Source organism: Phocoena phocoena, chromosome X (genome assembly GCF_963924675.1).
Source record: "Phocoena phocoena chromosome X, mPhoPho1.1, whole genome shotgun sequence".
Taxonomy (NCBI): Eukaryota; Metazoa; Chordata; class Mammalia; order Artiodactyla; family Phocoenidae; genus Phocoena; species Phocoena phocoena.
In genome coordinates this window covers 109325901-109463784 of record NC_089240.1, presented here as the reverse complement: position 1 = coordinate 109463784, position 137884 = coordinate 109325901, and the positions used below count along the sequence as shown (strand labels likewise).

General features: G+C 46.0%; 3 protein-coding genes and 1 pseudogene across 5 annotated transcripts; 1 reads left to right on the top strand and 3 right to left on the bottom strand.

Moving 5' to 3' along the window:
- Positions 1-8259: 8259 nt before the first annotated feature.
- LOC136143042 (coiled-coil domain-containing protein 169 pseudogene) lies at positions 8260-8905 on the bottom strand (annotated as a pseudogene).
- Positions 8906-42653: 33748 nt separating this feature from the next.
- ZDHHC9 (zinc finger DHHC-type palmitoyltransferase 9) lies at positions 42654-73251 on the top strand. 3 transcript variants are annotated; one of them, XM_065900089.1, is made up of 11 exons: positions 42654-42840; positions 43182-43249; positions 44441-44742; positions 55418-55578; positions 60387-60545; positions 65374-65511; positions 66461-66509; positions 67268-67370; positions 68816-68919; positions 69324-69420; positions 71699-71899. In XM_065900089.1, exons 3-11 carry the CDS (start codon positions 44576-44578, stop codon positions 71813-71815), a joined length of 1095 nt encoding a protein of 364 aa, XP_065756161.1. In that variant the 5' UTR covers positions 42654-42840; positions 43182-43249; positions 44441-44575; the 3' UTR covers positions 71816-71899. The 3 variants fall into 3 exon arrangements, with proteins under 3 accessions (XP_065756161.1, XP_065756162.1, XP_065756163.1); XM_065900090.1 differs by lacking the exon at positions 43182-43249; XM_065900091.1 differs by lacking the exon at positions 42654-42840 and having other exon boundaries at positions 43109-43249; positions 71699-73251.
- Positions 73252-82984: 9733 nt separating this feature from the next.
- SASH3 (SAM and SH3 domain containing 3) lies at positions 82985-95280 on the bottom strand. Its single transcript, XM_065901165.1, has 8 exons — positions 95224-95280; positions 87752-87847; positions 87233-87379; positions 85697-85838; positions 84324-84472; positions 83993-84202; positions 83707-83857; positions 82985-83175 (listed from the first exon to the last, which is right to left on the bottom strand). The coding sequence occupies exons 1-8, from the start codon at positions 95278-95280 to the stop codon at positions 82985-82987; spliced, it is 1143 nt and encodes a 380-aa protein (XP_065757237.1).
- Positions 95281-104282: 9002 nt separating this feature from the next.
- Positions 104283-129427, bottom strand: XPNPEP2 (X-prolyl aminopeptidase 2). The gene is made up of 21 exons (XM_065900651.1): positions 129198-129427; positions 126861-126931; positions 125589-125699; positions 124586-124649; positions 123477-123581; positions 123147-123233; positions 121976-122122; positions 118577-118678; positions 117821-117902; positions 117342-117537; positions 116512-116601; positions 115262-115371; positions 114496-114573; positions 113318-113389; positions 111278-111338; positions 109944-110013; positions 109345-109449; positions 108867-108926; positions 108279-108355; positions 105389-105478; positions 104283-105090 (listed from the first exon to the last, which is right to left on the bottom strand). Exons 1-21 carry the CDS (start codon positions 129244-129246, stop codon positions 104896-104898), a joined length of 2022 nt encoding a protein of 673 aa, XP_065756723.1. The 5' UTR covers positions 129247-129427; the 3' UTR covers positions 104283-104895.
- Positions 129428-137884: the final 8457 nt, after the last annotated feature.

Genomic DNA, 137884 nt, shown 5'->3' with positions numbered 1-137884 from the left:
GTCACAATATAAGGCCTTGCCAAGGGTTCATTACTCATTATAAACACTATTAATAGTAACCAAGGCACACACTTCATTACTCAAAATACACAATGCTGGGCTCTTGGAAAAAACACTCAATAGAACTTTCATGTCACTAATAGGTCTCAAATAGCCCTTTTAACTAAGAGACACAATGGTCTCCTTAAACAATTCCTTTTCAAGTTCCAGTCTAAACAAATCCCTAAATGACTCTCTATCTTGCCCCAGGTGTTAACCTATCTTTATACATTTTCGATCTTGTCCCATTCCATAAGGGCTGGAGGCCAGATCGATGGTGCATATTCTCCTGGGACCTCTTAACCGTAGATTGTCCCATAGGCCAGGCAGCTGCTCATCTGATACAGGACCCATTTGAAACTGAACTTCCACCAAAAACCTGTCAAGTACAACTGCACACTCTTCTGGTGACCATGGTCTTACTACCACTGGTCTGGATGCTTTCATTGTTTACAATCCGGAGGCCCAACACTTCAAGTAAGCCACTGTTTCAACCAAACATGGCAAATGCTAAGACCCACATCAACTCGAGTGGGTATCCCCTTAGGAATGATACTCCTAGTCCCACATCCTAGATTACATCATCTTGACCCAGAAGCTTACCGCTGGAGATGGCATCGCCTCTGATGACATCACCCCAGCCCAAGACCTCACCGTTGGAGATGACTTCATTCCCCGTGCTGGAGACAACTTTCTCCCAGACGCTAAGACCTTTCATAGTCTCATAATAAAAGGTTTCTATGCTGTTTGGATTAACTTAAGCCCTACTACTGAAGGTCTTTATTATCACCACCCCAAAGTTTCCTAATATGATGTCAAAAAATCAAAGGAGTAATTGTATTAATCATGCTTTCAATTTGTTTTTGTATATTATGATGCTTCAACTTTCAAAAAAAAATCTTCCTGGCTGGGGAGAGACTACCCCTCCCAGAGCTAACCAATTCTTAGAGTAGCAAAGGACTCAGCCTTTGATGTGCAAAGTAACCAATCCAGAGCCATACCTCCTCCATCTGGCCAGTGTACCCCAAGAGGCAATATTCCTATGCCTTAGTCATCCCTGGGCCACATACCAGGCAACTAAAGACCACCCTTAAGATATTTGAATGTTAAACCAACTGGGCATTCCTGGGAAAAATCCCATTTAGTCATGGTGTAAAATAGTCCTTATATGTTGCTAGATTTGGTTTGATTAATTTTAAAAGGACTTTTCATCTCTATTCACGAGGGATATTGATGTGTAGTTTTCTTTTCTGATGATGTCTTTGTCTGGCTTTGGTGTCACATAATATTGGCCTTGTAGAGAGAGTTGGGAAGTGTTCTTTCCTTCTTTACTTTCTGGAACATTGTTATCATTTATTCTTTAAATGTTTGATAGAATTCACTAGTGAACTCATCTGGGTCTGGTTTTTTTTGTGTGTGGAAAGAATTTAAATTATGAATTGAATTCCTTTACCTGTTATAATCTTTCAGATTTTCTATTTCTTCTAGAGTCAGTTTTGGTCAATTATGTCTTTCCAGAAATTTGTCCATTTCATCTAAGTTATCTAATTTGCTGGTATAAAGTAGTTAATAACATTCTCTTATAAACAGTTTAATTACTGTAGAATCAGTTGTGTTGTTCCCTTTTTCATTCTTCTTTTTGGTAAATTAATTAATTAATTTATTTATTTATTTATTTATTTTTGGCTGTGTTGGGTCTTCGTTGCTGCACACGGGCTTTCTCTAGTTGCGGCGAGTGGGGGCTACTCTTCATTGCGGTGCGTGGGCTTCTCACTGCGGTGGCTTCTCTTGTTGCGGAGCACGGGCTCTAGGCGTGCGGGCTCAGTAGTTGTGGCCCACGGGCTCTAGAGTGCAGACTCAGTAGCTGTGGCGCACGGGCTTAGTTGCTCCGTGGCATGTGGGAATCTTCCTGGGCCAGGGATGGAACCCATGTCCCCTGCATTGGCAGGCGGATTCTTAACCACTGCACCACCGGGGAAGCCTCCCTTTTCCACTCTTGATTTTAGTAATTTAAGTCTTTTTTTCGTTGTCAGTCTAGCTAAAGGTTTGTCAATTTTGTTGATCTTTTCAAAGAACTAACTTTTGTTTTCATTAATTTTTCTCTATTGTTTTTCTGTTTTCTATTTTATTAACTTCTGCTGTAATTTTATTATTTCTATCTTATGCTTGCCTTGTGTTTAGTTTGCTCTACTTTCTCTAGATTCTTAAGGTGAAAAATTAGATTATTTATTTGTGATCTTTCTTCTCTTCTCACATAGTCATTACAAGCTATAATTTTTTCCTTTAAGCACTGCTTTAGCTGAATCCTATACATTTTAACATGTTGTGTTTTAGTTTTCATCCAGTTCAAATTTCTTTCCAACTCCCCTTGTGATTTCTTTTACCTATAGGTTATTAGAAATAGATTGTTTAATTTGCAAATATTTCTGGATTTTCTAAATTTCTTCCTGTTGCTGATTTCTAATTCAATACCATTGTGGTCAGATATATACATTGTATAATTTCTATCTTTTAAAATTTACTGTGGCTTGTTTTATGACCTAGCATAAACCATAACCATGAACAATATAGAATGTTCCATGTGCACTTGAAAAGACTGTGTATTCTGCTGTTGTTGGATGGAATGTCCTATAGAAATAATTTAGGTCAAATTGTATGATAGTGTTGTCCAGGTCTTCTTTATCCTTGCTGATTTTCTTCTCTAGTTGTTCGATTAATTGTTGAGAGTAAGATATTGGAGACTATTTTCCCTTCACTTCTGTCAGTTTTTGTATCACATTTTTGGGGCCCCTTTGTTAGGTGTGTTTTTACAGTTGTTATGTCTTCCTGATGAATTGAACCTTTATCACTATAAAATGTCTTTTTTTTCCCTCTAATAACACTTTTTTTGTGTTAAAGTGTGTTTTAGCTGATATTAGTTGTGGTAGGCAGAATTCTAAAGATGGCTCCACAAGATTCCTGTTTCCTTCTTATTCAATCAAATACTACGTGATTAATTTTCCAGATATAAAGTCCCAAGACAGTTAACCTTACTATACAAAGATTATCTGGTAGGCCTGACCCAATCAGGTGAGCCCTTTAAATACAGAGAGTTTTCATCAGCTGATGCTAGAAGAGGTGATCAGAAATTCAAAGCACAAGAAGGATTTGATGCTCTATTGTTTGCTTGAAGGTAGTTGGGACCATGTATCAAGGAAATGGGGACCTCAGTTTCACAGCTACAAGGAATAGCTGTTGAATTGCTGCCAACAACCCAAACTTGGAAGTAGATTCTTTGAATGTGGAAGCAGATGCTTTTTTTGTTGGAAGCAGACTTTTTCCTAGAGCTTCCATATAAGAGGCCAGCCTGTCCACACCTTGATTTTGGCTTCTAGAGACAAAGCAGAGAACATGCCTTGTCTTATGACCTACTGAACTGTGGGCTAATAAATTGGTATTGTTTTTTGTCTGTTTTTTTTGTTAAAGAAAAATAACAAATAATCTACATTTTTATTAGATAGTATAAATTTCCTTAATAACAAGTACATAAAATAATCCACAACGGGTTACATATTCCCAGATGTTAACATCTCTCTGTATACTTCATGTGTTTAATGAAAGGTTGTAAAATTTGAGGAAGACAAAAATAAAAGTTTTTAAAACTCAAGATACATAATAAATAAATTGAAACAACTAGAGATGACTAAAAACAAAATGTATTATATTGATCCACCCACAACATAACCTGATCTCAGGGACTTTAAGATATTTATACAGTAAACTTCAAAAGTATTTGCATTTAATTTTTTTAATGTAATTTTACTTATTTATTTATTTTTTCCTTTTTTTAACATCTTTATTGGAGTATAATTGCTTTACAATGGTGTGTTAGTTTCTGCTTTATAACAAAGTGAATCAGCTATACATATACATATATCCCCATATCTCTTCCCTCTTGCATGGTATTGTTTTAAGGTGCTAAATTTGTGGTCATTTGTTACAAAGAAGTAGAAAACTAATGCATTGGTACAGCCACTCCAGCTCTCTTATGGTTGCTGATTGCATAGTATATCATTTTTTATCCTTTCAACTTATTTGCGTTGTAAATCTAAAGTGTGTCTCTTCTAGACAGCATGCAGTTGGATCCTGTTCTTTAATCTAGTCTGATAATGTATTTTTATTGTAGTGCTTATTTCATTTACATTTAATATAATTATTGATTATGTTATAAATATAATTATTTATAACTGCCATTTTCCTATTTTCTATATGTCTCATGTATTTTTTTCCCTCTATTTCTCCTTTACTGTCTTCTTTTTCATTAGATATTTTCTAGTGTGCCAGTTTAGTTCCCATTATTTACTCTATTTGTTGAATTATTCTTTTAGTCATTGCTCTGAGGATTAAAATATATATCTTAACTTAAAACAATATACTTCACATTAATGCTAATTTATTTATGGTAGTGTATTGAAACTTTGCTCTCATATTGCTCCCTTTCCTCCTCCCTCCTTTGTGCTATTATTATCATATATACTACATCTTATATATTCTAAACTTAACAATATTTTAATAATATTGTTTTATGCAGATGTCCTTTAAATCAGTTGTGAGAAGGATAGAAAAATATATTTATATTGTATTTTATGTTTTCCTATGTAATTAACATTATTGGTGCTCCCTTCCTTCCTTCCTCCCTCCCTCCCTCCCTCCATACCTACCTACTTTTTCTTTTTTTTTCTTTCTTTCTTTCTTTCTCTCTCTCTCTCTCTCTCTTCCTTCCTTCCTTCCTTCCTTTCTTTCTTTTCACCAGATCTTAGTTGTGGCTCGCAGGCTCCTTAGTTAAGGCTTGCCAGCTCCTTAGTTGTGGCTTGTGCGTTCCTTAGTTGCAGCTCGCCAGCTCCTTAGTTGCAGCACACAGACTCCTTAGTTGTGGCATGTGAACTCTTAGTTGTGACATATATGTGGGATCTAGTTCCCTGACCAGGGTTCAAACCCAGGCCCCCTGCATTGGGAGCACGGTGTCTTATCCACTGCACCACCAGGGAAGTCCCACTGGTGCTCTATTTCTTTGTGTGGATCCGAGTTACAATTTCTCTTCAGCCTGATGAACTTCCTTTTTAAAATTTCGTATAAAGCAGGTCTGATAGCAATTTGTTTTCTTAGGCTATTTTTTCTGAGACTGTCTTTGTTTGTGGGGCTTTCATTTTTTAAGGGTTATTTTTCTATATATAGAATTATTATTTATTTTTTTAGAATTAGTTTTTTAATAACAGAATTAGAGATATAAATCATATAACATGATTAACCCATTTAAAGTATATAGTTCAATGGTTTTTAGTAGTAAATACACAGAGTTGTGCAATCATCACCACAATCAATTTTAGAGATTTTCATCATCCAAATAAAAGCCCTGTACCCTTTGCAGTCACTCCCCATCCTCTACCTTTTTCCATCATCCCTAGGCCTCTACTAATCTCCTTTGTGTCTGTATAGATTTGCCTCTTCTGGACATTTTATGTAAATGGAATTATGCAACGTGTGGTATTTTGTGACTGGCTTCTTTCACTTAGGGCATTACTGTCAAGGTTTGTCCATGTCATAGCATATACCAGTGCTTCATTTCCTTTTGTTGCTGAATAATATTCCATTGTTTGACTATACTACATTTTGTTTATCCATTCATTAGTTGGTAGACATTTGGTTGTTTCCACTTTTTGGCTATTATGCTGCTATAAACATTTGTGGACAAGTTTTTATGTGGTCATAGGTTTTCTCTTGGCTACATATATAGTAGTGGAATTTCTGGGTCATATGATGTTTCTCTGTCAGTTTTGAAGAACTGACAGACTGTTTTCCAAAAAGGCTGTACCATTTTCCATCCCCACCAGCAATGTATGAGGGCTCCCATTTCTCTACATCCTCACCAACACTCGCTATTATCTGTCTTTTTGATTATAGCAGCATTTGTTTTATAAACGGTATTTCTTGATATTTTGTAATACATTTAGACATTTTAAAATTTGAAATATGTTAAATATTGTTTACTGCTGTTTTGCTTTATGAATTCTCAACTTAAATACTAATGTTAATACATATTTCAGTATTAAACAAAAAAAGGACCCCAAATCTTCATTTTTTCCTCTGATTATTATTATTTATTTATATTTTTGGCTGTGCTGGGTCTTCATTGCTGTGCGCGGGCTTTTCTCTAGTTGTGGTGGGCAGGGGTTACTTTTTGTTGTGGTGTGTGGGCTTCTCATTGCAGTGGCTTCTCTTGTTGTGGAGCACAGGTTCTAGGCGTGCAAGCTTCAGTAGTTGTGGCTCGTGGGCTCTAGATCGCAAGCTCAGCAGTTGTGGCGCACGGGCTTAGTTGCTCTGTGGCATGTGGGATCTTCCTGGACCAGGGACTGAACCGGTGTCCCTTGCATTGGCAGGAGGATTCTTAACCATGTGCCACCAGGGAAGTCCCTCACTGCATTACATTTTAAAGTCATATAAAAGAATTATTTGGCTATATGAAATTTATGCATTCTTCCTTAAAGAAAGGAACGTCTATAGAGATACAGAAGTGCATTTGGTATTCATTACTGGTGATTCTGAATAAAAAGAATTTAGGTTTTGGGATATAAGGTGAGAACAACATTAGCTAGAAACTATACTAACCAATGGATGGTTTCTGGAAATTTAAAGGCTAACAGTTTCACTTATTAAGTTGGGGAAATAAATTATATGTATATTGTAGACCAGTGTGACAGTTGCAAAAACAGTCTAAACATGAATAAGAGAAATTGATACATTTTCTAAATGCCTTAAAAGAACCTTTCTCCTACCCTCATTCAATGTCCATTTCTAGACTTGACTTGAGTATTGTGAACACTTACAAAGTTTGCTCCAAAAAACTAGGCCATCACTGTGAATGAATAAACATCACAAAATGACTTAAATCACCATGTACTAAGTGGCAGGTCCTTGTAGTAGTTGAATAAGTATTGGTTTTCTAGAATGGTAAGAGGCCTGAGAAGTTGCATAGTTTGCCTCATTTATCTTACAGGTGTGGAAAATAAAGATGAGGTGAAGAGACTTTCCTAAGTTCTCATAAATTTACAGCAGAGAGGGACTATAACCAAGCTGATTCCTGATTGGAGGCTATTTCTGCAATACCATGATGCTTTAAGTCAAAGTTTAAAATGCATTTGATTTGCCCCTTTGTTTAAACCTTTAAAAAAATGAGCATGATATAGCCTAAAATAGCAAGCAGTTTTGATGAACTCACATTTTTAGCTATCAGCCAACTAGAAACCAAATATAATAGCAATGTTAATATCAGAGTAGATAATGGATATATTATTAAAAGCAAGTGTAATGATGACAGCCTTCCTGTTTCCTAGGCTATTTTAAGAATCATAAGTTCTCTAAGTGCCCATCATCGGATGAATGGATAAAGAAGATGTGGCACATATATACAATGGAATATTACTCAGCCATAAAAAGAAACAAAATTGAGCTATTTGTAATGAAGTGGATGGACCTAGAGTCTGTCATACAGAGTGAAGTAAGTCAGAAAGAGAAAGACAAATACCATATGCTGACACATATATATGGAATTTAAGTGAAAAAAAATGTCATGAAGAACCTAGGGGTAAGACAGGAATAAAGACATAGACCTACTAGAGAACGGACTTGAGGATATGGGGGGGGGAGGGTAAGCTGTGACAAAGCGAGAGAGAGGCATGGACATATATACACTACCAAACGTAAGGTAGATAGCTAGTGGGAAGCAGCCGCATAGCACAGGGAGATCAGCTCGGTGCTTTGTGACCTCCTGGAGGGATGGGATATGGAGGGTGGGAGGGAGGGAGACGCAAGAGGGAAGAGATATGGGAACATATGTATATGTATAACTGATTCACTTTGTTATAAAGCAGAAACTAACACACCATTGTAAAGCAATTATACCCCAATAAAGATGTTAAAAAAAAAAGAATCATTAAGTTCTGCTAGTACATATTTTAGGGTCACTAAAATTACTTTCTAAAATAATTTTTGAAACTAGACTAAATTACTAAGAAAATTACTTTCAGGTGACAAAGGAACACACTTCTGGAAGAGGAGCTAAAGAGGTTTAATAGCTCTTTCTTATCTATCTCATCACCTGAAAAATGTGTCGAGCAGTAACTTCACAATTTGAATATTACAAATGAAAAAGGGAAAGAAATAGAAATCCACCCAGTTCTGGAATTATGGATTGAGTTTTGGAAGATGATTTGATCCTGTAATCTTTTTTGCTGGTTCTCTCTTGGCATTTACCATTTTCTGATTAGCTGGATTATATCTTTCTGTTTTCACTGGATTCTCTTTCATTCTATGCAGTTGATTCATTGGTTGTCTTTTAGAAACTTGGTGTGAGCCAGAGACCTGAGACATTTTAGCTAGGTATATACGACGTTCATCATTGATCTTGTGGTAAGCCTTTGATTCTCGTTCCGGTCTAAGTACATAGTCTTTCACTTGATTTTCAAGGCTCCTGTTTTCTTTTGCGAGCTGTTTAAGTAATGTACTTAAGGATTCCACTGGCATCCGCTCATAGACACGAATAGAAGATAGTCTATGTGAAGGATTTCCACGGAATTTTTTCCATTTTCTCTCTGAGACTAACAACTTGCTTTTCTAGTTGATCATTCTGTTCAAGTTGTGTCTCATAACAGGTTTTCCACTCACTGCCTTTGTTGTCAGTACTGAGTTTGGCTTCCAGTTCCACTACCTTTTGTCTTATTTCAAGTATTGAGATTTGTACTAAGTCTTTCATATGGATTTCTTCCAATAACTCCAGTTTAAGGAGGTCAGTGCTCATGCCTTAGAAGGTGTCACTTCTTTTATCCCCCATAGTGTCAGGTCAGAGATCTCCCACATCCTTCCCCTCAGCATAGCTTAGAGCAGAAACCTAAAGGGACATCCAGAAGCTGGGGATGAGAAAGTGTTGTCATGAGCTGTTGGTATGGTGAACTGACTCTTAGAATTCTTGGTTGAGCTTCTTTCCCCCAGCACTTTGAATATGTCATAATACTGACTTCTTGTCTCCACTGTTTCTGATGAGAAGTCAGATGTTAATTTTATTGTGGTTCCTTTGTATATGTCACATAATTTTCTTCTCACTATTTTCAAGTTTCTCTCTTTGGCTTTGGCTTTCAACAGTTTGACTGTGATCTCTCTAGCTGTGAATATCTTTGAGTTTGTGCTATTTAGAATTCATTGAGCTTCTTGGATGTGTAGATTAATCTTTTTTTAAATGAAATTTGAGAAGTTTTTACCCACTATTTCTTCAAATACTTTTTATGTCCCTTTTTTCTCCACTTCTCTTCTGGAACTCCCATTATGCATACGTGGTGTGTTTGATGGTGTCTCACTTGTCTGTGAGGTTCTTCAGTTTTCTTCGTTCTTTTTACGTTCTGTTCCTTAGACTAGATAATCTCTATTGATCTACCTTTTTTTAATTTTAATTTTTAATTGAAGTATAGTTGATTTACAATGTTTCAGATGATCTACTTTCTATTATCAACTCAAATCTGCTGTTGAGCCCCTTGAGTGAATTGTTCATTTCAGTTGTTGTACCTTTTAATTCCAGAATTTTCATTCATTTCTTTTTTATAATTTGTATGTCTTTATTTATATTCTCTATGTGAAGAGTCATTGTCATCATATATTCCTTTAATTCTTCAAACGTGGCTTCTTTTAGTTCTTTGAACATATTTATAATAGCTTATTTGAAGTCTTTATGTATTAAATCTATCACCTAGACCCTCCCAGAGACAATTTATATAAGCTGATTTTTTTTTCTGTGTATGGGCTGCGCCTTGTTTCTTAATTTTAATTTTTTATTTTTGTTTAGTGATGTGCTTGGACTAATTATGTAGTGTCTATTTCCCCTGTAGAGTGTGAGAACTGGAATCTCTGCTCAGTTGTTTTTTTAAAATTCTTTTTAAAAAACTTTTTATTTTATATTGGAGTATAGCTGATTAACGATGTTGTGATAGTTTTAGGAACACAGCAAAGGGACTCAGCCATACATATACATGTATCCATTCTCTCCCAAACTCCCCTCCCATCCAGGCTGCCACATAACATTGAGCAGAGTTCCCTGTAGGAAAAGGAACAGTAGGTCCTTGTTGGTTATCCATTTTATTTTTTTTTGACAAAATAATACATTTATTACCTATGATCGGCAGATATATTGCTCATTTATTCTCTCCATGTTTAAAAAGAATTTCAAAATAACAAAATAATTATATATACCATACAATTCAGGGTAAGGTTGGGCTCAGGGGACCACTTCATTGTTCACAGGGTGGACAGAAACCTCTGTCTCCAAACATTTTTTGAGCTAGTTTAACTTTCAGCTCTGAGTCTGGTCCCAGTCTTGAAATCACAGAAGGTTAAGGCCTGGAATTTTCTCAGCCATAGGGATGAGGTTCTAGTTCAGACAGGAGGAAAGGGCTTCCTGGAAGGGACCAATAAAGCCTCTGAGGCAGAAACATGAGGAGGCAAGAGCAGAGGGCACTGGGGCTGAACCAGAGGGGCCTGGCATGGGGGGAGGGGGAGGAGCCCACTCCTGATCCAGCATTTCCTTGTGCTCACCCCTGCGTCTCCACTCAGTAGAACAGGGGCTGCCTTAGAGCACCAGCAACTGGTAAATCTGATGGAGGAACTTTCTCCTTGTAGCTTCCAGAACCTGAAGACAGGACCCAGTAGGAACTTTGACTGGATTCATGAGATCCCAGGATGCCAGGGAGTTACATACCCTTGATTATTGAGATGGCCCTGCCAATGCGCCCAGTTCCTGGAAGGCATGGTCAGGTAGTTTTGAGAAATATTGTATGATATCCCTTATATGCGGAATCTAAAAAGAAATGATACACATGAACTTATTTGCAAAACAGAAACAGACTCACAGACTTAGAGAATGAACTTCCTCTTTCTCTGACTTATTTCACTCAGTATGACAATCTCTAGGTCCATCCATGTTGCTGCAAATGGCATTTTTTCATTCTTTTTTATGTCTGAGTAATATTCCATTGTATATAGGTACCACATCTTCTTTATCCATTCCTCTGTCAATGGACATTTAGGTTACTTCCATGTCTTGGCTATTGTAAACAGTGCTGCAATGAACATTGGGGTGCATGTATCTTTTCAAATTATGTTTTTCTCCAGATATATGCCCAGGAGTGGGATTGCAGGGTCATATAGTAGCTCTATCTTTAGTTTTTTAAGGAACCTCCATACTGTTCTCCATAGTTACCGTACCAATTTACATTCCCACCAACAGTGTAGAAGGGTTCCCTTCTCTCCACACCCTCTCCAGCATTTATCATTTGTGGATTTTTTGATTATGGCCATTCTGACCGGTGTGAGGTGATACCTCATTGTAGTTTTGATTTGCATTTCTCTAATAATTAGCACTGTTGAACGTCTTTTCATGTGCCTCTTGGCCATCTGTATGTCTTCTTTGGAGAAATGTCTATTTAGGTCTTCTTCCCATTCTTTGATTGGGTTGTTTGTTTTGATGATATTAAGCCTCATGAGCTGTTTGTAAGTTTTGGAGACTAACCCCTTGTCAGTCACATCATTTGCAAATTATTTTCTCCCAATTTGTGGGTTGTCTTTTTGTTTTATTTATGGTTTCCTTTGCTGTGCAAAAGCTTTTGAGTTTAATTAGGTCCCATTTGTTTAATTTTGTTTTTATTTTCATTATTCTGGGAGACGGATCAAAAAAGATATTGCTGTGATTTATGTCAGAGAGTGTTCTGCCTATGTTTTCCTCTAGGAGTTTTATAGTGTCGGGTCTCACATTTAGGTCTTTAATCCATTTTGATCTTATTTTTGTGCATGGTGTTAAAGAATGATCTTGCCCTTATTTTTTCTTTCTTTTATCCCTCATTCTCATTTTTAAGCCTAGCTACCTAGAATTAACCCTTGGGTCATCATAGTTTAGTGGTCAGCCAGTTATTGGTCCAAGATTTTGATTAAACACTTTAGCCAGTAAGGCTTTCCATCCTTTTTCCTAGGGAATCTATTTATGTGTTGGTACACTCATTCTAAGTTCAGGCAGTTAAAAAATCTCTGATTTTCACTTTCTGCTTATACACAGCCTCAAAGTCAGCCATGAGTGAATAGATAACTGGGGCCATCTCTGGTCTCCCCTGAGCATGTGTGCAGCCCTGTGTGTGTATTGATACATAACCTTCCAGATCCCCTGGAATAAATGAGGGCTTATCAAAGCACCTTATGGTTGGTCTCATTTTCCAGATCTCCTTTTAAAATTTCGGACTGGTCTGTTGCTTGCTCTAACCAGTATCATAGCCTTAGGCAGCTGTGACACTGACCTTCCCTGATTATTTTCCCCTAAGATCATCATTGGGCATGAGGCTTTTCTGTAGAGCTTCAGATTGGGTCAGCCCTTTCAGCTACCATGAGACTGCCAGTTCTCTGGTCCTCAAGGTCACTGCACCTTGGAAGTAGGGACATGGGAGCAGCCCCAAGTCAAGATACTACAGGTCCTGCTGTTCTTGCTGCCGTTCAGCAGCTTTTCTTGTACAAACACTTTTCAATGTGTTGTATGCTTTTCGTTAATTTCCAGGGTTCTGAAATGGTTGATTTTGACAATTTGTCCAGTTTTATCATTATTTTGGGGTGAGAGGATTTGGAAAGGTCCTCACTGGGCCATTCTGGAAGTCCCACGATGTCTAGTCATTTTTTAAAACAACTTTTGGAGGTGTAATTCATAAGCCATACATTCCACTCATTTAAACTGTACAATTCAATATTTTTAGTATATTCATAAGATTTTTCAATCATCACCACAATCTAATTTTAGAACACACCTAGTAATTTTTGATTGGATACCAAACATTGTGCATTTTACCTCGTTGAGTGCTATATATTTTTGTATTCTTATAAATATTCTTAAAATTATGTTTTGGGATACAGTTAAATTACTTGGACACAGGTTGATCCTTTTGGGTCTTGCATTTAGGATTTGTTATGTGGGACCAGAGTAGTGCTTAGTCTAGTGCTAATTATTCCCCACTATGAGGCAAGACCCTTCTGTGTACTCTACCCAATGATCCATGAATCTCGAGCTCTTCAATCTAGCTGGTGAGAACAGGCAACTTTCCTGGTCTTGTTAGAGTGCCAGCCACTGTTACCTCTAATCCTTTTGGATGGTTCTTTCCCCAGCCTTAGGTAGTTTCCTCATACACATGTGCTGGTCCATCTGGTCAGTACTCAGATGGATCCTTGAGGAGGACCCTCTGAAGATTTCTGAAATTCTTTTTCTATGCAGTTTTCTTCTCTCTGGTCCTCTATTCTGACAACTTTAGCCACCATATTGTCTCTAGACTCTCAGCTCCATCTCAACTTTGGGAGTCTGCTGCCATCAACCTGGCTGCCTCCTTCATGTGCCACAACCTAGAATCTCTCTCCAGGCAGTAAGATGGACAAATTGTAAGGCTACCCTCATTTGTTCCCCACCTATCAGAGATCATTGTACTTTGTTATCTGATGTCCAGTGTCTTGACAACCATTTCATATATATTGTCTAGTTTCTTTGGTTGTTTCAGATGGGAGGGTAAATCCGGTATCTGTTAATCTTTCCTGTCTAGAAGCAGAAACAATCATTTGGGGGATTTTCTAGGTATCTTATTACTGATTTCTAATTTAATTACTTTGTTGTTAGAGAATATACACTCTGTAAGATTTTAAGTCTTTTAAATTTATTGACAAATTTTATGGCCCAGCATATAGTCTATCTTGGTTAATGTTCCATGTGTTCTAGAGAAGAGTATGCATTCTGCAGGTGCTGGGTATAGCATTCTAGAAATATAAATCAGTTAGGTCAAATTAGTTGATAATGTTCAAATCTTCCATAGCTTTACTGATTTTTTGTATACTTGTATCAGTACCCATGGAGGGATATTAAAATCTTCGCCTGTGATTATGGATTTGTCTATCTTCATAATTCTGTCAATTTTTGCTCATGTATTTTAAAGCTCTGTTATTAACTTCATTCATATTTTGGATTGTTATGTCTTCTTGTTGAATTGACTCTTTTGTCATTATGAAATGACACTCATTATTTCTGATCTCTGGTAATACTCCTTGTCTTGAAGTGCATTGTGCCTTGCCTTATATTAATGGAGGTGTACCATCTTTGTTTTTTTGTTTTTAATAAATTTATTTATTTATTTACTTTTGGCTGCGTTGGGTCTTCGTTGCTGCATTCCGTCTTTCTCTAGTTGTGGTGAGTGAGGGCTACTCTTCGTTGCGGTGCACAAGCTTATTGCAGTGGCTTCTCTTGTTGCAGAGCATGGGCTTTAGGCACATGGGCTTCAGTAGTTGTGGCGTGTGGGCTCAGTAGCTGTGGCACGCGGGCTCTAGAGCTCAGGCTCAGTAGATGTGGCACACGGGCTTAGTTGCCCCACGGCATGTGGGATCTTCCCGGACCAGGACTCGAACCTGTGTCCCCTGCATTGGCAGGCGGATTCTTAACCACTGCACCACCAGGGAAGTTCCCCATCTTTGTTATACATAGTGTTTGCATGGGGTATTTTTTTCCATCATTTTACTTTCAACCTGTCTTCCTTTCTATTTAAAGTATATTTCTTGTAAGCGTCATATAATTGGGTCATACTTTTTTCAGATACAGTCTGACAATCTTTGCCTTTTAATTGGTATTTATAGTTAATATAATTATTGATATAGTTGACTTTTAGACTAGCATCCTGTTCTTTGTTTTCTATTTATCCCCTCTGTTTTTATTTCTTTTTTCCTCCTTTCTTATCTTCTTTTGGATTGATTAATATATTTTAGTATTCCATTATACTTGGCTTTAGCTATAGCTAGTAATATAATATAATATATATAATATAAATATTTGGCTCTAGCTATAACTCTTTGTATAACTTTTTTAGTGGTTCCTGTAGGGATTATAATAGGTATCCTTAATTTATCACAGATTACCTGAATTAAACTTGTACAATTGCACATATTATATAACAATGTTACAACTACATAAGTCTATTTTCACTTCTTCTTGTCCTTTGTGTTACTGTTGTCATATATCTGACTTCTTCCTGTATTATAAACCTCACAATTCATGGTTTTTTTTTGCTTTAAACAATTAGTTGGCTTTTAAAGAATTAAGGAAAGAAAAATAGATTTTTAAAATATTTACTTTACATATTTTCATTTTCAGTAGTCTTTCTTTCTGAATATCTAAATTTCTATCTGGTATTATTTCTTTTCCACTTGAAGAACTCGCTTTAGCATTTCTCACAGTATGGGTCTGTTTCTGATGAATTCTCTCACCTATCTTTAATCTGAAAATGTCTTTAACCTTTCTTTTCCTTCTATTGGACATATCTTGCACCTCTCTTCATATATGTCTGCCCACTTTTTTATTCCAGTTGTTGCTGAGGCATCCAGCTCTGTACAGGTGTAAAATGACAGTTCACCTCATCTGGAGTACTTATTTTTTGCTTTTGGTTCTGGGGTTACTCTGGGGCCACATTTTGGGATGCTTGCTAGAATTCACTTAGCTGTTATGATGCATATGTAATTTGGAAGTGGAAGGGTATTAACTCCCCATAGGACAACTCTCTCCCTTGAAGGTGAGTCTGTGGGTAAATTCTTCCCTCTTCTGTTCCTTCCATGGACAATTCTGTTATGTTCCACATGTTTCCTCACAGGTTCCCTGGTGAGATCGAACCCCACTTGGCCATGGTGGTGATCAGATTGGTAACCTCATACCCTTGGGTTAGCTTTCCCTTCTTCCCTTTTCCATCCATCCAAGTCCCCCACTCCTATTCCTTGATATCACTTTCCAAAATAAACTATCTGCATTCGAAGTCTTAAGTGAGGTTCTTTCGTGGGGAACTGTGGCTAAAACACTGCTTTTCTAGTATTTGCCTTTCATGTTTTAAATTTCCTCACTCTTTGAAGAGGATCCCATAAATTTTTGTATGACTTACCTTTTCATTATTGTTTATTTCTCCTTTGATCCCTGAGTTATTTGGAAATGTATTATATAATCTTCAAATAAAGATTTTCCTATATTTTTGTTATTGATTCCTAGCTTAATTCTACTGTGGTCAGACAAAATACTCTGTATGATTTCAGTCCTTTGAAATTAAAAAAAATATTTATTTTCTCTATTATTATTATTTTTTGGCTGCATCGGGTCTTAGTTGTGGCACGTGGGGTCTTCATCGAGGCGTGTGGGATCTTCTGTTGTGGTGCAGGCTCTTCATTGTGGCACGCAGGCTCTTCGTTTTGGCGCACAGGCTTCTCTCTAGTTGTGGCGTGCGGGTTTTCTCTCTTTAGTTGTGGTGCGCAGGCTCCAGAGCGCGTGGGCTCTGTAGTTTGCTGCATGCACGCTCTCTCGTTGAGGCGCTCAAGCTTAGTTGCCCCATGGCATGTGGGATCTTAGTTCCCTGACCAGGGATTGAACCCACGTCCCCTAAATTGGAAGGCGAATTCTTTACCACTAGACCACCAGGGAAGTCCCTGAAATTTGTTAAGACTTGCTTTATGGCCCATAGTATGGTCAATTTTGATGAATGTTTCATTTACACTTGAATAGAATACGTATTCTTTAGTTGTTGGGTATAGTGTTTTGTATTTGTCAGGTCAAGTTGGTTGATCATGTTCAACTCTTCTATATGCTTAATGGTTTTTTATCTGCATTTTCTGCCAATTACTGGGGGAGATATGTGTGAATCTCCCAATTTGATTGTGAATTTAAAAAATTTCTTCTCTTAGTTCTGTCACTTTTTATATATTTTCTGACTGTGTTATTAGGTATATACAAGTTTAAGATTGTTATCATTTCCTGTTGAATCAAATCTTTTGTCATTATGAAAAGACCCTCTGTATTTCTATAATGCCAGTTCCTTTAAAGTCTATTCTGTCTGATAGTCATATAGTTATCCTGATTTACTGCTTGCATGATATGTTGTTTTGCTATTTGTTTATTTTTGACCATTTTGTATCCTGACATTTAAAATGTGTTTCCTGGGACTTCCCTGGTGGTCCAGTGTTAGACTCTATGCTTCCAGGGAGATCAGCTCGGTGCTTTGTGACCACCTAGAGGAGTGGGATAGGGAGGGTGGGAGGGAGACGCAAGAGGGAGGGGATATGGGGATATATGTATACGTATTGCTGATTCACTTTGTTATAAAGCAGAAACTAACACACCATTGTAAAGCAATTATACTCCAGTAAAGATGTTAAAAAAAAAACAACCTGATGCAGCCAAATAAATAAATATTAAAAAAAAAAAGGAAAAAGACTCCGTGCTTCCACTGCAGGGGACATGGATTCGATCCCTTTTAGAGGAACTAATATCCTGCATGCCACATGGCCAAAAATACATATATAACTAAAAAATAAAAAGTGTAAACTGTGAACATCCAAACATTAAAAAATGTGTTTCTTGCAAATAAAATAAAAATAAAATAAAAGGTGTTTCTTGCAAGCAGCATGTGGTTGATTTTTTCATATAATTGGACCGTATCTTTAATTGGAATATTAATCCAATTACTATATTTAATGTAATTTTTGACACATTTAAGTTTATGTTTGCCATCCTTCTGTTTGTTTTCTATCTGTCATATCTGTTGTTTCCTTTTTTCCCTTTCTTGTCTACTTTTGGATTTATGAAGTTTGTTTTAAATAAACTTTTAATTTTGGAATAACTTTAGATTTACAGAAAAGTGGCAAAGATAATACAGAAAGTTCCCATATACTCCTCACTCAGTTTCAGAGTCCCCTAATGTTATCATTTGTTGCAATAAAAAAATATATATTATTAACTAAACTTCAGATTTTGTTTGAATTTCACTAGTTTTTCTTTTGATGTTCTTCAGGATCCTGCTTCAGGATCCAATCATCACTACCACATTGCATCTAGTTGTCATGTCTTCTTTTTTTTTTTTTTTGCTGTACGCGGGCCTCTCACTGTTGTGGCCTCTCCCGTTGTGGAGCACAGGCTCTGCGGCCATGGCTCACGGGCCCAGCCACTCCGCGGCATGTGGGATCTTCCCGGACCAGGGCACGAACCCGTGTCCCCTGCATCGGCAGGCGGACTCTCAACCACTGCGCCACTAGGGAAGCCCATGTCAGGTCTTCTTATTCTCCTCTGATTTGTGACAGTTTCTCAGTCTTTGTGTTTCATGACCTTAACATTTTTGAGCAGAATTTGTCAGGTATTTAGTAGAATATCCTTCAATTTGGGTTTCTTTGATGTTTTCCTCATGATTAGCTTGGGATATTGGGTTTGAGAAAGAATACCACAGAGATAAAGTGCCTTTCTCATCACATCATATCAAAGGGTACATGCTATCAACATGACTTATCACTGGTCATATTAACCTTGACCAAGGTGGTGCCTTCCAGGTTACTCCACAGTAAAGACACTATTTTTTTCCCTTTCCCGTACTCTATTATTTGGAAGTGAGTCACTAAGTATGATGTGTTTTTTATTATTCTATTTTCCGTCTTTTAGTTTACTAGTAACACATCCTTTTTCTAACCATTAAATATTTTTCTTCCAATTTTATTGAGATATAATTGACATATAGCACTGTATAAGTTTAAGGTGTACAGCATAATGGTTTGACTTACATGCATCATGAAAAGATTATCACAATAAATTTAGTGAACATCAATCATCTCATATAGATACAAAATTAAAGAAATAGAAAAAAACCACTTTTTTGTGTGTATGATGAGAACTCTTAGGATTTACTGTCTTAACAACTTTCCTATGTAACATACAACAGTGCTAATTATATTTACCACATTCTACATCACATCCCTAGTACTTATTTATCTTATAACTGCAAGCTTGTACCTTTTGACTGCCTTCATCCAATTCCTTCTCCCCCCCACCCCTCAACTCTGGTAACAACAAATCTGATCTCTTTTTCTATGAGTTTATGTTTGTTTGTTTTTGAAACATAATTGACCTACGACACTATGTTAGTTCCTGTTATACAACATAGTGATTCGCTATTTCTGTGCATTTCAAAATGATCACCAAGATAACTCCAGTTTTGATATGTCACCAAAGATATTACATAGTTATTGACTGTGTTCCCCACACTGTACATTTCATAACCATGACTCATTTATTTTGCAGCTGGAAGATTGTACCTCTTAATTTCCATCACCTATTTCTTTTCTCCTCCCACCCCTCTCCCCTCTGGCAAGTACCTGTTCTCTGTATCTATAACTCTGTTTCTCTTTTGTTATGTTGTTCATGTATTTTGTCTTTTAGATTTAACATATAAGTGAAATCATACAATATTTGTCTGTCTTTCTCTGTCTGACTTATTTCACTTAGCGTAATACCCTTTAGGCCCATCCATATTGTCATAAATGGCAAGATTTCATTCTTTTCTACGGCTGAGTAATATTACATTGTGGGTATATATATACCACATCTTCTTTATCCATTCATCTATTGATGAACAATTAGCTTGCTTCCATATCTTGGCTATTTTAAATAATCCGCAATGAACATAGGGGTGCATATATCTTTTCTAACTGTTTTTGTTTTCATGTGACAAATACCCAGAAGTGGAATTGCTAGGTTGTATGGTAGTTCTGTTTTTAATTTTTTGAGGAATCTCCAAACTGTCTTCTACAGTGGCTTAACCAATTTACATTCCCATCAACAGTACAGGAGGGTTCTCTTTTCTCCATGGCCTTGCCAACTTTTGTTATTTGTTGTCTTTGTGATAAAAGCCATTCTGAAAGGTATGAGGTGATAACTCATTGTGGCTTCATTTGCATTTCCCTGATGATTAGTGGTGTTGAGCATCTTTTCATATGTCTGCTGGCCATGTGTATGTCTTCTTTGGAAAAATGTCTATTCAGATCCTCTGCCCATTTTTTAATCAGGTTTCTTTTTTTTTTTTTGATGTTGAGATGTATGAGATTTTGTATATTTTGGATATTAACCCCTTTTTGGATATATTGTCTGAAAATATTTTCTCCCATTCAGTAGGTAGCCTTTTCTTCTTGTTGATAGTTTCCTTCACTACGCAAAAGCTTTTTAGTTTGATGTAGTTCCATTTGTTTATTTTTGCTTTTCTTCCCTTGCCTGATGAGACATATGCAAAAAAATATTGCTAAGACTGATGTCAAAGAGCTTACTGCCTGTTTATTCCTGCAAGTTTTATGGTTTCAGGTCTTACATTTAAGTCTTTAATCCATTTTGAATTTATTTTTTTGTATGATGTGAGAAAGTAGTCCAGTTTGATTCCTTAGCATGTAGTTGCCCAGTTTTCCCAACCAGCTACTGAAGAGGCTGTTTTTTCCCCATTGTATATTTTTTTTTTTTTTTTTTTTTTTTGTGGTACGCAAGCCTCTCACTGTTGTAGCCTCTCCCGTTGCAGAGCACAGGCTCCAGACGCGCAGGCTCAGCAGGTCCAGCTGCTCCGCGGCATGTGGGATCCTCCCGGAACGGGGCACGAACCCGTGTCCCCTGCATCGGCAGGCAGACTCTCAACCACTGCGCCACCAGGGGAGCCCCCCCTATTGTATATTCTTGTCTCCTATGTTGTAGATTAGTTGCCCATATAAGTGTGGGTTCTTTTCTGGGTGCTCTATTCTGTTCCATTGATCTATGTGTCTGTTTTTGTGCCAGCACCACACTGTTGGTTTTTTTTTTCCCTACATGTAGGCCTTTTATTTCTTCTTTTAAAAATTTAATTTAATTTATTTTTTTATACAGCAGGTTCTTATTAGTCATCCATTTTATACACATCAGTGTATACATGTCAATCCCAATCTTCCAATTCATCACACACACCCCACCCACCGCTTTCCCCACTTGGTGTCCATACGTTTTTTCTCTACTTCTGTATCTCTATTTCTGCCCTGCAAACCGGTTCATCTGTACCGTTTTCTAGGTTCCACATATATGCATTAATATACGATATTTGTTTTTCTCTTATTGACTTACTTGACTCTGTATGACAGTCTCTAGATGCATCCACGTCTCTACAAATGACCCAATTTCATTCCTTTTTTATGGCTGAGTAATATTCCATTGTATATATGTACCACATCTTCTTTATCCATTCCTCTGTCGATGGACACTTAGGTTGCTTCCATGTCCTGGCTATTGTAAATAGAGCTGCAATAAACATTGGGGTGCATGTGTCTTTTTGAATTATGGTTTTCTCTGGGTATATGCCCAGGAGTGGGATTGCTGGGTCATATGGTAATTCTATTTTTAGTTTTTTAAGGAACCTCCATACTGTTCTCCATAATGGCTGTATCAATTTACATTCCCACCAACAGTGCAAGAGGGTACCCTTTTCTCCACACTCTTTCTAGCATTTGTTGCTGGTAGATTTTCTGATGATGCCCATTCAAACTGGTGTGAGGTGATACCCCATTGTAGTCTTGATTTGCATTTCTCTAATAATTAGTGATGTTGAGCAGATTTTCATGTGCTTCTTGGTCATCTGTATTTCTTTGGAGAAATGTCTATTTAGGTCTTCAGCCCATTTTTGGATTGGGTTGTTTGTTTTTTTAATATTGAGCTGCATGAGCTGTTTATATATTTTGAAGATTAATCCTTTGTCCGATGCTTCATTTGCAAATATTTCTCCCATTCTGAGGGTTGTCTTTTCGTCTTGTTTATGGTTTCCTTTTCTGTGCAAAAGCTTTTAAGTTTCATTAGGTCCCATTTGTTTATTTTTGTTTTTATTTCCATTACTCTAGGAGGTGGATCAAAAAATATCTTGCTGTGATTCATGTCAAAGAGTGTTCTTCCTATGTTTTCCTCTAAGAGTTTTATAGTGCCTGGTCTTACATTTAGGTTTTTAATCCATTTTGAGTTTATTTTTGTGTATGGGGTTAGGGAGTGTTCTAATTTCATTCTTTTACATATAGCTGTCCAGTTTTCCCAGCACCACTTATAGAAGAGACAGTCTTTTCTCCATTGTATATCTTTGCCTCTTTTGTCATATATTAGTTGACCGTAGGTGCATGGGTTTATCTCTGGGCTTTCTATCCTGTTCCATTGATCTATATTTCTGTTTTTGTGCCAGTACCATATTGTCTTGATTACTGTAGCTTTGTAGTATAGTCTGAAGTCAGGGAGTCTGATTCCTCCAGCTCCGTTTCTTTCCCTCAAGACTGCTTTGGCTATTCAGGGTCTTTTGTGTCTCCATACAAATTTTAAGATTTTTTGTTCTAGTTCTGTAAAAAATGCCATTGGTAATTTGATAGGGATTGCATTGAATCTGTAGATTGCTTTGGGTAGTATAGTCATTTTCACAGTATTGATTCTTCCAATCCAAGAACATGGTATATCTCTCCATCTGTTTGTATCATTTTTAATTTCTTTCATCAGTGTCTTATAGTTTTCTCCATACAGCTCTTTTGTCTCCCTAGGTAGGTTTATTCCTGGGTATTTTATTCTTTTTGTTGCAGTGGTAAATGGGAGTGTTTCCTTAATTTCTCTTTCAGATTTTTCATCATTAGTGTATAGGAATGCAAGAGATTTCTGTGTATTAATTTTGTATCCTGCAACTTTACCAAATTCGTTGATTAGCTCTAGTAGTTTTCTGGCGGCATCTTTAGGATTCTCTATGTATAGTATCATGTCATCTGCAAACAGTGACAGTTTTACTTCTTTTCCAATTTGTATTCCTTTTATTTCTCTTTCTTCTCTGATTCCCACAGCTAGGACTTCCAAAACTATGTTGAATAATAGTGGTGAGAGTGGACATCTTTGTCTTGTTCCTGATCTTAGAGGAAATGCTTTCAGTTTTTCACCATTGAGAATAATGTTTGCTGTGGGTTTGTCATAAAAGGCTTTTATTGTGTTGAAGTAGTTTCCCTCTATGCCCTCTATATGACTATTGAGATGATCATATGTTTTTATCCTTCAGTTGTTAATATGGTGTATCATATTGATTGATTTGTGTATATTGAAGAATCCTTGCATCTCTGGGATAAATCCCACTTGCTCATGGTATATGATCCTTTTAGTGTGTTGTTGGATTCTGTTTGCTAGTATTTTGTTGAGGAGTTTTGCATCTATATTCATCAGTGATATTGGTCTGTAATTTTCTTTTTTTGTAGGATCTTTGTCTGGTTTTGGTATCACGGTGATGGTGGCCTCATAGAATGAGTTTGGGAGTGTTCCTTCCTCTGCAATTTTTTGTAGGAGTTTGAGAAGGATGGGTGTTAGCTCTTCTCTAAATGCTTGATAGAATTCACCTGTGAAGCCATCTGGTCCTGGACTTTTGTTTGTTGGAAGATTTTTTTTTTTTTTTGCGGTACGCGGGCCTCTCACTGTTGTGGCCTCTCCCGTTGCGGAGCACAGGCTCTGGACGCACAGGCTCAGCGGCCATGGCTCATGGGCCCAGACGCTCCGCGGCATGTGGGATCTTCTCGGACCGGGGCACGAACCTGCGTCCCCTGCATCGGCAGGCGGACTCTAAACCACTGCGCCACCAGGGTAGCCCCTGTTGGAAGATTTTTAATCACAGTTTCAATTTCGTTGCTTGTGATTGGCCTGTTCATATTTTCTATTTCTTCCTGGATCAGTCTTGGAAGGTGATACCTTTCTAAGAATTTGTCCGTTTCTTCCAGGTTGTCCATTTTATTGGCATAGAGTTGCTTGTAATAGTCTCTTAGGATGCTTTGTATTTCTGCGGTGTCTGTTGTAACTTCTCCTTTTTCATTTCTAATTTTATTGATTTGAGTCCTCTCCCTCTTTTTCTTGATGAGTCTGGCTAATGGTTTATCAATTTTGTTTATCTTCTCAAAGAACCAGCTTTTAGTTTTATTGATCTTTGCTATTGTTTTCTTTGTTTCTATTTCATTTATTTCTGCTCTGATCTTGATGATTTCTTTCCTTCTGCTAACTTTGTTCTTCTTTCTCTAGTTCCTTTAGGTGTAACGTTAGATTGCTTATTTGAGATTTTTCTTGTTTCTTGATGTAGGCTTGTATAGCTATAAACTTCCTTCTTAGAACTGCTTTTGCTGCATCCCATAGGTTTTGGATCATCGTGTTTTCATTGTCATTTGTCTCTAGGTATTTTTTTATTTCCTCTGTGATTTCTTCAATGATCTCTTGGTTATTTAGTAACGTGTTGTTAGCCTCCATGTGTTTGTGTTTTTTACGTTTTTTCCCCCTGAAATTGATTTCAAGTCTCATAGCATTGTCATCAGAAAAGATGTTTGATATTATTTCAGTTTCCTTAATTTACTGAGGCTTGATTTGTGACCCAAGATATGATCTGTCCTGGAGAATGTTCCGTGCACACTTGAGAAGAAAGTATAATCTGCTGTTTTTGGATGGAATGTCCTATAAATATCAATTAAATCTCTCTGGTCTATTGTGTCATTTAAAGCTTGTGTTTCCTTATTAATTTTCTATTCGGATGATCTGTCCATTGGTGTAAGTGAGGTATTAAAGTCCCCCGCTATTATTGTGTTACTGTCGATTTCCTCTTTTAGAGCTGTTAGCAGTTGTCTTATGTATTGAGGTGCTCCTATCTTGGGTGTATATATATTTATAATTGTTATATCTTCTTCTTGGATTGATCCCTTGATCATTATGTAGTGTTCTCCCTTGTCTCTTGTAACATTTTTTATTTTAAAGTCTATTTTATCTGATATGAGTATTGCTACTCCAGCTTTCTTTTGATTTCCATTTGCATGGGATATCTTTTTCCATCCCCTCACTTGCAGTCTGTATGTGTCCTTAGGTCTGAAGTGGGTCTCTTGTAGACAGCATATATATGGGTCTTGTTTTTGTATCCATCCAGAAAGCCTGTGTCTTTTGGTTGGAGCATTTCATCCATTCATGTTTAAGATAATTATCGATATGTATGTTCCTATTACCATTTTCTTAATTGTTTTGGGTTTGTTTTTGTAGGTCCCTTTCTTCTCTTGTGTTTCCCACATAGAGAAGTTCCTTTAGCATTTGTTGTAGAGCTGGTTTGGTGGTGCTGAATTCTCTTAGCTTTTGCTTGTCTGTAAAGCTTTTGATTTCTCCATTGAATTTGAATGAGATCCTTCTGCATTCTTGACTAAAACCTACCTGCAATTAGTACTTGTATTACTGCTTAATGTAAGGACCTTTCAACACTTTAACTCACTTTATTCCCTTTTGAGTTGTTGTCATGTGCTGTTAACGTCATGAATTTTAATTCATCGTGGTTTTTTTAACCCACAAGACATTTTTTTAAAAAAAACTTTGAAACAATCTCAAACCTACAGAAAATTTTAAGTACACTACAAAAAAGGTTTTTCCCTGAACCTTTTATGTGTAAGTCACTGACATGGTGCTCTATCACTTCAAAATATTTCCATGTGGGGCTTCCCTGGTGGCGCAGTGGTTGAGAGTCCGGCTGCCGATGCAGGGGGCACGGGCTCGTGCCCCGGTCCGGGAAGATCCCACATGCTGCGGAGCGGCTGGGCCCGTGAGCCATGGCCGCAGAGCCTGTGCGTCCGGAGCCTGTGCTCCACAACGGGAGAGGCCACAACAGTGAGAGGCCCGCATACAGCAAAAAAAAAAAAAAAAAAAAATTCCATGTGTATTTCCTAGAAAGCAAAGACCATTCTCTTACAAAACTAAATATAACCATCAAATAAGAAAATTAACACTGATACATCACTATTATCCAGTACTCAAATCCCATTCAAATTTTGCCAATTTTGCCAATAATATCCTTTATAGCCAAAGAATCCAATTCAGAACCAAGCATTGCATTTGGTTGGCATGTCTATTTAGTGTTCTTCAGTCTGCAACGGTTCCTCTCTCTTTCCTTGACTTCCATGACCTTGACAGTTGAGGATTATTATTTTGTAAATGTCCCAGTTATTTCATAAAATGTCCCACAACTTGTGTTTATCTCATGTTTCCTCATGATCATATTCAGTTTATAATTTTTTGGCAGGAATATCACTGAAGTGATGCTTTGATCTTTTATTACATCAAGGTGGTATCTTCCAGGCTATATACATATATATCTCCCCAGTTCCTAATCAAACTACTTATTCATTCATTCATTCATATCAGTATGGACTCATGACTTCTTACTTTATTCAATGGGTTTTAATCTAATACTATCATTATTTACTGTGATTTTCAGATTAGCCAGTGGGAGCCCTTTTAGGCTGCCTCCTGTGTCCTTTTGACATTTCCCCATCATTCTCTGAGCACTTCTTTACTTTTAGGGACAAAAATAAGTTTCACGCTGCTCATTCTTTCTGTGCCCCAGTTATAGAATTAGCTTTTTCTCCAAGAAGCCTGGTTCCTTTTTAACAGAGAATGGTATTTAGAAACCAAGATCTAGGAGCTAGGCCTTTTCATTCTTGTTAGGGTTGTTATGGACTGAATGTGTCCCTACAAAATTCATATGTTAAAGCCCTAATCCCCAATGTGATAGTATTTGGAGATGAGGCCTTTGAGAGATAATTAGGTTTAGATGAGGTCATGAGGATGGGGCCCCCATGGTGAGGTCGGTCCCCTTACAAGAAGAGGAAGATACCAGAGCTCTCTCCACCATGTGAGGATACAGTGAGAAGGTAGGAACTAGGAAGAGGTCTGCAAACCAGGAAGAGGCCCATCACTAGAACCCAACCCTGCTGGCCCCCTGATCTCAGATTCACAGCCTTCAGACCTATAAGAAATAAATTTCTGTTGCTTAAGCCACTCAGTCTATGGCATTTTGTTATAGCAGTCTGACTAAGATAAGGGTGTTGTTGCTCCCAGGCCCTCTCAGTGGATTAATAGTGAGAAATATGGTACCTATTTTCTTATTATAATCCTCCTATATGTAATCAATCTTCTGCAGCTATAATTCTCCATATGTCATTTAATTTCATGAGTATATTAATTATAATTATTTTCAAGCCTGTGTCTGAGAACTCTAATATCTGGATCTTCTGTGGGTCTGTATCTATTGCATATTTTCTCTTGATTTTTCAGTCTCTTGATTTTTTAACATGCTTCATTATTAGTGATTAAATGTTGGACACAACATAAAAAGTTGAAGAGATAATTTGAGGTGATGGATGGCTGATGCTATCTTACTCCAGAGGGGATTTATTTAGTTTTATTAAAAAAATTTTGTTGTTGGTGAGACTCTATTTTTTAAGGGAACTTTTAGGTTCATAGCGATATTGAGGGGAACATACAGAGATTTCCCATATACTCCTGCTCCCACACATGTACTGCCTCCTGCATTATTAACCTCTCACACCAGAGTGGTCCATTTGTCACAGTTGATGAACCTACATTGACACATCATAATCACTGTTAGTCCATAGTTTACCCTGGGCTTCACTCTTGATGTTGTACACAGGGGATTTATTTTTTCACTCTGGCAAGCACTCAAGGTAGGGATAGATCATCTTAATCTGATCAGAGATTAAGACTGGGCTTCAGTCTTTATGAGTGCTGATCTGTTTCCCATTCCCTTTTACCCTAGGTAATGGCTGTTTGGTGGATTCAGCTGAAATTCTGTGGTGTTTATCAGGGCTCCTCCTCCTTCATGGGCACTCAACTCCATTTTACCACTTTTAGCTCCATGAGACTTCTGAAATCTCTGCTCAGCTTCTCAGACTCCCAGCCACTATTTTCTGCACTGTTTTCTCCTCGGGTTCTTAGCTTCTCAATTCACAGCTTTCAGACTGGCAAATGCCTTAAAAGCAAAAATGCAGCCAGATGTCTGACTCATTTCTCTCTCTCTCTTTCTAGATTCTCTAGAATCTTGGCCTCTCAAGTCCTTGATGCCTTGAGGACCCTTCAATGTGACCAAAATATGTCTTTTCATGTGTTGATCAGCGATTATAGTTGTTCTCAGTGGGATGGTTAGTCTGAAACAAGTTAGTCCACCACTGACAGAAGCAGAAATTGCTTTAGACTCACGAAAGATAACTCTGGCTATTGTGTGGAGAGTTAAGAGGGGGCAAGAATGGAAATAAGGATACCAGGTAGGAGGCTTGATAAGATGATGGCTTGGACAAGTGTGAAAATAGAGGCGTATGGAAATGGACATAGGTTGAGAGATAGGGGCGAGAAGTAGGGGGAAATATAGGAGACTTATCTCTTCATCTTACAAAGAGGGGGGAAATACCTCTGGTTGGGTTGAACAGGAAACATAAGTTTAAGCATACTATTTAAAGTAAAAAAGATAACCATTAGAGGAAATAATACTAATGTGAAAATTATATTGGAAGGGATGGATGGGAGGTGCGAGTGCTCGAAGTGAGCTTAATCCTCGTCTCTCATCACATTATTTAATAGGTAATGTCAAAGAAGAAAGAGGAGAGGACAAATTTGAAGAATTTTTAGGAGGTAAAATTTTCAGGGCTTGGTGATTGATTTAATTTAGTGAGTAAGGGAGAGGGGGAAGGCAAAGGTAATTTACAGATTTCTAGCTTGAGTGGTTGGATGCATGTGGCATTACAATGGAGATAAAGAAAATAGAGGAGTATCTAGTTCAAGAGAGAAAATGATAAACTCAGTTTTAGTCGTATGTGGTGCATTGCAGTTGAGAATGTATAGTAGGTAAACATACACACGTGGGCAAAAGTTCTTACCACAATAAAATTTAAAAAGATAAATTAACAATAAAACCATAGCAAAAAAAATATCTGGCCACTTAGAAATTTTAAATGACTGTCTAAAAACTCTTGGGTTAAAGTGAAAAAGAAACAAATTACAAATTGTTTATAAATACATGATAAAGCAAAAAAAGAGAAGAACCCATGCTACTGTTATTATAGATAAATATCTTTGCTTTGTAGACCTCTGCTGTAGACTGAATGTTCGTGTCTGCCAAAAATGCATATGTTGAAACCGAACCCCCAAGGTGATGATATTAGGAGATGGGACCTTTGGGAGGTGCTTAGGTCATCAGGGTGGAGCCCTCATGAATAAGATTAATGCCCTAGGGAATTCCCTGGCGGTCCAGTGGTTAGGACTTGGTGCTTTCGCTGTCATGGCCTGGGTTCCATCCCTGTTTGACTGCTGGTCAGGGAGCTAAGATCCCGCAAGCTGCACGGTGAGACCAAAAAAACCACAAAAGTATTAGTGCCCTTATGAAAGACACCCCAGAAAGCTCCCTTGCCCCTTCCACCATGTGAGAACACAGTGAAAAGACGTCAGCTGTCTAGGAAGCAGTTTCTCACCAGACACCGGATATGCTGCCTCCCTATCTTGGACTTCCCAGCCTCCAGAACTGTGAGAAATAAGTGTTTGTTGTTTATAAGCCCCTCAGTTTATGGTATTTTGTTATAGCAATACCAATGGACCAACAAGACCTCACTGTTAACTACAGTCAGAATTCTGTACACAGAGTGGGCAGATGAGATGAGCCTCATCCCTTCTGTGATGCTAAGTGAGGCTCATGTTTGCCTGGCAGTGCCATACATTTCATCTTGTCTTGCATTCATTTATAACCCTCAGCAGCAACTCCTCTCCTGATGATAACCTTGATGTAAATTGGCTTCATACTCTAATAGAGCTTGGGAATGTTGATATGCTCAAACTATGGTATCCCAATGTTTCCATAGTAACTAATGCACACCCAGGGGGAAAAGATGGAAAATAAATGAGAATAGCGTTTTAACAAAATAAGTGAGGGGCGAAGAGGCTTTAGACATGTGATTACTTCTTATTTAGGAATATGAAGATATTCATCTCCTTAATAATGGGGTTATAAAAGTTGTTACAATGAAACATGTCAGTAGCCATTTATATTCCATTTTTCCTATAATCATCACCATTGAAAACATTTAAATGTTTTTTTTTGCCCAATAATACTGTAGAAACTGAGTTAAAGGACATAGTTGCTGTTCTCCTGTGAGCCTGCAATCAGGATGGGACAGGTTAGGCCAATGTTCATAGTCCAGCCTGCCAGACAGAGCTTTGCCCCAGTGAATATTGGGAGGAGTAAGGAATCAAAGCAGCTTATTCAATCCTGTGGAATTTGTTTGCTTCGATGCAAGACTTTGCTAGCAACTCAACACTCTCCTGGTTAAAGACTGCCAGTGTAGGTTGCTGCTGCTCCTCCTTTCTTATTCCACCAGCTGATTTTTCCCATTCCTCCCTAACATCCTTATTCTTCCTTCCCCAAATGCATTCTATGCACCATCTCTACCAACTTCAAAACAATTTTTTCACTTTGCCTCTTGGCTGGTTCTAATGTTCTCTATGTTTGTATATATGTAGGTAGCTACATACTCCCTATATATATCTCTGATAAACTGATAATTTACTAAAATATAAAACAATCTGTTTTAGTGTTAAACCAGTTGTTAAGGACTGAATTGTGTCCCTCCCCCTCAATTCACATATTGAAGCCTTAACCCCCAACGTGACTGTATTTGGAGATAGAGCTTATAAGGAGGCAATAAAGGTTAAGTGAGGTCATAAGGGTGGGGCCCTAATCTAATAAGACTGGTGTCCTTATAAGAAAAGGAAGAAAGACCAGATCTCTCTCCCTCACCCCCACCTCCATTTCTTTCTCTTTCTGCATGCCAGAGAGGAAAAGGCCACGTAAGGACACAGCAAGAAGACAGCCGTCTGCAAGTCAGGAAGAGAGCTCTCACCAGGAACCTAATCAAGCTGGTACCTTGATCTGGGACTTCTAGCCTCTAGAATTGTGAGAAAATAAATTTCTGTGTTTAAACGACCCAGTCTATGTATTTTGTTATGGCAGAGCGAGCAGACGAACATATCAGAGTTACACGCACAACCAATTAAGCTGTTATCAGATAGGAGCAGACTTTGTAAGAGGGAAGAGATACCTTTTTTATTTTAGAATAACAGAGATCAAATTTCTACAGAGAAATATAATAACTAATGGGATATTATTCAACCCGGAACAGAAACACAGAGAGTAGAAGGGCAAAGGTATACTGAATAGCTCCAGGTAGTTAGATAGCCTGGTTTAGCTGATTCAGCTTAGCCAGCTTCCTTCCGCATTTAGAAGAGAAGTTAAGAAGCACGTTCTTTTTTTTTAACATATTCATATCACCTTTTGAAAATTAGTCTTCAGCTTACCTTCTATGCAAATGAATTCAGAGATTAGAAGCAAGATGTGATGAGAGGTGCCAGTAGGGTGAGGTTCCTTAATGGGAATTAAAGTCAATTTTGTGGAGTTTCCAGGGAAAGATACATCAGACTAGTGACCGTTTACCTTGGATGGCCAGAGATCTGGTAGACATTCTCAAGTTCATATAAAAAAGGAGTGTATCTTCATAAGAGAGGCTCAGTTTGGACAAGGGACATTTCTATTTTGTTTTGTTTGTTTTTAACTTGTGACATTCGGTTTTACAGTCACTGGGTAACGTGGAAATTTTCAGGAAATGAAGGTCTCAATAAAGCATTCTCTCATGCCAAGGGATTTGGTCTCTATCATCATTACATCCAAATTAAAACAAGGCAGAGACTATTTATTCCTGGATAGAATGGTCTTCTTTTGTCACCTATAACACAGAGTGCTAAAAGCTCCTGGTCAATCAATTATATATCATATTAAAATGTAATTAAAATTTTGTCACTGCGTTTTCTCAGACCTTAAATGTCCTTAAAATTAGTGCTTTAGTGAAGTAGATGGACATTATAGTTTACTATAGACAATTTTCTTCTGTCTATTTCAGCACAATTCAAAGAAAATCACATCAACAAGGAACGTATCTTCACAAACATTAATTTCTTTTTAGTTTTTTCTCGGTGTGGGATTCAGTCTAACAGATTGTCTGAATATATATTTAATACTTTAGTTCTGAATATAAGAAATGGGATAATTTTGTATCCATTTGTAGCTGGGTAGAGGTTTGGCTTGAGATCCAAATACTGTAGTTTTGTACGGTACATTGATATAGAAATTAATTAAAATTTCTGTATAGCTAATATATGCACATGGAGCAAAATTCCAAAGCTATAAAAGAGTGTACACTGAAAATTAGCTTTCTCTCCCACCCTTATATCCAAGTTCTCCAGTTTCCACCTCTGAAGGCAAGCACTATTACCAGTCTCTTGTGTTTCCTTCTACAGATCTTCCACAGTGCGTTGATGGTGGAACCAGATCTTTCCCTTCCCTTGCTGGCACTCAGTACCTGGCAGCATGAAAATGCTGTTCTTTGAGGTGAAAACTAATGCTATAAGCAGTAGCAAGGAACAGTGACTGCCCTTGCTCGTTGTCACATCCCTCCTTGGAAACCATATACCCAAAGCAGATCACAAGACATTTGTCTAAACCACTTCTAAATGGACGTAACACTAACGCAGATTCATTTATCAGGACTACACAGCAACAGAAACACCTAACAGATCCATACATTAAATATTTACTTAGTTGTGTATGTGAAAAAGTAGATTCTTTTTCTAGTTGTTGAGCAGGAAGGTGTTCTGTTTTTACGCAGTATGGACTCAGTGAGCAATTGTTCACTCTTTTCCAAGGAGTTGGAGAAGGTTTCATCAGAAAGGTGTTGTATAAATAACAGAAGGGAGAAACCTTGGCCTCGAAGGTGTGGAAGAGGCATTCCAGCATGTGTTGTGGTCTGGGGGAAATCTTCAATTTGGAGTTTGGGATAAAAGAAAGAAGGGAGTGTTGAATGTTGATTTGTGAAGAGCCGAGGGTATGAATTGGACTGGCAGGAAGAGGCAGTGCAGTGAAAGTGAAGTAATATGGGATGAATGGCCATTTGCGTTTGTGTGTAGTGAAGTTTTGTATAAGGATCTATGGACAGAGGTCAGTCAGCCCCTCTATGCCTTCCATGTTCCTAGTACTTCCATCAGTCCAGAATTTTTCTCTAACAGAGGCATCAAAGAATGGATTGTAGGATAGTATGGTACTTCTCCTCCATGATGTTCTTCTCAGAGGTTAATTCTATTTACTCAACAGCCATAACTTTCCTTAGTAACTTGTTATGGAGCTATCATCCACACATTTATGTAAAACAGTTTCTCAGTCTGACCACTCTTGACATTCTGGGTCGAATAATTCTTTTGTGAGGCACTGTCTTGTGCATTGTAAGATATTTAGCAACGTCCCAGGCCTCGGCCCACTTGATGTCAGTAGCACTCCACCCCCAGTTGTGACAACCAAAAAACGTCCAGACGTTGCCAAGGTCCTCTGGTGCAAAATCGTCCCCAGGTGAACTTATGTAGTTTTTTGTTGTTGTTCTGTAAAAACCCCTTTTAAAAATGAACACTTATAAATGTTTATCAAAGTGATACATTCATGTGGTTAGAAATGAAGTAGTGCCAAAGGGCTTCCTTACAATAAAAAGCAACTATCTCCTGCCCCACTCCTCCCCACCTGTGGTCCCATTCCCTGAGGGTTACCACTTTTAACGATTTCTGGTTTGGGTTTTTCTAATGTTCCTGTAGTATCCATCAACCTGTTTATCCATTCACTCAAACCACATATTTATTGAGCACTGTGTTAGTTTGCTAGGGCTGGCATAACAAAATACCACAGGTTGGGAGGCTTAAACAGCAGAAATTTATTCTCTTACTGTTGTGGAGCCTGGAGGTCCAGGATCAAGGTTCCAGAAAGCTTGGTTTCCTCTGAGGGCCATTTGGGAAGGATCCGTTCCAGGCCTCTCTCCTTGGCTTAAAAATGGCCACCCTCTTGCTGCGTCTTCACGTGATTGTTCCTCTGTGCATGTGCACCCCTGGTGTCTCTTCCTCTTCTTATAAGGATACCAGTCATCCTGGATTATGACCCCTTCCCAACGGCCTCATTTTAATTTAATCACGTCTTTAAAGACCTTATTTCCAAATACCGTTACATTCTGAAGTACTGGAGGTTGAGACTTCAACATGTAAATTTTGGGAGCATGCAATTCAGCCCATAACAAGCACCTACTGTGTGCTAGTCACTGTTCTCAGCACTGGGGATAGAGCAGTGAACAAAACACAAAAATCCGTGCTCTTATTGAGTTTACATTCCAGTGGGGGAGAGCAACAATAAGCAAGATAAATAATTAAAATATATAGTATGTTAAAAGACAGTAAGTGCTATGGAGAAAAAGCAGAAAAAGGAGATAGGGAGTTCTTGGGGGTGGGGGCCTGCAATTTCAAATAGTGTAGCCAGGGAAAATCTCTCTGAGAAGGGGAGATTCTGAGTAAGGACCTGAAGGAGGTGATAGAGCAATCCATGCAAATATCTGGGGGAAAGAGCATTCTAGGCAGACAGAACAGCTGGTGCAAAATGGTCCTGTGATAGAACATGTCCAGTTTGCTCAAGGAACAGCAAGGAGGCCACTGGGGCTGACGCAGAGTGAGCAAGGGGGAGTAGCAGGAGATGCAGGGCTTGGGAGATGCTGAGGCAGATGACTGGCTGAGGTCTAGTAAGCCATTGTAATGACTTTGGCTTTTGTTCTGAATGAGATGGTGAATTAGAGACACCTTGTTTTTCCTTCCTGTGTTTCTCCTTTACTCTCACACAACTGCCATACTCACAGCACTTCTGACGCCAGTTGTGTATGTGGGTTTCCCTAAAACAGGCAATACTCGGTGCCACCAGCTGGGAGTCCTACACTTTAACTCAATTCTGACACTTTCTACCTGGAGAGAGCATCAGATTGAACAGGTTAAGGGCTCAGTCCCACAAGACTACTGCCTCCCCCCCAGCTTCAGATGCCAATGGTGAGTTCAGGTTGTCACCTCTACTTCCGACTGATGGGCTGTAAATCTGAGGTTCCTATGACCCCCTCGTCGGGTTCAATTAATTTGCTGGAGCAGCTCACAGAACTGAGGGAAACACTTACTTATGTTTACCAGTTTATTATAAAAGGATATGATAAAGGATACAGATGAACAGCCAGGTGAAGAGATACATAGGACGAGGTCTGGGAGGGTCCTGAGCACAGGAGCTTCTGCCCCCTTGGAGCTGGGGTGCATCACCCTCCCAGTATATGGATGTGTTCACCAACCTGGAAGCTCTGAACCCAGACTCTTGGGAGCTTTATGGAGGCCTCATCACGTAGGCATGATGGATTATTAACTCCATTTCCAGCCCTTCTCCTTTCTCAGGAGAATGGGGGGTGGGACCGAAAGCTCCAAGCTACTAATCATGGCTCTGTCTTTCTGGTGACCAGCCTTCATCCAGGAGCCAGCCAGGAGCCCACCCAGCACTGCCTCATTAGAACAAAAGACACTCCTATCACCCAGGAAATGACAAGGGTTTTAGGAGCTCTTTGCCAGGAACTGGGGGGCAGAAACCAATAAAAATTTTTTCTATAATTTCACAGATGGGAAGCCATTGGGTGGCAAGGTCTGAGTTAACTTTTAAAAGAATCTCTCTAGTTGCTGTGTTAATAATAGATCAAAAGGGGGCAAGCGTGGAAGCAGAGAGACCAGTAAGGGGAGTGTTGTAATAATCCATTTTCTCTAAATGATACGTCCTTCCTTGGTTGACCAGGTCTAGACATCGTCCATCTAGTGACTTCCTGCTCTAATAAATGGAGATTTAGCTCACTTACACTGCAGCAACCACTTCTCTCTTCCTCCTAATACATCACTGCTTTTAGTTCCTCTATTTAATTCCCTTCCCAACAGACAACCATTTTAATGTGTATCCTTTTGTTTGCATGTCTTTTTTGGTTATCTTCGTGCCTTTATATAAGACACATAAATCTCTATTTCTTGTTCCATCATCTATAGATCGAATCTCTTGAGTCTATACTTTCTAAAATTAGAATATTAGTGCCTCTACACATCCTTCCACCTCCCCTAACTTCATCTACCTTTCAATTTCTGTACCCTATGCTCCTTCATTGTTTGTTGACATTTACTTTATACTTTGTAATCATAATTAAGTTTCCGGTGATTGTCTCTAGGTTGGATTCCAAAGGTTAAAAACCAAAAAAGATAGTGTTTGTCTTATTACAGTTGTAGAGTTTTCAGTGTATAGCCAAGAAATGGGCCTTGATTACATTTTCATGTTACAACTTCCATCAATTATTCTATATCACTCCATGTTCTAGTTGTCTTCATTATTGGAAAGTGGCATTTTTGAACAGTTTTGTATTTTCCTTGAATTTTTTTTTTTTTTTTTTTTTTTATGCGTTACGCGGGCCTCTCACTGTTGTGGCCTCTCCCGTTGCGGAGGACAGGCTCCGGACGCGCAGGCTCAGCGGCCATGGCTCACGGGCCCAGCCGCTCCGCGGCACGTGGGATCTTCCCAGACCGGGGCACGAACCCGTGTCCCCTGCATCGGCAGGCGGACTCTCAACCACTGCGCCACCAGGGAAGCCCTTCCTTGAATTTTTTTTTAGCCTAGAACAAAACTTTATTTAAAATTTGACTTGCTATGTAGGTCCTTCCTTAACAATTATGATTCGTGATAAGTAGAATTTAATGAGTAAAATTATGTTTTTTAACATGTCAGACTTCATATTTTTCAAATGCTGAATAGAACTTCCCAAATAAATAGGAGCTGTTTGTTTTCAGTCCCATCGAAAACTACCTTAATGATGAATTGTGTATGAATGTCTTTTTTGAGCTAAAAATGGAAAATAAAGTACCTCCAAATCATTAGGTAAAACTATAGAAGAAAAATGTTGTTGATTTGGGGTAGGAAAGGCCTTCTTAAATAAAAATTGCAAATATAAAGTAAGAAATTGCAAATATAAAAAAAAACTTTAGCAAACTTGACTAAAATAAAATTTAAAACTTTTACACAAGGGGCTTCCCTGGTGGCGCAGTGGTTGAGGGTCCGCCTGCCGATGCAGGGGATGCGGGTTCGTGCCCCGGTCCGGGAAGATCCCACGTGCCACGGAGCGGCTGGGCCCGTGAGCCATGGCCGCTGAGCCTGCGCGTCCGGAGCCTGTGTTCCGCAACGGGAGAGGCCACAACAGTGGAGAGGCCCACATAATGCAAAAAAAAACCAAAAACCAAAAACCAAAACAAAACTTTTACACAAGATATCTTAAAGATAAGTGATAAAATAGGAGAAAAAAATGCAATATGTGTCAAAGAACTGATTCAAAATTTACAGCAAACTCCAATAAATCAGCAAAAATGACACCAAAAGGTAAAAAAAATTTAAAATGAGAAACAGATATATATAAGAAATTTTTAAAACAGGAAATAAAAATGGACGAAAGACACATGAAAAGATGCTCTACCTCACCAATACCTGGAGCAATTAAAACGAGATACAATTTCTTAACCATCAGACTAACAAACAGCAAGTGTAGCTGCAGGGAGGAAATGCCTCTTGTGTCCGTTGCTGGCAGGTGAATATGCAGCGGGCTTTGTATTTTCCTGGAGTTTTTGATTGCCTTTTTTTTTTTTTGCTGTGGGTTGATTAAACATATGCTGTCTTTATCATATCTCTGCTATTTCCCAGCTTTCTCATTTTGTCTAGTGCTCAGAATAAATTCTATTTGTCTAGAAGCCCACTTCCTGTGTTAATTCTATCCAATTCTTCACATTTTCACATTTGATCCAGGGACTTCTTGTACAGATTTTGTTTTTCTTGACGTTTCTTCATTGCCTCTTTTTGGATTATTTCTTGCATTCTGTGTCTTTATTGTATCCTCAGTTTTCCTAGCTCTTAAGCATACCATCTCTTTTGCCAACTTCCCTTTTTCCTGGATGACTCTTTTTATGTTCTGTATGGTGTTTTTCTGGGCTGGTTGGTTCCAGAATCAGCCTTAGTTTTTGTGTGTTCAGTCAATACCGTTTCCTCCAATTTCTGTCTTCCAGACATTTGTGAAGTATACTGTCATCTAATGCCCCTCTTCTCTTCTTTGTTATGAGCTTATGCCTTTTTAATCCCTTTACTATAATTCTAATGGTGTCTTAGGAGAGAGTGGATATAAATGCATGTGGTCATTCTGCCATATTGAAAGAGAGGTATACAGCCTTATAATAATTTTTTAAATCTTTCTAAGTCCTAAAATTAACAATACTCCTTGCAACTAATTCAGACATGAAAGAAGTGTATAAAATAAAACTTAAAAGTTTGTTCATCACTCTCACTCCTCAGAGGTAACCACTGTTCAGTAAATATCTTTCCAGACTTTTAAAATAAAATATACATACATAAACTCATACACTTACACAAAATGGTTTTTTAAATTTTATAAAGTTTGGATTTTATAAAAGTTTAGATACTTGGTTTTTAAACTTAGTATATATTGGGCATACTTACATGTCAGCAGATAGATACTTAATTTTTTAATGTAAAATCTTTATTGAAATATATACACATACATACAGGAAGGTGATAGTCTACTCTTTCCTGTGTATACAGTTAAAGAACTTTTTGTTTGCTAACTTTTGCAATGACAAACAATGTTATAGTGAACATCTTTGTACATATATCTTTGAACATATGTGCTAGTGTTTCTCAATAGAAGTACAATTGTTGGGTCAATGGTTATATAATGTAAAAATATTAAGAGATACTACTGAACAGCCTTACTGAAAGATTTTTCCAATTTCCTCTTCTATCAACAGTATTTGAGAGGGTACACCCTTCTGAGGCAAGCTCTCCTTAAAAGGTTGGAGACTCTGCTGTGCGTGGTTGAGAATTGGACTCAATTGCCCTGTTTCATGTTTATCTTTAATGACTTCACATGAGCTGGTCTTTTTTTGCTTAGAATATTTGAAGTTCCTTAGAGCCTGGGATCATGTCATTTACTTCTTTGGTATTTCCCATAGTGCCTAGTACAGGCTGGGCAAACTTTGGGTGCTTGACACATACTTAACTGACCGATAAACCAGTTTACAGTTTTGGGCTACACAATCCCTTGAGGTCAGCTCCTGGAATGAGAAGGCTGGGAAGAGTGGGAGGCTAGGGCTGTGCTGGGTCAGTAGCAGATGCTCTCACTTAGACATCAAGTTTAGACCATAATCTAGGAGCCTAAGCTGTAAGCACCTAGCACAATCCCTGGCTCAGAGGAGGTCCTTAATAAATGGTCTCTATTGATGTTATTATGACTCCTGTTTAGTGAGAGGGTAGTCTTAGGACTAGTGTTGAGGGGTCTGACACAGCATCTAAAATCATTCCTGGTGGAGTCAGAAATCCACAATCTAGAGATGAAATAAAATTCAGAACCAGTGAGAGCAGACAGGCATCAGAGGCAGAAGCAGAGGCTGGGTTTGAGCAATTTAGTTGCATTGTGATAGCACCTTCCCTGTCACCCCAGGCAGTTTTTATTGGACTTTTTGTATGTTTGGCTTTCACACGGTGGCGTCTTTAAGGTGCTTCTCAGTCTCTGACAGGAGCCAACAATCCCAGCACAGTGATGTGAACACAGAAGTTGTATAATGAAAGAGATGCCGTTGATCTCTCACCTGTTGAAACAAATAATGTGGAGGCCATATTGAGGATTCACTTGAGGTGATGGTGCTACGTAACAGCCATTCTACTAGACCAAGATTACAGCCCAAGCTTTTCCCAAGCAGCAGTAGGGTTCCCCGGGGATTGAGAAACTAAGTGGCCAGTCAGATAAGGATTAATTTCAGTGACGGATTTAGAGGGTCTGTAAACATGCGGCACATGGATGACAAGCGTTCGACAGAGTGAAGAATGGGTCTCCTTCTTCTTACCTTTCTCCCCCAAGTCAGCAGTGCAGGTCAAGGAGGGAGGTGGGAAACGGCAGTTACCACAGACGTCATTAGAACATACGACATTGATTGTGTTTCTCCTATATGCCAGACATTTAGCACACACACATTACCTCCAATCCCCTTTATCACTCTATGAAGTGGGCATTAGCTGTATTTTACAGATGAGGAGATTGGCTCAGAAAGGAGAAATTACTTGCTGTAGTTTACATAAGCTACTAAGTAGCAGAGCCAGGATTTGAACCTGGGTCCTTCTGGCTGTAAAGCTTTGGAGCTTTCTACTATGCACACCATCCTGTCTCTTCTGCGTCAGTGATAGCAGCCCAGGCCTCAGGGAAACAGCTGTTGCTTAAGAACACTAGTTGGTCATGTGTGGACAGGGTGTCCGTTGTTCTCTCCTTTGTTCATCAATTCATTCTACAAATATATGTTTATTTATAGCCAGAAAGTAAGGAGAGGAGAGTAGGCCAGGTAGGTGAGGTGGGAAGGGACACTTGTGTGGGTAGGAGAGCAACGGGGCATGGAAGGGTTGAGGCTAAAGTAAACAGAGAGAAAAAAAGGGTAAACAAGAGTTGACCACAGGATGCGGACTAAGTTTTGGGGTCTGTTCTTGGATATAGTACTGAAGGGGTCTCTGGGTGTTTACAGAAGAGATGTCTGAAGCAACACTAACAGGCAAGCTGCAACCCAGTGGCAGCACTCAGGATCTGAGGTTGTTCAGACAACACTTTACACCTACATACCATGAACACACACTCACACAGGAACCATCAATATGGAGACAGGTGCTTTTAAACAAGCACACCAGAATATATGTGACCACACAGTGGAAGCCTGGACCTTTATTCCATGCTGTTTCGAGTGCTCACCATGTGACTGTAACTCCCCTTCAAAGAGGCCAAAACCGATTTGGACGCATGAAGTCTAGAGATTTGTGGAAGAGCAAACAGAAAAAAGAAAGAGAAAAGAAAAGAAAAAAACGATCTTAGTTTATAGTCACAGTGTAGTTGGGTGTGGGTATTAAGACTTTGGGGATTATATAAAATGATGTAATGACATAGAAGGAATCGGTATGGAATGTTTGTCCATATACATTTTCCTTATTTTTCTTTTAAAGGTGAGCACAAATAATAATAGATTGTAATAAAGCAAGCCTGACCTACACAGCCACTTAATCCCAGAGGGAATGTGACCCAGAGGAGGGAGGGGCAGAGCTCAGGAATGTGTTGCCGTGACACATTGATTCCAGGACGCCCCGGGCTTCATCTGCACCTGAGATATGGACAAAGTATGTTTGGATGCTGTGGAGGTTTCTTTTTGTCCGCTCCCCAGTTAGAAGGATGGCAGCTGGGGTGACTGTGCCACTCCCAAGGGCATCTGGCGTACACAGGCTTGGGAATCCAGGGGCCTGATGGGGCTGAGGGACGTTCCTCTCCCTTCCATACCAAGTGTGTGCAATACCAGCAGCCTCCAGGATTTAAAGGGGAGAACTGGAGGCAATGATACTGATCATAAGGTTCATAAAGACTAAACTGATGATTATAATCAGCATGAGTGCTGGGGAACAATAGAACCTTTATAAAGACATACTTTCCCCTACAAATTAATTATAACACATCTCTCTCATAAGAGAATTACCTAGTGATTTTTTAATCCTTTAAAATTTTTGATTGAAGGGTGCCATGAAAGTGTCAAATGTAACTATCATTAGGTAGCATTTTGCTTCATATCATGTAGGACCCAAATCCTGTAAAAGGAGAAATAGTTCTTGACCATGCACGTGGTCCTTCAACTAACACAAAAAACTGCTTTGGGAAGAGCGTTGGCAGTCTCTTTTGTATTCATTGCAAATACCTTCACCCTAGAGAAACTTTATTCAAGCTCAGGAAAAGAGCTGACAATCTGGGCACTCTCCCTAACCGTGTGACCGGTAAGGAAAGGCCACCTTTAGCCCTCTCTCTTATTTCCCTTTATATTTGGAAGCCAAGCACCATCCTAGTGGAAACAGACCTAGTGTCTTTTAAAGTCTGCTGTATAATATTGATACCCTGGTCCTCAACTGTTTTCCCCACTCCAATCTTACTCTAAAGGATGCCACTCGCTCAGATCAGTAGCAGTGGCTCATCATGGTAATAACTGCCCTGCTGAGGAAGGCGACAGAAGGAAAGAATCAGTGTGGTTGGTGGGTGGAGATTCTGCCTTGGATTCCCGCTCCCCGCTCTCCCCGCCCCGCCCCCCGCCTCATTTTCACAAGCTCTTCAAATCTAATACGAATTTACAAGCATTTTGGGGCAATCTTTACTTCATTATCTACCTGAAAGAATTTACGTCCTGTAAGTAGAGTTTCTCTAAACTCATCACTGTCAATTTTTTTGTTTACGATACTGCAAAATTATTCTATTCTTGGGGACAGTTATTCCTTTCAAGTTCCTTTTTACGTTTGTTTGTTTTGTTCTGAAAGCCTTAGAGCTGCAGGCCAGGGTGACTGGGACAGAGGTGGGGTCCCTATCTAGTGAATAGGACTTGGGAGGCAAAGGACTTGTTTTTACGCCGGTAAAGAGTAAAATCCCGAGTCGCAGTTGATTTCATGCAAACAGGGCTGGAGAGGCCCAGGGAGGACCTAGTTTGGGGTGAGCATCGGGATCTGTGAGCCAGTGTTGCTTCAGCGTCTCACAGTACGTGTGGGGGGAGGCAGGTCCCCTGTCCCTCCTGGTACCATTGGCACTACCCTTCACCCCAGTCTCTTTGGAACTATATTAATAGAAGGCGACACTTCACATTGGCGCTCAGACCCCAAAGGGAGTCTGGCAATGGCTTGGCAGGTGGGCAAGAAGCCGGGAGATGGGTGGGAGAGTGGGGCGGAGGCATCGTCGAGCGGCGTTTGGCTCAGCCAATGGTAGTTCGGGGCAGGGGTGGCAGAGGCGGAGGCACCGAGGTGGATCAGCCAATGGAGGGCGAGCAACTACTGGAACGACCTGGTGACGTGAGGAGCGTTCCATTCGCCCAGTGGTGGGCGGCTGCCACAGCTGGTTTAGGGCCCCGACCATTGGGGCCCCTTGTCAGGAGGAGGCAGCCTCCGGGCTGGGGAGAAGCCGCTGCCACCTCGGGCGGCCGACGCGGTCCCCTGGGACAGTGCACTTCCTGGCCTCGGTTCCCGGCCGAGTTCTGTCTCCGGGGTTCAGGTAACAAGGGGTGGGGGTGGGGGTCTCCGGGGTTCGGCCGCGTGGTCTACCGCTCCCGCGGCTGCTCCGGGACGCGCGGACCCTGGCTCTCCCCTTCTCGGCTAGGCAGCTGCCGAGCCCCTGGCCGGGGGTGACTACACGTGGCGGGGCGTGTGTGAGTGTGTACGAGCGTGCGGAGGTGGCGCACGTCCCAACCTGCCCGGGGCGGTGGTCGGCGGCGTGGCCGAGGCAGGGCGGGCCTCCCGAGGCCGCGCCCGCTGCCCGCCTGGGACTCCGGCCTCAGCCCCGTGCCGTTGGGCCGGTCGCTGGTTCTTGACGGATTTTGATCTTTGTTCTCCCAGGCCCGGCTCCCCTTCCTGGTCTCTCTTCTCTCGCTGGGCCGGTTTATCAGGAGAAGATTGTTTTCCAGGTTAGTTTTACACAAAGGAAGTGTTCTCTGTACCTCTGGTGCCCCCTCCCCTTTCCCAAGCCTTCCACCTTCTCCTTTCCCTGCTCAGTTCCTCGTCTCTCTTGGGACCCTTACCCTCTCCAGCCCAGGAATGATTTCGAGTTGGTTGTTTCTCATCAGTCAGTTGGGCTGCAGGCTTCCGCCTCGTTCTTGCCAGCGCGGGGCATGTGGTATCAGTAAATAGAGGCCACAGCACCCGACCTGAGAGGAGGAGAAGGGTGGCAGTGGCAGAGAAAGGCTGGGCCTGGGGATTCAGGATGCTAAGTGGAGATGGTACTTCTGAAATGTCCCAGAAAGCACCTTTATGACTTTTCTTGACTGCTGCCGTCCCCCCTCCCGCCCCTCCTCCCCCCAGCCATATCAGAACCTCTCCTGCTTAAGTCAGCCTTTCACCTACAGGTCTGTGATGTGGTTTCATTAAGATTCCCACCAATGTTAGACTAGACCAGCAAGGTTGGTTCATTTCCCGGACTCAGGAAGTTAGGAGGGTTTGATTAGGGGAAATCTGTTTTGAGTAAATACAACCTGGGTTTGTGTACACAGTGTCCACAACCTCCTAGCTCTGCCAGAGGATGACTTGTTCCCTGGTGTGATTCACATTTGAGTGGCTAATTGAAGAAAGAAGGCGAAGAACTGGAGGAGGGGTGGGAATGGCTCCTTAAGGACAGAAACTCTACTATTATTTTTAGAGTCCTCTTTGTGATGATTATAGAAAAATATGGTATAGTGGAAAGTTCCCTGGACTGAAAGTCAGCAGACCTGTTTTCTTGGCTTAGCTTCATGGCTTTGTGACCCTGGAGAAGTTATCTCCCCTCTTCGGTCTTCACTTTACTCATTTCCAAAACAAAGTAATTGGGCCTGTCAACTACAAAATCCCTTCTAGTTCCAAGGTTCTATGATAATCACATCATCAGTATTATATTGGAAGTAAAGGGGTATATTTAAGAAGATATGCTAGCCCCCTTCTCTTTTTGAGAACCTTTAACCTTTTCTTCTTTTAGGGGACAAAAACAGATTGGAAATAAACTCTCCCATTTCTTCACCCCCATCCCTTCAAGCAGTGCTCATCTTTCTGCCTCTGGGAAAGGAAGATTGAACTGCATTTTCTTGTTCCTGTCTCATTTTTGTGTGTGTGTGTGTGCTTTTTCTTAGGGCTAGAAATTGGACTTCTGATGATGTTTGACCCAGCGGCAGCAATAGCAGGCAACGTGATTTCAAAGCTGGGCTCAGCTTTTGTTTCTTCCCTCTTGTAATCACAAAACCCATTTTGGACCAGGAATTCCAATCATGTCTGTGATGGTGGTGAGAAAGAAGGTGACACGGAAATGGGAGAAACTCCCAGGCAGGAACACCTTCTGTTGTGATGGCCGCGTGATGATGGCCCGGCAAAAGGGCATCTTCTATTTGACCCTCTTCCTCATCCTGGGGACGTGTACACTCTTCTTCGCCTTCGAGTGAGTTTCCATTGAGTACAGTTGCCTGATTATGGTTACCTTGGGTCCAGGGGAAGAACCTTCTTTTTGGGGAGTTTGTGGCTAGTCCTTGGATGGCTGTCATTGTCCTCTTGGGGAGTGTCTATAGATCATGCCAACTGAATTCATTGCTTTGAGCTTATAGCAGAGTATGTGCCTCCTAAAAACACCAAGACCCTTGATACCAATTTTATAGCACTGATTTGGGGCCACCCCTGGAACACTTGGGAAATAAAAGAGTTTGTCTTTATTGCTCACCTCCCCTTTTCAGTGGTCTCCTTAGGTGCTTAGTGACAGACTGCCTCTTCCCTACCCCTCCTGAGCCTAGGGGCACTCCCCGTGGTCATAACTCCACCCCATAATACTTATTCTGTAATTCTGGGTCCTATTTCCTTAGGGCTCAGCTCTCAGTTAGCTGTTAAATTGAAAAGCCAACTGAATTGGGAACCTGCAGATTGGTTCCAGCCTCAGCTGTGCCACAATCTAACTGTGTGTGTGGCACATATGTGCTTATTAAATGTGAGTTGCTCTTTCTTTCACTCAAAATTGCTCAACATAAACAACTCTCTATTCTGTGTGTGCCTGATACCAGCCTTGGAGTTATTTTTTCTGTGATGTAATAGCTAGTACTAGAGCCACTGTTTGAAGTCCGTGTAGGTCACTGTTCAAGGGAAGTGGCCAGTTGGATTCTAGGGTACTGTGGCATGACTCCTGGGAATGCTGAGAATGCTGTACACTCTAGGGCTGGGAGTAATGCTGATCGGTTTGGGATTACAGTATTATGAGGAAGGCCTTGAGGAGCCAAGAGGTGTGTTTGTGGACTGTGAACCACACCTAATAGGAGCCTGCTACAGTTCCTGTGCCCCGGTGACCTGGAAATGGAGCTCGCATGAGGGGGTGTGGCCATGGGCATGAGGGGGTGTGGCCATGGGACGGAGGACGGAGCTTCTTGGCCAGACTTCGTGGGTAATTAAAATGAACTCTGGTCTCTTGGGGCTCATTTTTGTCTTTCTTCTATAAGGGCTTCAGGCTTACCCAGTGCATCAAGAGTGATTTTTTTTCGGGCTGCTTTACCGGACTTTTTTTTTTTTTTTTTTTTTTTTGCGGTACGCGGGCCTCTCACTGTTGTGGCCTCTCCTGTTGCGGAGCACAGGCTCCGGACGCGCAGGCTTAGCGGCCATGGCTCACGGGCCCAGCTGCTCCGCGGCATGTGGGATCTTCCCGGACCGGGGCACGAACCCGTGTCCCCTGCATCGGCAGGCGGACTCTCAACCACTGCGTCACCAGGGAAGCCCTTTACCGGACTTTTTGATGGTTGCAGCTGGCTTGAGTAACAGCAGAGGAAGGAGGGGGACGTAGTTTATAACAGGGCTAGGAAAGTAAGGTCAGAGGACCTCTTTGTCAAAGGCACTTCTGTTGCTGCTATTGCTGCTGACTTTGTAAAGTATTTGGCAAAGTCAGACAGTTTGATGTTGGCTTCTTAGCTGCTTTCCAGTCTGAGTTTCATGGCTGAGTGTGTGTGTGTGTGTGTGTGTGTGTGTGTACTTTGTGTGTGTACCTATGTGTGGTACAAGTGAGTGTGTGCAGGTGGGCAGGCATATGCATAACATTAAAAAAAATGTTTCTCCACTCCTCACCCTTCTCCAAGTTTTCTTTGCTTTATTCCTGCCTTGCTTCTTTTTGGAAGTGCAGAGATGAACTCTGCTTTCTATCATTCTCACTCCTTCCTCTGCTGAATCACTAGCTCTTTTGCCACCCTCCCTGCCCCGCCCAGGGTTAAATTTTTGTGGTTGGAAGCATTCAAAACAGAGATGAGATTTGTTTCTAGACCCTGAGTGAGCTGGTAATTCTGGACCCAGGAAACCTCTGGTTTGACTGGCCAAGGGAACTTGAAATTTGGAGCTACTGGCATTTGACCCTTTTTGTATCTGGGAGCCAGACAGAGTCTGATACGGATCTGTTCCACTTCGGCCCTGAAGGCCTCTGAAGAAAACTGCCTGTGGGATGAAGCTTGTAATTAGCCAAGTTACTGTTTGACAGACAGGTTGGGTTTTCTACCAAGATGACTTTTTCCCCCAAGTTATTTCTTGTGCTTTGCCCTCAGATATGAAGGGCGAGGTTGTTTGTAAACTGCCCTGGGTTCCAGCTGTCTGTGGGGTAAATATTTTTGAGGGTAGGGCTTGGGGGAGGGAGTAAGGAGGCCGGAGGGGAGAAGGAAGTAAACGTGTTAGCTGAGCAGTGGAGTGGGGAAGGCTACATCTGACCAAAGGGGAGAGGACCCTGGCAATGAATGCTTTTTTTACTGAGAATGGTAGAATCTGTGTTTGTGAGCGTGCATGCATCTGTCTGTCATATGCAGACACACAGGCACTCTAGGTGGCAGCTGCCTTGAGCCTAACCAATGACAGGCTGTACAGAAGATACCAGCGTGCCTCCGAGGAATGACATTTCTTTCTGGTTGACCTTTTTCTTTGGGGTCTGTAATTTACTACCCACCACGTGGTGGTGGATAGGGTTTGGGGGCAGAATATGGGCTCCTTCGCTAGTATGAGAACTTAGGGAGACCTCAAGAAATCAGCTGGGGGCTTCCCTGGTGGCGCAGTGGTTGAGAGTCCGCCTGCCGATGCAGGGGACACGGGTTCGTGCCCCGGTCCGGGGAAGCTCCCACATGCCGCGGAGCGGCTGGGTGCGTGAGCCATGACTGCTGAGCCTGCGCGTCCGGAGCCTGTGCTCCGTAACGGGAGAGGCCACAACAGTGAGAGGCCCGCGTACCGCGCATAAAAAAAAAAAAAAATCAGCTGATCTAGCCCCCTGCCTTCAGGCAGTTGAGGGTGTCTGAACCACCAGTGACAAAGGGCTGTCTCTTTTCATCTTTAAACTGTCTAGGAGCGTTGACTATATATCCCCTGGCTGCTGCATTTTGGCCTTGAGGAAGAAAGTTCAGATCTTGAGGCACATCTGGACCTGCATTTTAGTAACAGCGTCCTGCTTGCAGCAGGTGCATAGGAACGAGTGCGAGGTGATTTATAACCACCCGTGGCACAGCCCTGGGTCAGCCAGATGGCTTGAGAAATCTGGTCAGGCGTGTGGGCGCCCCTTGATGAAAAACATGCAGTGTTAGTAGTGCCAGTGGACATCTTTTTATTTTTGGATTTTGCCTTTACACGTTTAGATTTCTCAAAGGAGGGACCTGTAATTTTCAGTGGACAGACAGTAGGTTGAATACGTAAAATGAACAAAGGTGGTCCATCCAGGAGCGAGTTAGCTCTGTATTGTTAGAAGTGTTTCCAAAGAAGCTGGGTAGCCATCTCTCAGGGCTGCTGTCACAGAGTGGATTCCTGCCCAGGATGGGAAATTGGGCTAGATTATCACTAGGCCTCTTGCAACTCTGAGAGTCTGAAATTCTATATAACTCTTGTGTCTGTCTGGAAAATTCAAATACACACACAGAAAAGGAGGGGATAGAAGATTACCAGTAGGTAGCTGTATTTTAAATGTAATTGTATCTGTAGTAAAAATGTCTTTGAATTTTGAAGCAGAGTGTAAATTGTACAGTACTTAAAAAAAAAGAATTTCCTTGCAAGTAGAGATTATCATACTAAGTGAAGTAAGTCAGAAAGAGAAAGATGAATACCATATGATATCACTTATATATGGACTCTAAAATGTGACACAAATGAACCTATCTATGAAACAGAAACAGACTCAGGGACGTAGAGAACAGACTTGTGGTTGCCGGCGGGGGTGGGGTGGGGTGGGGAAGGGATGGAGTGGGAGGTTTGGGTGAGCAGATGTAAGCTTTTATATATAGAATGGATAAACAACAAGGTCCTACTGTACAGCACAGAGAACTATATTCAGTATCTTATGATAAACCATAATGGAAAAGAATATAAAAAAAAGAATGTATATATAACTGAACCAGTTTGCTGTACACCAGAAATTAACACAACATTGTAAATCAACTATACTTCAAAAAAATACTTTAGTTAAAAAAAAAAGAACTTCCTAATGTATTCTTAGGATGAGGTATTTAGGAAGTGTGAGCTTTGAGCACATGAACCGTTCTCAGTCCTTTTTGCCCAAACCCTGTCCAGCTTGTGTGATGAACACATAGCAAACAGCTTGGCCGGGAATGTTAGGACACTATAGCAGAATGACACTGACAACCTGTGAGCTGTCCAGCTACTGAAAGGCTATTGTGGTATTTAGTCAAATTCAACTTCCTCATAAAGCTTGGGGAAAGGACCAAGTGCACTGTGTTCTGGAAGTGGCTTCCTAGCTGTCTCTTTTAACGTTGTGACCAGATCACTAGTGGGGTCAAGGTCCTGAGACTTCTCTTGTGGCAAGAATGATTGTGTGACTCTTGACCCCTGAAGTAGAAGTAGTTTGCTGCTATGATCAGTGCTTATGCCTCACTGTGCTATATCTAGAGGAAACCGTATCAAGGCACTATCAAACCCTGTTGGACTGACCCTCCTGGGTGCTCCTGATGTACAGAGGAGTCGTTGAATTGGATGAACTGAAAGAAGTTTTGTAGCACTGCTTAGTAATTGTCCCACTTCTAGCCTATTCATATTCTACCTCTTTTTCAAGTCCCTTCTTGAGTCTTCCTTCCTTCATGAATTTTTTCTAGTAATTTCTGCATTCTCAGGACTAATTGTACATACCAGTCATTTAATATGTAATTATATGACATTTTTTATATTTCTGAATTCTGTGGTGATTACACTTCAAGCTCTTTCAATGTCAGGGACCATCTTCTGTGTCTATGTGGCCCCCACAGTGCACTCTGCCAGGCCTTTCATAGAGTAGGTGATCAATAAATGTTGCTGAATTGATACATTCTGGATGCACTTAAAATGTAACAGTCTTGACTCACAGAATCATAGAGTGATAGAGCCGGAGGGGGCCTTGGAGACTATCCTTATCCTTTTGCAGGTGACAAAAGCCAAGTCTACAGAAATGGGGTTATTTCATCAAGATCGATCGGCCAGCCAGTGCCTTTATATGACACTACTTTTTTTTTTTTTTTTTTTTTGCGGTACGCGGGCCTCTCACTGTTGTGGCCCCTCCCGTCGCGGAGCACAGGCTCCAGACACGTAGGCTCAGCGGCCATGGCTCACGGGCCCAGCCGCTCTGCGGCATGTGGGATCCTCCCGGACCGGGGCACGAACCTGTGTCCCCTGCATCGGCAGGCGGACTCTCAACCACTGTGCCACCAGGGAAGCCCTATATGACACTACTTTTCATCTCATTGTTACCTTTTGAAGACGTGCAGATTACTGAAGATGTGCATAGTGCTGAGTGCCGGACACGCATATTCTGGGGTCTTGCTAGCTAGTGTTTGTGTTACCTTAGTGGACTCCAGGTTATTTTGGCCTCCCTAGCCCATGCTCCTAGAAAACGAAGGCATCTTTGTGGAAAACTCACAGCGTTCCAGCATGGCATTCTGGTAGCCTTGCAGGGACAAGGGAGCCCACGTCTAAGTGTGAACTTAGCAAGTAAGCTTTGTGTGTTACAAGAGGTTATCACTGCTGTCGCTGCCCCTAGTCCCTGCTGCCGGGATGAGGACAGCTCAGGGAAAAATTAAGCAGTGTGTGCTCCCTACCATGTTACTCTGTGGGTGATGGTGATGAAAGGGATACCGTGTCCCCATGGACAGGAGGAAGAGAAGAGGCAATCTGATAACAAACTTAGCAGGTTTGAGGAGACACAGGGCTGGGTAGACCAAAGCCAGACTCTGACATGGCAGAATATCTGTGCCTACAGTGACAAGGTCCAGGTCCCTGAATTCCTTAGGTGAGATTAGGAAGAGGAAAAAGTGACTTTATCATGATCTCTAACCAAGAGAGTATTCTCTGCAGAGCTGCTCTATGGAGATTCAGTCTTGTGCTTATCCCGCCCAAGATTCTGTCTGTGACTTGGTCAACCAAAGACAGTTTTAGAAAGGCATAGTTGCCTCTTTGATATCAATCTGTTAACAGTACTTAGCTAAACTCAACTTCCTGATAAAGCATGTCCCCTGAAGAAGGATTGGGTCATGTCTCCTGAACAGTGTGCTTTCCGTTAACAATTCTTTACGGTTCTGTCATTCAGAATTCATCTGTATATTTTCAGCCTCTACTACCTTTTGTGGTAATGAGTTTCACACTGTCAGTTTCCACTGAATGAGTCTCCCATCTTTTGAGAATGAGTCTTAATTGAGTATAGTGATCGTCTATTTTAGGAAAAGTGAGCACAAAGAACAGGGATGTCCCTAGCATGCCTACATCAGTTGAGATATTTATTGAGGGATAGGAGTCCTAAATCTTCCTCCTCAGAGATGCCAGAGGTGGTATTGTGTTTAAGAACAAAAAAAGGCATCTTATGCCTCTTGCAATAACAAGAGGCTAGTGAGTTCAGGGTAATGAGGGAGATGTGTCTGGAATGGAGCAAGGAGGAGGCAAGAACCTTATGATAATGATTAGATAAGGCCAGTTCAAGGAGGGCCTCGGAATACTGGCCTGAGGAGTGGGGGGCTTAATATAATAGGCAGCAGGGAATTGTTCTAAGTTCTTGATCAGGAGGATATTATAATTGAAATTTTTTATATTTGTTATAATTGAAATGTGAAATTTATTATTATAACTGAAATTTGGCAACTACTTAGCAGGTTTGCCTGGATAGAGATTTTAGCCTTCCTCAGTGAGAGGATGGCTCATTGCCTCACAATTGAAAAGGTCCCTGTTTGGTTAATTTTCCCCATTGCTCCTGGAGCAAAACAGGGTTATGCATTTTCCTTTGACCTTCACATAGCAGTAAATCTGGAGGGTGATATTAAATTATGTTTTTAGTGTCCAAGGAAACTTTTTCCCTCGTAGCAGACTCTGAGTGTCATCAGAAGAATGTTGAACCAGTCTTATGGGTGGTTGTACATGTTTACTGTGCTCTAGAGGTAGGTCATATGTAAAAGGACAGACAGCCATCCATATCAGGGAGGACTTATAGCAAGGGCTTATTTCTATTATCTGGGATCAAGGGCCATTATGGGGCTCTGACCCTTGGGCCATTCCTGCCGTTCCAAGCACAGCTCTTCCTTAAAGCCAACCTTAATGGCTGCTATGGGAGCAGTTTCAAGCAGCCATCAGCTTCCCAAGAGAGCTCTTCTTTGACCACTTACAGTCCTTAGAGTCTGACTCACCATGTGAACACTTGATTATTGGTCTTATCTTATTTAGCTGTTTCATATGTTAGTTATGTTTTCCTCAACAAAATTAACTCCCATTTCTCTTGCTCTTCATTTGTTAGACCCATAAATACTTGTTGGCTGATTGATTGCATTGATAAAAGGACAACAAAAAACATAGCAAGAAAGCTATTAGGGAGACTTGGAAGCAGAGTATAGAACACTAGTCCACCCTGCCAGTCTGTGAGGCAGCCCTGCCATGGAATCTGTCTGTTTTCTTACCAGCTCCCCTCATGAATCTCTTTTGAGTTTTTTTGTGTGAATTGAAGTCTGTGTCATTATCATTGTCCCTCCAATAAACGCTAGTGTGCTAGGGATGGGGGATGGGACATGACACACCAGCTCAGCCTGGTACTGCTGGTTACTGCTGGTCAGTACCACCATGTGGGAGTCCTGTCGTCTAGTCCAGCTATGGAAGCCTGAGGCCAATCAAGAGGTTGGTAGAGGATGGCTTAAAATGATGATGTCTCTTCAGGTGGCAGAAATGAAGACTTAGTGGGCACATGGTTGCATTTATAAGATTCACAAGGGAGAAAAGCAACTTCTAACCCCCTGGTACTCTGAAGACATAGGAGAGTTCTGTGTCAAGAAGTGTATGGATATCATTATTCGTATCGATATAGATGGAAACTACTACGGGGTTTCAAAAACAGCTTATATATGTGGATGACAGATCCGTGTTTCACTAGGACAAATTAGTGATGTTTGAGGGTACTCCTGACTTTTGAGGTCGATACTGGGAATTACCCCCAAATCTTCACATAGCTTATTCCTATACAAGACAGATCTCTAGCTTACTGCAATTATGGGACTGACCTAGGTGGGTATTAAAGACAGACAGATGGGTTGTAGTTCACAGTGGTCTTAGCCGCTGGCTCTCTTATTTCTTCTTATTCGGGGTAGAAAGGCCTGCTGGTCCCACATCTGCCTTGCCAGCCACACCCACTCACTAGTGACAACTGGCTGCCAGTATCCTTGTCTCTGGAGAACAATACAATGGGCCTGTTGTGAACTTGTTGACATACAGAGTGGATTGTTTTAGCAGGTGCAGATGATAGTCTGTGTGGAGATTACAGAGACCTTTATCCTTAATGGCATAGTGTAATTGAAATCTAAGTTGTTCTTTGTCTGGTCAACAAGCAGGTGTTGAAATGGGACTTAGTTAAGCTTGGGCCTTCTGTGCATGGGGGTGACATTAGTATGTGTGTGTGGGGTGTGTGTGTGGGTGTGTGTGTGTTCTACCTTCTCTGTATCTTTTCCCTCTAATAAAACAGTTTAAACTCCCTTAGGTGGCCAATCAGATGGCTCTGATTTTTCTAAGGGTTTTCGTTGGAGACTATACACCCAGGGCAGTTTGAATCCTGGAGACGTCACTTCTTTGTTTTCAAGAGTGATTTTAGAGATGGGCAGTGATGAGGAAGATGGCTGTTTTCTGTCAGCGTGGTAATTTCATTTGGCTTGTTTGTGAAACGGAGCCTCGTGATTCTCCTGTGTCCTTTTGGGTCCCTGATAAGTGGAGGTGACTTTTCTGAATTCACTTCTTAATTATCTGTACCAGTGAAGGGGAATAGTGGGAAATAGGGTAATCCACAAGCGAGTGATATGGAAGGACCTTCATTACCCTGAACTCAGTTAGCCAGATCCTACCCTTGGCTTTTAGGAGAAGGAAAAAAATCTTACAAAAGCAAGCTAAGACCAAGGATTTTATTAAAAAACAAACGAGCAGGCAAGCAAACAAAAAGCCACAGAAATCATTTTGCAAGTTCACTCCGTCTGTTCACCTTCATGGCAAACTGCTCAGTACAGTTGGTTTGAACTCCCCATGCAGTCGTGTGTGTGGCACGGAGGCAGGGGAAGGATCTCATGGGGATTGTTCCAAACCTGCAGCGAAGGTACAACCCAGGGTTAAACGTTTACTCTGAGTGGACAGCAGCTTGCTTAATCCCTGTGCAGATGAGATAAGCCTTTTTCCTTAGCTTACTTTCTTCACTCTGCCTCTGGTCCTTGCTCATCCACTTATAGTCTGCCTCCAAGAGAAGATGTCTATGTTGAAGGAGAAAATATGCCTCAGGAGAAGGAGAGTAAAAATAGGTCAGTGGTTACTCTAATTACGTATTCCCATTTATTTGGTTTGATACTCGGTTCAACTCGACAAGTATTTGTTGATAGCCTCTTTGTTCTCATACTTGTATTAGGCTCTGGGAGATAGAGAACCGTGATGATAATGTTAATAACTGATATTTACTTAGCGTTTACTCTGTGTCAAGGGCAGTTCTAAGCACTTTATTTCTATTCATGCATTTGAACCACACAACCACCTTATGAAATACTGTCATTATCATCCTCATTTCACAGATAAGGAGACTGAAGTTAACTCAGTTACCCAACTAGGAGCTGGTAGAGCCAGAATTCAAACCCAGGCATTCCCACTCCTAAAAGACAAGGTTCTCGCTCTTACGAAGTTCAGTTGGGGGAGATGAGATCAACATAGTGAAAAACAGTGCAGTTTAGGATAGGCCTTTGGGAGAGCCAAGACCTCGCTAAATCCCAGATTCTTCAGCTATTATAGATGTAGTGTGAGAAGTGGATGCTGTAATGCACCTAAAGAGCTTAGTGCGTATGGTGTGTGCTCAGTAAATTGTGGCTGTGATGATGACAGTGACGGCATTGATGGCTTTGGAACTGAAAGAAGAGTAGAGCTGGGATATCCAGAGAGAAAGAGGAATGGCCTTCCAGGTGAATTATGGAAAGAGGGGAACAAACATGATGTTGGGAAGGGGTGCTAAGGAGATACAATTTTCTTATTCCCTTGCTTATGGTCACTAGTCACCTATTGACTCAGCTCTTTGAGGAAGGAAGAGGAGTGAGTGGATGTTGCAGAGTCAGTCAGCAGCCCTGAAGCTTTTCACTGGCCTTCAAGCACGCTGGACATACCGTCTGTCTGACACTGGGACTCTGCTTCATGACTGGTCCTCATCTTTTCTTCCCCCTCCTTGAGCTCAGGCCTAACGCCAGATGAGTGGGTATGAAAAGCTCTAGACATTCCCAGAGTGAGAGCAACCTATGGTGCTTACAGTCCAGGTTCAGTTGGGTCCCTGACCTGAACAGGTATGAGCCTTTGCTGAGGTACAGAGGAAATGTGACCCCCAGCAGGCTGATGGGAGGGACTGGGCTTGAGGGTAACGGAGGTTCCTTAGGCTATCTTCTGTATGTTATAGGTGGCATCGATCAGTGAAGTATTTGTTGAGCGCCTAGTATGTGCAGAACCAAATGTTAGGACTTTTCAGTAATTCGAGAGAAGTAAAAAATATGGTCCCTGCCCTTGAGGTACTGTAATTTTGTTGTGGAGATCAGATTGACATACTGGTAACAATTCCAGGTCAGTATAGGGTAGGAATAACTAGATGTTCAATTGCTTGCTTTCTTCAGATGCCGCTACCTGGCTGTCCAGCTGTCTCCTGCCATCCCTGTGTTTGCTGCCATGCTTTTCCTTTTCTCCATGGCTACACTGTTGAGGACCAGCTTCAGTGATCCTGGAGTGATCCCTCGGGCCCTACCAGATGAAGCAGCTTTCATAGAAATGGAGATAGGTGAGTTTTCTAACCAGCTGGCAAGATGTTGTACAGTGGGTGGCTTTGATAAGTAAGGGAATGGAATCATAATTGTAGTTGCAGACTAATAGTCACTTCTAGCCTTTTCCCTCTGAGATCCTGAATCTGAGATCATTACCACCCTGTGAAGAATATGAACTTCATTCTTCCCTGTTCTTGGTTGCATTTTAGGAGGGATATCTTGCCAAGGTCCTGCTGCAATGTTCCCAAGAGGATTTTTAAAAAAACTTTTTGGGGGTCGTCAACTCATTTGATTCTTTTTGGTATTTATTTAATTAATTTATTTATTTTGGCTGTGTTGGGTCTTCGTTGCTGCTCTCAGGCTTTTCTCTAGTTGTGGTGAGCGGGGGCTACGCTTCGTTGTGGTGCACAGGCTTCTCATTGCGGTGGCTTCTCTTGTTGCGGAGCACAGGCTCTAGGCGTGTGGGCTTCAGTAGTGTGGCACGTGGGCTCAGTAGTTGTGGCTCACGGGCTCTAGAGTGCATGCTCAGTAGTTGTGGCACGCAGACTTAGTTGCTCCACGGCATGTAGGATCTTCCCGGACCAGGGCTTGAACCCGTGTCCCCTGCATTGGCAGGCAGATTCTTAACTGCTGTACCACCAGGGAAGCCCAATTCATTTGATTTTTTTCAAATTTATTTATTTATTTATTTATTAATATTTTTGGCTGTGTCAGGTCTTAGTTGCAGCACGCGGGATCTTTCGTTGCAGTGCGTGGGCTTCTTTCTCGTTGTGGCTCGTAGGTTTCTCTCTAGTTGTGGCACGCGGGCTTCTCTCTAGTTGTGGCACGTGGGCTTCTCTCTAGTTGTGGCGTGTGGGCTCCAGAGCGTGTGGGCTCTGTAGTGTGGCACACAGGCTCCAGAGCGCATGGGCTCAGTAGTTGCAGCACGCGGGCTTAGTTTCCCCGCAGATGTGGGATCTTAGTTCCCCAACCAGGGATCAAACTTGCGTCCCCTTCATTGGACGGTGGATTCTTGACCACTGGACCACCAGGGAAGTCCCTCATTTGATTTTCTTGATGAAAACTATAAACCTCTTCATAAAAATATTCTTATATGCATCACATACATACAATTTTGGATATAATTTCAGGGATTCATAGATCTTTTGAAGCACATGAGTGGGTTTCTAACCAAGGATTCCTGCTTTAGGGGAACACACAAGATGAGAGGGGACAGGAACCGTTGGGAATTATAGGAATGGTAAAGGAAGTAGTTACAGGCTAATCACAGTACAGTCTGCAGCTCAGGGTAGGGCTCTTTGGGACAGAAATGAAGAGCTACACTAACCAGGAGCCAGGGTGCCTTCATGAATTGAAGCAGAACATCCCAGGACTCGAGGAAGGGAGCTCCTGGGAGACTCCTGGGAGCTCACACTCCTGGGAGACTCCTGGAGCTCACACTGGGAAAGAAGGCTCTGATGCCAGTACTAGGAGGGACTGGAGCCCACCAGATCCAACAGTGGTGCCTACCTAAATTGTTCTCATATCTGGTACCCAAGTAGCTAGAGTCAGCATCCAAGCCACGTAGAGTAGAAGAAAGGGACCCAGGACTTGTAAGACTAAAAGCTGTACCACTGGTGTACCAATCTGTGGTTAGCCTTTAGTTCTTTCAGGCGCTTTGTTGTTGTTGTTTGTTTGTTGGGATTTTAATATTTTATTGAATTAAAAAGACAAACACATTGGGGTTCTAATAGGTATTATATTTATATATTATTTTTGAGAGAATTTACACTTGTATAATTATTATGTATAATTATCCCCAAGAAGATAGTACATCTTTCTGTATTTTTAGACTGAATTTTGTGCCCTTTAATAGAATTTTTATAGTTTTTTTTAACATAGTTTCTATACTTCTCATATTGAGTTTATTCCTGTTTATATGCATGCTATTGTCAAGGAAATATTTTCTCCCAGTTCTAGTTGGTTTCTTTTTTCCCCCCACTGTTTTATTGAGATATAATTGGCATATGACATTGTGTAAGTTTAAAGTGTACAACGTTTTGATTTGATACTTATTTAGGTTGCTTTGAAGGCTTCCAGCTTTTGTATTTCTTTTATTTATTTAGCTGTGTTTATTTAGCTTCTTAGTGGATTTCTTTTTGAAAAATTTCAGCCTATTTTAGTTGCGGTAAGGGGACATAGATTTGTGCACATCTGAGCTCAAGCTACTTAGGGGTGGGGAGAAGGTGGGAATTGTGGGAAGCAGACAGAGGCGAGGTGTGTTGGCGCAGCTGGAGTTGGGGGAGACCTGGACTAGTTAGGAGCAAGATAGGAAGGGACAGTTGTGAGTATAGTCTTTTCTCTCTCTGGGTTAGTCTTTTGTCCTCCTCTTTCCATCATGTATAGAGAAACTGAAGGTCAAGGCAGTGCCTTGGCTTGATCTTGCCTCTCACAGCAGGCTGTTAGCAAGGTTAGCTCTGTTTTGCCAGATTGCTGGGCCCGGGGTCCAGGCTTAAGCTGTCAGGTTGTTACCTCTGCATTTAGCATGTTTCTCTCAATGGTAGGGTGCGTTCTTGAGTTCATACGTATGTTTATGTTAGCAAGTTTTTGTCAACTTACATTCAGCCCTGTACTGGGTATGCTGTGGGTAGGGTCTGGGTGGGGGAGAGAAGAAGACATGTGGTTGGTTCCCTTGCATCATAGCTCACCTCATGGGGTGGGAGAGGCTTGAACTCTCTCCCAGGTGCCCTCATGTAAAGTACATGCAGAGGAATGTTAGGGTGGCATGCTGGTACTTATATCATCCTCTAATGAATAGCTATCCCCATTCTTTAAGACTTGTGTCACACTGTTATTGTTTGATTTCACAGCATCCACCCCACTCCGCTAAAAAAGGAAAAAAGTTCCATACGGCAGATATTTTTAAAATCAAAGTGAATTGAAAAAATATTCTGTTTTTAGAATTATCCTGCACAGCAAGGGTGCAATGAGACAGGCACTCTCATATGCTGCAGATGGGCAGGCATGCAAATTGATACAATCTGTCTGGGAAGCAGTTTCCCGATAAGTGATATGGGCTTTAAGGGTTCATACCCTTTGAGCCAGCAATTTCACATCTCTCAGGATTAGCTAAAGGAAATAATCAGAGATTTACACAAATACTTGTAGAAGGATTTTTAATGCATCATTTTTTCTTTTTCCTAGCTATTTTAATGCCAGCAACTTCATATATTACTGCTCAGACTTCAACATACTTTTCTTTTTTTCTTTATGTTTTAGAAATTAATTTTAACACATGAACATATTCTTGAGGAAGGGAGGAGGGGGTTGGGATTAGGGTGGAGATCAGAGGGGACTTAAGCTTTGTCTGTAATGTTTTAAGTTTTTGCATGCAGCATCATTTAAATAGCAAAATACCAGAGGCAACTTAAATGCCCAATAACATGAATTGGTTAAATAAATTACAGTACATGCATATGATAGAAAATTGTATTGCCAATAATGATGTTTTCAGAAAAATATTAACAACCATGGAAAAATGCTTACTGTATAACGTTAAGTGAAAAATACAGGGTATAAAATTGTATCTAAAATATAATCTCAAATTTAAAAAATCATGAATGTTTATTTATTTGTTAAGAGTAGAAGGAAAGGGACTTCCCTGGTGGCACAGTGGTTAAGAATCCACCTGCCAATGCAGGGGACACGGGTTCGAGCCCTGGTCTGGGAAGATCGCACATGCTGCGGAGCAACTAAGCCCATGCGCCACAACTACTGAGCCTGTGCTCTAGAACCCGCGAGCCACAACTACTGAGCCCATGTGCCGCAACTACTGAAACCTGCGCACCTAGCCCATGCTCCGCAACAAGAGAGGCCATCGCAATGAGAAGCCCACACACTGCAATGAAGAGTGGCCTCCACTTGCCGCCACTAGAGAAAGCCCGTGCGCAGCAACAAAGACCCAATTCAGCCAAAAATAAATAAATTAATTATTTTTTTAAAAAAGTAAGCACATTTAAAATTTTGGTAGTCACTGCCATATTGCTTACTGGTAATGTATAAAAATACCTTCTCCCTATCCTTGGCAACACTGGGTATTTTTATTCTTTTTTTTTAACATCTTTATTGGAGTATAATTGCTTTACAATGATGTTAGTTTCACTAGCAATCTGCTTTATAACAAAGTGAATCAGCTATACATATACATCTATCCCCATATCTCCTCCCTCTTGCGTCTCCCTCCCTCCCACCCTCCCTATCCCACCCCTCTAGGTGGTCACAAAGCACCGAGCTGATCTCCCCGTGTTATGCGGCTGCTTCCCACTAGCTATCTACCTTACGTTTGGTAGTGTATATATGTCCATGCCTCTCTCTCACTTCGTCCCAGCTTACCCTTCCCCCTCCCTATGTCCTCAAGTCCATTCTCTATGTCTGCATCTTTATTACTGTCCTGCCCTTAGGTTCTTCTTTTTAATACTTGTTAATACAGAAGGTAGAAATGGTGTCTTTATGTTAATTTCTTTGATTATCAGTAAAGTTGTATGTTTTCATTTCATATGTTTTTTAGCCATTTTTATTTCTTCTTTTATGAATTTTTTTTTTTATAATCAGCCAAAAAGCTTGAAGAAACACTTTTTTACATGTACACAAAATAATTGCATGGCACTCAGTGGAATTTGGGGAGGATACTCTGTGATGTTGAGAGTCTAGTCTGGAAATACCAGCCTGGGGGGGACAGTGGGCCTAGGGAACGTTTGATTACTCCCATTGCTCTTGGAGAGGTGGTAAGGCTTTTGGTCTCAAATAATGGCTAGCAGTGGTGTTAACTGTCTTTACTGATCTACAGAAGCTACCAATGGTGCAGTACCCCAAGGCCAGCGACCACCCCCTCGTATCAAGAATTTCCAGATAAACAACCAGATTGTGAAGCTGAAATACTGTTATACATGCAAGATCTTTCGGCCTCCCCGGGCCTCTCATTGCAGCATCTGTGACAACTGTGTGGGTGAGTAAAACCAAAGAGATGCTGCCTGGGGAAAGGCTGAGTTGAAGAAGAGGGTCAGGGTGATTTTTCTCAGGAAAAATCAGTGGGGGTGGGAAGATAGATTTAGATAGGAAACAAGCTAGATTTTTAGTTAAGAAACTTTAGATGGGAAACAAGCTTCCAAACAATTGCAAATCAACTGTACTTCTGTAGATCAAATCATAATTTAAATATCCTCTAGTTTAAAAAAAACAACCTCTTTGGTAAATAAAGAAATAAACTTTACCTGTTTTTCAAATCTAGATTTTCTTCTACTGGATCTTTTTCAAGTGGAACCCACCTTACGTAGGGGGAGGAGAATCCTAGTCCACTGGAGGGCAGCATCGGGGAAGGAAGGGCTAAATAAGAAGTGGTGTTCCCAGGAAGAAAAAAATTGCTAGCATTTATTGAATTCCTAATATATACTAGGCACTTGCTAAGTGCTTTCCCGTTCTCTCATTTAAGACTCATAAGAACCCCATAAGATAGGTATTATCCTCATTTTACAGATGAAGAAACAGATGAAGCACCTTTGTGTAGGTTCATATAATTAAATTAGTATGAGATGAAGCTGGAACAGCTCTGATTCCAAAACCCTCATTTGTTCTTTCTCTGCTTCTGCGGCAAGGGTGGGGGGTGTATGTGTGCATAATACAGAGATCTGTGCTTCTAGCTGCATATATGTGACTTAGTTGTAATCACTGCCTAGTGTATGCTGAGCCCTGGGAAAGATCAAAAACAGGCAGTAAATATGTCTGTTGATAGGCAGATATGTGCAATTCCTTATATTATCAATAGGCATACTTCCAGCATTCTTTATATATGCCATGGAGCATGCCTGAGTACATTGCTTTCCTCTCATTAGCCAATTCTTTTTAGGTTAAGGTTGGGAAGATATATCTTACTTTATATGGTAAAAGCTATATGTAGATAGGATTTTTATAAATTGAAACTCATTTTAAATGAGCCAGGAAACTTGATATTTCAAGGAAGTGTGATGTGAAGGTTTTCAAAAAGTATTCCCTCTCCTTATTAATATTCTTAAACATAAAGAACTCATGCAAATTGATTTTTTAAAAAAGAAGCAATAACATTTCAGTAGAAATATGGACAGCAGATAAAACAGGAAATGCAATTAGTTCACATGAAAAAAGGTTCATCTCTACTAAAAAGCAAAGAAATAAAAATTAAAACAAGATCTTAAACCTAGAAATTTAGCAAGGAAAACCTGATAACGCTTAGCCCTACACTGGTAGGAGTGTAAATTGGAACAAACTTTTTGGAAGGCAACCTAATAAAATTCATGAAAACCTTAAAACATGTATACCCTTTGGTGCCAGTGACTTGCCTTCTAGGGATCTAACCCAAGAAAATAACTAGAGATGTGGTAAAGATTTAGGTATGGACATATTTACCTCCAGATTATTATAGTAATGAAAAATTGAAAAGAAACTAATTGTCTATCAGTAGATAAATGGTCAAATAAATTGTGGGACATAACATACAGTGGACTTCTGTGGGTAAAGCTCATACCAGAAAGCTAAATGAAATAAAATAGAAGATAGGCTACATTTATAGTGTGATCTCAGTTACACATTTAAAAAAATATAAGTATGTATAAAGAATTATGCAAGGAAGTACTCTAGAACGCTTATTGTCTATTATCTATAGGTTGTGGGGTAATAAGGGATTTTGTTTCCTTCATTAGAAAAAAATTATTTTCAAGTTTTCTACAATGAGCATGTATTACTTGTATCAATATTATCAGAAAAAAAGTGTGATTTATAATATATTGATGGTAAAAATATTGAATATATCTGTATAAATCTGCATTCTTCAGTGTTTTTTATGTGGCAGGTTTGCTTAAAGTAAGGCTATATCTTCCTTCCCTTTTCTGAAAAGATATAGCCCTTTAACTAGGAGATGCACCTGTTTTTACAGCCTTATTTTTTGACTGGTACACAGTTCACTGCGCTTTAAAAATGATATATTTTATTCTTTGTGCTTTTTTCATTCATTAAAATAATACATGTTGGGCTTCCCTGGTGGCGCAGTGGTTGGGAGTCCGCCTGCCGATGTAGGGGGCACGGGTTCGTGCCCCGGTGCGGGAGGATCCCACGTGCCGCAGAGCGGCTGGGCCCGTGAGCCATGGCCGCTGGGCCTGCGCGTCCGGAGCCTGTGCTCCGCAACGGGAGAGGCCACAGCAGTGAGAGGCCCGCGTCCCGCAAAAAAAAAAAAAATTAATAATAATAATACATATTCATTGTAGAAAATATGGGAAGTACAGGTATTAATAAAACTTAATCCCAAACTCACTCTCCATTTTGCTGTATTTCCTTCTAGTCTTTCTCTTGTTTGTGAAATTGGATCATACTAGAGTTTTTAGTCCTGCCTTTGTCACTTACCATTGTATCCTGAGCATTTTTCTACATCTTTAATAAATGTTTTTTGAATATATTATTTTAATGACTGCATAATCCATCATATGGCTATATTCTAGTTTATTTAGGTGGTCTCCTATCAGTAGATATTATTCACGATCCTGTTTTATTCATTATTATAAAACTGCAATCAAAATTATTAAATTTTAAAAAATTATTAAATTTAAGGATGTGGCGAAATTGGAGCCTTCATACATTGCTGGTGGGAATGTAAAATGGTGCAGCTGCTGTGGAGAACATTTTGGCAGTTCTTCAGAAAGTTAACATAGAATTATATGACCCAGCAATTCCACTCTTGGGTATATACCTGTATTACCCAGTGAGCTCGGGCTGCCAACAAAATACCACAGACTGAGTAGCTTAAATAACAGAAATTTAATTTCCCATAGTGCTGGAGGTTAGAAGTCCAAAATCACAGTGCTGACTGGGTTGATTTCTGGTGAGGCTTGCAGGTGGCCACCTTCTTGCCGTGTCCTCACATGGCCTTTTCTCTGTGCTTGCGCACTTCTGGTATCTCTTCCTTTTCTTCTTATAAGGATACCAGTTGTATTGGATTAGGGCCCCACCCTTATGACCTTATTTAACTTTAGTTACCTCCTTAGAGGCCCTGTCTACAAATGCAGTCACACTGGGGTTAGGGCTTCAATGTATGAATTTTAGGGGGACACAGTTCTGTCCATAACAATACCAAAAAAGAACTGAAAACAGGAACTCAAACGTACTTGTACATCAGTGTTCACATCAGCACTGTTCATGAAAGCCAAAAGATGGAGACAATCTAAGCGGTGGTTTGGGGGTGATGAAAATTTTGGGAAATAGGTAGTTGTGATGGTTGTACAACATTGTGAATAATTAATGCCAGTGAATTTTACACTTAAAATTGGTTAAAATGGCAAATTGTATGTTTTATATATTTTACCACAATAAAAAAATTAATAAAAAAGTATTGAACTTAAATTTCTGTGCACATCTCTATTTCCTTATGAGAAATTATTAAAAATGGATTTATTCTGCCGAAGGGGTGTGAGCATTATTAAGGCTCTTGATACATACGGGCAAATTGCTTTCCAGAAAGGTTCTCTCAATTTGTACTTCCACAAACAGTATATTAGAGTGTACGTTTTACTGTGTTCTCACTAGCACTGAATATTATTTTTTATATTCTTATTTTGATAGGCAGAAAAGTATCTTATTGTTGTATTAGTATTGCGATGAGTTAGTGAATCTGAAAACGTTTAAATATATGTTTATATGGTATTTATTAACTATTTGCTTTTTGACTATTTTTGAAGGAGTATTTGTATTTTGTTATTGATTTGTAAGGACTTCTCATAGACTAAGTTACAAAATTCACATACTTTCTCAGGTTTTTTTTTTCTCTTTAATTTTCTTTATAGTATTTTTAACATCTATGAAATATTTTTTAAAGTGTATGGAGTCAAATCTATTTTTCTTTGTCATCTGTGGTTTTTTTCCATTACTTTTATGCTTAGAAAGTCCTTCTCCATACAGGAGACAACTGTTCACCTATTCTTTATGGTTATTTTAAGGTTTCACTTTGTTTTTACATTTAACTCTTTAATTCATCTGGAATTAATTTTGGTAAATAGTGTGAGGGAAAAAGATCTAACCTTATTTTCAACCAAGTAACCAATTGTCTCTGAGTTGTTGATGGAATGATACTTCCTTTCTCTACTGGTTTTGAAGCACTACCATTCTCAGACAGTAAATTTTTATATATTCTGTTTCTGGGTGATTTCCATTCCATTGAGCTATGCCACACCATTTCAGGTATGTAGGTTTATAATTTTTTACTAACTGGAGTTTAAGAAAAACCACACTACTCATTTTTCAAAAGTCCCTTGGCTATTTACACCTATTTATTCTTCCTGCGCTTAGTAGACACACTTACTAAGACTTTTCTTTGGAAAAGCAAGGTCTCTGCTGTTAACTGACAGTGAGACAGATCACTTAACCCCTCAGTGTCTCAGTTTTCTCATCTGTAAAATGGAGAAAAGAATATCTTCTTTTGCCCAACTTCCAGGACGATTGTGGGGATCAAATGAGATGGCTGTGAAAACATTGTGAAAAAGTGAAAAATAAAAACCAGTGTTTTTTTAAAAAATTTATTTTGGAAGGAAATGGGTTTTTTTTGGTTTTATTTATTTATTTGAATTTTATTTTATTTTTTTATACAGCAGGTTCTTATTAGTCATCCATTTTATACACATCAGTGTATACAAACCCAGTGTTTTTTACAGTTGAAATAGGCAGTGATCCTAGGGGTCTTGGACTTAGGTATTAAGTGGATGGCAGGGTTGTGCTTAGTTTTGGAGGTTTTGGCACTGGACTCTCTCTTTCTCCCACAGAGCGCTTCGACCATCACTGCCCCTGGGTGGGGAATTGTGTTGGAAAGAGGAACTACCGCTACTTCTACCTCTTCATCCTTTCTCTGTCCCTCCTCACGATCTATGTCTTTGCCTTCAACATCGTCTACGTGGCCCTCAGTGAGTATACAGGGCAGTGTATGTTGCTGGAGGGGGTGGGTGGTGGGAGAAGACTTGAGGACAGCTTAGGGGAGTGGTTCCGTATCCTGGTGGGACTTTACCATTGCGAAGGCACCTTAGGACCAGTTAGAAGTGTGCACTACTGTCTGCTCCTGAACAGAGCTCCAGACCTCAGCTCATATCAATTAGGATTTACCGAGTGTGCTGGTCTTCTCAGTGGCCCTCTGCTGGAGACCAGCACCATAATTACTGGTCTGTACCTAGAGTACTGGGCATTTCTGGGGTGATCCCAAAGGTTGGGGATGTATTTTTGCCTGTATGTGTCACCTCTTTTGCCTCATAAGACCTGCCCTTGTGTCAGGTGGTAGAAGGGGTTACACCAGAGAAATGTCTTTTAGTGGCTCATGGTCTACTTTGGGAGATAGAAAATATACACCTGTGTGTGTGTGTGTGTGTGTGTGTGCGTGTGCACATGCACACATACACACACATAAAACAGCCCAAGGGCAGATGGAATGCGGAGTTAAAGGAGTGGTCTTAATCAAGGCAGCTTCCTGGGGAGAGATGAGTCCTGAGCTGGGTTTTGAACAGTGAAGAGATATGGATTGATGAAGAGAGAGGATTTTTCTTGGATATTTCTGATTTCTTTCATCTATGAATGAATATCCCGCTCCATGGCCATAGCTGGAGGCTAGGGAAAAGGGAGGGGAGCCAGATGCTTGGCTTGTGGCCGACTCTCTAGTCCAGTGTTGGGTCCTGTATTGAGAAGGTGGACCCCTTAGTCAAGAGAGTACCAGCTTGGAGGTGTGAGTGCCTGAATGAGGGCTTATCTCTTGCCGGCTTGTAACAAGGGATAAGGAGGGAAGAAAGTGAGTAGGCACTAGGGTATGTGTGTATTTTTTACTAAAGTTACTAATCTTTCTCTCTACTCCTCCTCCCAATTTCACAGAATCCTTGAAAATTGGCTTCCTGGAGACATTGAAAGAAACTCCTGGAACATATCCTCCCCTGGCAGGATGTCCCCGTGAAGCCCTCTTAAACTACTTTTCAGCATGCTTTCTGTCTGCAGTTCTCCACCATCTCATTTTTCAGACATCAGAGAGTGCCAACGTCTAAAATTTTTAAATGTAGCCTTAGTGGTAGCAACTAGAATGGAGGAAGGGAGGTCTTTCCTTCAACTTTGTCTCCACTGCCTCCCTCCCAAGTCCTTCTGATCCCAGGCTCAGCCCTGCATTCTCTAGTGGGCTATACTTTGCTCTCAATAGACCTCTTGCATCACTTACTAGAAGTCCCACCTTCCTGTTACAGCTAAGCTTATTTTGTACAGAAGTTACATTTCTGAAAAGGAGATTCAGATGGGATTTCTAGAAATCACATTCTGGTTTCTTTCCCACCAGTTTTTTCATCTATAAAGTTTATTTTTTGATGTGTTTTCCATTGGCAGTGATGGCCAACATTGTTTAGCTTTGGACCCCTCCTAAATGTCCCCTTCGAAGAGCCAATGATGAATAAACAGACAAACACCTAAGTAGACTAGATCTGTTAGAGAGCTACTTGTAGTGGATAAACAGGCATCCTTTACCTTTCATGAGGGATATAGCCAGCAAGTTTAGAATTCACCCGTTGTTATGTATGGATATATATTTGTGGTATATGTTCCAAGGGGTAAAGATGGTGTGACTGGTGTCATGAGTATGGGCTGCGGCATCAAGTCCCCTGGTGTGGCTTCTTCAGTATTCCTTAACCAACACCTCACTGTTCTAGAAGTACTCATTTGCTTCTTCACACTCTGGTCCGTCGTGGGACTGACTGGATTCCACACTTTCCTTGTGGCTCTCAACCAGACAACCAATGAAGATGTGAGTCAGCTTTTCCTCTCCTCATTACATATTCTTCTACCAAAAGCCTATTCTCTAATTACCTGCTGGAGAACTGAGTCTCCAGGGCCTGGGAGGTTGAGGCAGGCAGAAGCCAGGTATGGGAGATTGTTAAACCAGGTGTGTAGAAGAAAAAGCAGACTGCTTTGTTTGGAGCTGAATGCCTGTAGGGAATTAGGAAGAAGAGATTGAATATGGTTGGGTGAGCACAAGGTCTTTAGCTGTTCATAGGTCCTTAAAAGCTAACTGGTGCCTCTGGGTTTGGAACGGAGACGGACAGTTGCATTGAATAAGTCCTTGCTTTTAAAAAGTTACCGATTGGGACTTCCCTGGTGGCGCAGTTGTTAAGAATCCGCCTGCCAATGCAGGGGACACCGGTTCGAGCCCTGGTCTGGGAAGATCCCACATGCTGCGGAGCAACGAAGCCCGTGCGCCACAACAACTGAGCCTGCGCTCTAGAGCCCGTGAGCCACAACTACTGAACCTGCGTGCCTCAGCTACTGAAGCCTGCACGCCTAGAGCCCGTGCTCCGCAACAAGAGAAGCCACTGCAATGAGAAGCCCGCGCACCGCAACAGAGTGGCCCCCGCTCGCCGCAACTAGAGAAAGCCCGCGTGCAGCAACGAAGACCCAACGTAGCCTAAAATAAATAAATTAATGAATTAAAAACAAAAAGTTCCCAATTAATCCATATTCATTGTAGAAAATCAGGAAGTACAGATGACCAAAAAATAGCAAATAAGTCCCTGTAATTTTACCTCCTAGGCATCACCATTGTTAATGGTATGATCTACAGTCCTCTAGACTTGTCTAGACTTGTTCTCATGTTTGTTTATGTGAATATATTATGTATTTTTAAATGGAAATAATACATAACGCTCAGGTATCTGCTTTTTTACTCTATTGTGAATATTTTTCCATGGCTATGCATGTATTTCTCTTTTTTTTTTCTGTTGTGGTAAAAGACACATAAAATGCACCATCATTTTTTTTTTTTTTGGCTGCGCTGAGTCTTCGTTGCTGCGCACAGGCTTTCTCTAGTTGCAGTGAGCAGGGGCTGCTCTTCATTGCAGTGCGTGGGCTTCTCATTGCGGTGGCTTCTCTTATTGCGGAGCACGCGCACTAGGCGCGTGGGCTCAGTAGCTGTGGCACAGGGGCTTAGTTGCTTCATGGCATGTGGGATCTTCCTGGACCAGGGATCGAACCCGTGTCCCCTGCAGTGGCAGGCGGATTCTTAACCACTGCGCCACCAGGGAAGTCCTTAAAATGTACCATCTTAAACCATTTTTTAAGTGTACAATTCAGTGGTATTAGTACATTCACACTGCTGTGCAACCATCACCACCATCCATCTCCAGAACTTTTTCATCTCCTGTGCTGCATGTATTTCTTCAACATAATGTTTAAGCCTTGGCTTTTATCTTGCAGATCAAAGGCTCATGGACAGGGAAGAATCGTGTCCAGAATCCCTATAGCCATGGCAATATTGTGAAGAACTGCTGTGAAGTGCTGTGTGGTCCCTTGCCCCCCAGGTACTCAGAGGACTAGAAGATCCTGTAACTCTTGGGACAAGCAGTTTGACCTGATCCTGTCACCTGGTGTGATGCATTCTTCTGAACATGGCCTCTTCGTGTCAAAAGAGGTCTTCCCAGGGATTGTCCCTTGGTGCCGTATCTACATGGACCATAGGCCATGGGCTGGTTGTTTTGAAGGGATGACCTTTCATTCTTATTTTATCTGTTTGTTCCCTTGTTAATGTGGTATTCCCTGGTTTGTGGAAGAAAAAGTGAATGGAAGGTAGGAGATGTGTGCTAGGATCGGGCTAGACTGCCAAAGGGCAAGTTTATATTTTCCAGCACACACAGGAAGATTCAGTGGGGTGGGTGGGTGGAGAGGTGGATGCAAAGTGCTTTGTTAACTCTCCTGTCTCCTTCAGTGTGCTGGATCGAAGGGGTATTTTGCCACTTGAGGAAAGTGGAAGTCGGCCTCCCAGTACTCAAGAGGCCAGTACCAGCCTCTTGCCTCAGAGCCCAGTGAGTGTTCCTGACTTTTTAAGACTTTTAGACTTTAAGACTGAGTTGGGGATAGAGGGTGTAGACTAAATTCACACCTTAGAGATATAATTAGGCAATTTTGTGTCCAATCACTCCAGCTTCCCTGTCTCTGCTTCTGCCCTGACATTGCCTCAAGATCTTTGTGCCCTTGACATAGATTGAGATCTAGTCATTTCTTCAACATTCTGTGCCAGCCAATGTGCTAGGTGCTAGGGATACACCAGTGAACAAGTCACATAATGCGTCTGCTCTTATGGAGCTCATTGTCTAGTGGGGACGAGAGAAAACAGGTTATTAGTCCGTGTAGTGAAAAGTGCCTTGATGAGGGAAGCATAAAATGCTATAGGAGCAATGACAGGGGTCAGGGGGGTGGGTTGGAGTTAGTGGTGTGGTTACCTTGGTAGAAGGAGGCTTCCTCACTGGAATATGCAGATGTGGAAACTCTCCCAGCTATACTGATCACATATGCTTTAATAAAGTATGTTCCTAAAATTATTAGTTGAACTTTCTTTTTTTTGTAATAGCTCTGTTGAGATATAATTCAGATACCATAAAATACCTGTTTAAAATGTAGGATTCACTGGTTTGTAATATGTTCACAGAACTGTGCTATCATCACAACAATCCATTTTAAAACATTTTCATTGCCCCCCCAGAAAAACCCCTGTACCCATTAGCAGTCACTCTCCCTTTCCCCCCAGTTCCCTCAGCCCCATCCCTAGGGAACTATTAATCTGCTTTCTTTTGCTGTAGGCTTCTTCTGTACATTTCATAAAAATAGAATCATATTATATGTGGTCTTTTGTGACTGGCTTCTTTGATTTAGCCTTGTATTTTCAAGGTTCATCTGTGTTGTAGCATGTAGCAGTACTTCTTTCCTTTATACGGCTGAATAATATTGTTATATAGATAGACTACATTTTATTTATCCATTCATCAATTGATAGACATTTAGGTTGTTTCCACCTTTTGGTTATTATGAATAATGCTGTAATGAACATGTGTATGCAAGTTTTTTTTTTGACACAATTCAGATTTTTTTAGCAGATATTCATTTTTAATTATTTATTTATTTTTGGCTGTGTTGGGTCTTCGTTTCTGTGCGAGGGCTTTCTCCAGTTGCGGCAAGCGGGGGCCACTCTTCATCGCGGTGCGCGGGCCTCTCACTATCATGGCCACTCTTGTTGCAGAGCACAGGCTCCAGACGCGCAGGCTCAGCGGCCATGGCTCACGGGCCCAGCCGCTCCGCAGCATGTGGGATCTTCCCAGACTGGGGCACGAACCCGTGTCCCCTGCATCGGCAGGCGGACTCTCAACCATTGCGCCACCAGGGAAGCCCAACTGGTTTTTTTGTATATTGATTCTGTATCCTGAAACCTTGCTAAACTTCTTTTATTAGTTCTAATAGATTTTTAGTAGACTTGAACTTTCTTTTAAAGTCAAATTCTCCTGGAATTCCGTGGCGGTCCAGTGGTGAGGACTTAGCACTTTCACTGCCATGGGCCGGGGTTCAATCCCTGGTTGGGGAACTAAGATCCCACAAGCCACGCAGCGCGGCCAAAAAAAGGAAATCGAATCCTACTCTTAGATGAATGCTATTTGTAAGTTAGATAATTGTTCTCTACTTTGCCTTTCTTAAATTTTTAATTTTCTTTTTTGAAGTATAGCAAACTCATGTTTATATATCATTATCATCATTTTGAATATTGTTTTTCTGATGAGTCTGATCTTAAATCATTACAGTATAGGTTAGTGATTCTCAGTTGAATGTGCGGAAGGGTGGTATTTTAGAATCACTCAGGAGGCATTTTCAAACCAGATATACCATCTGAAGATTTTACCACCCCACCCTCTTTGGTTTAGAATCACTGTTCTAGGGAGGTATGTGTTAGGGCCGAAAGAAGATTGAGAACCACCATGTCAGGCCTTGTTAGACAAGTATGTTATAACATTGTGTTGTGAAGGAGGGAAGGTGGTCTGTGTAATTATTTGTGGTCCCTTTTATTATTATCATGCATAATAATAGAAACATCTGTCCACAACAGACAGTTAAGAATAGAACTCAAATAAACTTCAATTGCCTTCTGCTGAGAAGACGACAGTCTAGTCTTGGTTCTGAGTTTGGTGTTGGTGGCGGCGTATCTGTAGCGTCAGTGTGGTTGATGGGTTCAGAGGAAGAGTTCAGTGTCTATGGATTATCTCCATTTGTATTTCGAGGGAGAGCTTTGTATTGAATTTGATATCTTTTCCTTCTCAGGCTCCAACAGACCATCTAAGCTCCGATGAGATGCCGGAGGACACCAGCACTCCTGAAGAGATGCCACCCCCAGAGCCCCCAGAGCCCTCACAGGAGGCCACTGAAGCTGAGAAGTAGCCTATCTATGGAAGAGACTTTTGTTGTGTCTGATTAGGGCTGTGAGAGATTTAATGGGAGAAGATAACCTGAGACAGAGAGCAAGTAAGCTGTTCCTATTACTGTTTTTCTTTGGTCTTTATTCACCCAGTTGTAAACTGGCATTTTCTTGCTGCAAGCTTTTTTAAATTTCTGGACTCCAAGCAGTTGCAGAAGATGTCAGTCACCTCTGGTAACTGGACAAATGGGTCCCTTGGGCCCTGGCACTGGTTTTCCATGGCCTCAGCCACAGAGGCTCCTTGGACTCCCCTCTCTTCCCAGATCCCAGCTCTCCTGCTTGGGGTCACTGGCCCAATTCTGGGGTAAAGGTTCCTGAGACTGACTCGGATCCTCTCAAGCTGCTGCGCATCACGAGTCCAGGGGCAGTCACAGAGAACTCTGGCCAGGGAATTCTAACTGGATTCTTGAGGCCTTCAGAATGGAGGGGGATGGAGAGCGGGCTTGGAAGATTCTCCTGGCTACAAAGTGCCAACATTGCCAGCAAATCCTTTCAGGAATGGGGTAGGCAGTTTCCACTTGTTGTATTTATTCGTGCAGCTTCTCCTTTGTCCCCTGTGCACTCTCTAGCACCCAAACCCCACGCTTTTCCAGTGAGATATATGTAAGTAATTGCAGTATAGATAACAATTCACATTTCTCGTAGACTACCCAGAAACTTTTTAATACCTGTGCCGTTCTCAATAAGAACTTATGAGATGCCAACGGCACAGCCCCTCGCACTCTCTGTCTCATCTCTCTTCCTCTCTCATTAGCCCCTTTTAATTTGTTTTCCTTTTGACTCTTGTTCCTGTTGGGAGCAGGAACGGCAGTAATAAAAGTCTGCACTTTGGTGGTTCCTTTTCCTCAGAGGAAGCCCGAGTGCTCACTTAAACACTACCCCCTCAGACTCCCTGTGTGAGGCCTGCAGAGGCTCTGTATGCACAAATGGGGAAACTAAGGCACAGAGAGGCTCTCCTCTCCTCTCCCCCTATGTCCCCTCAAAAAAGAAAAAAAAAAAAAAAAAAAAGGATAACCAGTACTTCCATTAAGCCTCGGCTGAGTGAGGAGGGAAAGCCCCGCACTGCTGCCCTCCTGGGGGACCCACTCCAAGGCCTTGGCCCACCGCGGGCTTGGTAACCACACCGGGGGCTTCCTCCAGGCCCCGCTCTTCCAGCACTTCCACCGGCAGAGTCCCAGAGCCGCTTCACCCTGGGGGTGGGCTGTGGCCCCCAGTCAGCTCTACTCAGGACCTGCTCTATTTCAGGGAAGAAGATTTATGTATTATATGTGGCTATATTTCCTAGAGCACCTGTGTTTTTCTAAGCCAGGGTCCTGTCTGGATGACTTCTGGGGAGGGGGGGAGTGTAAACCAGAACTTTTAATCTATTTGAAGGCGATTAAACTGTGTCTAATGCAAACTGCCTGCCTCCTCCTTCCCCCTTCCATTTCAAGAACCACCATGGGGGTGTGAATATCTTTGGGGGGTGGGGTGGGGGTGGGGGTTGAAGGGGGTGCTTGTTACTACACATACTTCCATTTTCCAGGGGGCCCTTGGGTTGGAGAGGTAGCTCCCAAACTCTCCATTGACCTATACTACATTCTGGGTTGAAGTTTACCTTATTCTTGACTATGAAAAGAGGCCTTTCAAGGCCATGAACAGTATTAGGAAGATTGGGAGGGTCAGGGGTTATATTAAATTAAGAGAACAAGTTCTTTAATAGGATATTGTTTTTATGCAGATGGATGCTGTTAATTGCAAATGAGTCTTGGTTATTAAAGCAGGCTCCTCAGGGCCTCCCCTTGGAAATATTTTGTTAGTGATCTTTTACAAGTGATGGTATATATTTCTTTTTAAATGGTCTGTAATCAAGATTCCTTACCAGTTCTTGTCTCGCTCTTCCCAGTTAATCAGAAGTAATGAAATTCGGCCGCTCCTAGCCTTTTCTCTATGTCTTCTTATTTTCTTGTAGCAGGATTTGAGTTTAGCAATCCTTAGAGAGATAGAGAGACAGACTGGGACTCTGACTGACTCAGATTCCGGTCCTATCTGCCTCTACTTTCTCATTCTTTTTCTGGCTCTCTCAGTTTTGTCCTTGTAGTTAGATTTTAGTTAGTTCAAAATAAGGCCAAGCCTGGAGAGTTGGGAAGATATTAGGTTTTTCCAGTTAACCTGCCACTCAGATGAACCCATTTTTAGTCAGTTCTCAACCTATCCTGTCTTAGCCCATCTCCTCTCTCCTCCCTCAACTTACTTCAGCCACTCTTCTGTTGACCCTTGTGTGAGTTAGAGAAGCTTTCTTTTTCTGAGGTCAAGGGTCAGAATGGAAACCCCTTATCATTAGTGTGAAATGATCTTTTTTTTTAAAGCTTCTGCTTTTCCCTACTCCCTACCCTTGTTATTTTCCTATATAAATCTTCTGCATTTAAGACCTTGGCCTGAAGATCTGTCCCGTTCATCCCATGCACCGGCTGGGACTGTTCCTAGTCTGAGTTCTGATCAGAGGGGAGATTGAAGAATTGGTCCCTCCCAGGGGAATAGGCTTTAAATTGTTTGCTCTTTTCAATGGCTGACATTCTTTCCACCTCTCCCCTTCCTCCCCATTCCTTAAGTTTCCTATGCACCCCACTTCCCCAGACCAGGATGGTTGGCACGGATCCAAAACCTCTGGGGGTTGGTGGAATTTGGCTCTTTGAGGCCTCTTTTTTTTCTTTCATGTCCGTTTGGCCCTGGGGCCCTGCTTGCCACAGTGGAGAACACCATCTCCCCCTTTGCTTTTTTTCACCAGTGGCAGCAGTGGGTTCTAATTCTACAGCAGCTAAACTCCATTCTTCCTGCCCTGCCCTTCCTGCGTTTACCCTTAAGGCCCCTTTTCCTACTGACCAAATCTCTTTACATTGTTGGGGGAAAAAGAAGTATTTTGTTTTTAAATCTATTTTCTAACTTAAATGCAATTTAATATGTAAATCTCTGCACTTTTGTGTGAGCCTACAAATGTGTATGTGTGCTGGGTTTTTCACTCTGGTGTTTCGTAATAAAGAAATCCTTCTTTTCGGGGGGAAGCCAATTAATGAAGGAGACTTGAATGGTTTTAGAAATATAGGGATGTCTGTTTCTTTGTGCTTCTGCCTCATTTCTTTACTTGTGCCTAGTGTGTGTGACCGGACCCCTCCCCCACCTTTTGACCCCCTTCTTTTGAGAGGGCCTTCAGCCTAGTGGGGCAGAGAGAGGGACCTGAACTGTGTGTCTGGTACCCCTCTGAGACCACTTGGATTGGCTCAAGTGGTAACCTAGCAACCTAGCCCTCCCCCCTCTCCCCATAGCCTAGCCCTGTTAGTCCTTTTCTTCTAGCTCAGTTCATTTTGTACCCCTTGAGGCTTGGGGCCAGGCTAGGGAAAATCACCAAGGGATCACAGTAAATTTTTTTTTAATGATAATTTGCTCTTGTGCCTTGGTGATGCTAAAGAAGACCAGTACTTCCAATAATTCAAAGAGCATTTGTGTCAGTTTTGAGAATACATTCTAGGAATTGCTTGCTGTTCTTGAGCAGTGCGTTTTAGAAACAGTATCAAAGGCTAGAACTGCAAATAACGCTAGTTTTAAAGGATGCAAGCCCAACTCACAAAAAAGGGAGTCATTGTGGATTTCATGTTTTGGATAAATACGAAAGGGGAATGGGAACAAACATATTTTTATAGTTTTAATATCATACACTGAATTTCCAGTAATGCAACAGTTGTGTAAATTGAGTGAAGATGGTACTTTATTTTATTCAGAAGTTTACCAAGAGTTGTGATCTTTGAAAATCGTGTCGCCAGTAGCAATGCCATTCCTGGATTTTTAAGTTGCCAATACTTAGTCTTCCCCTGTAGCAGCTGCATTCGCAGTGAATCTACGTATATAAGTGGAAGCATCTGACTGTTAATCTTCTAGTATAGTCTTGTGCAGGCATTTGTGTACTGAAATATCTATTATCTGATGATAAATGACTTTCCTTTTATTTCTCCTTTATACTATAGTTAGTGTATTGTATTGCTATTCTGGAAATTACGTGTATAAGCAGTTTATATTAACTATGAGATTCATTTCAGGGTGGCAAAGGGTACGCTGCAAAATATTGTATATACCAACGGAGGGCTGGGGCTGATAGGGTTGAGAACTGTTGGACTAGAGTATCTCAAAGGTCCCTTTCTACCTCTAAATATTTGGAAAATTTAGAAAATCAACAAACACCACCCCATCCCCTTATACCTTTAACGTGCTTTTTAAATTTTAAAAGTAACACATGTTCATCAAATTTAAAAGTAGCACATGTTGAAAATTTTGAAAGTACAGGAAAGTAAGAAGATTGAAAAATCACTCATAAACACATCACCAAATATAATAATCACTGTTAATGTTTTGGTGTATTTCTTTCTGGTCTTTTTTCTGTACAGATATATTTTTGAACATAACTGGAATTCAACTATAAATATAGTTTTGTAATCTTGCTTTTTTTACTTAGCGTTTTCCATATCATTAGAAATTATTTGAAAATACTTCTTAATGACTCCATAATACGTGCATAACCTTTTCCCTATTGTCAGACATTTAGGTGTCTCCAGTTTTTCATTATTATGAATATTGCTGTGATGAACTTCCTGATATATGGGCATATCTTATTTCCTTAGGATAGATTCCTAGAGGTGGAATTACTGAGTCAAAGGGAGCGCTCTTTTAAAGGCTCTTGATAAATATGGCCAAATTGCTTTACAGAAACGCTGTCCCAGTTTGTCGTTTGTCCTGCCTGCTTTGTATCAGGGAGCCTCCTTCAACACACCTCATTTAAACATTTGGTAATTTAGTAGCTAGCTGTAAACTGGTATCTTGATACCTTCATTTCTTAATTTCTATTTCTTCCGTTAATAATGAGGTTAAACATTTTCCACACCTCCCCTCTGCTTTATGTTTCTTGCTTTTTGTACTCTGCGAATTGGCCTTCCAAGTCCTTTATCTTTCTTCTGGTATTAGGGGGTTTTCTACTCAATTAATAAATGAAAGCTTGGAGCTCACCCTCCACCATGGGCCAGGAAGTGAAGGGGCCTTGATTTAGAAGTGGTTTTACAACTCTGGAGCATGGCATAGAATTACCTCCCTAAAGTTCCATGTCCCTTCGCTCTCTTCAAGCCCCCCTCCCCACTGCCTTTTCTGCCAGCCACTGCCCATCTTCAGCTTCTGACTGTTCCAACTTGGCCAAGTGGGTGATAGTTTTGTGCCCCAAATTAGAGACATGATTGTCATAAAACCTGGCCTCTGTCCATGACATCCCTGAAAGGAAAACACTGATCACGTAGAGTCCACGTTGCTTGTGCTCACTCTTGCTCCCTCTCTCTCTCACCAGAAAATTAAGTACTGTGACTTATCTAAGGTCACATGGACAGTTACTGGTAAAGCAGAGACCAGAATCCAGATGTCCTCACTCCCAGTCCAGAGAGCTTTCTGGCATAACCCCCTGCCCCTCAGTCGAGCAGGTGTAGACAGAGAAAGGAGTTTGAATAATTCCAAGTGTCACTTGAATGAAATGAGCCTTTCCTTCATTTAACATTCAATAAATACTTGTTGAAAACTGACCATGTGCTAGGGTTAACTTTAGGAGAAGTGGCATTGCTGACCCCATTCTCTTGTGAGTTGAGAAACAGCAATAATTTTAGGATTTTTTTGGCCATTTTGGATGAATTTTACCAATGGTCTCTCCCTTTTGGGCATGCAGAGGGCTGACTATATATAGTCAGACTGATATGGGGGTAGTTGTTGGGTTTTTGTTTTAGACTTAAATCTCTTAAATCTCTCTGCAGACCCCTGCACTTAGGTTGAACTGGTGGTGGGGTTTCTTTAGCACAGAAAGTCAGGAAGTTGCCTTGCCGAGTTCCCACAGTCAAATCGCCTGTCCCTTTGTGAGGGCCATTGCCCTGGGCTCTCTCTGACGCTATCCCTGGCAGGTCCCAGAGGCAATGGTATACAAATGCTGTATTGGTAACTGTGAAGTTCTAGGAAAAGGTGAAGCCTACATATCAAGTGCTATAGAATTCCGTTTATTTAGGACCTTCCTGGAGGAGGAATGTTGGCTGGGTCTAGAGGAGAGGCAGTTCCTTCCCACTTGATTGTGTTGTTGGCTGAATAGTATAGAATGTGGCCGACGTTGTATGAGAAGCCAAGGTAGCCTCTATTGTGAAGGAGAGGTGGGAGAGCCACTTCTTTTCCCCAGCTGGGAAACCTCATACCTCATCCTGAATTTCCTGACTTGGGAGGGGGGAAGGTGTTGAACCTCACTGAGACTACCGTGATCAGTGCCCATTTTCCCCTTACAAACCTCTTTTAGCTTTTGTTTTAATGCCCTTGGTCTCTAGTGGCCCCACTGAGGCCTCCACTTCTGTGAAAAGCCTGGGAGGGGTTTCTATGAGTGAGAGGCAGACCATGCTTCTTGAGAGTTTGGGCGGGAGCAGGAGAGGGAATTTGTGGAGGCGATAGACATTTTTGTTGGGGGGAGGGGGGAGCTGATCAGGACCTACCTGGGGAAATAAAGGCAAGGAGTGACAGGCGGGGGCGATGGTTTAGCTAGAATGTGCTGATACCCCCAGCTGCTTCCCCTGATGGGCTGGGGAGGTATCTCTAATCCTGAACTGGAGAGGAGCTGACTGGACTCTATCTACACTTTTTCTTTTTGAATCTAGCCTTTATCCTCTTCTTTCTAGCAGCCCATGGATGTCCAGCGGAATTGCCTAAAATAAGTCTGATACCCAGGGCTGATCATCGTACTGTAGGCTGGGCAGAGCTAGGGCTGTCCCAGGCTCTCAGGTGGGCTTTCTCCCCATCACCGGCCTCTCGGGACACCAGAGCTGGCACCCTCTACCCTGAATCCTAGCACCCTCTGGGAGCTTTGATATAGCATGTCTCTGAGCTACAGCAGTTAGTCTGCAGACAAGCACATGTCAGAGTGGCCTTTGTGCCCATTCTTGAGCTCAGTACCTTGGAGGTTACAAAAAAGTTCAAAAATCCCCAGTATTTATTGTCACTATGTGCCAGAAACTTTATACGCTATCTCATTTATTTCTCTGATAACCCCAAGAGGTAGGTATTATTAGCTCATTATTCTTTTTTGTTTAATTTAATTTTTATTTATTTTAAATTATTTTTAAATTGAGATATAATTAACATATAACATTGTGTGAGTTTAAGGTGTGCAGTGTGTTCACTTGATATATTTATATATCGCAATATAGATCATTGTTCTTATTTTACAGAAGAGAAATATATGTGTATATAATTACCTCAAATTCTGCAACTAACTAGTAAGTGGTGGAGCCAGGATTTGAAGACACTTTAGAATGCCAAAGCCTTTGCTCTGGGTCACTACACTAGCTAGGGGTCCAAGATGAGACTAGCCTTGAAGGGAATGAGATGGAGGTTGCAGGGTGGTGACTTGTTATCATTCACTGAGCGTGAATTTTGTGCTTGACACTGTGCTAAGTATTCTACATACACTAGTTCATTCAATCTGTGTAACAGCCCCATGAGGCTAGTACTATTATCCCCGCTGTACTGATGTGGGAAAGTGAGGCTCAGGGAGGTTAAGCGGCTTGTCCAAAGTGACCCAGCTAGTGAGTGACAGGGCCAAGACTTGAACTCAGGTTGGCCAGAGATCCTAACTGCTAGTCTTCACCTTCCTGCTCTAGAGGAGCCTCCACTTACTGGAAAGGCCCAAGGGCACAGGAAGAGCCCCATTGCCCTCTTGGACCAGCCCTCCCCCACCTTCCAAGGGGAGCTAGAGGCTACGGCTCCCTGGGCCTCTGACATCCGAGGCTGGGGTGGGGGTATAGGGTCTCCAGCTGTGAAGACTCAGCCTCATGGACACCAGCCCTTGCTTTGCTGGGCTCAGGGTGCCACTTGGCATCTTCTAGATGTCCGTGGGGCTGGACAGGAGCTTCCAGCAGCCCTGCCTGGATAAGGGACTGCAGGCTTTGCACTGCAGACCTACAGAGGCACTGCTTTCCTCGCCCTCAGGCCCTGGCCTGTAGTCTACATTTCCTCATTGCCCCTCTTCACTGGCCCCTCCCTAAGTCTGGTGATCATTGGAGCCCTTGCACAACTACCTACTTTCAGCCTGTATTCAGCCTACAGATCAAACTGAAGCCCCGTAGCTCTGAGACACCCCCCCACACACACACCCAGGGCAGGGGAGGATTTTAAAACATCATTTTCTCAGTGATTCCTCTTTTTCTGAAATTTTCCTTTCCCCAGCTTGGAGCTAATAGATGGGTATTACCCAGGGGGTTTAAAAGGTTTAGGAATCCCTCTGATAGGCTCCCCTTGGTGTATGTGGATTTTAAGCACTTTGGGTCTTATTCACCCCCACTCCCCATCTTTCCAAAAGCCTCCATCAAAAGGCAGCAGGATCATGACTTTGCTGCTACCGTAAATTGGAGGCTTAGGCCTATTTATTTATTTAGTTTCATTGTTTTCAAATTTTTAAATATTTTTCCTTTTTATAGATATAAAAATAATACTTTTGAAATTCAAATAAGACAAGAATGTATTAAGTGAACACTTCTCTTCCTCGCTCCCCTAATCCCACCCAACCCCTCACAAGATCACTGGTAACCATTTGGTGCAGATTTTTCTGGTCTTTATTCTTGTGTATGTTTCCTTTTCTTAAATAAAAATGGAATCACCCTATAAATAAAGTTTATTACTCACTTTTCCCCCATGATATTGCACAGACTTCTTTTACAAGAACGTTTGTACGTTATTTGTATAATTTTAAAATTTCGATTTAAACAATAAAAAAATCACAAAAGATTTTCCCCGTGTCGTTAAATATGTTTCTACAACGTCATGTTTAATGGTACTGTATGAATGAACCATAAGGTATCTAACTAATTCCCCATTTGCGTTGTTTCCAATTTCTTACACAAAGCTGTCGTGAATATCTTTGTCCATATATTTGTGGCCACTCGTGTGGCTCTTTGTAGGGATGGAATCCTGGGAAGGGAATGGCTGGGTCAGAGGGTGTCAGAGGCACATCACAGGAGTGATAGTTTGCCCTCTGGAAGGCTGGCGGGGCTCTGAAAGCTCGTTGGGCTTCCCACTCAACATCTTCAACCTGTCTGAGCTTGTTTCCTCCTCTGTAAATTGGGAAGATGATGGTACTACCTCAGTGGGAGGGGGATAGCATGAGGATCACAGGAGAGATACATGCAAAGCGCGTGGAGCCCAGCACACATGTCGCTGCTTACGAAATGACAGCAACTATTCAGTACCACTAGGGCGGTGAGGCCATTTGGGCTGCCCGAAGCCACTAAGGGTAGTGGGACGAGTACAGCTGAGAACAAAGCTCACACTCCAGTTTGCCCTCCCTAGTGCAGTTAATGCCGATGAACCAAAGGAAGCCAGGAGTCTCCAGCCCACCTCCCAGGAGATGGTGTAGCTTCAGTGGGCACACGGTGGGACCCAGGAAGAGATGACCTCAGAGGGAAGGTCCTGCTCACTGCAGATCTCCCTCTCTTGGACAACCCTCGGAGCAGGCCCTTTGTCACAGGGTGCGGGGGGCAGGGTGGGCAATGAATAGTTCTAGGAAGAGGGGAATAGCTACCCCCCACCCTCAGACCCCAGGAAGCTGGTGGCCACGGGAGCCAGTGCTCTGAGGAGGGCTGGTTAGTGGTCAGCAGGGTCAAGGGCACTGAGCATCTTTGGGGAAGGGACAGACGGCCCTGACAGTGGAGAACATTTCGCTGAGTCCAGCTTTGAAGGAGACTGGTCTGTTACACCCGCCCGCCCGCCCAACGCTCTCTCCATAGGAAAGATAACCGGAGACAGTAATTTAGTTCTACCTGTTTATTGCTACCAACCCATCTCCCTTCACCCCCCTCATATTTACACCCAAACCGCTCCCCCAAGATGGCTTCTACCAGAGTTCCTGGGACTAGGTCCAAAAGTGTCCACTAAACAGGCAGTCCAAGGCATGGCGGGCACTGTTTGCCCTCAGGCCAGTTGGGCTCCGGGAAAGGGTTACTCTGGGAATTCTGGGCATAGACTTGGTACTGGGGTCAAGTACCAGGATATTTGACTCTCCCTCCCCTTCTGGAGCTCAAGGTCCATCAAAACCTTTAGCAGAGTAAAGGTGGGATAGTGGACTCCCCAGTATCAAGCTTTGTGCTTTCTTTGCTTGTAAGGACCCACATGAGAGGCCAAGTCTTGCTTCTGAGGGGCTGGTCTGCCCTTGGAAGTCGGGTCGGGCCATCTGCCATTGGCCTTGGGGGAAGTGTCATTTAAGGGGGCTGGGAGTGGAAGGGGAGGGCGCTTGTCTGAGGTGTGGGCATTGTTTTAAGCTGGGGGAGTTGCAGCTTGGCTTGAGTTACGTGGGGAAGTATGGAATGGATGAGCAGGAGATGTTTCATTTGGGAGCCCAAGGCCCCTCCAGCCCCCTTAGTAAGCCCCACTGGTGTCCTGGGCCACACACAGGTAACGGGACAGCAGACGTTTAATATCACAGAGTGTCAGAGTTGGCCCTCAGCAACTATCCGTTCTTATCCTGACCTGTCCTAGACCCAGACTGAGGAAGGCACTCAGTTCAAGTGGCACAGTGATTTAGTGGCTAAACCTGTAAGAGAATTAAGGTGAAGGAAAGTAGGAAAGATACATGTACATGTGGCTTCAAACCTTATTTAGAGAATCTGGATTCACCTGTGATCAATTAAGAGTCCTTTTCGATGACCAGGTTCCCTAGGGTATTGAGATTGACCTGAACCACCGACTCGGCCCCCTTTTCAGGAGCAGCGCGACAGGGGAAGGTGGTGTGGAGGCAAGGAGGGTTTGGAGGCCTTGGTGGTGAGGGGCATGGGCCCGGTGCCCCCTCAGTGCCCCCCGTGCTCTGGCCGCAGCTGGAAGGGCTGTGCTGTCAAGTAGCTGCTGGAGGGAGGCGGCCCGGCTTCGGCGGCTCAGCTTGTCGTGCACTCCAGCCGCGCCTGTAGGGCTCGGCTGGCCTCTGCTGACCTAGGCACCCCTGGGGAGTGGGGCCGGGCTCGGTGCCAGTCCTCCGGCCCGGGGCCACCGCGGAAGGCTGGGTCCAGCCCCGCGGCCTGGGCTGCTCAGGCCCAGCCTCGGCCCACACTGCCGCCTCAAGGTGCCCCGGCCAGGGAGAGGCCGTGTAGCTGCTCCTCGGCACCCGCCAGCTCTGCTTCGTCGCGCCCGCTCTCTGAGCCCTCGAAGCAGCCCGAGTCACGTGGGATGTCCACCTTGGGCTCCGCCACCGTGTGCGCCACTGGCTCCTGGCCGCTCTCGGCGCCCTCTTCCGCCTCCTCGCTGCCGGCTGCCAGGGGCCAGGGAGGGAGAGGAATGTGGGGGTCTTGGCCCTTAGCTGGGAGGGGCTTCAGAAACCCTGGGGGCCCCATGTGGGTGGAGGGACCCTGGGAAGCCCGCTGGAGGCCGTCTCTTCTTCTGGTCACCCACCACCAAGCACCCCTGCCCTTTCTCGGCCCTTCTGGTGGGAGTGGTTTGCAGGCCAGCTCTCCCGCCCAGGAGCTCAAACTTCTTCAGCACTGAGCTAGTAGCCAGGACACCTGCTCTTGAATCGTGGCTCTGTCATTACCCAACGTGAAGGCCTCGAGTCCATGCCGTACCTTCTCCGGCCCCAAGTCTCCCGTTTGATCCCAAAGGGAGTTGAGCCCGATCGTTCCTAAAACCCCTTCTCATCACAAGCTCTGCCGGAGACTGGAATTCAAGTGTGGAAAGTGCCTGCGCACTGCAGAGGGCTGCTGGGGCAGGACCCGGGCAGGCCTCCCCGCCTAACACGCCCAACTCCAGCGCCCACGCCCCCTCCCCCGCTCCTAAGGCCACTCACTGTCGTAGTCCAGCAGCAGCTCAGCAGCCGTGAGCAGCTTGGCCCGATGCTGTGGGTCCATGATATTCAGCTCGTTGAGGTGTGTTTCCCGCAGCTCTTTGAAGTCCTCCAGCGTCTGGTAGCCATTGAGCAGCAGGGTGGACGTGTGCTCCTGTGGGCAGAAGCAGGCCACCAGCGCGGCTGCTTACAAGCCACCCCCACCTACGACCTGTCTCTCCCCGCAGAGCTGACCTGCCCGGGCCCCCAACCCTTGCTCCTAGACACTAGACTAGGTCCCAGCTCAAACCTCAAGGCCGATGCGCTCCAGCAGCTCATGCAGAGTCTTGGGCTTGGGCCTCTTGCCCTTGCTCTGTCGGCGGCTGGGGCGGGCAGGTCCCACAGCCTCCTCGGGCAGCACATCCACGTAGATGAACTTGAAAGAGCCCAGCCTGCCATTGAGCAGGCCCAGCCACGTGCCCACAGGCGGCTTTTCGATGATCTGGATCACATCTCCCTTCTGTGGGAGGAGAGCAGAGCAGAACAGAGCGGGGGCGAGGTGGCCCCTTGGCCTCCTGTACCCTCTACCTGTATGGGGTACAGCCTGCCAGGCTCAGCAGGGGCCTGGATGCCAACCTTACCTGCAGTTTCAGTGAGTCGTGGTCATACGGGCTGGGAGTGAAGTCGGTGTGGACTCGTGCTCGGCCACAGAAGGGCCCTGTGTACTGGGGGGCAGGTGGTTCCTCCCCGAAGCTGCCAGAGCCTGGGCTGGGGCTGCAGAGCTCACTGCCTGCAGGAAATGGGGCAGGGAGGAAGGTCACCTTTGTCCCCGGACAGCTGCGGCAGTGCCCAGCAGGTACCTTCCACGGGGTCTGGCTAGAAATCCCAAGGATACATGCTGGGGAAGAAAACTGAGCTCTAGTAAGTCTCACACTGCAGAAGGGATTCTGACCCAACCCCTCTGCCACCCCGAAGGAGCATAGCTTCCCTCCTGGCGTCCCAAGCATGAAAACAGTTGACCATAGAAGGAGGAATGGCTCACAGATCAAAGACTGGGCAAATTGGGAGGGTCTCTAGAGAACAACTGGGCCAACACCCCAATGAACAGATGAGGAAAACTGAGGCCAGACAGGCCAAGTGACCTGCCCAAGGCCTCTCACCTTATAATTGGCAGCACTGGGTCTGTTAGACTCCAGGCTTCCTGACTCCCACTCCAGTGCTCCTGGAAGCCACCTTCCACCCAGGAAGCCACATCGTGCATCAATATTTTACTTTCTCTACTTAATAAGACTCTGTGTCGAGTTACAACAGCACACGGAAACTCAAGACTTTCTCTCTGGGAAGGGCAGGATGAGGGCCTAAGTGGCTTTCAATGGGGATAGGGAGGTGTCTTTGGAGCCAGAGAAAGATCAGAGAACTTGGAACTAATCCGAAGGGAGAGAACGACAGTGCCTCTGTAGGTCTGCAGTGCAAAGCCTGCAGCCCCTGGTCCAGGCAGGGCTGCTGGAAGCTCCTGTCCAGCCCCACGGACATCTAGAAGATGCCAAGTGGCACCCTGAGCCCAGCAAAGCAAGGGCTGGTGTCCATGAGGCTGAGTCTTCACAGCTGGAGACCCTATTCCCCCACCCGAGCCTCGGACGTCAGAGGCCCAGGGAGCCGTAGCCTCTAGCTCCCCTTGGAAGGTGGGGGGAGGGCTGGTCCAAGAGGGCAATGGGGTTCTTCCTGTACCCTTGGGGCCCTCCAGCAAGTGGGGGCTCCTCTAGGGCAGAACTAAGTTCAAGCCTGGGTCACCTTGGGCAAGTCACTTAACCTCCCTGAGCCTCAGTTTCCACATCAATAAAGTAGGGAAAATAATAGTACCGGCCCCACGAGATTGTTGTGAAGATTTAACGTGAAGAGGGCTGGGAAAGGTCCCAGCAGGCTGACAGTAAAGGTTCATTTCTCTTTATCATCCCCTCCCAGACCCCGCCCTTTCCTCCAGACTCAGCAGGTGTGCCCCTCCTCCCCTCCTCACCTGTGGATGCCTGGCGGCTGAGTGCTGGGAGCTGCCTCTCCTCTTGCTCAGAAAAGGCCAGCGCCATCTTCTCAGGGCCGGGGCTGTCCAGGCTGCAGTCCGGAGACGTTGGGGAGGCTGAGCCCTCCTCCAGAGTATCTCCCTGGAGGGGAGGAGAGGCAGCAAGCCCTGAGCAGCCCCGGGTGCAGAGGAAATGAGCCTGGGCTCCAGGGAGAACTGGGGCCTGGCAGGAGCCCCAGCTCTGCCTCTTGCGGGCCGCATGGCGCCCTCTGGGCCCTAGTTTCCTCTTCCGTGAAGTGGGACTGACAGTCCTTGCCCTGCCCACGTCATGGAATGAGGCTCAACGGGGGTGCCGTGTGAATGCACTTTGTCAGCTCGAAGTGCCAACTTACACACAGAAAAGGCTTCAGTGCCAGAACTGAAACTCAGAGCTGTTACTAGGGCGTAGCCAGGCAGACCACGGCGCTGGAGAGTCACTACTTTTGACTGCGCTCCTATGTGCCAGACAGAGGATTTCATTTAATCCTCACTTGAGGATGTGCTCCATCGTCCCAAGCTTACAGATGAGCAGTAATGGAGGAACGCTCCTGAGGCCACGAAGGAGCCCACAGACAAGTCGGCCTGACACTAGGGCTCCTGGGCCTCCCCACACCTCAGTGCGGTGGTAAGTTTCACAGATGACTCAATGGCAATAAAAGCCCTGATCTGTAGAAGTTGCCAACTCCTGTATTGTAAATATTCCCCACCGTGGCCAACAGAGAGCTACCACTCTGGTGTCACTGAATGAGTAGCATCATCGGCTATTTCCACCCCCCAAAGACTGTAGATGCCAGTAACCTCAAGGGCACAGAGGACAGTGGAAGGTAGTACAAGAATTAGGAAATGAGTTTTGAAGACTGACTTTAGTCTTTTTATTTTTAAAATATAGATTTAATTCTAAGTTGGTAGAAGTTAATTTTCAGTAATGGTTGTATCTCACACCTGGCTCACAAAATTCCCGAAAATTTGACCAACTGCTATCCAGAGCTGGCATGAGCCAGTTAGCATACTGCTGCCAGGGCACCTCCTCCAAGAACCAGGAGCAAACCAGACCCGCTGTGTCACTTTAGCAACTTGGACGCGCCTGCCCCACAGCTGTGTATTCTGCCCTCCCTCCCTGGGCCAAAGCCAGCCTTCTCGATTTTCTTTCATAGGGCCTCTTTGAATCAAGCCTTCCCAATCACAGGGGCTGGTTCCAAGCAAAAGTTTGCGGTGGATGAATTTGCGCTATGTGATCTCATCTCCTCAGACCTGCCTACCTAGGAAGCTTCTGTTACCCAGAACTTCATCCCTCCTCAGACCCCACTACTGCTCCCTCAGGACCATACCTTCCTGCCATGTCCATAGCTGAGGGAGCTCCCTTCCCAAGGTGACCTTCCTGCTTGTACGGGGCCAGGCATCGTTACCTGAGCGTGGCTGTCACAGTGGCCGTGCTCAAACCCTACCAGAGCGGTGCCTGTCCTCCCTGTCCCCCCTCCCATGGGTCCCAGGCCTCACCATCTCCTCCGACAGGGCCTTCACCATCATCTTGCCCATCTTCCTGTTCATGGTTCGGGAAATCACGGCCCTCCACTTCTTCCCCAGCTTTTTGCTGCTCTTTCCAGCATCCTCTGGGGGCGGAACACCTGAGTCATCTTCTGGAATCTGTGACAATAAATGTGCAAGTCCAGGAACCCTGGTGACCATGTCTGGGTCCACGACTTGGGAGCAGAAGGCGGCTTTTAGGTCCTGGCAGATGCTGGAGGGGTGGGAAGGAGAGCTCCCCATCCCTTCCCTTTTAGCCCCAGACCTGTCCTAGGCCCTATTCATTTGTATTTAAATTGACAATTAATTTGCAATCGAAAAGAATGCAGGTGAGGTTTTAGGGCCCAGAATTTTGCTGGGTGAGAGATGTGGGCCCATTGTATTTAAAAAGACTTTGCCTCAACAATCCTAAAAGGGTCTTCCCCCCACCTCCCCACCATTACCCCACCCGGGGCCAGCAACCAGACCCCCCAAGGAGGCTCTGAAACTCACATTATCATCCAGATTAAATTCCTTCTCGCTCACCACTGGGGAGCTGGGTTTGGATTTGGCAAAATCTTTGAAGCTGCTGGAGCGCTGAAGCGAGAGCTGGAAGAAGCAGAGGTGTTGCCATCAGTGGCACTAAAAGTGGTGGCCGAGTAAGGAGCAAAAAGCTGTCCCCGCCCCCAACACACCGCATGTACCCCAGGGCTGGACAGGGCCACGGGGCTGAGGAGGTGAAGCTACAAGACGTCCTGCTGGCTACCGGGCTTCATCCTGTTCTTTAGCTGTGAGCGGCCCCTAAAGCAGGCCGCAGAGCAAGTTCCTCGCCTCAGGAGCCTCCACCCCGGTCAGGCCTCAGACTAAGCCCGGCTTTCCACCAGTACCTGAAGTCTGGTCCCCAGAACCCTGTGGTGAAAGACTAAATGAGTCTGAGTAAACGCGTATCTCCTACTGGAGACATATCTCAGCACCTTTATTTATATAACAGGGCAAACCCTCCCAAACCCCGCAGCCTGGCCTCCAGACTCTGTCTTCCCCAAGCATGGTTTCCTGTGACGGTGATCGGGCCAACACACTGGGGCCTCCAGGCTGATGCATCTGTGTCCCAAGAAGAGGAAGACAATCCCCCCAGGGGCCAGTAAGACCTGGCATTACGCGTTCTGGAAAGCCACAGGACAGACTGATTCAGAGAAGGTTTCCCCGCAGATTTGAGACACAAATGATTGGGTTGAATATAGTAAAAGAAAGCTGCCATTTTCTCTGTCTTCATCTCTGCTTTTAACTTACCCGCTAATGCGACGAGCTGGCTACACTACACGTGTGCCAGTGTTCACAGACTTGTAGGCCCCACCTATTGTTTGTGCTGTGAATGAAAAATGCTGCCGGCCATATCAGCAAACAAAGGATGCTGCGGCCAGCAAGCCATCGACCACTACCGCTGCCCTGATGGTGAGCCCCGAGGGAACTCAGGATGGAGACAAACGGGCTGCCCTCTGTGAAGCCCCCAGTGGTGCACCCTGAGGAGACACAGGGTGGGAAAGATAGTAGCCCTTATCTTTGCATAGCAAAGGAATGATTTCAATAAGCCCCGACTCTTGCATCTTCCCATACACAGAAAAGCGCTAAATTCAACTACTTGGGATATCTGGTTTCCTTGAACTAACAGTAATCTTTTGATGTTCCCACTACCTGGTCTTTGCTGCAAAAACCCCTGTATCGCCTGGCTTCTCCCTTACCTCTAGGGAGCAGTCCCTCAGAGCTCTCTGAGAGGCTGCCTCCGGGGCTTGAAGTCCTCAGAAAGTCTGCCGAATAAAGCATAATTCTCACCTTTTAGGTTATGCATTTTTTTTCAGTCGACAGTGCTGACAAGCCTGTTTTCAGGAAATGAGCTTTTCTTAACTGTACGTGCCACGCACATGGCAGAATAGCAGGAGAAACCCGGGCCAGGTGAGGAGGGCCGACTTTAGACACAAGAGGTGGAGGCTGAGCCCGAATCAAGATCAACAGTCAAGACCAGAGATACACACAGGAACCAGAGTTCACAGATGGCCAGACAGATAGAGCGGTCGGCGGCAGACACCAGAGATAAGGGCTTGAGGAACCGAAGCCCCAAACCTGCTCAAAGCTGAAAGTTTCACATCCTCTTTCCTACAAAAGGGGGGTCCAGTGACAATCCCCCAGGGCAGGGGCAGTGTCACCTGCCCCCTCAGCATACACACAACTGGCCCCAGCTCCTGGGGACTGCAACGGAACACTTCAGTTCTCTTGGTGGGTCTTGACCAAAAGCAAGTCAGCAGTCAGGGACAGCGGCCACAGCTTCCTAGAGGTCACAGCAAGCTAGATGACCAGAAACTATGTCAGTGGTCAGGCCAAGCAGACACCACCACCATGAAGGCCTCCTGGGTGAGGCACTTGCAGCCTCAGGGAGAAAGCCTCTTCTGCAGGATGCTGGGGAGCTGGGAAAGGGGGCTGAGGGGTTACAGGGAGGGGAAAGCATGGCGGTGGGGTGACCGCTCCTGTTCCCTGCATCTCCTCCATCCTCCTTCCCTGGTTTTCCCTGCCCGCTATTCTTTCCTCTTTTTCTTCCTTGCTTTTCCCCTTCTCTCCTCCACCTTCCATTCATTTCCTCCTCTTGTATGGCTAAGATGCAGCTGCCTGGATAACTTCCTCCTTTTATTGCCTGGAAAAGAGGGAACAGAGAGAGGATGGGCACCAGGCTGGCCTGGGCCCAACGAGGGAAGGCTGGGGTGCTATTTTTAGGCCGATGGGGCCTATTGTGGCCTCCCCTCCACCCGTCCCAATCCCAGGAGTCGCCCCTGAAGCCCCAGGGACCAGTGATCCTGGAAAGCCAGCAGGAGGGCAGGCGTGGGGCTGGAAGTGGGCTTTGCTGAGGAAGAGTAGACTCACCGCCAGGCTGCCCTCTAATTGCAGTTCTTGCCTTTTTCTGTCATTAAGCTCAGTCGGGGTTGGGGGGTGGCTGGGAAAGTGAATTTTGGCTCCTGAGACCTTGTGTCGGGGCCCCTCTGTCCCAGCTTTAGCTCAAAATGGGAGAAAACCACCTAAAAGGGCCATGTGGGTGGTGCCGGGAAGTGGGCCTGGCAGGCCATTCCTCAGCCCAGGGCCGGGGAAGGAACTAGACAAGTTCTTTGGGTGACTAAGGGTGAGGGCCGTTTGCCCTGGGGGGCCTCTTGCCCCGCCCACCTCTAAACTCAGGGGCGGCCTCAAATATCCTGAATGCCTTTCGGTGAACCTGAAGTGACCCCCCCCCACCCAGCCAGGTGTGAGTGGACATCCTTGGGCCCTTTTGGATTTTCTGCCTGGCCTCCCTTTAGGGTGAGACCTTCCTGGGGGTCCTGGGTGGGAGGTAGTACCGTACACGTCGGCCACTTTTTCATGTCTAAGGGGAGTATATGGGCCTCTTGGAAAGAACTACTTTTTTGGCGTCACACATTGCTGAGTTCAACTCTGGGATGTGTGGCCTTCGGTGAGTTATTTGACCTCCCCGAACATCAGTCTCTTTACCTGGTGTCGGCTAGCGAGAGTTCACATCTTGCTTCTGCCATTGACCAGCTGTGTAAAGCTGGGTCAATTCCTCGACTTCTCTGGGCTTCCGTTTCCTCATGGGTGAAATGAAGACCGGAGCACACACCTCACTGGGTTGTTGTGCGGATGACAGGGGTGAGCATGGGACGCAGCAGCCCCGCGAGGCACGTTCAGGAAGGCTTACTTAGCCTTTCCAACAGCCCACCTCCAGGCTCTTAGCCCTTGCGTTCCCCACCTGGAACACTCTGCCCTTCTCTGTGTCAACCATAGTTTTTCCCATCCTTCAGAATCCAGTTTAACTGGAAACAACTCAAATGCTCATCAGCTGTAGAGTGGATTTGTGAATTGTGGCCGAGTCCCATGAGGGAAGAGCACATGGCAATGAGCTTCGTGCAACTCTCCCCAACAATACGGTGACTCTCACGGCTACACCGTTGGGCAGAAGGGACCCACCACCAGAGTATATCATATGGTTCCCCGTACAGAAAGTTCAAAACCCGACAAAACTAATCCATGGAAGTCAGAAGAGTGGTGGCCTTTGGGCAGGGGCATGAGGGAAGCTTCTAGAGTGTTGGAAGTGTTCTGTTTGATCTGGGTGCTGCCTACATGGGGATGTTCACTTAATGGAACTCCACTGAGTGCTACATTTATGATTTATGCACTTTTTCTACGGATATTATACTTCAATAAAAAAGGTTTTTCAAATCCGGTTTTAAAGGCACTGCCCCCTGCAGGAAGCCTTCCCTGATCACCCCCTCAGAGCCTCACCCTGCCCCCACTGGCATCTTCTTCCCCTGCTTCCTAAGACCGAGCGCCCTCTGGGCTCTGGGCACAGGCCTGTGCATGTGTGGGAATCCAGTAACGAGGGGTCAAACACCGCCCCTGCGCCCGGTGCCCTGCCAAGCACTTTGTGTGTGTCCGCTCACTTCAGCTTCACTGCAGCCCTGTCTTTACATCGCACTTCCCATCTGGGCACACAGAATCGGAGAAATGAAGCATCCTAGGTGGAGTGGCACAGCTGACAGTGGGAGGAACAGGGCTTTGAACCCATGTCTGTGACTCTGGAAGCCCGTGCTTGTTCCTGTGCTCAGAGCTCAAGAAGTTGCCCCCTAGTATAGAAGTGGATTAAGGGCAATGGCGACTGCAAGCGTTGTTTGGAGGAAGCTACCAGGAGAGCAGGTGGGGGCATGGAGGAAGAAGGGCTCCGGAGGGCTTCGTGGAGAAGGAGGCACATTTGAGCTGGGCTGTAGCAGGGGAGCCAGGATTTCTCCAGGCGGAGTTGAGAAGGGTTTGTCAAGAGTGAGAGTTAGGGATGTTCCAAGCGTGGCGATGGAATGGTGGGTACGCCAGTGCTTGGGTTGGGCAGCGGAGCATAAAAGGCCACAGAAGGCCCTTGCCAGCCATGGCATCAGCCTGTGGGCAATGAGGAGCCACTGGAAATATGAATTGCATGCTGGTGTGGAGGGGGATGCCAGATGTGTGCTGTAGGAAGGGAGCCTGGGGGAAGTAGTGTGCTGGGATTGGGGAACAGAGGAGCAGGGAGAGACTGGAAGGACGGGACAGCTGCACACTCGAATGGGAGCCTTGATTCCTCTCCATTTCTCCTGGCGAGAGGTCTGGGATGTAGCGAAAAGTAGGGGTGTGATGGGGTAGGACCATCCTTAGGGGAGGTAGGTCCCAGGACAAACCCCTGTCGACTACCTACACTCCAACAGACCAAAGAGAGTGCAGAGAGACACTTGATGGAGGCAAAAGTCTCCAAAAGGCAGCCAAGGGGTATTGCTCCCCCCATCCCGGGTGTCTCCCGAATCCTTCATGATGCATAGCAGGTGACACATCCTGACCCCACCATCCTAGAGGGCCTGTTCCCGACTCTGCTCTGCTGCTTTGAAGGTCACTCATCCCGTGGCCATCTGGGCCTGACCTGCAGAGCTCTCCTGCTGATAGGCTGAGTCTTTTATGCTCATCAGACTCTTCCAGTGCTTTTGAGATCAGCAGGGAGACAAGAGAGTAGAGGGAGAAGGGGTCAAGACCCTGGACACTGACAAATCTTGGCTTAGATCCCTGCTCTGCAGTTTACTAGCTGTGTGACCTCGGGTAAGTCACTTCGCCTCCCTGAGCCTCAGGCATAAAATGAAGACAATGCCTGCCCCTACTTCACAAGGTTGTCGTGAAGAGCCAACGGGCTAAGGGATGGGTGGAGTGCACAGCACAGCACCTGGCACCTGCTGAGCTGTTAGGTGTTGTTTTCTCCACTTCAGGGCTGGGACCGAAGCTCGGTCCTTGCAGCGGGTTCCCCACCCCCACCCACGCCTGTAGCGTACACCCTCTCGTGGACACATGTACACATGTGACACAGTGCACTCACACGTATTGTTCCAGGCAATCCACACACCCTCCTGAGGTGGGCAGATCAGGAACTATCTCCCTTTTCTGAGGTGACGAAACTTAGGCCCAAGAAAGGTCAGTGAACTGTCCAGGGTCCTACAGCTGGAACCTGGTAGATTCCAACTCTGCTTTCTTGTCCCCTGCCCAGCACATTCTCCACTTGGTAGGCCCGAAAGGAGGAGAGGGACAGGAAAGGGAGGCCTCTCTTGCCTTTGTGCTTTCCCTCCACCACGTCACCTTGGCCTCTGAGGGAAAGGGACTTGCCCAAGTCACAGTGCTGGAGCCATGCCGCTGCCTCCGGGCCTGGGGAAGATGCTGTCTCCACCTTCTGGAAAGTTGGCTTTTCTAAGGGCACTTCCATGGGATGGGCCTTGTAGAGTGGCTCTGGAGGCTGGCCCAGGCTTTGCAGGGGCGAGGTAGGCTTTGCCTGGACGATGCTGCCCTAGAGGACATGGTCCTCAGAGTGCCCCAATGGCCTTGACTCTCCGGGGAGAGGCCTGTGGGAAATCCCAGAGGCCCAGTCACCAAATACAGAATCTGGATAATGGAAGTGGGGAAAGAAGACGGGATTTCTGGGTGCCAGCATTGCAGTGTTAGCTCTTTCTCAGACTCTTTCCTCCAGCTCAGCTCCCCTGTGGTTTGGGGCCCAGCAGTGTGTAGGGCAGTCTCTGCTTCCCACCCCCATCAGCCGGACAGCAAGGGGAAGTGGACCCACTCGCTGAGGAGTGACAGCCAGTGGTAAGTCTGCCGGGGGCTGGCGCTGTGTGGGGCTTGGACAGGGGTGACAGAGCCTGTGTGAAGAATCATGAATCTCTTTCCCACCCGCCCACCTCCACTGCAACCTTAGAGAAGCAGTTGGAGTGGGGAGAGTACAGCTGGAAGTGGCAGCCACCCCAGGACCTGAGATGGGGCAGGATGTACACCCCAGTGCCCTGATGCTCGGCTTCTCAGCTGGTTCAGTCTCCGTCTGGAAGCTACTCCCCTGACAAAGGGGCTCCCCCATGGAGCACATGAGCTGGGCTCCAGGGGAAACCAGTGGGGCGCAGTGAGGGCCTGGAGGCCCTGGACCTCGGCCTGTGGCTACGCCTGGCCTCTTGGACCTGGTTCAGGCCTGCTTTGGGATGGTCCTAGGCTCCTGCTGGATGTGCGGGGATGTACTTGCTGATTGCCCGGGAGGATGTGACGATCGAGTCAAAAAATTAAGTCTAGAAATCCTCAGATCCAACTAGAGAAACCTAAATGTGGCAGAGCCTTCAAGGAATCTTCTAGTCTGGCCTCAAGACTCCAGGAAGATGAGCACCTCAGTTGCCTGTGGCCTTCCTGGCCTTTAAAATGCCCCCCGACAGAATTTTTTCCTCCTCAGCCCTCCCTCCTACTCATCGTCTCAGCACCTTCATTTCTCATTCTTCACAAATAATTTCTCTCCACCTGGGAAGAACCTGTATGCCCCCAGCATCCCACTGCAGGTTTGGAGGCCCTTTCCTTAAATCTGGAAATCACGCTGGGCCCCATCTTCAGGTGGGCCCCCTCTCCTTTGGGCCCCGGGATCTACAACAGAGCTGAACCACGTGAGCAGAGCCTGGGCTCTGGCCAAAGGGCGGGGGCCCTGGGAGCATCATGGCTCCTGGCTGGGTGGCCCAGCGGAGCCCTTTGAGTGAGATGGCTCCCGGTGGCGGGACCGGTGTAGGGAACAGAGAATTAAGTACGGTCTTAGGGTTCAACTTGAGAATTGTATTTTATACTTCTCGAATTCTAGTCTAGGATTCTAGTCCCCAATTTTAAGTCTCTATCTTATCATCGTAGGGTTGAATCCTACAACTTTTAGACTTCTAAGAATGCATTCTGTAACTCCGTTTCTCTAGAATTTGGGAAGTCTCTTCTGTACTTCTGTTACTCTAGTTACCTTTGGGCCCACATTCCATGCCCTTGGGAGTATGGCCCTCACCTACAGACTCAACAGAAGGCCTTCGGCTCTTCCCACTTCCGTGAGTCCCGGAGAGGCTGGGTTGAGAGAGGGAAGGAAGCAGTGAGCGCCCAAAGATGCTCCTCACCTTTTTCTTCTGAGTGGGCTCCTTCTCGCTGGCGTTGGAGGGCTTACGGCGCAACATGGTCCTCTACCCTGGTGATGCTCCGCCCCTGCGCTCGTAGGTATCGAGATGCGGAGGCCTCTTGCTCAGCCTCGCCGGCACCGTCCAGGGGGCACGGCATGGACTGAGCCTCCGGCTGCCACTCTGACTGCTGCACTGGCAGCTTGGGGGTGCAGGCCATGGACACCCGGCGGCAGCAGCATACAGGAAGCCCCGTCACGTGACCTGCTCTTACAGCAATCGCAGCCCCTGCCGGCCCCTAGGGAGGAAGGAAGTCCCAGCTTCAGTCTCCAGAGATTCTGATGCAGACGGCTCTTGGGTTGAACAAGCAGAGAAAAGTCCCTACCCTGCCATCTCATGGCAACCATTGCCAGTCCTTCAGCCAGTCAACCTGACATACGGCCTACTCAAGCCCTTTATCTCACTGACCAGAGTCCTGAAACCGGAAGTGGGACCATCTCCCTGCCTGTGGGGCCAATGCTCCCAGTCACCTTGCATCGCCAAGGTCATCACTGCTATCAGTCCCTCTCCTATCACCCCATTGCCATCACTCCTATCTATAGGCATCAGCCCTGAAGTCGTCTCCACTGCTACTGGCACACCTACAGCCACTACTGCTAGAAAAACCATCCCTACAGCCATCACCCCTATAGTTGTCATCACTGCTGCTATCACTGTCACAACCATCATCCTCTCGGCTGTTATCCTTACGGACATTACAGCCAGTCACTCCCATGACACTCTTACCCCACGACCATCATCCCTACAGCCATCACCCCTACAACCATCACCACACCCCTGCAGCCAACACCTTTCAGCTATCATCCCTGCAGTCATTCCCACTGCCATTAGCACCACTATAGCCATCACTGCTAAAACAACCACCCCTGTAGTCAACACCCTTCGGCCATCTGTCTCTATCTGCCTCACCACTGCCACTATCACCAGTACGGTGATCATCCTCATAGCTATCACCCTTACAGACACTATCACTATAGCCAGTCATGCCCACTGATGCCCTCACCCCTACAACCATAACTCCCAGAGCCATCTCTCCTCCGCCATCACCCTGCAGCAGTCATCTCCACTGTCACCGGCACACCTGCAGCCATTCTCACCAGAGCAGTCACACCTAGAGTCAACATCCCTTGGCCATCACCACTTATATTTATCACCACCACAGCCATCAACATGAATAAAAAAGCAATTGCAAGCAACTCCACACCACCAGCAAATGTCCCTTTCAGCAGGCAAAAGCAATTCATATGCATCATAGACAATTTAGAAAACAAGGATAAACAAAAAGAAAATTCAAAAATTCTCCGAAATTATCTTCCATACTATTTGCATGAATATTTTTCTGTTTTTGAGCATTTAACCTCTTTCTCTCTCCGTGTGCGTGTGTGTGCGTATGTGTGTGTGTGTGTGTGTGTGTGTCTCCCTCTCTCTCTTTCTGTCTCTGTCTCTCTCTCTGCAGCATGATTTGCACAGAGAGCAGATCAGTGGTTTGGGGGGATGGGGAGGGGAGGGAGAGATCAGGAGGGGCATTTCCTGCCATGAAATGTTCTTCTACGACGTGATTTGTAATGGCCGCAGAGCAGCCCATTGTACGAATGCATCACGATTATTTCACCAGGCCCCTACAGATGAACTTACGTTGCCTTGATATTTTTACTCTTAATTGTACATCCTTAAAGTAAATATTCGTGTATAGCCACGAATTTTTCCTTAGGATAGATTTCCAGAAGGGGAATCCTTGGGTTAAAAGAAAGGTGTGCATCTTTTTAAGGCTTTCCATTCTGGGACGCTTGTGAAATCTGAGGCTGTTCCCAAGATGTTCTGGCGACTTCCTCGCCCCTACTCTCCAGCCTGCTTTACGCCTTCCCAGCAGCCATCCGTGGGGATGAGCTCAGGAAAGACGAGGTCCTTCTCCCCCAAGCTGAAACCATACTTCTTTGGCTGCGTCCTACTCAGCCTGCCGGGTAGACTCGCGAAAAGACCACGGTCTCCCGTCCCCTCCCCCCACGCCGGGCCTGCGCTTTCCAGACTGAAAGTCCCTCCCCTGCTGCCCCAGGCGCGGGCGCGGGAACGGCTGAGGCTGCGCGGCGTGGTGTCGGGGACCCGGCGGGCCTTGGGTGGCGGGCGCGATCGGGGGCGCCGGGTGGGGGACGCGGCTGCAGGGCTCGGGGCTCCTGGGGGTCCGGCGGCCGGTGCGGCCGGCGAGGGAGACTTCAGGCAGAACCTTCCCGGCCTGCGCCGCGACGGCGCGTCCCGGCCCCGCGCAGGATGTGCCGGCTTCCTGTTTGCTCAGTCCCGGCAGCGAGCCGAGCTCACACACTAACCGCAGAGCCTTCAAAGGCAGCCAGCCACCTAACCCCAGCGCTGGGCGGCCCCGACCGCCTCGCCGAGGCCTGGGAAAAGGCGGCGGGGTGGGGGCGGGGTGTGGGGCACCTCGAGAGAAGTACAGAGAGGCGACCAGCCCCCGGGACAGAAGGGAGCGGTTGTTTTCAGCCTTTCCCTTCTGGCTTCTTTTCAGATCTGTCGCTTCTGGTAAGAAGTCTCCACTCCGGGGGTCCTGGGCTCCCTCATCCGGACTTGCCTTCCCGGAATTTTCTCTCCCAGCAGATTGCCTTGGCCCCAGTTCCGTTAGGTCAGGCCCCAGCTGGCTAATGGGCCCTAAACACTTTTTTAATAGGTTTCCCTTCCAGGCAACACATTTGCATTTTATAGGTTCTGATCCAGGTACATAAAGCCCTTAACTAAAGAAGCGATCCGGGTCAGTAGTTCAGTGAACAAGGCCACCTCAAACTTGATAATGGGCTGGCAAACAGGACACAGGAGCTAGCTCTGGGTCCTTGTGTCAGGTACTCAGAGGAGATGCAAGATAAATAGCTGTCAAGGTCCCTTGCACCTGGGAGCTTACATCCTAGGTGGGGCGGCAAGCTTACATTGCCCAGCACTTGTTCTTTGACAAGCACTGCATCAGGCACTTCTAAAACGTTATTTAATCCCGGCACAGCCTCCCCACCCCACCCGGGTAAGTAGTTTAAATTGGGATTATTATGGCAAAGATGTGTCTAGTATAAACATGGGGCAGGAGAGCCTTGACTTAACGGCAATATTGCGTGTGTGTGTGTGTGTGTGTGTGTGTGTGTGTGTGTGTGTGTGTGTGGTGGGGTAGGGAGGTGTTCCACCAATAGTGAGACTCGTCTGAACCTTCAGAGGGTGGATACCGGGCTTCCAGAGATACAAAGGTCATTGTAGGCATTCACATAGAGCAGCCCCCAACCTGCACCTCCCTGCAAGAGATTCTAATTTGGTAGACGATCATGAGTGGAATATTTGGGCAGATGGGACCCAGACATGTATGAAAGCATCCCTCACTCTGCGAATGGGTACAATCCTGCGTTGAGAGAGTAAGAGTTCGGATAAGCGATATCTACGTTTGGAAAACTTCCTGAATAATTCTTATTCTCACCTCCCCCTGCCACCCACACATAACCAGTCGAAAGTAAGAGCACTAAGTGGCAGGCGGTGGGCTTTACAACAACCCATGAAGCAGGCACTGCTGTCACCCTCATTTTCCAGGGAGGAAGCCGAGAATCAGAGGGGTTCAGCAAACTGTGTAAGACCACACAGCTAGGAAGTGATGGGAGCTGAGTTTTGAGCACAGGCTTGGTCTAGGTTCAGGGCCCGTGCTATTAACCACTAGGCTCGAGTGCCTCTGATGCAGAGTTCCTGAACAAGGACGTGAGAGAATCGACACCCTACGCTGATTGGGGTGCCACAGGGCTACCTTGAAGCAGAGAGGAGTGAAGAGGATGGGGAGAGCATCTGGAAGCGGCATCATATACACAACAGATGGAGAGTTAGGGTTGATCAAGTGGGGGCGATCTGTAGGGGAGCCCTTGTCAGCCTGGGGAGTACTCAACATCTGTACTATCTGGCTTAGAGGGTTGGCGTTGGGAAGCAAGTTGACTTCAAACAGCTGTCGTGTAGAGGAGGGGGATGTATTCTGGGTGGCCAGGAATGACGGGGAAGAGGTAAATGGAGTTTGGGTTCATTTCAAGAAAGACATTTTTGATATTCAGATGGTACTAGCTCAGCCCTGGTAAATAGTGATCTCCCCGTCTCTAGAAATGTTCAAACAGAGACCACATAGTCCCTTGGAAATACCTGGGCATTTCCAAGGTGAAGTCCATCGTGGTAGCCTGAGCCCTTATCAGACTTCATGGTGGTCATTTTAGGCAGGGAGGGCAAGGAGAGCAGAAGTGCAGGTGGGAGGAGGGCAGAGGAGAGCAAGGGGCCTGGGCAGGAGGCAGCCATTCCCACGCACACAGACAGTACACACGAGCTGGCAGCTCTGGGAACGCTAGGGAGTCCCCGGCAGCAGGGGCTCATGGGAGGGAAAGACAGTCATCTCTGAATCTCTGAATTCATGATAAGGTCTTGGTTTAAAAACAAATAAAAACAAACACCTGCAGGCAGCTGTGGCAATTAGCATCAGAAGAGGAGGCTGGGCTTTGGTGCTTGATTAAAAACACACTCGGGACTCACCGGAGGGCCTTTCTATGGGAGACTGGGAGGGACTGGAGACAGCTGTCTAGGGCTGTAGGAGAGGAGGAGCAGGATAACATCTCCAATAAATGGAGTAAGGTAGAACTGGATTCAAATTCATCGCCATACATCACCTACTGACTGCATGACCTTGGGCAAGTGACTTTGGGCAATGAGCTCTAGATAATGACAATGATAATGTGGGCCTTGCTTCAGGGGGAGGGGAGGAGTGGTGTGTGTGTGTGTGTGTGTGTGTGTGTGTGTGTGTGTGTGTAAGTGTAACCAGCATTACCCAGATGGCACGTATGGAGAGAGTGCTCTTGGTCCGGGGCCCAGTGCATGGAAAGTTTGGTCCCCCGTGGGGGACTCCACTGATGTTCACTCCAGCCTCCAGTCCTGCCCTGGCATCTGCTTCTACATCTCATCTGGGCCCCAGCTGAATCTCTGCTCCGTGACCTGGTGGCCCATATCCTGTGTGTCTCCACCTTATCAGGGGCAGGGTCCCTCAGCCCAAGCTATTCTAGAACACAGGAGGTGTGACAAGCAAGAGGGCCTAGGACTACGCGGGACCACTGGGAGGGAAATTAGCATTTCAGCTTCAGGGTCTTGCCGTGGACCACTGGGGCTTTCTCACCCTCCCAGCCTACCTCACTTGAGCTGCTTGCTCAGTTCCTGTTTCACAAAGAAACTAGGAAGTGAGGAGATGGGCCAGCCTTAGGGCAAGGGTGGGCTGGGCAGGGCTGGCGCTGGGGAGTGCCTCCCACTCCCAGCTGAGAGAACCCTGGAGGACAGAGATGGACAGAGAGGAAACAGTTGCTCTTGACTCTTTCATATTCCTATTTTTTGGCACCAAGAGTGCCCACCCACTGAGGAAGTGCCCAGTGAGTTGGTAAAATTCACTGCTGACGTGGTTTAGCTGGTGAAGAGTAGCGAGCCCCGCCCCTTCTGTGGTCCTAGCCCGTGAACAGCTGGAGCAGCTGGTGGGCAAATGAGAGAGAACTGACAGTTATCATTGTTTTTTTTTTGCGGTACGCGGGCCTCTCACTGTTGCGGCCTCTCCCGTTGCGGAGCACAGGCTCCGGATGCGCAGGCTCAGCGGCCATGGCTCATGGGCCCAGCCACTCCGCGGCATGTAGGATCCTCCCGGACCGGGGCATGAACCCGTGTCCCCTGCATCAGCAGGCGGACTCTCAACCACTGCGCCACCAGGGAAGCCCTGAGAGTTATCATTTTGAAAGTGAACCATTTAGACTCTTTGTGTACGTATGCAGGTATGTATGTATGTGTCATCTTACCCACGCTCTTTCCTATTCCAAAAAGGATTAAAAGGGTCAAAAGTGTGCCTCAATCCCGTCATCACCACTGCTGTCACAGCTGTGTGACATCAAACTGGTCTCCATGGGCCTCACTTTGCTCATCAGCGCCAGTAAGGGAGTGACAGAGGCGCACACTGAGAGGCACAGTGGAGCCAGCACACAGCTGAGTCAGGAATGCTGGGGACTTCATCCCAGCTCCTGGGCAAAGGGCAGTGTCACCTTGGGCAAGTCCCTTCCTTTCTCTGGGCTGCTGTTGCAGTTTCCCCGTCTGGACACTGAAGGGACCAAACCTGGTTTTTGTTTGTTTATTTGGTCCTGGAGCTCCTAGTCAGGAAGGCCTATGGCATTTGTGGGGCCCGGTGCAAAATGAAAGTGTGGGAGCCCTTGTTAAAAAAATTCTTAAAGATCTCAAGATGGTGACAGCAGAGCATCACATCAAGAGTGGGGCCCTTCTAAGTACAAGGCCTTGCACGACTGCACAGGTCAGTCACCCAGGAGGTGGCCCTGCAATTGCTTCCAGTACAACTTTATGGGAAGCCCATCCAGCTGCTTATTTTTTTTAACTGAAGTATAGTTGATTGACAACATTGCATCATTTTCAGGTGTACTGGGGCTCTGCTTTGCCTTGTGGCATTTCTGAGGAGCCTTGAGCTCTGGGAAGCATAGCTGGGAAAACAGATTAATTACTTGCTCAAAAGCCTGTCTGGTTTTGACAATTTGTATGTAAAATTTTGGTCCCAAACGTTTTCCTTACCTCCCTCCAAAGGTGGGCAGGTAATAGCATTTTCATCTCTTGTCTGTGCGGCTTCCTGGCTTACAGAGCGCTATCATCACATCTGGATCTTACGGGCTTCTCACCTCATGAGGAAGGCGGTCCAGGTAGTTTACAGAAGGGATAACTGAACACCAGAGAGGTGCAGTGACTTGAGCAAGGCCACACAGCTGGTACAAGGACCCTAGAATCCTAACGCCTAGGAAAAGGGAGTTTTCCACGTGGCCTGCTCCACAGCGGGAATCAGCAGGCGAGGAGGGGTTTGGTAAGCTCTATTCTCCAGCAGAAAAAGCAAGGACCAGAGCCCAAGGGGACATTTATTTATCTCCGGTTCCTAATGATGTCTCAAGTGCCCTGCACGTGTTAGGAGCCCCGCTGTGTGCGCCCTGCCCGTTTCCCTGCCTGATCCGGAGGGAAGCCCTTGAGGCAGGATGCTCCGTGTGCCGGGCACCTGAGGCCCTGGAGGGGAGGCGCTCGGGTGGCTGTGGCCCCCTCTGCAGCCAGGCTTCTGAATCCAAAAATGGTGGATTAGAAGAGGCAGTTAAACTGTGGGGAGGAGATGAGGCGCAGCCCTGGGTCTTGCACTAAAGGGAGGAAAGGGGGGCATGTGAGCTGCCCTGGGCTGAACGGCCTGCGAGTGGGTCTTGGCCAGGAACCCAGGCCCTCCTGCTGCCCAGGAACCCCAGGATCAAGTGTCAGGGGTCAAAGGTAAAGGCCTGGGCGGGAAGGCTCTGGGGAAGCAGGATCGTGTGGAGAACATGAGCTAAGTCTTACTTATCAGCCATGTGATCCTGGTTGAGTCTGTTTTCTCATCTGTAAAATAGTGAAATCCAGATCCCTTGCCCTTTTTTGAGAGAATGGGTCCTGGAGTCATTTGCCTGGTTTGATTCCTGCTTTTTTCATATCCTTGACGAGTGACCTTGAGTGACTTGGTTAATCTCTATGAGCCTCGCTCTGTTCTCTCACTTGTAAAATGGGAACAATCAAAGTACTTTCTCAGAGGTTGTGGGGATGAAATGGGAAAATGCGATAACGTATGGTATGCTTAAAAATTTCAGAGGGTAGATCTCATGTTTAATGTTCTTACCACAATAAAAATAAAAAAATGTAAAAGAGTGCATGTAAAGCACAGTGCCTGGAACATAGTAAACACTCAGTGGATGGTACCTCTGATGATGATGGTGGTGGCGACGATGGCCACTAATTTTATTATGAGCAGCTGTCTTTGTGGGGTGAGCCTGTGGGGGAACAAATGACTCAGCAAACAGAGGCCCGCTGTTGGGTGTTACAGGCTCTCAGTGAGGATGGCTCAGAGCTGTGGCCTTTGGGTGCAAGTATCGGTGGTGATAACTGTCACAGGTCACCCTCACGCTCGGCAAGCTAGGCCTGGTTGTCCCGTCTGGGGGACTCCTCGGCCTGGTGCCTTCGCCCAGCACTCTGTCCCCAGAGACTTGCTTCTCTCCTCCCCTGACTCTGCTCCACTTCTGCTGGCCCCAACTTTCCGTGACCACCTTTGCCAAGTCCTCCAGCATGGGGCTCCCCTCATCCGGTCCACGAGGCTACCCGTCCTTTAGCACAGGAGGTGGTTGGCTGGGCGTGGCATTCATGCGAATCCACGTACGCGCACGCATGCTCACTTGCACATTCTCAAACACATGTGCTCCCCAACTGAGCTTCTGGGAGCCTCACATCCCCGCCGCCACCGCAACTCCTCCCCTTCCTCTCCCACCACAAAAGCCACAGGTAACAGCAGTCCCCGGCTGCAGAGCAGACAATGCAAAACCCAGAGGCAGGCTTCCTTGCCAGGCTGTTTTAAGCATTCAGCAGGATGTGAGCCCAGGTGGCTAACGGCTGGGCTGGCCAAAGACAGCTCTCCCCCACCCTCCCCCTGCCCCAGCTTGGCGAACTTGGAAGGGGCTGGGAGGTAGGCTAAGGGATTCTGCACGGTGCCAAAGAGCAAAAGAGCTGGACTGCTGACCCACTCTGGCCCCGCCACGTTCCCACCAAACACGGTGTGTCCCTGGGCAGGTCCCACCCCATCTGGAGTTCAGTTCTCTTATCTGTAAAATGGGGAAACCAGATTCTGCCCACACAGGTTAAAGGTCATCCAAGAGTGTGGAGGATTTAACAGCTTTGTCCCAGTGGCTGCACTTTGGAAAGCTCAAAGGGTGACACACGTGCCGGGAAGTCTGGGAGAGTGATTGGGCACTGTGCCTCAGGTCGTTCCCCGCGTCCTCTCCTACCCCATGGCCAGATTGCTACGGCTTAACTCCCTATGCTGTCAACTGGCATGGAGTCTGCCTAGGGTTTAGGAGTGATGGGCTCACACATGGGTGGGTGGGGCGCTGGTGTATGTGCCCCTCGCCTGGCTGGTCTCCCTGACCCTGGGGTGGCGGTAGCACAGCCAGAGGACTCAGCCACCATCCCCTCCTCTCCCTCTCCAGGCACAGTAGGGAGCCTGGGGGCAGCAACTGTCCCTTCAGCCTGTAGGCTGCAGCCAGGAGGCCACTGCAGGGCCAGGGACAGTGCGGGTGACCAGAGGTGGCCTCAAGGATGCGGGAAGACCAACAAGTCAGGAGCCGGTGTGGGTCTGGCTCTCTCCAGCAGGTGCTGGCAAGGTGGGGCTCTCCCAGGGCCACGGAGCCCCTGCGGGCTAGGGCAGTGTCCTATATTGGTCTTTTGGGGGTGGAGCCGACAACAGCCTCTGCCAGGTTACAGCCTAAGCCTACCGGGCTCATGGGAGGAAAGGGACTAGCTGGCTCCTGTATCCTGGGGCTGGGGGTTTGGGGGTGGGGAGATGAGGGTGAAATGTCAAAGCCCAGGTGTGGGGGGGAGCTGGGGGTGGGGAAGGTGTGACCCAGAAGCCCTGCACCCCTAGGGCTTGGCCCTGCAGAAGGAGGCTAAGGGCAATGGGTCAGCAGGGGCTCTTGGGGCACGGGTAGGGGGGTGAGGGGAGCTGAGTGAGAGGGTCAGGAGGGGAGTCTCGAGCTGCTAGACACTCCAGCTGAGGATGGTGAGAGCAGAGACTGTCATCAGAGGGGCCAAGGAGGCAGTGGGCGCTGCCCTGGAGGCCAGGGGCTCCGTGTGCCGCTGTAGCCAGGAGAACTCCTTCAGCAGCTGGCGCCGCTGGAGCTCGGGGCCCACCTTCTCGCGGATGGTCTGGTAGTAGCGGTTCAGGTACTGGAGCTGCAAAAGGTAGGAGGGGTAAGGGCCTCTCTAGGCCAAGCTGTCAAGGTGTGGGAGCTTGGTGCCATCCAGGTCACCACAGGTCCCCACAGGTCCCCAGCCATCATCAGGTGAGCAGGGGAGGGATGCCCCAGTGTGTGCCTGTAGGTGCCATCAGTGTGGACCCTCCCAAGGGAGGGGAAGGGGCAGAGGGTCTTGGCTTAGGGGAAGCAGAGGTGAGAGAGGCCCAGGGCTGGGGAGAAGGCACTTAGTGGCTCGAGGGCTGAAGGGTAAACAGCGCCGAGGCGCGCTCGCTCACCTGCTCGGGGGACAGCAGGCTGACGTCGATGAGGTTCCGGTCATAGGGCACCAACGACACCACTTCAAATGTCAGGTAGGTCCCTGGGTACTGGGGTGGGGGCACAGGTAAGGTAGGAAGGCAGGAAGTGAGCGAGGGGGAGGAGCTAGGCTGAAGGGATGGAGGGAACACTCCACCCAGAAGCCCTGGGCATGGGGAACTGACCTTGTCAAGCCTGAACCCTCCACAGTGCCCTTGGCCACCCCTGTGTCTACCACTTAGGCACCCGCCTTTGGTGCTTCCCTCATGATCCCTGAAGTTTAGACTTAGGCCTGTGTTTTTCAAAGTGTGTGCCTCCAGAGCGCCAAGGGAGCCTGTTAAACATGTAGATAGATTCTGGGGTCCACACCCCAGATCACTGGAGTGAGAATCTCTAGAGCAGAGCTGGGAACCTACATTTAAATAATTTTAAGGTATTAGTTTTTTATATCTTTCTATCTGACTTCTATCTACAGCTCTCTTTCTATCCATATCTCTGTTTCTATCCATTGAGGTATCTATGGAGATAAATATAAAGAAGAAGAAATAGCCCATAATTCCCATCTCCCAGAGGGCTCTTGCATATATGTGCTTAGAAAATTCAAACTACAAAAAGATACTCAATAAAAATGGAAAGTCTCCTCCCTGCCTGGTTTCCTTCCTGAAAACATTTTTGGCACATATAGTATATATATGTGTATATTCTAAAAATTCACGCAAAATGGATCCTACTATACACTTTTCTGCACCTCCCGCCCCCCTGCCATAGTAAATCTAGGAGAGTGCTCCATATTGGCGCAGGGAGGTCTACCTCACTCTTTTTGTTTTTTTTGCGGTACGCGGGCCTCTCACTGTTGTGGCCTCTCCCGTTGTGGAGCACAGGCTCCGGACGTGCAGGCCCAGTGGCCATGGCTCACGGGCCCAGCCTCTCCGCGGCATGTGAGATCTTCCCGGACCGGGGCACGAACCCGTGTCCCCTGCATCGGCGGGCGGCCTCTCAACCACTGCGCCACCAGGGAAGCCCTACCTCACTCATTTTAAGGGTCCATAGTGTGCAGATGATAATTTATTTAACCAATGAAGGATATTTAGTCTGCTTCCATTTTTTTAAACTATTACCATCACTGCTACAATCAACATCATCGTATAAACATCTTTATACGAAGTGACGTTTTGGGACTATATCCAGAAGGGATACATCTGGCAGTGGGAGTGCTGAGACAAAAGGTATAGGCATTTTCAATATGTATTTTGATAGACATTATCAAACTGCCCTCCCAAAAGGTTGTACCAATTTGTACTTCCCCCAGCAATGTATGAGTGTTCTTTCCCACACAAACTCACAAGCACTGGGTGTCATCAAAGTCTTTCACTTTTGTCAATCAAATGGTATTCTACTGTCACTTTGATTTGTATTTCTTTAAGAATAAAGTTGAGCATCTTTTCACATTTATGGACCATTTGTGTTGATCTTAGTGAATTGTCTCTTTATGTCTTTTGCCCATTTTCCCCCGTTTTCCTTATTTCTGTCTTACTCGATTTTTAAAAGCTTGTGGTGAAAGAAGGACATTCCCCCTTTCTCTGACACACGTGCTACACTCGTCATACATCTTTTGAGTTTGTATATGGTATCGTTCCCATATAGATGTTTTTTATTTAACTGAGTCAGAGTTATCAATCTTTTTCTTCATGACTTCTGAGTCTTACATCGAAAGGCCCCTTTCCTCCTTGGGATTATAAATGAATTCAGATAGGTTTCCTTCTAGATCTTTTATGGTTTCACCTTTAAACCTCGATCCATTTGGAATTTTATTTTAGTGTAACAGTGAGGTTCTTCAGTTTAATTCCCCCCATTTATTAAACAATCTTCCTCTTCTTTACTGTTTTGAAGCACCAGCTTTATAGTAAACTAAATTCCCATCTTGTTTATGGAAATTAGAGGGTCCATTTCTGGACTATTCTGTTCCACTGTTCCGTCTTTCCCATCTCTGGTGTCTTACTGTTTTAGTGATGGCTGCTTCGTAGTGTGGGCTAATATCTGCAAAGGCTAGTTTCCCTTATTGTTCTTTTCCAGAATCCTCCTAGCTATCTAGCTATCTTTGCATGTTTATTTTTACAAATAAACTCTACTATCATTTTGTGAAGTGTTGAAATTGAGGTTGCCTTGAATTTATAGATTAACTTAGGGAGAAATGACATCTTCATAATATTGAGGCTTATTTCCAGAGACCGCCATTTACTTAAATCTTTTTTATGTCCCTCAGTAGAGATTTTCTCCGTGTAAGTCTTTTAAAGTTTACATCTAGGTATTTTATCTTGTTGGTTGTTATTATACAGAATCTTTATACCTAACAGGCTCCCCTGGTGATTATTATGTGCATTGAGAACCAATGATTTAGGGCAAGGATACTGATTCATTTGGTTTGGAGTGGGACCTGGGCATTAGCATTAAAAAAATCTCCACGGGCTTCCCTGGTGGCGCAGTGGTTGGGAGTCCCCCTGCCGATGCGGGGGACACGGGTTCATGCCCCGGTCCAGGAGGATCCCACATACCGCGGAGCGGCTGGGCCCGTGGGCCATGGCTGCTGGGCCTGCACGTCCGGAGCCTGTGCTCCGCAACGGGAGAGGCCACAGCAGTGAGAGGCCCGTGTACAGCAAAAAAAAAAAAAAAAAAATCTCCAGATGATTCTAATATTCTAATGTGCAAACAGGTTTGAGAAACTGATCTATGGAGTTATTCTGACACTAAGGAAGACTGCAAATAAATTCATGACCCTACATTAAATTCTCCTTTGACCATCCTTACCCCCCATGCAGCCCAGAGTCACTGCCACGCTGTCCACGCCTCCAGCCCACCTCAGTGGCACTTTACCTTGGTCTTTGCTTCTACCACAAGGGCCACATCTTCAAGACGGATCCCAAATTCTCCATCCTGATAGTAACCAGGTTCTGGGAGGCACAAGAGATGCTGGTGACATTAAGTAGGGGAGGGGACCCAAGCCCAGGTTTCCTACGCTGACTGAGGAGTGGCTGGAGGGCTCGGCTGCCCCCCGCTGTTGGCTTGGGCAGACCCAGCACCTGTTAGATGCTCCGTGGCTACTCGGAGGCCACTGCCAGACTTCAGATTCCCCACCCTCCCTTGTAACCCAGCAGGGAAGACTTAAGAGCCCACTTGGGTCCTGGAGGTGCTCCCCTCTCCCTGTGTGCCACTGTCCTGTTACCCCGGCGCTTGAATGGAGACTCTGGAGTTTGGATGTACAGCTGGAAACCAACTCCCATGGGCAAAGTGAGGGTACGGGCTGAAGGGGCTTGGGGTTAGAGTGGGACAACCCATTCGGGGCTGGGAGTGGGGAGGTGAGGGAGTGCAGCGGTGGAGCCGGGGCGGGCCTGTGTGGGGCTGTGCTCCTTGAAGGCTGGCGTTCCCTGGACTGCAGTCCTGGAGGAGCCCCGAGAGCCGTACCGATGGAAGTGAACATGCCCTTGGCCATGGCAATGTTGCCAGACTGGAATCCCACTGGCCCTGGAAAGGGAGAGTCAGGGACAGTGTCAGCCCTCCTGCAGTCACCAGCTTGGAAACTAGCAGGTTCCGGGGAAGAGCAGGTAACTGGGATCCCTAGGAGCGTGTGTCCACCGCATCACCGTCTACCTGCGACTGGTCCAGACCAGACTGGCTCTGGCTTTTATTTCTCTGGGGTCTATGCCAGTCAGCCACTGGGCCTTGACCTGCCTCTCCTCTCTCTGAGGCCGTCCTAAATGCCAGCGGAGCGGCCAGCTGCCAGCATTTCTCACTTACCCTGTGGAGCACCAACTCCCCACCAGCTGGGTAACCTTGCATGGGTCACTGCACCTCTGTCGGTCATGGTCATTTCCACACCTGTGAAACGCTCCACCTCTTTCATAAGGGGGGGACTCCAGGGGAGTGCTGAGGAGATACCTACATTCGTGCACACACAGGAAGTTGCCAATGCCGTGGCCTGTCCCATGACCATAATTGAGGCCAACATCCCACAGGGCTCTGCGGGCAAAGGCCTCCACCATTCGCCCTGGAAGAGAGGTGACCTCTGGTCAGCTGGCTGGACCCCAGACTATTGGCTTTGCCCCTTCCTGCTCTCTTTTTCCAGACCAACCACCAGGATGGTGCCTGAGGAGAGGGCCCCCTGAGAGGCAGGTAACCATGCCCTATCTCCAGTATACTGTACGTTGTACCCACTACCTGGACCTCCCCATCTGTGAAGACACCCGCTTCCTCCAGGAATCCTCCCATGACCGCTGCAGCCCACACTGACCGCCCCCACCTCTGAGCTCCGGCTCCAGCTCCTGAGTTGGACTAGGAGACAGGAGGCCTGGGCTCAAGGCCTGGCTCTCCCACTAACCCTCTGTGTGACCTTGGGCAAGTCACTTTCTCTCTCTGGTCTGGATTTTATCTATACAGTGGATGGGATGATGATATAATCCCTGCCCCACTAGCCTCCCAGGGTCTGAGTGCAGTGAAATCAGGGCCTGAGGTTCTGGGTCCAGCCTGGTTTGCAAAACCCACCTGATGTAGCAGCTGGGAAGACGAGTCTGGAGAGATCAATGTTTCCTATCAACACGCGGGTGTACGCCTCCTGATGGGGGGAGGGCGAGGGAATGCGGTGTGTGGGCCCAGGCCTGGGTTGGGGGATGTTTGGGGGAAGTGCATGTTCATGCGTGGTCACCCAGGTTCTGGAGGATGGCCGGAGGAGACCGAGGGGGACCTGCTCAAAGCTGGGGCTTGGTCCATGCGGTTCCCTTTGGCTGGTCCACAGGGATGCTTGTAGGTGGGGGTGAGCTGAGGCTGCAACAGTAGGGATTGGGGAGGCAAACTCCTTGGGCTGGAATCCTGACGTGGCCACTCACAAATTTGACCTTGGGCAAGTGATTTTAACCGCTCTGTGCCTCAGTTTCCTGGTCTGTAATGGGACGGTCATAGTACCAGCTCATAAGGTTGCTGGGAGGACTAGGTAGCCTCGTGCATGTCGGGTGCTCCCAACAGACTAGATGCTCAAATAGAGGTCAGCACCCTTCATTGCCATGATCATGATCACCCTTTAGTTTTCTTAAGGCCTTATGGTTGGGTTGAGGCCTGATAATTGGCAGGTCGGCCTTGCTCTGTCGGGGCTGTTACCTTGTGGTAAGAGGGAGGGAGGTGGGCTGACAGTGGCCTCTTCTCTTGGTCACTCCCTGTGGCGACCTGGTGAGTCCCCTTCACCGCCCCCGCCACACACAGGCTTGTCATCTTGAGCATGATAGCCTGGGGCATTGGATCTAATAGCTAAACTGAGCTCCTTGAGGCCTGACCAGTGTTTGTTTTCTCTCGCTCTCTGTCTCTGGCACAATGTCTGAGCCACAGTCCCCTTGCTGAATGCACAAATGTGGCCCCCTGCTCTCCAGCCCCCCGGAGGCCCCCAGAGGCACACAGACCATGTCCCTGCCTCGACCCCAAGTGGACCAGCCCTCGCTGCTTCCTGAAAACCTCCAGCTCCTTTCCACCTCTGAGACTCTGCTGGTGCCTTTCTCTCCCCCTGGAATGGAATGCCTGTCTTCCTCTTTTCTGTTCAGCACAGTGCTAGGCTCACAGACAGCACTAAGAAAATATTTGTTCATTGACTTACTGAAATGGGATGATGATAAGCTTGGGCTGAGGCCCTGTTGGGGGCCTGAAATATCTCTGGGGAAGTAGTTGGGGGCACTGGGTTTTCTGGTACTAATTTGCTGTGTGACCTTGGGCAAACTACTTAACCTCCCTGGGCTTCAGTTTCAGCCTCTGTACAATCAAATGGCTCTTGGCAGAGTGGTTGCTTGGGTGTCCGTTGGGTGAGTGTGGGTAGGGAAATGTGGTCCAATGCCTACCTTTTGGAAAGCAGAGGGGGTGCCCCAGTGGACTGTTCTGGTGATGTCTGTTGTCCCGTCCCTGTGGAGAAGGACAATCAACATGTCCAACTCTTCTGAACACCTTGGGGTAGGGATCGTGGCCACGTGCTTCCCGAGTGCTTTCCACTGGGGTTTGAGTGGCAGGGCTGGGATGGGGGTGGGGAGGGAGGTGAAAGGAAGAGGATGGCTGCCATCATGCAATTCCCAAACTCAGCATCTATGCATGAAGGGGCTCTACAAAGCTATCACATTCAAAATCACTATGTTTTCTGAGAGTCCCAATTCCCCACATACATCTTCTACCCCCATACCAGCCATTTTGGTTGTTTTGTAAATCTGGGTTTCCTTGGGCCAGGCTGGCTCTAAAAGCAAGGCTTCCTCCAGGCTTCCTAGGAGGTAGGAATGGACAGTCCCATTCTTACAGATGGGGAAACTGAGGTCCAGAAAGATCATAGCACTCTCCCACATTCATATACTTATTTGCCATTTATAGAAGGGAGGGAGGCAGAGCAGACGTCATTATCTCCATTTCACAGGTGAGGCAATTGAGGCCATGAGGCTATCTCCCTCCCTGAGCCTCAGTGAGGCCAGGTCTGGCAAGCACTGACTCCACACAGTTCTCTCCATTGTAAACATGAATCTGCCCCAGGGATTTGCTCAGAGTCCCAGTGAACCAAAGCTGCCAGAAGCCAAATAGTCTGACTCCCAACCGCCAGCTGCAGCCGTTCCCTCAGGATGCCTGCTGTGGCCACTCCCCGGGGGTGGGGGCAGTGAGGAATGATCCCAGGGCCCTAGGGACTCCTCCATGGGAGCAGGTCACAGGGCGTGGCCGACTTCTTCAGAAGGAGAGAAGAGGAAGTGAGATGGCCATTTACCCGGCCTCACCCTGCTGAAGCATGCCCCAATCCAGCAACGCCCCAAGAATTCACTTCCCCTTCCCACACTGGCCATCTCAAGTATACACAGCGCCACACCAGTGACTGCGAAGGCTGCTAGGCTGAGTGCCTGCCAGGCTGGCTCCCAGAGCCCCGTTAAGGCTAAGTGTAGGGCTATTATCATTAGCACATTCACCGCAGGATAGAGGATGGGAAACTATTCCTTGCTCCTCCATCAGTTCAGCGTGCCCCTTTCTATCCCCCACTCTAAATTTCCCACAGTCCACCTGCTTCCTAGATGAGAAGGGAAAATCTTCCAGCCCACCTCAGCTCAGCTCCCATGTGAATGAATGGGACTAGTCTATTCTGCATGGCTGTCATGTCCAGGTGTTCGGGTTGTGCACTGCACAAAGGTACCACATCTAAAGAAATGCCATTCACTGAATGGGTATATACTAATTTCAATGAGAGCACACAAGTGGACACACAGGTTGTGGGGTCCTGGAGCACGGGACAGTGCCCCCCCACCGCATAACCCTATCTGTGGTTGTGCACACACTCAGAAGAACACGCACATGTCTACTCGCAGACACATCCGCGTGCTGATGGGTGTGCCCTGTCCCAACTGTGCTGCAGGTGTCCCCTGAGGTTGCTTCACTCACCTGCCTACTGCTCTTGAAGGCCTGATCCTGCCCCCACTCCCCATGACATGGTCACCTCACCGTACAATGAGGAAAGAGGTGGTGAGGACAATGCATCATGCTGGTGGCGTGCGGGACGTGTCCAGGGTGTGCATGAGTCGGTGAGAATACGGGCGCTGTGTTTGTGCAGCCAGGCGGGGTTGCTGAGCGTGGCTGTTCGGACTGTGTAATAACGTTCGGGCTTAAAAAACATTTAACTTTCACAAGGGGAGTCTTCCTGATTTTCACAGGGCAGCACCTGTGGGCATCCCCACTGTTTTGGCCTCTGTCTGTTGCCCACCGGGCAGGGACCCCCACGTGTGAAAATGGGAAGGATACTCAGGCACATTCAGTCCAGGCCTCTCCTTTCTCAGATGAAGGATCCATGCCCAGGAAGGGAAAGCTTTGGCTGGCTCTTGGCTGAGCTGAGACAGCCGGGCCAGGGCTGGGTGGGGAGTACATACCAGTATTGTCCCCCGGAATCCAGCAGGTACATCTCATCTGAGGACAGCTTGCGGTGCAGCTCCTTGGTGGGGCTGGGAAGGGGAGAGACGCTGAGAAAGGAGCAGCCTAACCCTGAGCTGGGTGAGGTGGGGGTCCTGAGTTAAAGCAGAGGAACCTCCTCCCCCCTGGGGGCCGGCCTTCTAGCTAACTCCTTTGCGGAAGCCATCATCCCCCAAAGGGCCCTGGGAGACTACTGAGCTTCTGCTGCTAATGTCCTCAGCGCACATCTGTTCATCCTGCACCTCCCCGAGCAAGGCCCTGGTCCCCAGGGAGGGGAGAAAGGAAAGAGCCCCGAGTGTGGGAGACGGGAGAACTTTAATGAGCACCCAGCTGAGCTATCTCTTTTTACATCAGGAGAAACAGGTTTGCAGAGCAAGGGCTTACAGAAGGCCCCGAGGGAAAGCTGTGAGGGAGCTGGGCCTGAACCCAGATGCTGAGTCTAGGGCTTTCTCTAACTTCTTGCCACCTCTGGGAGCAGAGGGCCCCAAGAAGCCAGGGCACAGGAAGGGAGGGTACCCGAGGGTGGAGCTGGAGAGCAGGAGTTGGTAGGGCTGAGGAGTTCCTACCCTGTTACTCTCTAGTAGGGAGAAGGGGCTGGGCTAAGGCAGCTGAAGGCTTGGGGACACTGGAGGAGGGAATTCTGGGATGGGTCAGGCCAGCCACTGGAGGGTGTCTGCCCTCTCCCTGCTTTGTCCTTGCCAGGCTGAGGCCTCTAGTTGGCTCGACTCCCCACCCCCAAAATTGCATCAGGCAGGCCTGCAGCTGTTTGTTTTGTACAGAGCCAAACATCTGGCCAGCCTACATCTTGGGTCCACCTTGGCTGGTTCAGGCAGAGTGAATGGGCCCTTCTCCCCATGTGCTTGTGAGCTTTAAGAATTAAATAACTCACAGGAAGCCAAGGAAACACATCCAGCAGCAGCCCCACCATCTCCCTTCCAGATCCTTCTGCCCAGAGTGCTCACAAAGTCCCAGCCTCTCGAGCAGGGAGATTATCAAGTCTTTTAATTCAAAGGAGACTCTCAACGCCTGACTGGGCTCCATTCCGCACCTCCAGCCTCCACAATGCTAAAGGCCTCAGAGCTTAAATGTGGACTCAGGTCCTCCACGGAGCCCCAGAAAATTCTTTCTTCTGAAGTACCTGTAGTGGGCCAGGGCAGCATTCAGGCCACTAGCAGAGATGGTTTCAAAACTGGATCCGGAGAAGAACTCTTCTTCTCTGGAAAGGACAAGGCAGGAATGATCAATGAATGGGCTCAGGGACTAGGCTGGGCCCAGGATGTCCAACAAGGGCAAGTGAAGGTGACGGCTGCCTCTACCTCAGCCAGGCTCCATTTGGCCTTCCCAGTCCCACCTCCTGTCACTTCCCAAGCCCTGACCTGTCACTCATAGACCACTCAAGGTCAGAGAAGCAGAGATCGTAGAGGCCAATTTTTCCTCCTCTACCTCCATTTTATAGATGGGGAAACCAAGGCCTGTGTCCCAAAGTGAGTTCCTAGTAAAGCAAGAGTGAAGAAACCTAGCTCCCTGTATCCGAAAACTCCCTCAACTCCGGAGCAGCATCCTGGGCTAAGTGTGCCCTCAGGGAACCTCCCTCCCCAACCTTGACATTCTCAAGTGGTCCAAGGTCCTACCTGGCCTGAGCTGGCCTGAAGCAGACACTAGGGGGCGCTGTTGGGTTGTGGCCCTTCAAGTTGTCCCACTTTCTGCAGAGCTGGGGAATGTCATCCAACACCTCTGCCCCGCTTCCCGACCACGACCACCCAAGAACCTGTCACTCCTTGTTCCAGTGGGGCCCTCAGATACTAGGAGGGTCTTCCTTCCCCCATAAGGAGACCAATCCCCCCTCCCTGCCCCCACCCCCACGTTAAGACAGTCAGCCGAAAAGGATGGCTGTGGTCCTTCACCCTCGGAACTTCTCCAGCAGCTCTGCCCCTGAGAACTCATCCACGGTGCCTTTGGGCACGTTCTCCTCCAGCCAGACCAAGTATCGGATCACAGCCACAGCGTCCCGCACCTGGAGCAGGGCAGGCAGAGAGGCGGGCCGAGGAATGGTCTCAGCCGGGGCTCAGGGATGAAGGAGATGGGGGGACTGCTCTGGGAGCTGAGCTTTAAAAACACGAGGGTCTTCCTCGCTATTCGATGATATTAAGGGATTCTTATTAATGTTTATATATATGATCAGAGTGTGGTCATGTTTTGAAAAGAGTTCTTGTCAGAGATACTGAAATGTTGATAGAAGAAACGATATGATAGATGGGATTTGCTTTAAAATCGTCCAGCAGCCGAGGACACGGGGGAGCGGAGATAATGAATGTCGGGTTGTAGAGGAAATGAGATTGGCCTTGAGTTGATGATTATTGAAGCTGGGTGATGGTGATGGGGATCATTATGCTACTTCCTCTACTTTTGTATATGCTTAAAATTTTCCACAAGAAAAGTTTTCAAAAATGAGGCAATGTATCCTAATTTTAACAGGAATATCCAAAGGGGCAAGCCATCCTCTCCCTGGGGTGAAGGAATTATTATAAGTAACACTTATTTAAGACTTGGAATGTGCCAGGCAGTGCTCAAAGCAATATATTAAAAATATATAATTACATAATTATACTTATACATATAGAACTATATAATCATTATATAAGTATCATATATTTATGTAATTATTATATATTTATATGTACATATTAGATATATAAATGCACATATGTACACTATATATATTTATATTATGTATTACAATGAATATATTTAAACATGCATTATTTATTATATATTATTTAAACTATACAATGTAGATATATATCTTTAATCCTCACAACCCTCTGCTATGGGTTACAGTTATGATCCTCATTTTACAGAGGAGGTAACTGAGGCCCAGAGAGGTGAAGTGACTTACCTAAGGTCACCCAGCTAGGAGGTGGGTAGAGGAACTAGGATTTGAACTCAGATACCATAGCTCCGGGGCCCAGGCTCTAAACCACTGAACCACCCTGGGAACAACAGGGTGGAGCACAAGTGGGTGCCCAGGAGTTTGGCGTCCACGTCTCTGATTCACTGAGGGCCTTCTTCAGGCTCCTCCAGCAGGGTCTCCTTTCTAACCCATCAGACCGGGAGCTCCCCAGAGGCTCGTGTGTCTGCCTGCCCATGGACTTACATGGCTGGCCCTGAGGAGGGTCTGCTCCTTGCTGTTTTTCACCGCCTTGGTTACCATCACTGGGGAGTAGGTGTCTGCTATGAGTTTCTCCTGTGAGGGGCAGAGAGGAAGCGGTCTGGGAGCCCTCTCTAGGGCACGGTGGTGTTTGAAAAGGATTGGCGGGAAATTCCAGCTCAGATGAGACTTGCCATCTCCTGGAGTGGCAATGCCCTTCCCGCTTTCTGACTACGCAGGGCTTTCCTAGTCTTCCCTTCCAGCCTAACCTTCCCTCTCTCCCTCCCTCCCTCCCTCCCTGGTCCTGGATCCCAGCAGCACTCTGGGATGGATCCGAGCCTGGCCCCTGCCAGCCACAGGCTGTTCTGACACTGTGTTTCCTGCACATCTCATATCATGACAGCTACCACTTATTGAGCGCCTGCCATGCGTTAGGCACCGGGCTTTACATGCACTGTCTCCTTTAAATCTCCTCAGAGTGACTCTTTTGAGGTTGTGACTCTTAGTGCCATTTTACAGGTGAGGAAACGGAGGCCGGATTGACTAAGTCACTTGTCCAGGGTCACGGCACAGCCAGTTCTCAGTCTCAGGTTTGGTGACCTCAAAGCCTCTGCGCTACCAGCCTGTACTCCCCCAGCCTCCTTGACAATCTCTGAGCTCTCTGTGGACAGATGTTCTGTCTCTTCCCGGGAAACCCTAGAAAGGGGACTCACTGCACCACTGCTGACTGGCCAACTTCCAGAATGGTCCAGGGGCTGTCCCCCCCCCACCCCCCGTTAGGTTGAGACTTATCAGGGCTGTTGGGGGGTGGGGAGGACGGTGCATGGCAAACCCACCTTGGGTATCACTTCATAGAGCCCATACGACGTGTAGCTGGTCCCGATCCAGATCTTCACGGCTCCTGAGGTGTAAGCCTGGACGCTGTCACGGACTTGGCCGTAATCTTCGAGTTGCACACACATGGAATCCGTGCAGCCAGAGTTCAGGTACTGCAGGGTCTCGGAGCTAAAGCGACTCTTGTTTGCAAATAACCTAGGTGGAGAGGGAACACCAGGAGGGTCCAGACAGAATCTAAGGACAGTGCAAAAGACCAGCGGCCCTTTGTTCCTGGAGGTCAGAGTGCGCCTGCGCCAGGCAGCTGAGCAGACCAGATTTGGAGTACGTGGGAACAGAGGTCAAGGGGGTCAGGAAAAGCTGATCGGAGGCTTCCTCGAGGGTCCTGCTGGGGCAGGCACCCCGCTTCTGGGAAGGCTGCATGTTGGGGCAGTGAGGAGTTAGAGGAAGTCCGTTACCGCAAGCCAAGGACAAGCCCTACCTGATGGAGGAGTCAGTGAGCAGCGTGTAGGAATAGAAGAAGGGGTTATAAGGGATGTCACTGCTGCGAAGGTTGAAGAGCCCTGGGGAAGAGAATTGATGGGGACTATTTGAGGCTGACCTGCCCGACGCAAGTACACATGACACCTTTGCTCTACTGTTGGCTTTGGCCTCCAAGGATCCCCAGCCGCACGCCGGCATCCTCTGCCCCTGAATGTTTCTCAGTCTTTCCGGAGTCGGGGAGGGTCTCTGAAGCACTAATGAGCACTAGGGGCACTTTCTCCCAGAGAAAGGCAGATACCCAGCCAGCAGTCTGCACACGGTGTCAGTGGGCTCCCAGAATACCTGAAGCCCAGAGCTGGGGTCAGGTGAGAAGCGCTGAGCCACGATGGGATAGAACAGGGCTGCACGGGGTGCTAAAGCCGGGAAGCTGAGTGCCCTGGGCTCGTGGCCAGGAGGTTGGGAGGTGTTTGCTGGGCCTCCTCCCCTTCATGAGACAGAAGCCTTTGCTGCTGTGGTTTCCTGGTCCTCTGATGGCCCGGGGGCTGGCCCCAGATTGCACGGGGCTTCCTGGTTTCCTTAGTGAGCAGACGTGAGCTCCTGCCCTCACCTTAGTTCCCGCAGGCCATGACCACAGAGCTCTCAGAACCCATGGGTCAGTGGTCGTTGGGGGAGGAGTCCTGTGCTGTAGAGCCCAGGAGGCTTGGGGGTTGGGGGGAACGCAGGTACCCCCCTGCATCCACAAATCTCTACTCACAGGCCGTCTCATCAAGTGCGGACAGAAGCACGGCAGTTGGAGCCTCCCGATGCTTCTGCATCTGGCTTCGGATGCCAGATACTTTCTCCTGCCAGCTGCTTCCTAGAAGCAAAAGAGCCAGAAGAAAGCAGAAGTGATCTACCTTCTCTTTGGCACTCCGTTCCTGAGAGGGCTCCCTTAGGGCAATGGTTTTCCATTCCTTTAGAAGCAGTAGAACCCTTTCTTTAACCAAACTCTTACTTGTGTAATCATTAAGGACATGGGCTCTTGACCCAGACTGTCTGGGTTTAAATCCTACCTCTGTCATTACTTGCTGGCTGACCTTGTGAAAATTAGCCCCTCTGTGTCCTATCCTGCATATCTGTAAAATGGGGATGGATTATAATAATAGTGTCTACCTCAATAGAGTTGTTATGAGGTCCGAATTAACTAATATTTGTAATGTATGTAGAATTGTGTCTTGGTGTATAGAAAATCTGGTATAACTTTCTGATTAACAAATAAGCATGCAAAACAGAGATCAGGAGAGCAGCCCTAGTTGAAGGGTAAAGGGATAGGGCTGGGCCATGTTTAATCCTCTTCCTCACAGTAACCCCAGCACTTACTAAAGCCACTTGGGTCTGGGCTAAGCACTTTGTGTACATTGTTTTAATCCTTACTTGACCCATTTTACAGATAAGGAAATTGAGCCTTCGGAGAGGTAAAGTGACTTATCTATGGTTTTCGTAGCTGGCAAGGGGCGGAACTGGGACTTGAACACAGGTCTGTTTGACTACATGGCTCACATTCTTAATCGGTATAGACATTGGACTATCTTGCTAACCTTGTCCTTAAACTCTGTGTCACAGAGCTGTCCTTTCTGGGATGCTTGTATCCTGGTTCTAGGACTTTGGTTTTCATCTTTTTTTTCCCCCCCGGCTCCCTGTAATCCCTCTAAAGAGTCTGCCCCTAGGCAGGGCTAGGAATTTGCTGGCAGAAGATCATAAGCATTAAGGGTCCTAGTTGGGCTGAGAGATTAGCATAAACAACATAATTCAATTTAAAAAATCTTTATGCAAACAGGTGAAACTGTTCATCAAGAACCAAAGCTTTGGGTGTGATACTTCTTCTAGGTTTATTTTATTTTATTGTGGTAAAATACACATACCATAAAGTGTTATCATTTTAACCATTTTAAAGTGCACAATTCAGTGCCTTTAAGAACATTCACAGGGCTTCCCTGGTGGCACAGTGGTTAAAGAATCCACCCGCCAATGCAGGAGACACGGGTTCGAGCCCTGGTCTGGGAAGATCCCACATGCCGCGGAGCAACTAAGCCCGTGCGCCACAACTACCGAGCCTGTGCTCTAGAGCCCGCGAGCCTCAACTACTGAGCCTGTGTGCCACAACTACTGAAGCCCGTGCGGCTAGAGCCCGTGCTCTGCAACAAAAGAAGCCACCGCAATGAGAAGCCTGTGCACCACAATGAAAAGTAGCTCCTGGGCTTCCCTGGTGGCCCAGTGGTTGGGAGTCCGCCTGCCGATGCGGGGGACGCGGGTTCGTGACCCGGTTCGGGAAGATCCCACATGCCGCGGAGCGGCTGGGCCCGTGAGCCGTGGCCGCTGGGCCTGCGCGTCTGGAGCCTGTGCTCCGTGGCGGGAGGGGCCGCGGCAGTGAGAGGCCCGCGTACCGCAGAAAAAAAAAAAAAAAAAAAAAAGAGTAGCCCCTGCTCGCCGCATCCAGAGGAAAAGCTCGCGTGCAGCAACGAAGACACAACACAGCCAAAAATAAAATAAATTAAATTAAATAAATAAATTTATAAAAAAAAAAAGAGCACTCACAAAATTGTGCAACTACCACCATTATCTAATTCCAGAAACATTTCCATCATGCCAAAAGGAAACCCTGTAGCAATTAGGCAGTCTCTCCCCGTTTGCCTCTCTCCCCAGCCCCCCGCCCCCGGGCACCACTAATCCTCTTTCTGTCTCCATGGATTTGCCTATGCTGGATGTTTCACACAAATGGAATTCTACAATATGGGGCCTTCACTGACTTCTTTCACTTAGAATTATGTTTTCAAGGTTCATGGATGTGATACATTTTCGAGACAACAAACGAAAGCCAATTTAAATTGTCTGATACACACAGGTGTCTTTGAACTTTTCACGTTCTTCCCTTTGCTCTTTGCCCCCTTTAAAACCTGTGCGTGGCTGGAGAGAAAGTCTCTCTTGTCTCTGTGAGCTTAGAGACTCCGTTCTTGGGCTTCCAGGCCCAGTTCTGGCTCTGGATGGCTTTTTCTTGAAGACTAGCAGCCTGTGATGGCTTGGCTTCCTCTCACTTGTGGGAAGTGATAAAACCCATGTGAATTCTCTCCCAGTCCCTGGAAGGTTTTCCCCTTTATCCACTCCTCTTCCTGACATAACTGCACCCTTCTTTAACAGAATGGAATGAGTTTTATTTATGATGGAAATGTCTTGGATAGCAAGTTTCTTTAAAAACTGCGTCAAGATGCAGAAAGTTTCTGCAAGTTACATCAGAATGGATAAAGAAAATTGGACACAATTTTGACTTGTTTCATCAGACTCGCTATTTTGAAATTTCTCTCCTGTTTTTGGGATTCCTTTCCAAACAAGAAGTGTGCATAGACCTGTGTGTGGAAAGGGACCTCTCAGATTGCCCAATATTTCTAGGAATCCAAGTCTATGGGCTTGTTCAGAATTCCTAGGGAGGTAGAAGCTGGTGGTGGCCAAGACATTGATTCATACTCAGTAGCCTGGGTCCAGTCAGTTTAGTTACCACTTACAAGAATTATAGAGCACACTTCTTTTATGACATATTTAGATGGCGTCAACAGGGTCAAGATTATCGATGTTAGAATTTTGAGGGTCAGTTAATTTTCCTTTGCGGTCCGGCCAACACTTGAACCCTAATCTGTGCCACAGACTGAGCTTGACTTAGTTTTTGCTTCCTTTGTCCATGCCAGCCCATCTGACCCCAGCCATCTTACATCTAAATTCCTCATCACTGCAGGACCCGAAGTCAAGGTCTGAATGATTCAATACAAACCAGTCTTCACTACCAGACAAGCAGCCCATATCATGTTTTTTTCTCTCTTCAGAGGGGTAGGTTTTTTTCATCTTTCTCGGACTCCCTTGTTTCCCCCCTTCCTGTTCCCTCTTGCTTCAAATCCTGACACTCTTTATTCCAGCATTTTCTAAATATGCTTCGAGGAACTTCCGATTCAGACTCTCCGAGGGGATGGGGCCTAGAAACCTGTGTTTTAAGAAAGCATCCCAATCTATTCAGGTGCACGTGGAACCATTGCTTTGGGACCTCTTAGGACGAATTTTTCAGCCAAAAGAGCACCAGCGGGGGCCTGTGTTGCTCCAAGGTGGGAAAGAGAACGGGCATAGGAATCACCTGTGAATGCCTCCTGCAGGGCATAGATGGGCTCACTTGGCACCGGAGGCCTCTCGGACCCCCACAGCAGGTCCACAAGGTTGACGGTGATGGACACCAGCTCTCTGTCAGAGTCTCGGAGGGCCGCGTTATAATTCTCCCAGGAATCTGCAGAGGCAGGAAGGAGTCACTTGTCCCTGGCCTGTGTATGCCTCCGGGAAAATTGTGACGCAGGCAAAGCTCGTTCTTGTCCCCTCTGCCTCCTGTTCCGCTCAAGCAGCCTGGGCCTTCCTCCTTCACTCTCACCTTCCTCCTTCAGCTTGCCCTGAGCCCGCCCCAGTACTGCCCACGGTCAATTAGCTAAGCTCGCCCTTTTAAGCGCCAAGGGCTGCGGGGCCCTCTTTTCGGTCCTGTCTGTTCGACTGAACTTCAATGCCACAGCCCAAAGGAATGGTGAGGTTCAGGCCACTGGAAAGGCTGGCAAAGAAGCCAGATCTGAAGTGGGAGCCTTTCAGTGCATATTCACGAGGACGGCACCCTTGGGGGCAGGCTGGCCAGCTGCGGGGGGGGGGGGCACTGGGAGCTCAGGGAGCTGTGTTCCTGGATGGGAGGGGAGGGGACTGTGCTGCTTTTTGTAAAAAAATTGTTTGGCCACGCCATGTGTGCCATGAGGGATCTTAGTTCCCTGACCAGGGATCAAACCCACGCCCCCTGCAGTGGGAGCGCAGTCTCAACCACTGGACCACCAGGGAAGTCCCAGGGATTGTGCTTCTTTACTCAGAAACCCTCTCGACTCCTTTGACCCTTCCAAGCTGCCTTCCAGAAGAGGGCTACCAAGTGTTTCTACTGCCCTGATTGTTAGAGTTCCAGGGCACAGAGGATGGTTCTAGGTTTAAGAACATCCCGGCCTACCCACTGGCTAGGTCTTAACGATTCCCTGAGTCTTCTAGGTTGGGTCTCTGCACTTCTGGCTTAAAAAAAAAAAATCTATGTTTATTCTTTTAAGTGTATTTTCATTACACAATCCAGGAATACACCCTTGTTGCAAAATATTTTGCAACTCCAAGTTCAAACCCTCTATCTTTAGAGTCACCCTGCACCTCCTTCTACCAAGATGTGCTTCTTTACATCCTGAGGGCCTGAATCTCCCTCGTTGGTGTGGATAAACGCGGGGACTGAGGGAAGAACATACTGATGGAGAAGAGGAAGGGGTCGAAGCCCACACGCCCTCCAGCAGGAATCTCGGTGAGGAGCCAGGTGACAACAGGAGTGGTGCCAACTGCGAAAAAGACAAGAAGGGACACCGAGGTTAGCCCAGGCCCTCCAGCTGGGCTTCTGTCTGTGACAGTTCTTCCACCTCTGTCCTCCTTGATATCCGCCTCAAAGATTAGGGATGGCTCCAAATTTCTTGAGCTTCCCACAGGGGCCCAGCACGGCCTTCCATGCACCCCCCTCACCTGTACCTTCCCAAACCCAGTCTGGGTTCCAGGGCTTGGGGAACAAATCCATGCCGTCCTCTTACCTTCCTTATGGAGCTCCCAGTTGCAGTCCATCTGCCGCTCAGCCTGGGTCCAGTAGCGGCTGTCGGTCCAGAGAGCGGCTTTCCCCATGGTCACCACGGCGATTCCTGGGGCAGAACAGAGAAACTTGGAGGGGAGGGTGAAGGTGTAGAGCGTGGCCTTAGTTAGCGCTTTAGCAATGTGGTGCTGGCTCTGACGTTGTCACAAGGGGTCTCTGGAAAGAGTTGCTCTCCTCCCTTGGAAGGGAGTGAGGCAGGAGATGTTAAAGAGAGTGTTGGGGGGAAGGTAGCTGGAAGTGTGTCCTGAGTTGGGCATCTCTGCTTTGCCTTGAGGCCCTTTCCTAAGGGAGCATTGAGCAGGACAAGTGGGGTCTGCTTTTGGCCATCCCAAAAAGTCGATGCTACATGTAGGTGCTCTCAGCAAAGATGGTGTGGCAGTCAGTATGAAGATGCGGTGGCTGATGGGAACACTAAGCCAGGGGCTTAGCTGAGGACAGGCAGAGAGGCCAAACCCAGTGACTTCTGCAAAGAGAAGAAGGGCCCGTGATGGGCAAGCCAGGCAGCTTGAAGCCCAGGGGAGGGATGTTTAAGGATCAGCAAGGGAAGCTTAGGTTTCATTCAAGGGGCCAGGATCAAGGTGGGAGGCCGATTCCAAAACTGGGACCCCATAAATGGTCTCTATGTTTGTGTCTCATTTGGCCACGTGAGGTGATGTTATCCATAAAAGGACCAGCAAAGTAAAACTTTGTCCCCAAACGAGCCATTGTGTGAAGGGAATCAGCGGGCTCCTAGTGGCTAGATATAGAGGTAGCAACTGTCCCAGAAATGGAGCCCAGGGAGCGCCGTCTGGGCCTGGCTGTGGCCGAGGCAGCGAGCACAGGAAAGAAGTCAGGAGGGCCATCTGCCTCATGCAGAAGCATGGCTGCTGGGCTATGAGATGTGTGCCCTGGTGACCCCTTTCGGAGTGGTGAAGGGGGAGGCAGAGAGCGGAGCAGGGGCCTCTGGACACTCGCTCCTGGGCTCCTGGCTGCTGAGAAGTAGCCACACCAGGGCCTCTCTGACCACTCTGGGTCTCCTACCAGAAACAATGAGGGCTGGGTAATGGCTGTCACCTGCAGACCCTGTAAAGCCTGTAATCCACGCACGCCTCTTGTCATAGTCGCCGATGTACTCGCTCTAGGAAATCAACAACACCGTCATTAGCCTTCTTCATGGAGTCACACCCCACATGGAAGGCCCCCAACCACATCCCGGTTCTTTCTGTCTAGTCAGTTTCAACCAGTCCTACAAGCCCAATGGGTACATCATAAATAACTTGTGCAGAGAGCTTTACACATTATTGGGTTTGGGTTCTCATAATCCTTGGAGACAGATCTCATTATTCCCATTTCGCAGTAGAGGAAACTGAGGCTCAGAGAAGTTCAGACACTTACCTACCCAAGCTTCTTAGCCCTTTTCGGCAGGTGGGAAAATGAATTCAAGTAATCGTATTGACACTGAAAATGCCTTCTCTTCCAACTGGGCTGTTGCTGGGAAGGTGGATGGGGTGGAGGTGGAGCCAGGGTGGGAAAGGGTGGGATGGGTGGGCAGGGGTGCTGCTTTGGGAAAAGCAGTTCTGGCTCAGACCATCTTCTTTCCTGTCTGTTCCCCTCTCCCAGCCTACACCCCAAACTTGTGGAATCTTGGATGCTGGATCGTTTCAGCGCTCCATCCATCAGCTGATGGGAAGGGCTGAGACAGAAGGGAGCTCAGGGTTCTTCTAATTCAGTTCCCATCCCACATTCTAACCTCCCAGGGCAGGGGTATCCTAAACATTCATTCTGGATCCACCATCTAGGAATTGATCAAAATCGTTCTGAAGTTGTTTATAGTTTCACTGCCTGAGGTCAAGGAGATTTGGCAATGTCTTCTCTCCTATGTAAAGGAATACATTCTTTCAGTTGCCCTAAAACGCCCGTGTCCAAGCTCCCCACTTCCTTCCCTTTGCCTGTCAAATCCTTTTTCTGTCTTCCATCTTCTGATTCTTAACAGTGTCCTGTTTGTGGCCTGTTCTCTTAGGCCAGACCCAGCTCGGGGCGGGGAGGGGGGGGGTTGGTGGGAGGAGCCATCCCTCACCATGTGAGCATCCGTGTCGGGGACGATGTAGGCAGAGACATTCTGGGTGTGCATCTGCTGGCGGAGGGCTGTGAGCTGCGCTGTGGTATTGACCACAGTAACTGGAAGGTACTGACAGGTGACAGGAAGACACCAAGACACACACACACACACACACAGACACACATTGCTTAGAGAAAATGTCGCCGGGGCCCCCATCCTCTCCTTAGGCAGGGATTGGGGTTGGGTAGGCTGGGCCAGCCTGGAGAGGGATGGTGAAGAAGCTGATGTTATGGATTAGTCTAGATTAAGGTGCCTGGCCTGAGTGGAGATGGAGGTGTTTAAGAGCTTGGAGAGAGACTTTTTGTGACAGTAATGGGACCTGAGTCTGGGATGGGGTAGGGGGTGGGTAAGAACTGCAGGGTTCTGAGCCCTGCCACTGGGCCAGGCCAGGGGATGGCCCCTCTTTGGATACCTTGGGGTAGAGTTGCCAGTTTAGCAAATCAAAATACAGGATACATCCATGTTTATTTTAACATAAAAATAATGTGGTTTGCCCACCTACCTGCCTGCCCCAGTGGTCTCATAAAGTGGACGAGGCAAGCGGATGTATCCCATTTGTCCTGAGACTTTAGTGACCTGCTGGCAGGCCCATGAGCCCTCACCTTCCCATGAGCCTTCATCTTCCCATGAGCCCTCACCTTCTGGCCTGCTCCTGTCTGGAGAAGCTCTTTCACACTCTCATCTAGTTGTGTAAAGAACCCCTCTGGTCTCCATAGGGAGCTGATGACCTTCCAGCTCCAATATGCTGGGCCTTCTCACAGTCTTCACACCCGAGGCCTCCCCCTCTTGACCTTGCGCTGGCTCTTCTAGCCCTCTGTCTTCCGCCCTCCTCCCCGTTCCTCTAGAATTGTTGTTTTCTTTCCTCCCATCCTCTTCCTGGCCTCTGCCTAGCTATCCTCAGCGAAAGGCTGGCTAGGGGCCTCCTCCCTCCTTGCTGTCCCTCCTCCCTCCGGCTCGCAGGGGCTGCCTGGGCTCAGGCCTGGAGGGAAGGAGATGACCTGCCGTGGGAATGGCTGGGAGGGAGGGATGGGGGCGGATGTCAGACACCTGAGAATGCGCCGCCCGCCCTGAGGGAGGTTAATCAGAAACAGTGGCCCCAGAGTCCGGAAATCAGGAGGAAGGCTGGTAGAGGGTGAGGCTAGCAGCTGGGCCCGTGGGGGATGGGGAGGAAGGTGGGAGCTGTGGGTCCGGGCGGGGCGGGGCGGGGGCGGGGCGGAGGCAGTGCCTCACCGGAGGGCTGATTGAACAGTTTCTCACATCCTCTCTCAGGTCCAGTGACTTTGGGCGGCCCCAGGCACAAGCTAGAAACCGGAGAAAAGTCCAGGGTCACTTGGAGACTGGATAGGTCCTAGAGAGCACGGGAACACGTTCCCCTAACCCCCCTCCTGGTCCCCGCAGGGCCTCCATCCTTTGAAGCAGGAGATGCTGTCCAACTCTACTTGAGGATAAAAATAATTACATTTCATAGGAAATCAGGCTGAATTGGATGGCACCCTGGGTCACAATCAAAGAAACCTGTTTCATCGACAAGTGATTGCCACTTTTGGATGGGTTTTAGTGCTCATTAAATCAATTTTTTTCCTTCCAATCTAATTGGGTCTTTTCAGGATCTACCGAACTGGAAAAGTTGTGTGTAAATTAAATTTTTGTAATCAGATTTTCTCTTAAATGCTCTAGAGGATCTCGCTAAATAATAACCCCACCTTCGTTTTACCCTTCTATAAATCTAATTATATATATATTGGGTTTACTTAAATTCAAGGCCCACTTCTACCATTTCTTACAGTCCAAATATCTGCCTCTCATTCCAGGCTACAGAGGCCAGCAATCCCAGGCTGACATCGTCCCCTGGTGGGGAAAGGTGGGTTAGCATCTAAAGAGCTCCTACTATGTGCTAGACACCGAACTCAGCAATTTACCTATAGTATCTCTTTTGATACTTGCAACAACCCTGGGAGATGGGGATTATTGTCTGCTTTCTACAGAAACGGGAGCTGAGGCCCAGGTACGTTTAGTTACTCGCCCAAGTTTTACCACAGTGAGTCCGTGGCAGAGCAGGAATTTGAACCCAGGCCATCTGAGTACAAAAAAGCCAACCATGGAAGGGTGGTGCCCAGAAGGGACAGAATGTATAGAGACAGTTTCCAGTTGGGGCTCTGCCCCAAATTTGGTGTGTCCCAAGAAGAGTCGCCCAGTATTCATTGAGCAAACATTTCCTAAGCCCCTGCTCTGCGCCACGCACTGGGCTAAGTCCTGCAGGCTCTGGGTCTTCACGCCCTGAAAGTCCAGGGGTCTCTGATAGGCCTTCCTTCCAGCACCCCACCTTTTGGGGGGAATCTCCTCAGAGGTAATGGGGGTCTGAGTTTGGGGAGACACTCTACTTTTCCTTTCTGAGTGGGTTGAGCTACAGATGGAAGGAGTACCGCTGGGTTCTAACACCATGAATGCCCTGCCTCACTGTCTCTCCTGGTCACATAAACTCAAGGGAGAGATGAGACCCACCCTGTTGATTTAAGAAAATGAACGCTCATTTCTGTAGGAACAGATCTCTGGCAAAATGGTGGCGCTAAAACACCAACATAAGAAGCAAGACACAGCCAACCCATGTCCCTCTAGACACCCCAATTGCTGTTTTCTGAGGTCAGGGCTGTGGCTCCCAAGGGCAGGCTCTGCAGCCGAACCACTCTGTGGTCCCTGGCACGGGGCCTGACACTGGGGAGGTGTCAGGAACTGGGTACTGAATGAATGAGTAGGGTCCTGCTGCCACAGAGCAAAGGGAAGGAGGCCTCCCTAGGGCCAGGGTGGAGTGGATGTGGAAGATGCTGAGCTGGGCACTTAGCTGTGACTAAAGAGTACAAACAGGACACCATAGGGTGACAAAGACCAAACCTTAGCTAGACTCCATCAAGCCCTCTTCTCCATTAGGCCTTGACTTCCAAGTCCATCCTGTCCTTACTGGGCCTGCATCGCCCAGTCTTGAGCAAGAATCCTGCTAAGTCAGTTTAGAGAGGATTCCCCACCCTTAGTATCTCATCAACCTTGATATCTGATCAAATTCCTCATCTCCCATCCTTGATATTTGATCACCCTGCCTTCAGCAAGGATCCTATTAAGTCAGTTTAGCAAGAATCTCCTCACCCTTGATGTCTCCTCTTGGCAATTTTCCATCCACTGACCCCCTCACTCCGCTCATGGACAAGAAGTCCTCAGCCATCTTTGCTATATTCGGAGTTGAGCCTGATCGTTCTCCCCTACTGCAGCGCCCCTATTGCAATAGTCTTGAATAAAATCTTCCTTCCTCTTTTAACAAGAGCCAGAATCATTTTTTCTTTAACAGGTGGGAATGGAAACAGGCCAAATCAGACTTGAGGTGAGTCTTGAGGGTCCCCAGGACTGGCCCTGGGGTTCCTCTTCCTCAAGACAGAGAGAGGGACCAAGAAAAAAAGAGACAACCTAGGCCCAGACTTCACTCCAACCCTTTCTGAGCCCACAGGGGAGAGGCCAGAACTGCTCTCCAGCTGGACCTGCCCTCCCAGCGTGGGAGGGAGAGACGGGGGATGCACATACCACAGAGGAGGACAAGCCAGGGGTAGCAGCCCCAGGGAGCCCGGGCCATGGGGTCTTCAGATGCCGGTGCTGGGTGGATGGAGGGTCAAGGGAGAGTGGGCAGGGCTGTTTCCTTGGCCTCTTCCTCCAGGCCTTTCTGGGGCAGGAGCAGCCAGGGTTGGGGGCTGGCAATGGGGAAGAGGTGTCCAGCTGGTGAATGGAGAGTCCTCTGGTCTTTGGTTTCTGAGGGTTCCAGGAGTCAGGCTGGGTGGAGAAGGCTCGACTGCCCCAGGCAACATCTGCTGGCTCCCTGTCACCCAGAGCAGGGCGTGAGCCTGCCCCGGGCAGAGTCCAAAGTACTCTGAGACAGAGGAGGAGCAGCTGGTCTCAATCAGCCTGCTTCTCCCAGCCCCCTCTCCAGCAGCCAGCCTCGGCCATTCCCGAATTCTGTCCCCCTCCCTCCAGCAAGCTGTTTCCTATTAGCTGCCTCACCCCAGGCTCTGGCTACAGCCTCACTTTTGCTTTGAGATGGATGTTTATCCTTCCGCCTCTTCTGAGCTGGCCTGACTCAGAAAAAGCCAGTGTCCTCTCTGCCCAGTGCCTGTGAAGCCCCACTGCACCCCTCGGAGAAGTTAATTACAGCCGGAGACTGACTTTCCTGAACTGAGGGCTGGGTCCCCTCAGGAGAGTCCCTTCTGTAAAAGTGGCAGCAGTCACTGGCAGAGGGGAAGACTGCCCTTCTCTTGGGATGGTGGGGATGGTGGAGTCCGTGCAGCTGTTAGTGCCGTACACACCTGAGGGAATGAAAGCCCAAAGGCCTGTCTGGAGGGATCGGGGGATGACATTGAAGAGGGAAGAAGACCCAGAAAGGAGGTTTGGGGGCTCCCAGAAGACAAATTTGGTTAACTGGACATGCCCTTTCTACCATAGCTTCTAGAAGAGGTCTTTGTTCCCCTGTGGTGTGGGTCACTCCCAACGGGCATGACTCCCCTCTGGGGGAAGTGGGCAAACTGAGGCCAGCCCTGTGTCCACCCCCTACATCAGAGGGCAGCTCACTGCACCAGCGCCAAAGCAGCCCCCAGTCAGAGCCGTCTACACCCCTAGACCAGAAAGGAATACTTCCCAGAGACAAACAGACCCAATGGACAGGCGCTCCACCTAGCCTGGAGGGCCCCAGAGGCAAACCACCCATTCCTTTTGATCTTATTTTTAACGTATTTACACTCGGGTTACATCCATAGCAAGTTTAAGGCAGCTTTCAAGTAATCCATCCAAGGATCATAAAATAGATCATTTCGAAGAGGGAAGGGGGGCCTTCGTGGGACTCCCTGAAGGAAGGGTGTCTAAATGAGTGAGGAGGTTCCGGGAGCTCCACCTCCAGGAATAAAAGTAGAGGCAGAGCCCAGAGTCTCAGAGGACAGCCCAGGACTGGGGATGAAGTTATGCCCAGAGACCAAAGGACCGGGGAAATGTTCCCTCAAAGGCCTTTCCCTCCCCTGTGCACTGCATTAGCCATCCGCAACCGCAAGCAGGTAGACTTGATGGGGTCACGCAGGGGAGGGACCCGGAAGACAGCCTTCTAGGACAAACAGCCCTGCCTTGACCAGTGACCTGGGAGCCAGACTGCCAGGGCTTCAATCCCAGCTCCGTCACCCACTAAACTCACAGTCTTGGGCACACTGAAACAGGAGGGAAGGGGGCAGGACACAACCTTTAAAAGAATGACATAGCCATAGGACATGACAAAAACTGGTTAGAACCAGCTAGGTTCAAGATGGCGGAAGATTTGATTTCCAGTGGACCTTGAGCCTCATTATAAGCTCATTGTTATACATTAGCATAAGCTAAGTGACACACCCACAGGTGCCAAGACAGTTCCGAGGCTGACCATCAAAGGTCAAAAAGTGGGCGGTAGCCCAGTTCCTGGAAATCTCTGCCCCTTCCCCAAAATACTTGGAATAATCCTCTCGCTCATTAGTCTGTGAAATTACCCAGCCGGTAAAAACTAACCACGCCATATTTCGAGGCCTCTCGCCTTCTGAGAGGGCCCACACTCTTTCTGGGGAGTGTGTTTCTCTCTAAATAAATCCACTTCTTACCTATCATTTTGTCTCTCACTGAATTCTTTCTGCCATGAGACATCAAGAACCTGAGCTTCATTACGTCCTGAGACCAGGTGTGTGATCTCAATTAAAAGACCACGGGTTCAAGTCCCAATCTGAGTTGCACAGTTTCAAAATGATGTCACTTCTCTGAGCCCACAGTTTCCTCACCTGTGAAATGGGTGATAATTGTGGTGACTTCTCAGGAATGTGATGAGGGTTAAATGCGTTCATGTTTGTGAAGCTCTCAGAACGTGCTCGCCACAAGGAGTAAAGGCTGCGTGAGTTTGTTAAATCCAATGCGTAACTAGAACTCAAACCATTCTCGTCTGTACCTGGTTCTTTCTGCCCGGCATCCAACACTGCTGAAATGACAGTTAATGTTTTAGCAAAGATCAGCTGGGCTGAAGTGCCAGCCTTGGAAAAAAGTACCCTGAGCAGGCATCCCTCCCCTATCTGCTGGACTCTGCCCTGGGATGGTCTCGGAGGCTGCACACAGGACTCAGCCCTCTGGTTCTGTCCCCAGGGTCCCTGTCTTGGCCCTGGTGGCGATGATGACCTCACCTCCCTTCACCCTCAGCTCCTCTCTTATCTCAAAACCAATGTCTTTACTCATCACTCTGGGGGACTTGAACCCAGGTTGGTAACAGGCCTGATGTGGAAAGGAGTGATTCAGTGCGGGAAGGGTGGATGGCCAAGAGTCCTTGTGTCAACGTTGTTTCGATGAACTGTCGCTCACTGGAGTCTGGCCGTGGTGGTGCAGGCAGCCCATCTCTCCAAGGCCAGCCGAAAGGCCAAATTCTGAAACTGGAGAATTTGTTCTTCAGGGCCACTGCTGTCCCTGCCTCTTTTTTGGCACCCTGATCCCATCTTAGGCTTGCCATCCTGCCTTCTGACCTAGGTCTGCCCACTCTGGGTACCCAGGACTGCCCGACTTCATCAGAATGCACCTACCTAACTTGCATTTTCTCCCACTTGGTGAAAACGGATGTCCTGAGTCACCGTGCCGATCACAATCACAGCCCATCTCGTGTGTATGACAGAAAATGCATGTAAAGCGACCAGCATGCCAGGAGCTCTAGCACCGGGGCCACAGGCAGCCCTGCCGTGGGACCCTCTGGAAGAGTAGAAGCCAAGGACGGCCTGAGAGCGAAGTGGGAGCCAGCAGGCCAGAGCCGCAGAGGGCATCCTGACAGCCTCGGGGAGTAGCATTGGGGCGAACGTTGGCAGGAGAGGCACAGAAGTGGCACTGCAGGCAGTGGTCATGGGGTGGGCTGGGGGCAGATTGGTGGCGTTGACATAAACAGAAGCCTGAGAGAGCACGGGCAGGTCGCACCGCGGCCTGGAGCAGTGTGTAGCAGCGGGAAAGTTGGATACCCAAGCGTGCTCCGAGCACTGTGAAATACCCCACTGGGGATGTCCCAAGATACTAAGGATGAAACCTCAAAAGGGAGCCGGTGGTCCTGCTGTTCTGCAGGTGGGAGGGGACTTCAGATCTAGCTGTTGATGTGACCTCAAAGGCTGAGAGATCAGCTCCCCTTTGCCATGTGGGCAGAGCACATGTCTGCTGCTTCCAAAGCCCCTTTCTACCCTTCCATCAGGTTAGTCAACCATCCTGGGAGACAGGCAGTCCTCACCTGCAGAACAGGAGGCAGGCTGGAGAAGAATGGTGGCGTGGCCCAGGTCCAAGCTTATCAGTGGCAGAACTGGGACTCAAACCTGGTTTTGGGGGCTTCAAAGCCCCTGCTCCCTCCATTGGGCCTCACTGTCGCCCCACCTGAGGTTCCTCCACGGCTCCCATTGTCCTCAGGATAGAATTCAATCTCTATAGCTCAGCGGTCAAGGCCTTCCTCCCTGATATGTCCCATCACCCATCTCTTCCTGCCCACATTCTCTCCAACCATCAGAGTCTAGTTCAAAAGTGACCTTGTCCACCAAGCCCTGACCCCCATCTCAAGTTCATCCCTCCACTTTGGAGGCTTCCATAGCATTTTGTTTGAGCTTCTATATTAAAAGCTTGCCGTGACCCTTTGCTTTCCTGACTCTCCCCTCCTAGGTCACCCATCCCTGAGAGCAGGAGCTTGCTATTATAAATGGCTGTATGCACCGCAAAATCCAAGACAGAGCCCAGCAAAGAGTGGGCTCAACACAAGCTTGGTGAATTGACACTAAACCCCAACAATGTGGGGACTAGTCCCCCATCCCTAATCCGGAAGGAATGCCCTTGATGGGGGGGGGCAATTGTCTAGTCCCCAGACGGCTGCTGTGGTGCTTTTGGGTGCTCCTTCTATCACATCTGCCCCACTTTGACAAAAAGCCAGCCCTGCCTCAGTTGTGTGTGTGTGTGTGCGCATGCATGCCTGTGTAGGGTTGGCCACAGGGCTGGAGGTAAGAGTTTGTTTCATAGAAGCTGGTCTTTGGGGCTTCCCTGGTGGTGCAGTGTTTGAGAATCCACCTGCCAGTGCAGGGAACACGGGTTCAATCCTTGGTCCAGGAAGATCCCACGTGCCACGGAACAACTAAACCCGTGCGCCACAACTACTGAGTCTGTGCTCTAAAGCCTGCGAGCCACACCTACTGAGTGTTTATTCCTAGGTATTTTATTCTTTTTGTTGCAATGGTAAATGGGAGCGTTTCCTTAATTTCTCTTTCAGATTTTTCATCATTAGTGTATAGGAATGCAAGAGATTTCTGTGCATTAATTTTGTATCCTGCTACTTTACCAAGTTCATTGATTAGCTCTAGCAGTTTTCTGGTATCATCCTTAGGATTCTCTATGTATAGTATCATGTCACTTGCAAACAGTGACAGTCTTACTTCTTTTCAGATTTGGATTCCTTTTATTTCCTTTTCTTCTCTGATTGCTGTGGCTAAAACTTCCAAAACTATGTTGAATAATAGTGGTGAGAGCGGGCAACCTTGTCTTGTTCCTGACCTTAGTGGAAACGGTTTCAGTTTTTCACCATCGAAAACGATGTTGGGACTTCCCTGGTGGCACAGTGGTTAAGAATCTGCCTGCCAATGCAGGGGACACGGGTTCGAGCCCTGGTCCGGGAAGATCCCACATGCCACAGAGCAACTAAGCCCATGCACCACAACTACCGAGCCTGTGCTCTAGAGCCTGCGAGCCACAACTACTGAAGCCCATGCACCTAGAGCCCGCGCTCCGCAACAAGAGAAGCCACCACAATAAGAAGCCCGTGCACCACAACCAAGAGTAGCCCCCGCTCAACACAACTAGAGAAAGCCTGTGGGCAGCAATGAAGACCCAATGCAGCCATAAATAAATAAATAAATAAAATGATGTTGGCTGTGGGTTTGTCATATATGGCCTTTATTATGTTGCGGTAAGTTCCCTCTATGCCTACTTTCTGGAGGGTTTTTATCATAAATGGGTGTTGAATTTTGTCAAAAGCATTTTCTGCACCTATTGAGATGATCATATGGTTTTCCTCCTTCCATTTGTTAATATGGTGTATCACATTGATTGTTTTGTGTATACTGAAGAATCCTTGCATTCCTGGGATAAACCCCACTTGATCATGGTGTATGATCCTTTTAATGTGCTGTTGGATTCTGTTTGCTAGTATTTTGTTGAGGATTTTTGTGTCTATGTTCATCAGTGATATTGGCCTGTAGTTTTCTTTTTTTGTGACATCTTTGTCTAGTTTTGGTGTCAGGGTGATGGTGGCCTCGTAGAATGAGTTTGGGAGGGTTCCTCCCTCTGCTATATTTTGGAAGAGTTTGAGAAGGATAGGTCATAGCTCTTCTCTAAATGTTTGATAGAATTCGCCTGTGAATCCATCTAGTCCTGGGCTTTTGTTTGTTGGAAGATTTTTAGTCACAGTTTCAATTTCAGTGCTTGTGATTGGTCTGTTTATATTTTCTATTTCTTCCTGGTTCAGTCTTGGAAGGTTGTGCTTTTCTAAGAATTTGTCCATTTCTTCCAGGTTGTCCATTTTATCGGCATAGAGTTGCTTGTAGTAGTCTCTTAGGATCCTTTGTATTTCTGCAGTGTCAGTTGTTACTTCTCCTTTTTCATTTCTATTCTATTGATTTGAGTCTTCTCCCTTTTTTTCTTGATGAGTCTGGCTAGTGGTTTATCAATTTTGTTTATCTTCTCAAAGAACCAGCTTTTAGTTTTACTGATCTTTGCTATCATTTCCTTCATTTCTTTTTATTTGTTTCTGATCTGATCTTTATGATTTCTTTCCTTCTGCTAACTTTGGGGTTTTTCGTTCGTCTTTCTCTAATTGCTTTAGGTGTAAGGTTAGGCTGTTTATTTGAGGTGTTTCTTGTTTCTTGAAGTAGGATTGTATTGCTATAAACTTCCCTCTTAGTACTGCTTTTGCTCCATCCCATAGGTTTTGGATCGTCGTGTTTTCATTGTCATTTGTCTCTAGGTATTTTTTGATTTCCTCTTTGATTTCTTCACTGATCTCTTGGTTATTTAGTAGCGTATTGTTTAGCCTACATGTGTTTGTATTTTTTAGACTTTTTCCTGTAATTGATATCTAGTCTCATGGCATTGCGGTTGGAAAAGGTACTTGATACAATTTCAATGTTCTTAAATTTACCAAGGCTTGATTTGTGACCAGAGTGACTTCTTTTAAACATAGCAATAGATAACCAGAACAGCCTTCTAATGACAAAATTTAAAGGACCATTTTAAGGGTAATGACCTCTTTGTGGTAGTTGATCTAGGAGAACCATTCCCTCCTCTTGAAACTTTCCCTTTCTTTGACATCCTTGACAATTTTTCCTGGTTTTCCATGGTTGCTTCTTAGTCCTCTACCTACACTCCTTTATATTCTTTGCCTTAAATTTTGATGCTCTGGCCTCAGTCTTCTTCTTTTTCTCTTGCAGCTCACTCTCCCTGGAATATCTCAGCCATCTACCAAGTTGATGCTAGTCCAGACTTCTTTCCTGAGCTTGAGGTTCATAAAACAAATTGCTCACTGACAATCTCCACTTGGATCTCTCATTTCCAAAATGGACCTCTTCATTTCTCCTGTACCCCACATGTTCCTCATCCAGTGATCTCCAAAGTTCCCAACTCCATGATTGGCATCCCTAGCCACCCAGTTGTCCCAGCCACAATACTGACTGTCATTTCAGACCATTCCCTCCTCACTGCCCTCACATTCAATCGGTCACCATATTTTGTCAAACCCACCTCCTAAATACATCTGAAGATCTTTGTGGTTGTCTTCTGCAACATCTCCACTCTCCCCTAATCAAAAACCGGTGCTCATACAGTCTTCCGTATTCAGAGCTGACATACCCAAGCTACAGCTGCTGTGGTCCATGAGCTTGGAGCTGTTTCCTTCAGTGAGGAAGGTGAGCTGCCAGAGCAGCTCCAAAGTCTGTGTTCTCAACCACTGGCCGTGGTGTGGAGGCTAGTTTGGAGGGAAGAGAGTAGAGGCAGACAAACCAGTTAGGGTCTATGGCAATTTTCACGTCTCTGCCACTCCCTGGCTCTGTGACCTTAGGCAAGACATTCACTTCTCTGAGTCTCAGTTTCTTCATCTATAAAATGGAGACAAGAATAACTTTACCTACTTACAAGGTCGTTGCCAGGATTCATTAAGGTAATGCACGTGCAACATTTAGCACAGTGCCCTGCACACAGCAAATGCCCGTGCTCAATAAATGACTGTGGAGTGTTCAAGAAGGAGGAGGAGATGGGAACTTGGCTGGCTCTAGCAGCTTGCCTTCTTTGCTGAAGACAACAGCTCCAAACTCATGGACCACACCAGCTGTGCCTTGGGATCATCTTCGGGTCTGCATAGGAAAGACTATGTGTGCATCTGTGTTGATTAGGGTTGAGTGCAAATGTTGCAGAATACATCTGCGTTGTGTTCCTGAAGTCAGGGTGGCAGCTAGGGGCTGGAGAAACTGACTTAACCTGCCCAGCTGTAGCCGGCATGTCTGGAGCCAGACAGCAGGGGGCAGCAGAGGTTGATTCTATTGCAGTTCCCTGGATTGGAGTGGGGGTGGGGAAGAGAAACGTAAAGGAAGGACTTGTGGTCCTAATTCCAAATTCCGGTGGACTGGGGAAGCTGTTCAGAGAAGAGACATGCTCTTGGGATCACTCTCCCTTAGGGTCTGGGGTGAAGATGATTAAGGAAGTAAGACAGCTTGCGAGGGGCCAAAAGGGCTAGAATTTAGGGGTGGGATCTGAGTGAGTTGGGATGTTTACAAAGTATATTAAAGAAATGTATATATCCTAGTCGTGTCTCAATTTGGGCCTTCTAACTTTTCTTGGAGTCCCAGTGGTCCTTCTAAGGGCAGAATTATCAACTGGGGACCCTAGAGGGTGGAGATACCCTTATGTGTGTTCAATGATGAATTCGTAGTACAGGTAAGGACCCCATTCCTAAAGTATGGATGAAAAGAAGCCTCACGCTCACAAGAGGGGAAACCAAAGCCCAGAGAGGGGAAATGACTTGCCTACCGTCATATAGCTAAGATTCAATGTCAGAGTCAACACTCACTGAGACTCTAGAGGTACTGCTGAACACACTACACACGTTACCTCACTTCACCCTCACGGTAACCTTATGAGGCAGAATCAGATGTTTTATTATCACATTTTACAGATCA

Bases quoted from the DNA above. Each gene is read 5' to 3' on its own strand.
- ZDHHC9 (XM_065900091.1), top strand. From the start codon at position 44,576: ATGTCTGTGATGGTGGTGAGAAAGAAGGTGACACGGAAATGGGAGAAA. The intron at 55,579-60,386 runs GTGAGTTTTCTA...ACTGATCTACAG, and splicing joins TTTCATAGAAATGGAGATAG to AAGCTACCAATGGTGCAGTA. The intron at 68,920-69,323 runs GTACTCAGAGGA...TGTCTCCTTCAG, and splicing joins TGTGGTCCCTTGCCCCCCAG to TGTGCTGGATCGAAGGGGTA.
- SASH3 (XM_065901165.1), bottom strand. From the start codon at position 95,280: ATGTTGCGCCGTAAGCCCTCCAACGCCAGCGAGAAGGAGCCCACTCAG. The intron at 85,839-87,232 runs GTGAGGCCTGGG...CCTCCCCTCCAG, and splicing joins AGGCCCTGTCGGAGGAGATG to GGAGATACTCTGGAGGAGGG. The intron at 83,176-83,706 runs GTGAGTGGCCTT...GGCCCCTGGCAG, and splicing joins GCTGCTGCTGGACTACGACA to CCGGCAGCGAGGAGGCGGAA.
- XPNPEP2 (XM_065900651.1), bottom strand. From the start codon at position 129,246: ATGGCCCGGGCTCCCTGGGGCTGCTACCCCTGGCTTGTCCTCCTCTGT. The intron at 126,932-129,197 runs GTATGTGCATCC...TCCGGTTTCTAG, and splicing joins CTGGCTTGTCCTCCTCTGTG to CTTGTGCCTGGGGCCGCCCA. The intron at 118,679-121,975 runs GTGATTCCTATG...TTTTGCTTCTAG, and splicing joins CCTGCAGGAGGCATTCACAG to GAAGCAGCTGGCAGGAGAAA.